The sequence below is a fragment of the Triturus cristatus genome, chromosome 9, assembly GCF_964204655.1.
Source record: "Triturus cristatus chromosome 9, aTriCri1.1, whole genome shotgun sequence".
Taxonomy (NCBI): Eukaryota; Metazoa; Chordata; class Amphibia; order Caudata; family Salamandridae; genus Triturus; species Triturus cristatus.
Genome location: NC_140592.1, coordinates 751,761,664 through 751,905,842, shown reverse-complemented (window position 1 = coordinate 751,905,842; position 144,179 = coordinate 751,761,664). Strand labels below are relative to the sequence as shown.

At 46.1% G+C, this 144,179-nt stretch overlaps 1 protein-coding gene across 1 annotated transcript; it reads left to right on the top strand.

Annotated features, from left to right (window-relative positions):
• Positions 1 to 25,657: 25,657 nt before the first annotated feature.
• On the top strand, positions 25,658 to 138,678 carry AHNAK (AHNAK nucleoprotein). Its single transcript, XM_085626051.1, has 5 exons — positions 25,658 to 25,851; positions 88,054 to 88,143; positions 107,284 to 107,440; positions 108,289 to 108,476; positions 112,484 to 138,678. Exons 3-5 carry the CDS (start codon positions 107,284 to 107,286, stop codon positions 137,747 to 137,749), a joined length of 25,611 nt encoding a protein of 8,536 aa, XP_085482177.1. The 5' UTR covers positions 25,658 to 25,851; positions 88,054 to 88,143; the 3' UTR covers positions 137,750 to 138,678.
• Positions 138,679 to 144,179: the final 5,501 nt, after the last annotated feature.

Here is a 144,179-nt window from a genome sequence, read left to right as displayed (position 1 = left end):
GTTCACATTCCTTCCATACCTTGTATGCATTTTAATATTACCAAGCTATTCATTGCTGAGCTTTATTAAGTGGTAGTGAGTGTCTCCTACGCCCTAGAGTCTATTTATCCCAAAAATATGTTGCACAAAAATAGGGGTGGGGGATGGGAGGGGTGCGGAAGCTCGTCCTTTTCTTTCCTGGCTGTTCAAGCAAGGAATCAGCTTCTATTCATTCTTTGAAACACCAGACAATTTTGTAAGCTATAAAAACCTAGCTTTTTATTTAAGAGTAAACGTTGTGGTCTACATATTCCATTACTCCTAGCTCCGGGTCACCCCCAAGAGTAGCTGTGTGCTTTATAAATAATATAAGTCATTCATTCACTGCATGACCACAAAAGGCCTTTTCTTGGGCTGTCAGTGGACACTGGGCAGTATGCTTTCTGGTTACTGTTGTTTACCTATGGTGTCCTAAGACCAAACGAATGGTGCACTTCAATTGGAAAACCAGGCTACAGACTTTAGGCCCTTGACTCTCACAAGTTAGGGAAATAACATAGTCAATGTGTACTCAAGGAGATGGAGAGAGTTTCAAAATTGGATTCAGTGTGACCCATTCAATGGAACTCAACATCAATGTGCAGTCAGTACATTACTTTGTGAAAAGAAAAGGAAGTTAATCAGCTGGTAAATAAACAGAGTAGTTAATAACTAATATAAAGAAGAAAACCAGAAGGTTACAGCATATATGCATATTCTAAGGATGAGATATGATGGCAAATATTTTTTCAAGACCCATGCACTAGGTACTAACTTTATTTAACCTAGGTTCTATGGCCAACGTTATCTTTTGGATCCACTCACAGAAATGTAGGCGTGTTAGGTCTCTTTTTTAATTTTTTTTAAATAGTGACAGGAGGTGATAAAGCTAAGGATATCTGATTCAAACGTTACTTTGATGAGGCAGCCCTTGTAGAAAAGTCTTGTAATAGAAGAAGAAAATAGTAAATGTCTGGTATAAGGTGATGCCCTATAAAAACAACTAATCCCAAAAACCTGAAACCCAAACAGCGATATCCCCACCCATAAAAGCTTTAGGTGCTCCTAAAGTGGTGATGTCCTTGTGTCCAATTAGGGACACAGTAGTAGCCCAGTAAAAACGAACTGTCCCAGTACCCTAAGTAAAAGTCTTGCACCCAATATCACTTGAAACATGTCTAATTATCCATCTGGGGTGTTCTCTTTACCTGTTGCCCTTGGAAGCTTGGATGCCCAGCAGGGGCAACGCCTACCTTGCATTCTTTTCTCCTTTAACTAGGACACAAATGGTAACTGTTACTTTACTCTTATAGAGATCTCTTGATTTCAGTTTTTTAGTTCGCTGTCTGGATGTCCTGCTGTAATCACTGTACGGAGTGTAACTCCACCTGCTGCTTGCCATTGGTTCATTCCTGCGTTGCTCTTTTGTCCTGGCTCCTTATTGGTTGGTGCTCCTGATACATCATTTCTGCTTTATGCTGAGGAGCACCAGTCAACTACAGTTTACTTATGCTGTAGGTGGTCATGTGTTCCTTAGGGACTACTTGTTTTATTTCCTGCTAGTCATTCTCAACAGCTCCCGCTTCACGGGCTGCCTACGCGTTCTTGTACACAGATGCCGCCTTTCATGTTATAGCACAGCGCCTGCTTTCATGTGACCCACCATGTGCATAACTTTTATATAGACGGGCGCCGCGCTTTATGTTTGCAACACGGACACCACGGTTTATGTTTACCATCCCAATAGCTTTAAGTCTTGCAAATGCAAGACCTATTGCCTTGGAAATGCTTTTTTTCTTTCTTTACATCCACTGCCCAATTTTAGACCCAGGGAAGTGTTCGCCAGTCCCCTACACAGTCTGTTCATCTTTTGTGAAAGTATGGTGAGCGGGATCTGACACCGGGAGAACCCAGCTCTTTCTGAAGAGGTAGTCTTTCCATGTCAATATCATTTATCCTACATGCTATGGGCTTGATTAGCATTGTAAGTGCACTGGATGTTCCTAATGATATCCGATCGCCAGGAGCTCCTCTATAACTGAAGACATGTGGTCTTCTCCGCTAAATCCCACTATAGAATCCATCTTCCTTTCTATGAGTCCAGAAAGGGAATTGCCACTATGACACGATGTGGACAAATCTTTCCTCAGCAGCAGTTTCCAACGGTGTAATAGGCTTTCACTTTATTTGACACCGTTTCTGGGGGTGCTCTGTCGGGTGGTGTATTTCTTTGGATGACATGTGGGGCTCGGCCGGGCAGTCTCTAGTTTACACTTTGGGACAGGGACTTGTGCCACGACAACGAGAGCCCTGGATTTTACAATCCCTGTGTAATCACACCTGTTTGCACAGAGATCGCAATTGCTAGTTGTGCATGGATTAGCACACCAGGTAATTACTGGGTGTGATAATTACTGGGCATGAATAGATTTTTTTTCGCAAAACTTGGAATAGGAGCTATGTATGAATACATTCTGAATCCAGCAGTGTTGGATTTCATCAGATGCACAAATACTGCATCCCACACAGAGGCACTTGTCATTGCAGTCTCCGGGTTGACAGTGCAGGCACCTTTACCCACTGTGCCGCTCATTTATAGCTTTGAGCTAAGTTGGGCAGTAACACTGCAGGATGATGTCTGATTGTGCCGAGCTTTACCACCCAATTCAGCATGTACCATTACTAATGGAGAATAACAAGCACACATTGTGTGCCATATTTGCAGCTGCGGGTCCTCCGCTATGGCGGAGGAGTGTCACCCCACCTCTAAACGTCTGGAAAGGAAAAATAAAACAGTAATAAACACGTTTTCTTTTTCCTTTCCGCTTTCTCTGCTGAGCCTTGGGGGCGGGGCCTGGGAGTGGTAGGTGCACTGCCTTCACTGCGCATGGCAGTTTGGCCGGCCGTCTCAGGCCAGCCAAAGCATCATGTGCAGTGTACCTCTCACCAACCACAGCTGTGTTGCTCGGTGGGAGAGGGCAGGCACAGGCTCCCAGTTTCCCCGGCAGCGCAAATTCAGAGTGCCCAAGCCAATCCTGAGGCCGCTCTTATGACGAGAGCAGTCTAAGTGGAGACTGGGAGCCTGTGCCTGCGAGGAGGGGCGGAGCAGAAGAGCACGGCGCAGCCGGCTGCAGGTAAGTTTTTAAATGTACTTTCTTTTTGTTTTGTCCCGTGAACCCCCCCCCCCCCCCCTCCTGCCCGCCCCCCGCCACTCCTCCACAACACTGGCCGCTACTGCATATATTTGGCTTTTTTTGCAATGCTTAATGTTTATATTTTACTCCCACTTTAAAGCTAGAGCACACTGCGAGGAAAACAAAAACGAGCAAATAAAATTGGTTCTCAGCTTGCAATAGTAGCAAACACAACATCTATTGTCAATGCCAATAGTTGTGGCCTTATAATGGAAACCTGTGCATAAACATGCTTGCACAACTGTGCACTTGTACATACTTGTGTCTGTCTTTGGGTATGCTAGCACTCAGGCAGCCTACTAGCATTGCCAATGCTTGTTTTACTCAATGCCTTGTTTTGGAAGAACTTGCAAGCTGAACTTCAAACTAAGATAAAAATACAACTGCCTTAAAACAAATCATGATTCTGAAAGCGGCATAGGCACAAAGAATACAAAAGGTTAAATGCATCATACTATAAACGAAAAATAAATAAAGGGACTACATTGCCCCTTTAGTGCTTCAAGCTCCAACTGCTGCAAAATATAACCATCCACGAGATGCCTTCTACCAGCCAAAAACTAAAAGACGAGTACCCTAAACCCCTTTCTGTACTCTGAGTTGTATTGTTCGTAGTATGTAGTGGTGATGTCAGAGTGTCGCCAGCCAGCCAAAGATTTCTGTAGCCAGTACCTTAAATACACAGGTGCGAAAATCATTTGCATTTTTTTTTACTTTGTACCACTATCTCAAATATGATATCAACAACTCTGGACTACTGGAAATAAATATAGTTCTTCCTCATGAGCGTCTTCCTCATATTAAGAACGGTTAGGATATTTCCATGGTTCAAGCGGGATCACTAAGCCTGGGCAGAGTTCGCGGAGTTACTAAGCGAAGTGACATAAAAACTCTGCCAAGCTACGCAGCGTTACGCGAGTGGCGAAGTGGGTTACCTCGCGCCATTTACACTGATTTTTAGGGCCGGGTGTTTGTCCAGCGTTGTAAAATCAGCACTAACGGCATCTCGCACAGTGCAAGAGGGTGCTGCTTCTTTCTGCCGCTCGAGTAGAAGTTCTACTCGAGCAGCAGCTTCCTCAAAGCGAACGGAATGTTTCTCAAAGCGAGCGGTAGCGACCATCCACGACCGCCCGAGTTGAGAAATCTCGTTGGGAAGAGGTCTCACGTTGGATTTTCCTTGTTTGTGCTTGCCGAGCGAGGAAAAAACACTTCAATTTTTCGGAACTGTTCACCGCCCAGGCTTACACTAAACACATTAAAATGATAAGAATTAAAAAGAAAATCAGGAAATTAGCAATTTTCTATAGTTAAATTATACAGGTTGCAAGGGGGAGTAGGACTCTGCTGCTTTAAAATTTCAAGCCAGCAAGCAGCCACGATGCCTTCAACAGGGCAGCCCAGAACCTCAGTCCTGCTTGAGGCTTTGTGAAACATACACGCCATTTTCCTAACTTCAGAGGAGATAAGGAGTTAGCAATATATTGGAGATTCCCAAGATGGAGAACTCATACACTTCGAATATTAACATTTTTCTCTTAGTCAATGTGCATTTCTCAGTATTTGTGAAAGTTATTATGGAACAGTGAACAGGGTCTCCAACTAACCATAAAGATGGCACTGGACAAAGCGTTACATAATTGCAGGTATTATGAACTGATTTCTATGTGGCAGTATACCATATTTCTGCACTTCCAAGCAAAACTGCAATCACAGCATTGTTTCTTTTTGCATAGCCCACCGGCTTACAAGGAAGAGGCTTATTTTAATTTGTATTAATAATCTTACAAATCCATCTAGCTATTGACTACTTAAACACAAGAGCCCACAGATATGTTACTGTACTTCAAACAACAAGCTGTGCGAAATAACTTATTTCTTCATATTTTTTCTCTTTGTTACCTTAAAGGTCCTTTGGCATCTAGTGTATAAAAGTATTGCTGGATTGGTTAAAACAAATTCTGGCAAATTAACTCTCTGGTTAACTTAAACATCAGGGTTATTTTTCAAATGAATTATGATAGGGATGAAAGGCTATATTATCTTCTTGGAAAATCATAGAAGTCTTCTCAATAAAGACAGATGAAATTTGACTAACCCTTCAGGTCAATACTACAGCTATAGTAAAGACCAATTTCCAATACATTAATTTCATCCTGTGCATGGGCTCAAATCAAAGACATCAATTTTATCAATACCGCTTAATGAGGCCTTTTGATTCCCATAAAACACATTACACGGATCTTGCAAAAAACCATTAACAAGTAACGCGATAAAAAATAAATTTGGAAGGTTTTTTCTGTAGGATGCGCCAGTAAGCACATGTACTGTCATGGGACAGCATTGAACACCTGATTCCAGCAGACAGAGAATATAAGGCAACCCTAATTCCAGGACAACTCAAGGGGGGTATAACATTTCTGAGTCCTACAGACAAAACGTTTCCCACTTTCAAAAAGAACATTGTTAGAAATTGGATTTTTGGTAGGCTAGGGCATGTGCCAAAGCCAGGCAGAAACCACCACTCTAGTCAGGATAAGGGAGTTACACTCCTAAAATAACCCCTGCTCACCCCCTTGGTAGCTTGGCAAAAGCAGTCAGGCTTATCTCAGAGGCAGTGTGTAAAGCATTTGCACATAACCAACAGTAATACAGTGTAAGCACTACTAAAGGACACCACACCAGTTTAGAAAAATATCCAATATTTTGATATACATAAGACAAGACCAAAAACGATAAAAATCCACAATACAGTACTTAGAAATCTTCAGTTATCAAAATAACCTTGAAAAACAGTTCCTTGAAGTCGATAGCTCTGACCGGGGCTATCACGGTGTTGTGAACAAACAAATCCAAACAGTTCTGGCTGACTGCGGCGTCGCGGGCCAGCTACGGTGTTGGGAAGACCCGCAAACCGTACCTTTTAGAAATGCAGGGTTTTGGCGACCTCCTGTTGAGCTTCCGAAAGCACGGCGTCCGCAGGCGTCGGTTCCGGAGGTCGGTGCAGGAGTCGTCGGGATCCTCTAAGTCACACGCATTGCAGATCGAACTCCTCTCTGTTGAAGTCAGGAGCGCTGGCGTTGGCAGGCGTCGGGTGCTGCCGGGCGAAGTGCAGCGGTGCGGCGTGCGGTGCCTGTGGCTCGGTGATGGCGTCAGATGGTGTCGTCGGGGAGACCAGGGTCGTAGTGCGAAGTGAATGCGGTTCTGGCAGGTCGCGGTGCAAGCAGCGACGTCGTCATTACTGGAGTGCTGTCGTCTGGAGTCGATGGTGCTTGCGTCGGTAGGCCAAGGCTGCAGTGCGGGATGAGGCCGGTGAATCATGTAACTTGACGAGCGGTGCCCTCGAACCACGGTGCAAGCAGCTGTGTCGATTTTGTCGTGGAACGTCATCGTCGGAGAGGCCAAGGCATCGTCGTGAAGCGAGGCGGTGCAGAGTGCGGTGCCCACATGTCACGGTGCGAGCAGTGGCTTGGTGGCGGCGTCAGCAGGTGTCGTCAGTGAGACCAGGGTCGCAGTGCGGCGTTGTGGCGGTGCCTTCAGGAAACGGAGTCGACAGCGTCGTCGTGTATGGCGTCGGGTTGCTTTTTTCTCTGTTGCATCACAAAACACACAGTCCCCAGTGCTGAGGGCAGAAGAGCTTGAAGTCTTTGCTGTTACTGAGACTTCTTGAACAGGGTGCAAGCTCTACCTCAAGCCCTTGGAGAAACTCACAAAAATAGATTGCAGAAAGTTCAGTCCAGTCCTTTCACTGCTCAAGACAGAAGCAGCCACTGCCAGGGCCAGACTGGGAACCAAAACCGGCCCTGGCAAAGTCCTAAGCCAGCCCCTCGGGGGGTTGGGGGTGCGGGTGAGCTCTTTGCCAGGGCTGGTTTTCGGTCGATTTTGTTGCAGGGCCGATTTTGCAGCTATGCTGCAAAAACGGCCCTGTGACATAAATGGCCCCCAGGGGCACAAAACCGGCCCCCACCCTTGCGGCCCACCGGGAGATTGCCAGATGCCCGCTACGGCCAGTCTGGCCCTGGCCACTGCAGGCCAACACAGCAAACCATCACGACAACCAACTGGACCCCAGCACCACATCCCTCCTGGACAACCTCCATAAAATTGGACTCCACCAGATCGTGACTGAACCCACGCACTCAGCAGGACACACCCTCTACCCCCTCTTCACAACAGGTAACTCCATCACCTTCAGCTACACCACCGAACTCCCATGGACTGACCATTGATGCGTCCACTTCACCTTCAGAACACCCACCATTCACAGACACCTGCACTTGCTCACACGAAGAAACTGGACCAGAATCACCGATGACCAGCTAAACTCATCACTCAGCAACTCCACGCCAACCATCGCGGAAAACGATGACCCCAACACCGCAGCCCGAACCTTGCACAGATGGATCTCCGTCAGCGCCAACACCATAGGCCCCCTCAAGAAAAAAAACAACACCCACGCCAAGAAAGCCAGATGGTTTACCACCGAACTTCGAGAGTCCAGACGCACTTGCCGCCTCCTCGAAAAGGCCTAGAGGAACACCAAATCCACAGAAGCCTACACCAACTTCAGAGCCGCCACCAACGCCCACTACCAACTCATCAGAAAAACGAGGAAAAAAGCAATTGAAGACAGAATCTCCACTCACGCACACAACAGCAAAGAACTCTTCAACATCATCAAGGAGTTCGCCCAACCCACCAGCGAGTTCACCGACATCCCTCCCTCACAAGACCTCTGCGACAAACACAGCACCTTTTTCCACCACAAAATCAAGAGCATCTACAACAACTTCGACGAAGACAACCAACACACTGAACCCTCACCAACCATCCCCGACACCCTGAAGCCAGCGATCAACAACTGGACAGCCCTCACCACCGAAGACACACTGAAGACGATGAAGTCAATCCACTCCGGGGCTCCCATGGACTCATGCCCCCACCACATTTTCAACAGAGCCGCCAACACCATAGCACCCATGCTCTGCCACACCATCAACCGCTCCCAGGCAACTGCCACGTTCCACAACGCCTGGAAACACGCCGAGGTCAACCCCCTCCTGAAGAAACCCTCGACGGACCCCACCGACCTCAGAAACTACAGACCAATCTCCCTGCTCCCGTTCCCAGCAAAAGTAATTGAGAAAGCCATCAACAGCCAACTCGCCACATTCATGGAAGAGCACAACATCCTCGACTCCTCCCAATACGGCTTCAGAAAAAACAACAGTACGGAAACAGTGCTGCAACAGACAACATCTGCACCCTACTGGACAAAGGAGAAACAGCAGCCCTCCTCCTCCTCGGCCTCTCAGCGGCGTTCGACACAGTCTCTCACCGGACCCTAATACGCAGACTCCACGACGCAGGGATCCAAGACAAGGCCCTCAACTGGATCTGCTCCTTCCTTTCTGGCAGAACTCAGCGGGTCAGACTCCCCCCTTTCCTCTCCGACCCTACACCTACCACCTGCGGAGTCCCCCAGGGGTCCTCCCTCAGCCCTACATTCTTCAATGTCTACATGGCTCTGCTCGCCCCCATCGTCAGAACCTATGGACTCAACATTGTGTCATACGCAGACGACACCCAACTCATCCTCTCCCTATCCAACGAACCCAATACCGCCAGACACAATTTTCGAGAAGGCATGGAAGCCGTCGCCAAATGAATGAAAAACAGCTGCCTACAACTAAATACCAACAAAACAGAAGTACTGATCATGGGCCCAAACCCCGATGCATGGAACGACACCTGGTGGTCTCCCGCCCTCGGAAGCCCGCCCACCCCCACGGACCACGCATGCAACCTGGTAATCATCCTGGACTCCGAGCTCAAAATGGACCGCCAGATCAACTCCGTCTCGTCCCCTGCTTCCACACCCTCCGCCTCCTACATAAGACCTTCAAGTGGATCCCCCTTGAACACAGAAAGACCGTCACTCACGCCCTGGTCACCAGCAGACTCGACTACGGCAACGCACTCTACGCCGGAATAAACAAAAACCTCACCGCAAGCTACAGAACATCCAGAACGCTGCCGCAAGACTGGTCCTCGACCTGCCAAGACACTGCCACATCTCCCAGCACCTGCTCACACTCCACTGGCTCCCCATCGAAGCTAGAGTCACCTTCAAGATGCTCACCCACACCCGCAAGGCCCTCCATGACACCGGACTAGCATACCTGAACAGCCGACTCAAATTCCACGCACTCCAGAGGACCCTACGATTTGCCCAGCTCTCCTACCCTGTGGTCACCCGCTCCTTCCTCGTAGCCTGAGCCTGGAATGCCCTGCCACTCCACCTCAGACAGACAACATCGCTCCCCATCTTTGCAAGAAACCTCAAAACCTGGCTCTTTGACATACCCCCCCCCCTTGATGGACTGGGGCCTGCTAACCCCACCCCATCCCTGCGCCTTGAGACCCTTACGGGTGAGTAGTCGCGCTTAACAAACACCTGATTGATTGATTGATTGATTGAGCAAAGTGGTAGTTCCTCCACACAGCTTCTCCAGCTCTTCTTCTTGGCAGTCGTCTTGATCCAAAAGAGTTCTAATGTTCAGGGGTCTGGGCCCCAATATTCATATCCCAAAAATCCTTTTATCTCTTAGGCAGAGAGTGTCTGTGCCCAGCCAGAACCAGTTCTGCCTTCTCTGGTGTGACTTCCTAGAAGGAGGTGGAGACGGCATGGTCAGAGGCAGACCAGGCCCTTTGAGGTGCAAAGAAATCTCCTCCCCCTTCCCCAATTGCAGCCCAGGCCTATTCAGACCTTTCCTGACCCACCTAGACTATGTGGAGCCACTCCTGCTCCCCAGCCTTCTGTCATTCAAAACCCAGACAGGCAATCCACATTCCAGCAGAGGCACATGGGATGACTGAGCAAGAAAATACCTACTTTCTAAAAGTGGTATTTTCAAACACAGAATGTAAAAATCACCTTCACTAAAAGATGCATCTTTATATTCTGAGTTCAGGCATACTAAACTTTATTTTCCTACCTAATTCCCCGGGCCAGTTATGTTTATAAGATTCTGTCCAATGGGGACTAGGTAGCCTTGCAATAGCGAAAAACTAAATTGGCTGTAATTCGCTATCAGGACATACCACACACACCAGGGCATGCACTACCTTTCACATACACTGCACCCAGCCCACAGGGGTACCTTGGGCCTACCTTAGGGGTGGCTGACATGTAAGAAAATGGAAGGTGAGGGACTGGCAAGTGTGTGCACTGGCCAAGTCGACATGGCAGTTACAAACTGCGTGCAGACTCTGCAATGGCGTGTCTGAGTTACCTTTTCAGGGCTACTCATGTGGGTGGCACAATCAGTGCTGCAGGCCTACTAGTAGCATTGATTCACAGGCCCTGGCACACTCAGTGCACTTTACTAGGGACTAACAAGTAAATCAAATATCCAATCATGGAAACACCAATCCATAACACAATTTACCACAGGAGCACTTGCACTTTACCACTGATAAGCATTGAGAAAAGTGTGCAGAAACACTATGCCAGCAAAAACAGAGTCAAAACTGGGAGGTCAGAACGCCAAAACTCAGGGAAAACATGCCAAAAGATGCCAAGTCTAACACATGTCCCCTCCACCTGAAAGTAGGGAGAAATACCCACTCTCCTGGGAGTTCTCTTCACTAAGGCGGAAGATCCTGGACAGACCATCTGCATTGGCATGTTCTGTGCCAGGACAGTGTTTCACCGTAAAGTCCATTCCCTGTAGGGAGATGGACCACCTCAGCAGTTTTGGATTCTCACCCCTCATTTGCATCAACCATCTGAGGGGCCTGTGGTCTGTCTGAACCCGGAAGTGAGTCCCAAACAGGAATGGTGTCAATCTTGGGTTGTAGGGGTGCCACCTTGCTGCTTCCTACCTGGTGTCCCAAGTACACCACCGAACCCTGCCTGATCTGGCACTTACTGGTCTTGATCGTGAGGCCTGCCCTCTGCAGCGCCTTCAACAATTCACCGAGGTGCTGCAAGTGTTCTTCCCAGCTGGAACTGAACACTGCGATGTCATCCAGGTAGGCGGCACTGAAATCCTCCAGCCCAGCCAACACCTGGTTGACCAACCTTTGTAAGGTGACAGGGGCATTCTTCAACCCAAAGGGCATCACCCGGAACAGGTAATGTCCTTCTGGGGTTGAAAATGCTGACCTCTCCTTGGCCCCATCGGTTAAGGCAACCTGCCAGTACCCAGACGTTAAATCAAACGTGCTGAGGAACTTGGCAGCTCCCAACCGATCAATGAGCTCATCAGCTCTGGAGATGGGGTGTGCGTTAGTCCTGGGGACGGCATTGAGCCCAAGGTAGTCCACACAAAACCTCAATTCTGGAGTGATACCGTGTGCAGCAGCCTTTGGGACCAAGACCACTGGGCTGGCCCAAGGACTGTTGGAAGGTTCGATCACCCCTAACGCCAACATCTTTGAGAGTTCCTCTTTAATGCTGGCCTTGACCCGGTCAGTCAACCTGTAAATCTTGTGCTTCACAGGAAGGCTGTCACCGGTGTCCACGTCATGGGTATACCAGTAGGTAACACCTGGGGTCAGGGAGAACAGTGGAGCAAACTGTTCCAACAACTGGTGACAGTCGCTCTGCTGCTCTGGAGTCAGTGTAGGGGCGAGGATCACACCTTCCACTGAATCATCGCGCTCCTTGGTAGACAGGAGGTCAGGGAGATGTTCACTCTCCTCTTCCACCCCATCATCTGTCACCAAGAGCATGTTCACTTCGGACCTCTCGAAGTGGGGCTTGAGGCGGTTCACGTAGAGGACCCTCAAAGGATTCCTTGGAGCCCGCAAATCCACCAGGTAGGTGACATAACTTTTGCGCTCCACCACCTCAAATGGCCCAGTCCACTTGTGCTGCAAGGCGCAAGTTTACACTGGGGCCATGACCCACACTTTTTGGCCAGGGTGAAATTTGACCAGAGTGGCATTCTGGTCATACCACTTCCTCATTTCTTCCTGGCTTGCTTCTAGGTTCACCTGAGCGAGTTTCCTGAAGCGGGCAGTTTGGTTTCTGAAGGCCAGCATGTAACTGAACACATTCTGGGGAGTTTTCGTGGGAGCTGCCTGCCTCCCAGCCTTCCTTCACCAAACTCAGAGGTCCTCTCACAGGGTGACCATACAAAAGCTCAAAGGGACTGAATTCAAGAGACTTCTGTGGTACCTCCCTGTATGCAAAGAGAAGGCACGGCAAGAGGACGTCCCATTTACACCTCTTGGGTTCTGTTAGACCCTTAATCATGCCCTTCAAGGTCTGGTAGAATCTCTCCACCAGACCGTTACCTTGTTGGTGGTAAGGGTGGTGAACTTGTATGTTACACCACACTCCTTCCACAGGGATGTCATATACCTGGATATGAAATTGGTCTCCCTGTCAGAAACCACCTCTCTTGGGAACCTCACTGGGGAAAAGATCCCCATTAACGCCTGGCCCACCACTGGCTCTGTCGTTGTCCTGAGAGGGATTGCCTCCGGGTACCGGGTGGCATGGTACTTGTTGCCCGTGGCTGTCTTGGGATCCAGTGGCCCCACAATGTCCATCCCTACCCTTTCAAAGGGTGTTCCAACCACTGGAAAAGGTTGGAGAGGAGCTTTGACCTTCCTCCCACTCTTACCACTTGCCTGGAAAGTTTGGCAAGACCTGCAATGCCCATCTGACTGCCTTCGCATTTGGGGCCAGAAGAAGTGGGTGACAAGCCTGTCAAAGATCTTGTCCTGCCACAAATGTCCTGCCAAAGGCACGTCATGAGCCAGACCCAGTAGGAAGGTACTGAAGCGCACCAGCACACGGGCTGACCCAGGCTCAGCGACATTAGGCTCACTGTACAGGAGATCATTCTCCCAGTAGATCCAGTGTGAGCCGGACTGATCACCAGCTGCCTGGTCTGCAGCCTGCCTCCGCAGACCCTCTAGAGAAGGGCACTCTTTCTGCTCCTTGCAGAATTCCTCCCTGGTGAGACCCCCTTCTTGCTGCCAATAGGTCAGCTCAGAGATGTCCCCCAGTTTGGCTACCTGTTCCCCTGTAGGCACTGGGGAGTCCCCCTCAAGGTCCGCCTCCTCCTGGTCCGTGGGAACGTCAGGAGCCGGTTTCCCGCGCCCCTTGACCTTTCTCTTGGCAGGGACTTGGGCCACTGTTTCAGGCTCCAAGTCCGCTCGATCACCCTTTCTGGCCGCCATTGACCAATGTCTGCATTGTCAGCATTCCATCCATCATTTGTTTGTTTTAACGCTTTTCGCCCTAAGTGGGATGGGTATTCCCAGACGTGGGACCCGTGCTCACTACGCCACTGGAGTCAAGCTATCCTGGCTGATGATGGCTGATAGCCAGAAACCGGTCCTAGGATGCTTGATTCCGGTCCAGGGAAGACATGGCTTGGCAGTTCGGGCTGGACTGTTCCCATGAGGCACAGGGTTAAGACTGATTTGCATATGGCCATGTCTAAACTGGGGTGGTGTAGTGGGCAAAAGAACGATGGATTTAACCCAGATGTCTTGACTGGGGGAGAATGTCTGCATTGTCAGCATTCCGTCCATCATTTGTTTGTTTTAATGCTTTTCGCCCTAAGTGGGATGGGTATTCCCAGACGTGGGACCCGTGCTCACTACGCCACTGGAGTCAAGCTATCCTGGCTGATGACGACTGATAGCCAGAAACCGGTCCTAGGATGCTTGATTCCGGTCCAGGGAAGACATGGCTTGACAGTTCGGGCTGGACTGTTCCCATGAGGCACAGGGTCAAGACTGATTTGCATATGGCCATGTCTAAACTGGGGTGGTGTAGTGGGCAAAAGAACGATGGATTTAACCCAGATCTCTTGACTGGGGGAGAATGTCTGCATTGTCAGCATTCCGTCCATCATTTGTTTGTTTTATCGTGTAACTATATGAGTGGTGCCCTCGAACCATGGTGCAAGCAGCGGCGTCGATTTTGGCATGGAGTGGCGTCGTCGGGGAGGCCAAGGTATCGTCGTGAAGCGAGGCGGTGTGGAGTGCGGTGCCCATAGGTCACTGTGCGAGCAGCGGCTTTGTGGTGGTGTCAGCAGGCGTCGTCAGTGAGACCAGGGTCGTGGTGCAGCGTTGCAGCGGGACCCTCTGTGGTGCCTTCAGGACACGGAGTTGGCAGCGGCGACGTAGACGGCGTCGGGTTGCTTTTTTAGGTCTCGCCTGAGACAGCGCTTTAGCGCTGCTCTCGCGAGAGGTTTTGTAAATGGGGGATCTGGAAGTGCAAACGAGTGCTTTCAGGCCTCCAAATACAGTGCATGTGCGCCGGCCGGGCGCGCGCACCATTTGGAGGCCTGAAAGCACTCGTTTGCTTTCACTTTTGCGGGCCGCATGGCAGTAAAGATCGGCAGTAAAGATTGCAATCTCTTTGTTCCCAGCATCAGTGAGATGCAAATGAACAAACAGCGTGAGGCCAAAGGTCTTATTTTTTTAAAAACAAACCAGGTCACTGCTACAGTGAAAGGAACAACAAGCATTTACAGTGCAATAGGTCTCGCATTTACGCGAGTTTGAGCTATTCACATTGCAAATAACAATGCCTTTTATTTGTGTTTTCGTTTTTCAAACATAAATAAAAGGCATCGTCATTTACAATGCCAATAGCTTAAACTTGCGTAAATGCGAGACCTATTGCATTGCAAATGCTTGTCCTCTGTTGCAGCACAAAACACACAGTCCCCATTGCTGAGGGCAGAAGAGCTTGAAGTATTTGTTGTTACTGAGACTTCTTGAACAGGGGGCAAGCTCTACCTCAAGCCCTTGGAGAAACTCACAAACGTAGATTGCAGAAAGTTCAGTCCAGTCCTTTCACTGCCCAAGACAGAAGCAGCCACTGCAGGCCAACACAGCAAAGCACACAGCCAAGTGGTAGTTCCTCCTCACGGTTTCTCCAGCTCTTCTTCTTGGCAGTCTTCTTGATCCAAAAGAGTTCTAAAGTTCAGGGGTGCAAAGATTTCTTTTTCAAGAGAAAGGAGTGGTCCATACAACAAACGTTCAGAAGAAAGCACTGTGATTTAAGCACACCCATACATCTTCCACTCCCCCCCCCCCCCCCCCAACACTGTGGCATGTAATCAAGCCTGACCGGCCTTCAGGAGTGAGTTAAGGGAACTTTACTTTATGTATTTAGTTAAGAGGTTTCTAAAGCGTGACACACATTCTCGAACTTGCTTCAGTGTGCGTATTACACCACCTGGGTGGAGTAAACTCCCTGGCTGTAGTTATCATTAATACCAGCGGTGCAGTGCCACGTGGGCTCACTGGTGCGAGGGGTACAGCGCATAACTATTATGACTGCATTTACCGACTGTTCCAAAGGCGTCCATTTTGCGTGCTTGCATTGAGATCCGTGGAATGCTTGGTATGCGGCTGGAAACAAGCAGCAGGGGGTCTCACCTTTTCACTCCTAGATCATTCGGAGTCTTAAAGAGCTTGGGGCAGGGTTCGTTTCCGAGTTTAGGCCAATTCCCTGTCCAGAACACGTTATTTAGTTTTGCAAAGCGCTTTATGCAGCTTTGTGGGTGTTTCAATGTGCTTTGGTGCAAAGAGAGGATAAAAGACATTAAGGACAGGTAGCCTGACAAATGACAATTTGACATTTCGCCACAATCTTCTAACTGTCCAATTTCTAGGCAATCCACGTGTCCTCATTACTTTAACACACTGGATTTCGTTTTGCAAAGCCTGGGTGAAGAAACAAACAAGCATTTGCAATGCAATAGGCCTCGCATTTACGCGAGTTTGAGCTATTGGCATTGTAAATGAAAATGCATTTTATTTATGTTTTGGTTTTTTAAACATAAATAAAATGCTTTGTCATTTATAATGTCAATAGCTTAAACTCGCGTAAATGCAAGACCTATTGCATTGCAAATGCTTGTTTTTATTGGCCTTAAGAGAAGATGCATTGATGCATGTCCTTCTTTTTATGTAAATATAGGTTATTAAATTTTCTCCCGTGCAGCATACCAAAACCATAGCACTTTGGTTTCAAGTTACAATCTGCCTGTACAAACTTTCTGATCAGGAAGGCATACAGTGGAACAGGACAAACGACATTAAAGTATTATAAAACATATATTATATTGTGGGGGAGGGGGACTAGTAACACCTCTGACTTATACGTCACATTGGGAGACTACATTTAACTACGCTTCGGTTGCTAACTATTTCTACTGCAGACTTACATTTACCCATTCAATCAAAAACAATATGCCATGCTACGATACTTAGTATTTGTATAACACGTGTGCCATTGGTAGGGCTTCATGGAGCTACGGCTTTCTGAAGGATACATGTTTGCTCAGAAGTAGTTTATTTTCTTCCTGCACGCTCTCCTTTGGTAGGATTGAATGGGTTACTTTGTGTTCCAGTGTCCACGTGTACTAATTTTTCCAACTTCTTCCGTGGGCCATTCGTGTCATCCTGTGTGTTTACAATTGACCAATTTAACAATACACACGAGCCTCTACTTCTTACTGTGGCACGCTCACCTGCAGGCCAATCTTACTCTTCTTAAAGGCATACAGCACCTATGGAGATTTGATGTGGCGTTTCCGCCAGAGCCCACTTTGGAAGTGGGGAACTAGGTTTGTGTCCCAGCGACGGCTTAACATCCTGTGATACTGGGCAAACCACTTAATGTCTCCGTGCCTAAGAATGACCGAGTGTAATGTAACTGATGCTCATGTAAAGCGCTTTGATGCCATTGGGCCGAGTTCGCACTATAAAAAACTGCAAAAAATAAAATAAATACACACAGAATTTTAATGTGATATCCTAAAGGCGTCATGTTGTGGAATGGGTGTCAATTAAAGTGGTGTTCCCTTAGTGACGTGACAAAAGCACCTGCAGCTCCACAGTGGGGGGCAGGGCTCCCTTCAGGGGCTCCCTCCATGTACTTTGTAGGGGGCGAGGGGGGCTCAAGTTTCGTTACCACTGTGCCCCCAATGTCCTGTTTAGCAAGGATTTACCTGAGTTTGCGTGGTCAGTGTAGGGGTGGAGGTCTATGTTCATACTGTTGTTATAGTAAGTTGTGGTTGGGTGTAAGTGGACTGTGAGGTGTTCTGCACATTTTAGAAATAGTGGTGATCCATGTGTGGGGTTAAGTTGTGGTGGCAGCGTTTGATATTGTCCTCGGGTGGTATGTGTGTGTGTGAATGTTTTGTGAGATAGGCATAGCGGAGTCTAGAGTATTGTGGCAGAATCCGTTTAGCGGGTGTGTTAGGGAATCATTTAAATTGGGGCGCATAGAGTCTGTGAGGATAAAGACTACGAGAGAAGGATGTGGTGTGTGGAGTGTGAGGTTGGTACTGATGGTCTGCGTAGTGCAGCTGTCAATTTCGGAGGATTTTTGTGTTGTTGTTGATGGTGTGAGATAGCTTCGTTCAATGGGTGCGGTGCGTTTTCTTGTTTCTATTTTTGATGTAGAAAGTTGTAGCAATATTGCAACAGATGTGTAGCTGAATGGGTGGCATTCTACATTATGGTGGAGTGTGAATGGTTGATAAGAGATATTGGCGATGTATGGTCGCGATTAGCATGGGGTGGTTTTGGTAGGTGATGCAGGACTTGAGGACTACAAACCATTAGTGGGTAGAATGACGTTTATGGGATGCCCAGTGGACCAGGTGGTGGTGACGTAGTTCAGAATTTCATGAACACTTGAATATATATGAATGGTTTAGGCCCGCAGTGGTTTTAGTATAGTTTTGAAAATCAATACAATCAGCAGTCTTGCAAGAGTGACAGATACATTGGACAAACTATATTTTAGCCGCTAGCTTTTAGGATCATTTGGGTCAATCACTTGGGTTGAAACAGCCTGAGGAAGGGACCAGCACTATTTGGCGGATATGGGGCCAGATTGGGTCCCATTGGAAGCAGATGTGGCCAGTGCGAATGAAAGGAGCAGTTTTACGGTGCCTCGAAGCGCCCTTGCTATCAGCAGGCTGCAATAGGAAATACCCGCAGACGAAAATGCATGTTTAATGAGACCTAAATTATTCTTCAGACCAATAAATGTTGGCAGCAGATGTTGGTTGCACCAATTTTTAATGGGCCTGTGTTATGCAAGGGTTATTGCAGGATCCGTAGTCTGACCATAAACAAGCTAATGCCATTAGGTTAAGGGAGAGGGCCCAAGAGGCTGGACGTGAAGCAATCTGCATCCCGACCTCCCCTGGGCCGTGGCAGACTCTGCGGAGCCAGCAATAATGGCATTTCCTAGTCCTGTGCATCGTGAAAGTGGTATCAGCCAATCAGAGACATTTTAACCAGCACTGAAGGCATTATGCAATCCTGTGCAGCGTGACAGTGGTATACCCCAATCAGAGATGTCTCATTCCACAAAATGAATTGTATATGCTCTCCTGGGTGTGCAATGGCAAAACAAACCGCGTAAACTATTAGAGCGCGACAACAAATGATTGAACTTGTCCCCGTAGAACACCCAGGGGAAATCGTTCAATTATAAACAATTTGCAAAGTTTGCGCTGTCTACTGAAATACTTTCATGCAAGGTCTCGGAGTTACTTTCTGATATGCATGCAGTGCACAGAGAATTACAAATAATATGCGGAAAGAAGCACGTCTTCAGTGCACAGGGAAATGGTCAAATTCAGGAGAAGAGATGTAACACGCACCGCTTTCGGAGATCCAGAGGCGTGCCTGAGACCTCGGGCACTGTTGGATCTGTGCCTTTGACGCACTTTGCCCGGCCGTTTCAAATTTCAGTTGCCCAGTTGCACATGGTTTCTGCTGGGCCCAGTTGTGTCATGGTGTTTTACAGATTGGACAACAAATGAGTATCAGTTACCCGGGCCAACTTGATGCAGGTGTCTTCGACAGGATTTGCTTCCTGCGTAATTAAGTAATAAATCACAAAAAAATGGGAAATCGGAAACCCACGCCTCCCGTTTCCAAAGCTCTATTTTGACCATTTCGGGGTCTTTAAATATGTACATCTTTTAGATTCCCAGATAGCAATAAGCCTACAACATCGGATTGTTTACAGTGTGGGAATCTGCAATCCCGGAGTTAGCTTATATTTTCAAAACCACATTCTGGAAATGCACATTTCTCTCACTTTTTCTTCACATACGTGGCAGTAGACAGAATCAGAAGATGTTGAGCTGAGACTCGAACCTCAGCCCCCAGTACCAAAATCGGCATCTCTGACCGTACGGTGAATTAAAAAAAAAAGTGCTCACAGACCTAATTGAAGGAGAACGTTTCACGCAGCCAGCACACGATCCAGTCCTGATGGGCTGGCCGAGAAGGAGACAGGGCATTCACCAAGAAGCCTTGTTTCCAATCGAAGGCCAGCATTTAACATAAATAATGACGCTGGCCAATGGGAAGGATGGGCGAAGGCTTCAAGTCCCCCTTCCGAAGTCTCCTCGACGACAATAGATCCTGCAGAGCGCGCAGCGCATGCGCTGCAATGCTAGGCAAGACCTAAAAAAGAGCTTGCCTGGTTAGTCTGCAGGTGGGAAGCTTTTCAGAGGTCTTTTGAGGGGAGCCGGTATGGGAAACTCATGAAACAGATTGGAGAGGTTAATAGCACAAAGGGGGCACAGAAGAGACAAGTATGGATCCTTCTGTGGAGACCTAGGACGTCTTCCTCAATTTCCAGCTGTTGACGGGCGGTATTCCAGAGGGTGAACCTTGGACATATAGTAACCTGTCTGCAAACTGTTGGTAACTAGTTGTACACATGGAAAAGAGGTTGAGTGGGCAGACTGTCAGGAACAAGCCAGTGGCCAAGAGGAAGATCTTGGAATTCGCCAGGAGGGGACTCACGGACTGTACAGAGGTTCTTAAACTGTGATCGTCAGCCAGTGATGGGCTTACGGAGGCAGCGCGTGAGTGGGCTCACAAAGGCTGGACCTCGGTCGAGCTGTCTGGCTTTGAACCCTCTGGAGTTTGTAGAATTTGTGGGGATCTGTGCAGAAGAAACAACAGTGATCAAGTCACGTCATCACCAGTCAAACAATTAATGTGATTTAGTGGTGACCAAATTTACCACAGATGGCCAATATAATAGATCAGTTTACCATTGGGTGTGTTCGGGGTCAGTGCCATCAATTTTTTGAAAACAAACTTTATTGGTTTTATTGATGTACAGTACTTCTTGTATCCTCTGTTGCTTAAGGCATACAGTTTAACCCCGTGGGGTACAACACATCTATGTTTCTCCGTGGATATTTTCACAAGAGGAGTAAAGTCCATGAGCAAATGTGTAATTGCAAAAACTAGTACATACTTAATGCAATATGACATATTCAAACATAACAGACCCCGCTAAACCAACCCTTCCCTCCCACCCTCCAGGCTCACCCCTATCTATGTCCATGCAGGTACAAGATCCCGCTCTATTGAGATGCTATATTCGACGGGGTCAGTCCCATCATGAGGCAGGATCCTGTTCTGCTAAACTATCATGCACGGGACTGTAAAATGACAACTGAGTTATTACTTTACTTATGAATCGATGTAAGAAATTGGATTATTTAGTGTTGGAGACTACCCACCTCAAGGAATAATCACAACCCATGTCAGGATGAACCCTTAAAGTCACTAAATTAAGTTGAGCTCAACCCCTGGTAGCTATGGCACAGAACAGACAGACTTAACTTAGGGAAATATGTAAAGTATTTATGCAGTAACAAAACAATAAAATCAAAATACAAAACAATAAAAATTCAAACAAGATTAGAAAATGGATTAAAGTTTAGTGAACAAAATGGAACCAAAAGGTAGGAATTTATCAAATGTTAAGTGACAAGAGCACCAAGAAGCACACAGTGCCAATGATACTCAATGGTCAAAATTTGAAGCTGACCACAATGGAGGGTGGGTCAGATACACCAACCAGGTTCACCCTGGTCAAAGATGTAACCTTCTAACTTCAGTCCTTTAAGTGCCAATCCACCTCAGGGGTGCACTTCTAAAGCCCCCTGGGACATCAGGGCAGGCCCTTAAAGACTCACAGGGTAGCAGGCAGAGACAAATAGGAGGGTCCAGTCCAGATCCAGTTACCGCTAATCATCTGGGCTGTTGCAGAAAATCCTCTTGAAGCTTGCTGTATCCCTGTAGCTTGAACAGGAGGTAAGCCTTTGGACCCTTGGAGTCCCATTTTTGTCCTGGATACAAGAGCGAGCAGGCCTAATCCTTCAGGGGTCCTCTCAGGTCACAGTCAGCAGGTCCAGTCCACTCCAGTTAATCCTCAGGTCCAGAAGTGTTCTGAAGTGGGTGCCCAGAGGCGCTATATTCATGCCTGGCACAAGCTTGTGGGTGGGAATTCCTCCCAGGCGCGCCCTAACAAGTAGAGTTAAAGTTCCTGGAGCCAAGCCTTCCCACTTTGGTCATTTTCAAGAAGGTAAAAAATCTTTGGTCACACTAAACTTGGGCGCCGAGGGTGCGTGGGGGAGTGTACTATGGTAATATTAGTGGCCTTCCACATATAACACTAAAATCCTGTTTGAGGTAGCCACGGTACTCACAATAAACCTAGAGAGAGAAGTATGGTAGAACAATAGTAGGGTTTCCAGCAACCTGACAGTGCGTACACCAGAATTGTTCTGCAATCCTGTTTCCCTTCCTAGTGCACCCCCTGTGTTATATGTGAAACCCAGAGACCGAAGTTTGGTATGGCAAAGCAGGGTTCACCAGCAATCAGACATTAAAATACACAAAAATTGTCTTGCCATCCAGTTCTCTGCCTTTTAAGTATACCCCAACGTTTTATATGTAAAGCAAGCAAACTAGTCAAGCAGGATGACACTCATGCAGGAATTGACACTAATGTAAAAAAGATGCTCACAGGCCCCATCCTGCATATTCAGTGAGGCTCGGAGAAGACCTATCTGTCCATCCAGGTCAGCCTATTTCTTGCTCCTAGGAAGTATTTCACACTTTCTTCTTGCCTAGTCAAATACTAATCCCTGGCTTGGAGAATTTTGAAAGCCAACGGAAACTGGCCTCCAGGAACTTCAGGCAGGGAAAATGCATTTTTTTTAAAGTTACTTTTCCTTAGTAGTTATTAAAAATCTGACCACCATTGAATTTGAATTTTTAATAATTATTCAAAATAGTTGCTTAATTATTTTTCTAGCTGGTCCTATTCCTGAGATACAGTATTGGGACTTTAATTTATTCTCTGGTTTCTACATAGGCTTGACAGTGAAAAATAGTTTTTGTGTGTTAATCTTGTAAGAACAAAGTAACATTAAATTTCTGCATGTTCTACTTTTAAATTCCATGCATCCTGTTTGTCAATTATAAGGCCTATATAGGGGTTACTTGTTAATATTTAAACTGGAGGTTTTGACCTCTCAAAGGAGTTTATTTTGACAGGTTGAATTGCAGTTTATTGCACTGCCAGTCAGGCTACAACGATCGGCCTAAATCCATGTTTTACACTGTCACTGTGGAGGATGGCACAATACTGCAGTCTACTAGTGACATTTAACTTACGAGCTCCGTGTACACTTTACATCATATACTAGAGACATATGCAAGTTAAATATGCCAATTAGAAGTATACCAATTTGACCATGTTGAAAAGAGGAGCAAGGGCACTTTACCTCTGGTTAGCAAGGGTAAAGTACAGAGTTCTATGTCCAACAAAAACAGTAAAGGCAAAATATGGTCGCTCCTACAGTGATTGTGAGCCATGTCTATTTCAATCAACTTGTCTTAGATCACCAAAATAAGACAATCTGAGGAAAGGCATTTCGAAGTGTGACTGAAGGTACGCCTTAAAGTTGAAGGGAAACTGGTAGAATGGCTAAATGCCGGTCATGGAGGATTCTGCAGGTTTTTGTGGTCTGAAGTTGGTATGTCTTACTTGAGAAAGGTAAGTGGAAAATCAAATTGTGCCTGGATAAGCCTTTGGGGTCAGCATGTGTTTTTTTTTTTCCCATATGATAATAACTGTGTGAGCCAGTGAGTCCAGGAGCGGACCTGCTCTGGGGAGGTGCTAAAGAGGCTGGGATTGGTATAAGTGCCTTGGTACCGCTGCCTGGAATTTCAGCAGATCATTGGATGATTGTACTTTTTGTGCTGCTTCCTCATCTTGGGCTCACTGTGTAACTGGATTCAAGCTAGCCTGACTGATGAGTGGTGATACCCTGAAACAGGTACCAGGATGCTTGTTTCCGGTCCAGGGAGGATCTGGCTTGGCAGTTCGGGCTGGACTGTTCCCATGAGGAACAGGGTCGAGACTGATTTGCATATGGCTGGGTCTAAACTGGGGTGGCATGGTGAGAAAAAGAAGGATGGATTAAACCCAGATCTCTTGACTGGGGGTGAATGTTTAATTTGCTCTGCATTCCATCCATCATTTGTGTGTCTTTTGCTCTCCCGCCCTAAGTGTGCCGGGTATGCCCAGACATGGGTCCCAGACTCACTGTGCCACTGGATTCAAGCTAGCGTGGCTGATGAGGGGTGATACCCTGAACTGGCCCCGGGATGCCTATTTCCGGTCCAGGGAGGACCTGGCTTGGCAGTTGGGGCTGGACTGTTCCCATGAGAAACAGGTGGTATGGTGAGCAAAATGACTATGGATTAAACCCAGATCTCTTGACTGGGGGTGAATGTTTAATTTGCTCTGCATTCCATCCATCATTTGTGTGTCTTTTGCTCTCCCGCCCTAAGTGTGCCGAGTATGCCCAGACATGGGTCCCAGACTCACTGTGCCACTAGACTGTTCCCATGAGAAACAGGAGGTATGGTGAGCAAAATGACTATGGATTTAACACAGATCTCTTGACTGGGGGGGTGAATGTTTGATTTGCTCTGCATTCTGTCCATCTTCTGGGTGCATTTTGCTTCATCTTGGGTCGCCTTCATCTACATAAAGCCTGCAAAATAATTTGAAGACTGCATGGAGAGTTCCAGCAGTGTAGCATGTATGCTTTGCAGATATTTTTTAATGTCAACAAGATGAAGGTACCAGAGACCAGAGCGTTGACCCAGTGACACTGACATGTTCTTTGCGTATCTGGAGATGCTCATCCTCTTCCTCAGAGATCTTGCACATTCTTTGAGTTTGCGGCCACCAAGATTCTCCAAGTACAATGTGTTGTTGTTATATTTTTGGCTAAATTGACCTCAGGGCTGTTTCATCCCACAGGGGCCTTGTAATAGATCATGTCCGATTTGAAATGGATTTGCGCCAGATTCCCTGCAGTGCCTGTCTCGCACTTTTCTTATTTATGAGAATTTACCTGGTGGAAGAAACTCCTGGACTGCCCCCACTGATGCATCCAGGGATTAAATTACGCATGTTTATTTAACTCTCACTTACCCAAACCGATTCAAAATAGAAGGACAGAACTAACAGGAACGAGAACTTTATCAGGGTCTCCAGAGTGCGCCCGTGTCGCACGTTCTCGCGTTACACTCGAACAATGGCGGATGTTGTTGGCCCTGGGAGCTGCTCCCTCACAACACATGACATCACCTTCTGGGAATCTTCAAGGTTCGCGGAGAGTCCCGAGCGGTGGGTGTGGCAGAGCTAGGAGCAGCCGCTGGAGTCCGGGGGGAGGGGGCGTTCAAGAAATGTCCGCTCCCTCCAGTGCTTCTTAAGCGTGGCAGGTGCCACTGCATTCCTCTCCGTGGCCAACGCTCGTGAACCTGTACTCAGGGCTAAGCTGTCAATAGTGCAGCAGAGGCAGTGGCACCGGGGCCCTGGAAGTCTGAGGGGCCCACTGCCCCCCCCCATCATTGCTGTTTTTTACTTCCAAAAAATGGGGGTGCCTTCAATTTTCCTTACATGCCTTCGGGCACGTCACCATGCGTGTACTGTGGCTCTTGTGAAGATATGGGTGGCATTTCCTAACGGAAGCAAAGGCCTCAGGCGTGCTTCAGCACCCTCGCTCTATCCACTCGAGTACTCAAGCGAACAGAGGTGTGCGCGTGTCCTCGCAGTACTCGTCGGTCATGTCACCTGAGGCGGACCCCCCCCCCCCCCCTTAGTAAAGATGCCATGGCCCCCAATGCAAGCACTGAAACGAGCCCATGGCGGGTACAAAAAATACTGGAATTGAGATCTATATGGCTTCTCGCTGACCATGCCCGGTGCCACTGCACCTGCTGCACCATTTATTGGGTACCTCCCTGCACCACGAGCGAGTCCCGTGCCCAGCAGTGAAACGAAAACCATGCTGTTCCTGTGTCCACGTGCGGGTTTAGTGCACTCACAGAGTGAGAGGGTCTTCGCAACTTTCCCCCACATCTGCAGTAAAAGAGAGTAGGACTGTTGTAGGGTTTTACGATGGGGCTAGTCGTTGGTGAGCAGTGGGCTGACTTCTTGATGGGAGCGCCGTCGTTGGTGAACAGAGAGAAAGGCAAGGCTGGGCTGGTGAGCAGTCAGAGTGCGGAGGGAGGGAGGGACGGTGTGTGCGCGAGGGGGAGGAGGGAGCTGGCAGCCGGGGCTGGAGCAGACACACCCAGGCGCTCCTGCCTGTTCCCAGCCCATGTTACAAGAGCCCAACCCCGGGAGTCGAGCTGGGCATTCAGCTTTCCGTCTGCAGAGACCGAGAGCCGGAGCGGACCGGACCAGGGAGCCCCCCGGGATGGCCGCCTAGAAGCCCGACCCCCAGAAGGACAGGTAAGGAGTTCACCTGCGCCGACTTGCTATGGACCCAACTGGACCTTTGCCCCGGAACCGAAGTTCGGAAACTTTTCCTGGGTTCGAAGCTTGGTCCGCGAGCCCTCCCGTGTTCGGATACTCCCCGGGCTCCAGAGTGTCCCTGGATTACAAAACTTTCCTGGGCTCGGACGATTTTCTTGCCCCGCACTCCTCAGTGTGGGGGCTCCGGACAGACTTCAAAACAGTTTTAGGGCAACTTTGAAGCGCTTCTGCATATTGATCGGTCCAAATTGCGGTGACTAGGAGGGGTGCGTGTTGGCTCTTTTGACGCAGATTTGCGTCTACCCCATAGAGGACCCCTGCTGGTGCCCTTCGCGCATAGCCACGCCTTGGTAATACACAGGAGTATGTGGAATGTAGCGCTGTGTAGGGCGGGCGCGTGAGAAGATTAATCTAGCGCCACAGCCTCATCGGTACACGGACTTTTACTGTGGCGTCGAAACCAGCCAGAAAGTTGGTAAAGCAAATGTTGGGTGTTCAGCGAGAACGACCGTGTGTACGCAGGAGCGCTACCCGCTCACTGCATGCAGCACAAGCCTCCCAGCAGCGACCACGCCCGCGAGGTGTGCTGCAGGAGTGGAGTGGCGCGAGTCGGTCCGCACTGAGGGGTCTGGACACATGCGCAGGGTCGAGGCTGTGGGTGTGCGTCTTGGAGGGCGTGGTTATTGCGCCGCGGGTTTTGGTGTTAGTGGCGTTTCTATAAGTGAATTTTAGGGAGTGCACATTGGGCTACAGAATAAACAGGTGGGGACCACCTACAAAGATGTATGCATATATGTGGTTTAATCTGTGTCCATGTATGTGTATATTTAGATATTGAGAATTACACTCTGACATACAAACTTATCTTTCAACACTTTAAACAAATAACACTACTTTGCAAGGTAGTTGGACAAATGAATGTGTGTGTGGTGATGTGCAGTGCTGTCTCTCAACTCCTGGTACATTCTGCAGCTGTGGTGGTGTGGCACAACTGGGGGTCCGGAGACTTGTAGCGCTGGTGCCCTGACTCCGTATGCACCCCGCCCCAGAGAAGACGCGTTCAGAGCTGCAATGTGATTTTTTTTTTTTCATATTTTGGGGCAGGTTTCTTCCTCTAGACATGCTATTGGGACAGGGGCAATTTAACTTTGTAGTTTTGTAGGGGATCCGCGCTGTGTGGTTTTTGGTGAGGGCTGTATTTTGAGAATGGGGCTTATGTGAGCGGGAGTGTTGTGGTGTGTGTTTTTTTTTTTTTATTGTCTGGACCTTTTAGTGATCTAGGGGGCATAATATCAGGTCAGGCGATAAAATTATCGCCGCTAAAACGGCGATAATGGGCTTGATAATATGCTCTATGGAATTCCAAATGAAGCCCATGTTAGATCTGAAGGACGGCTAACATGGGCTTCAATTGGAATTCCATAGAGCATATTATCAAGCCCATTATCGCCGTTTTAGCAGCAGTTGTCTGCCGCTAAAGCGGCGATAATTTTATCGCCTGGCTTGATAATATGCCCCTAAATTCTTAAGTATTAATAGCTTAAGGGAGGGCGAGTTCCGTGGGTGGAGATGCAAGGGCGCCGTGGAGGTGTCTTTTTGTGTAAGATCTCTTTCTGCACAGGTCACCCCTGGCTCTGTTTGGTGAGGGCTCGGTGGTATTTGTAGTCGGACACCCACCCCCTTCTCTTCCCTCCTCCTTCGTTCTTGAGCTTTGACGAGAACACTCTACTCTTTCACAACAAACTTCGGCTCTTGGCTGCAGGCTGAGCGCTGGTTCCCTCTCCGGGAGGGGCCTGGCCAGCATTCCTGGGGCGGGGGCGGGGGCGGGCGGGGCTGCAGTCCGGGTGCTGCTCCTGGCTTTCGATGGGGGCGCAGCGAGCCTGTGGAGATAGCTCGGCGGGTGAACGTGCTGGCAGTCGGGGATTTAGCCGCTCGTCCTCGCGAAACGAGGAATAATGTTGATTTGCACTCGCTGGAAAGAGTTGGGCGGAGAGGGTGCAAATTGAAAGACCTCTTTCTATTTTTGTGGATCTGCGTTTAGTTAAGTTTTCAGGTGGATTAGAAATTACTCCGGTACCGATCAGTTGTGCTTTTCGGAAGTCTGGTTCTTTTAAGCGTCCTATCTGTTTCCACTTGCAGTTTCCTTCTATTATTTTGCCGTTCTTCCCCGCCGACCTGGTTTTGAGGTGTGCGCCGCCTCTCCAAGGCTTTGTTTTGGGCGGGTGGTCGCTGCGCGCCCTGGCTCTGGTTTCAGGGTCTGTTCCGCGGCCGCTCCCTTCCTCTATCAGTTTAATATCTTGCAGATTTCGCTCGCTGGCTGGGTGGGGCCCCAACCTCCGCCCGGAGCCCTGAGGAATGCGCTGGTTGGAAACAGTGACTAATTGAAACCAGACTTTAGGCAAACTGCAGAAATTCTGCCGCGAGGGGCGGGGCTCGAAGTTTGGGAGAGAGCGACTGCAGGGAAGTCATGTGCAGGGAGGAGTGGGCGCAGGCCAGGGGTGTGGAGCTGAGGGAGGGGGGTGGCACAGGAAGAGGATTACAATCCCCCTAGATCTCCCGTAGGAGTGTCCCCTGCCCCAAGGGGCCCCTCAAAATGCGCGCCTGGTCATTTTGAGTTATATGTTTGACATTGTTGAGTGGAAATAAATGCATCAGTCGTGTATGCTCTTGTACAGTGTATGCAGACAGTGAAAAATGTACACATTTGTCCTGCACGTTGGGCAAGTCTGACCTGCTGCAAATCGTGGGCTGCAACATCTGTGTTTCTAACCAAATTGTAATCTTGTTAAGGGCAAAACTAATACCAACTCTCTCACGAGGGCCCAAGTGTGGAGCATTAATTAGGCCCCCAAAATGGCGCTGGGCGAATAGTGCTAGCACATGATCAATGCTATGACGGTAACAGTCTTTGCAGCTAGGGGCTGCTGCCTGGTTGCATTGCTGTGGCTGCACACACTTATCTGGAGGAAACTGCATCAGTAAATAAACAGGAGTTGGCACTAATTTGATTGAAACCCAGGACTTCGTTTCAGTTGTGAGGCACTCTGTATGAGGTTGAATGTTACCAGAACTACCCTTTCTTCTCGCCAAATAATGCATTCTGGGATTTGTAGGCTTGGTTGGCTTCCACTCGACAATAGAGACATGTAACGCAAAGGCATATGTCTGCAAACACGACTTCCTGACAACATAGAGCAAGGTGGCAACCCTAAATGGGCCAGGTGGCCTTGTGAGGATTGATGGTGCCCAGTAGTAAGCATGGTAACGACTGGTGCCACACGAGAAGAAACCACCAAACTGTATTTTTGTGCCAAGCTAGCATGTGATTTGCTCACCATGACCCGTGGCGTGCACCCTAGGCACCTTGGGGTGCCTAGGATGTGGTTTTCTTTTGCCATAGCTTATTCGTGTGGCAGGGTGCAGGCGTGCCCAGGGAGTGTTTGTTCCTCAAGTGTTAAGGTGTGTTCCTGATCCCAGGGTGTCTTCATTCCCCACGTGCTTTGGCACCCTTTTGTGTCTTTGGTGACTTCATGCTCTATGCCTTGCTGATGGCCAGAGTTTTTCTATTCATTTTCCTGGACCTGAGATGTATTTCTGAAGCTGGCTGGGTGCACTATCTCTTCCACAAGTGACTGCAACTGTGCGAGCCACATGTTTAATGGACGTTGCTGAATTTCAGTCTGTGCCCTCGATTCTGCTACTAAGTGCCAGCACAGTATCGCCCCGCTCAAATTAATTTCATATTTCCCTAGACTAATTCACCACTAATCCATTTGGTTCCGGAGTCACGTGCCACTGGTGCTAGCCAGCAGCGGCCCGGGCAGGTAAGAGTGGTAGGGCCAGGTTTGGGGGGGGGGGGGGGGATTTTGACAGACGACGGCGAGGGAAAATTAATTATTTAGTGGTCGTCTGCGAAATACCCCTCCCCCCCCCCCCCCCCCGCCCCCGCCCAACAACTCCACTGCAGCACTTACCTGCACAGGCCACTCCTGCGTGCTACACTCTGAAAAAGAGCTTCAACGCATCGTCAGGGGAAGTAAGCGCTATATAAATGCAGTTACAATACAGTGTGTCAGTGTGTGTCCATGGTCCCCTAATATGTTTATTCGCCATTGCCATGGACTGTTAAGTGGCGCGTTATGGTGAGGTGCACATAGAGTGTTTATTTGAGGTGTGCCTTTTACCAGTAATGGAAAAAGAACAATTAATGACACGGAATGCTGAACAAAGTGACCCCCCCCCCCCCCCTCCCCACAGAGATCTTGGACCATATGCATTGTTTTGTAGCTCGCCGCTCCACCCTAGTTTGGACCCAGCCATATGCAAATCAGTCTCGACCCTGCTCCTCATGGGAACAGGCCGGAATATGTTTATTCGCCAGTGTCACGGACTCTTACAAGCAGCATGTTATGGTGATGTGCAGAGGGTGCGTTTATTTGTTGTGTGCCTTTTGCCAGTGCTGGGGCATGTCCATAGGCCCAGGGCTCTGTTATCTGTCACGTGTCACGGCCTGTTCCTGTGCTGTGGCTGGTTTCTTCGTCATGTGCCATGGTGTGTTGACTCATATCTCTGAGAGGATGCCCGCACCGCAGCCCGCACGGGAGATTAGGAGCAGCTTGCTGTCTGTTTCCTTCTGGGGGTACAGAACATGTTCCCTCCCCATCCTACTGCAGGGGGGCTCTGCTCTTCCCGACTAATGTCCTCTTGAGGCCCGTTTCGGTGGCGGCACAGTGGCCTTCAGTGTGATCAGCGGTACTTCCATGCCTACTGCAGGGTGTTTCAGATCACCACAGCTGTCCCAGATTGGCACCTGCCAAATTTTGATGCATGATTCTGGTCTGATAGTGGCACCCCTACCATCATTACAGGCATATGGACCTGATCGGGAGATGTATAGAACTTTGCATGTGTTTCTAGCGCCTGTAAGAGACCTGGCACCTTTCTAGGAACTCTGTGACATGCACACGCCAGGAAGATGGATGCACGGATGTGCCTGCTGACGTCACACCTGAGTTGGACGCACCCGCTATCTTCGAAACGACATGCTGTACCCATGCCCTCACCAGGTGGATTGCTAATCGCCCTCAAGCCAACACCAATTTGTGTTTAAATGTTTTGGATGCGCGGATGGCATACAGCCCTGCATCGTAGAGGGCACACTAGCAGGAACCCTCCTGCCCGTAACCCTTGGAACCCCTGCTCTCCTTAGCAGAGGTATGTAGCGCTTCCCATCCCTCTCATTTACTATAGGTTTTTGAATGCCCGCAGGGATCACGTCACACCTTTGAGCATGCGCTGTTCAATAGTCGTTAGTTCACTCGTTTCATCCAGCCCACTCTTGCTGTCCAAGGTGGACATTCGCTAGGTACTCTACACAGCTACCTCCTCTCTTCTCCAAACACCACTAATAATATACATGATGCTATGATGGCCCACCGAGGTCATCTCTTTGTGTCTGTGCTCTCATGGGTAGGAAATTGTCAGGCGTGAGCAGGAATTAGCCAAAGGTCGCTAAAGAATTCATGGGTTACAGATGTGGCGGAGGATCAAACTCCAATGCTCCTATTCTCTGAAGGGGGCTGTAGGAGGTCTCTCCCGCCCATGGAATAGTTTACTGAATCCTCCGCATTTAAGGTTCGTGCAAAGGCCCAGACCCTGGGAAACGGAAGCTCCCTGAAAGGCCAGAGACTTGATCCGGCCCAGTGAGCACCAAAGGGAAGGCAAGATGGCGTTTGGCACCAATTGCCCCAACTAACACAGGACAGGAGTGGTGCGACAGGACCGTCTACTGATTGGCCGAGCCCCCGTTTCACACAACTTTCAAAGTGACCAGTAAAGACCATTAGGGGCCGCGATCAGGGCGCGGTGGAAGGGTCCCATAGGAAACTCAATATAACAGTGTCCAAGTTCTGCAAGAGCATGGGCTGGGTGTTTGCCAGGCATGGGTCGACCAACCTGTGGGTCCCCGGTTGCTACATTGCAATTGTATTGATATAGTGCTTACTATCCCTGACGAGGTGTCCAAGCGCTTCTCAGCAAATAGTATGCTACTCAGGAACCCAAAAGAATTAGTGGTAGATTAGTATTGGGAAATATGAGTTAATTTGAGCGGTGAACATGCAAGTGAGTTAGTTGGATTGAATATTATAAGGCAGAGAGAAAAAAGGGAAGAGTCTAGAAAGTGTTATTTGAGAGATCATAGTAGTAAGAGGAGGTTTGGGATGAGTAAAAGGAGATATGTAGGAGGGAAGACTCTCTAGAAAGGGATCAAGGGAGATCCTAGTAGTACAATGAGGTTTGGAATGAGTCAAGGAGAGATAAAGGAGGGGGAAGTCTAGAAAGGGTCATTTTGGCTGTCATACTAGTAGAATGGGGCTTGGGATGAGTCAGAGTGGAGGCAGAGAATATACTGAGAGAGGTATAGGGCGAGACAGAGTAGTGCATTGGAGAGGGAGTTTTTTTCTCTCCATTTCTTGTACAGTAGGAGTAAAGAAATAAATATACAGATACATTACTACAATGAAAGGGTATACATGTATAAGGATGATAATATCTTGAGATTAAGTTGTAATGTATAAGCTCAGGCTTTCAAGTGTTGCTATACTTGAAGCGGGTGTATTTTTGTGTAACTCCATCTTTTAATTTAATCTTTTCCTCTATTTTAATAGTGAAGCCCTTGCAGATAAAAGTTATGATAATATTTACATACTGTGATAAATAAAACCGAGTCCTATAAGCATCTAATCAATTCAATTATATTTAAACTTTGCAGTGACCTATAAGCATGTTAAGTGTGAGGATGGGGTCCATCCATCGGGTGATGGGCTGAACATGTACTTGTTGAACATGAGGGGTGCATTATAGCCGAAGGGATGTGTATAGGGTGGGCTATGAAGGGCACAAAAGGGGGCGCTGCCTGAGGGCGTTAACCCTCTACCGGTGTGGTGGGGTTGGAGTAACATCCACAGAGGAGACAAGGTACCCCTGACATGAGTTGGAAGGGGTACCTGCTGCCCCAGTGGGGCCTTGGAATGCCGAAGGTCAGGGCCCCCTGGCGAAGAAGTGGGGGGCAGGGACTTTGACACGTCACCTGCCGTCCAGCCGAGGACCTACATGGCTCGGAGGCGATAAATGGCAGGATTAGGCCTTGAACTCACAAGGAGGCCTCCCCACACTTTACAGTCTGATAATGCACATCACATGTACATCTGTTGGTTTATGGTGTTGATTGCTTATCAGATGAAGCAACCATGTGATTTTTAATAAAGGCCTGTGGCCTTTTCCACCAACACGACAACTGCGTGTTGATGGGGGTCGAAGGAGGGTCACAGGAGCCGTTGAGTGCAAAGGCCCAGTCCAAGCGAAGCAGAAGGATATTGATGGGCCGGAGCCTTAAGGATGCACGAGCACAAGGGATGTCAGAAGGAGGCCAAGTTAACGTTTGGCACCAATGCCCACAACCAACATGAAGGGGGGGGCGGCGGGACGGGAATGGTGTGAAAGGAATGGCTCCTGATTGGGAGACCGACTTTAAAAGTGACCAGTAAGGTCAGGGGGGTCGTGGCATAAAGGACACTAAGCGGCCCCAAACATGCAATCCATCACGTCAGCAGAATCGAGACCCACCCACCTGCACCGGAAGCAAGGACGGAGGAAGTCGCAGTTGCCCAGTAGGGTTGGAATAACCTCATGAACTACACGGTGATGGGTGAAATGCTTGAATTCATCTCCTCCACTGGCATTCGCTCGGGCCGCACCCCAATCCATCGCTTTTTGCTCATTGTGCCACCTCAGTTTGGACCCAGCCATATGCAAACCAGCATTGACGCTGCTCCTCGTGGGAACAGTCCAGCCTGAACTGCTAGGCCAGGTCATCCCTACGAGCAACCTAGGACCGGTTTGGGAAGGGCTCTTTAACTAGGGCAAAACCAGACCTGGGTGGTAAACTGAGGTGGCCTGGTGAGCAGAAGGACGATGGGTTGGGATGCTACCCTGAGCGACTGGCAGTGGTTAGACAAGCTGCAAGCATGCCTCCATCACCTTTTGTGTCTTTCATGTTGGAATAAACTCACCAGTAAGAACAAGGCACCCCAGAGAGGGGTAGAAAGGGGTGCCTGGTGACCCAGTGGGCGTACTGGGTCATGGGCACAGCACCTGCAGCCCAGCCGAGGGCCTATTCAGCCTGGGGCTGATGATTAGTGGCAGGAACCCACCAGGAGGCCACCCCACAAGTTACAGTCTGACCATGCATATCATGTGTCCATCTACTGATTTATGAGGCTGATTGCTTAATGGATGACGCAGCCATAAACGCGTGATGTTAAATATAGGACTGCGGCCTTTTCCCAACATAACAACGACAGCGTGTGGAAGGGACCAAGGGATGAATGAAGAAAAAAGCCCAGTTGCCGGATTATGGTTTTTGGCTCTTCTCACCGGGTGTGACAGTTGTCATTCTGTGACTGACGGCTCGGCTTGGCGTGCAGTGAGTGAGTGTTGAGGTCTTTGAAACACATCTCACTCTGTGCTGTCCCGATCCCGCCCACGCCTCGCTGAACTCCTCCTCGGTATAGCGCTGAGGGGGGTGTAGCGTTGAGCCGGGTGTAGCGCTGAGGGGGGTATAGCGCTGAGGGGGCCGCTGCTGGTGCCCTCGGTGGATGGCTTCAGGCAGGAAGCTGCTGCGTCGTGCTTCCCTCCGTGCCTTGCTGGCTGCTTTGGCTCGGCGTGTCTGGGCCTTGGCACCTCGGTTGGAAAGGGAGGGCCCTTCTGTCCGCGCCCATGTTAAGGTGTTCCCGTTCTCAGTCATGGTTCGTGGTTTTAGCTGAGCGCGGAGGCTGCCGGGCCGGTTTGCGGGCCCTGACACGCGGTCGGTCGCACTCGGCTGGCTGTGGAGGGTGCAGGCCCACGTGTTAGCAGACGTTCTCCGTCGAGGATGTAGGGTTGAGAGAGGGTACGTGGTGGGTTTAAAGCGTGGTCCTGCAGGCGGGAAAACTGACCACAGCACCAGGGGGGAAAGGCCAACCTATGAATGCCCCCCCCCCTTGCCGGACTGTCACTTTTAATCCCCCCCCCAAACAAAGTACCCAATCCCGGCGCATTCCGTCCCTGGAATGCACCAACTGTCCGAACCCCCTCCTCTCCTCCTGCCTCTCCCAGTATGAGAAAACAACCTGAATCTCCTTTCGATACCCGAGGAAATAAGGCTCAGCTGTGAGTGGCCTCGCCTCGTTAAGAGTTGTTACGGGGGTAGTTCCAGTTAACTAAAAATATGTTTTTGTAATGCGGAGAGATGGATAACTCTGTCGGATGGTTGGAGCAGGGAAATGCCTCTTTGCTGGTCGGTGGGGCCTCGAACCATTCCGTATTTGGAAGCCAGATAACTGACTTGGAATGTGTCCGGGGGAAGCTTGCCATTCTATGTTTACCTTGACCCGGTGATGGACTGGTTTGCAGGACAACCTGCCACGGGATCCAGCAGTCTGCCTGGGTCTACTTACTGTAACACTACACAGTACACACCATGCCTGGTTTCTAGGTCTGACCCACCAATTACCTTGGCTGACTCCCATACAGCATCACTACTTATACCGACACTGCAGTGCACAACCTGACTGGTCCCCTGCTTAACCCTTCTCTTGCTCATTTATTTACCTTAGCTTTTGAAGTTGTCCTGTTAGAGTTGGAAAAAACAACCAATGTTCCTTTGCCTTTAGCTTTCCGAATCCGGATTATGGATGGGTGGTAAAAAGGAAATAAAGGGAGGTATTTGACCAGTTGGCGTTCGTTCAGAAGAAGGAAGTTTGTATTACCTTGTGTGGCAAATAGCCAAATTGGAACAACCCCAATACCCGCTCTTGATATTTCTTGGAATGCCATCTCTCTTCAACTCATCCGTCTGGGAGTACCTCTGAAGGAAGCCTGTTCCATAACATTGTGTGTGGACTGCAGTCGATCATTCCCTCTAACGAGGTTTGAGTCTTCTTTCCAAATAGAATGTGTCTGTGGCTGGATTGGTTGTTTGCTTACTTGGGTTTGGCCTGTTAATACATAGGACGCTTGGATTCCGTTTTGGTGGCCTTCGCTAGAGTGCTGTGCAGAGTGCATTCACAAAAGCAACTCCAAATAGTTCAGTTTCCTCATGTCTCCAGTCGCCCGCCTTCTAACCGAGTGGCCTGGCAGGGTACCTTTACCAGCTCCTCAATATCATTTTTCATGTGTAGGACCCCGTACGCTGGTAAAATGACTTTGCTATGCCACATTTATTACAAGACCTAACACTCACTGTTTTATAACTGGAGCGATGCATTGTGCGTTCACCTTTAGCTCCTCCACGAACATGCCCTGGGCCTTTAATCAGCTGCTTTTTGCACGCATCAGTGCATGCTGGTGAGGCATGTTGAACATGGAGCATGATGGCTGAAGCATGTACATAAATGCAAACCTGTTTCCCTCTTCTATCCCTCCACTATCCTTCTCAATCCAAATAACTGACTAATATCCACCACTCAAATTACTTTCATATTTCACTATACTAATTAAACACTAATCCTTTATGGGTAATGGAGTAGCGTGCTACTCGCCGAAAAAGCGCTTCAATGCCTCGTCACGGGTAGTAAGCGCTATATAAATGCAATTACAATACAATACATGTAGATCAAGTAGTCCAGTGTGAAAGGAGCTGTGTATGCATTATACATGAATGGCTTGCATGAGAGCAGTTTCCGCAGGAAGGGGTGATGCCTGAAAGGCTAGTTTGGATAGGAAGCACCCCAAGAAGTGATCCCTGCCAGGCCTTCCTAGACAAGCACCCGTAAGCGGAGATGATGGATGGGATTCCTTCGGGTAGAGTCTTCTCCCCGGCAGGGGATGATACTGAAACGGCGGAGCTATATCTGCAGCGGGTGTTGATCCTGCAGAGGCTTCTCTGAGGGCCACCCGAGAGGAGGATATGGTACCTGAAAAACCTATCTGGCGAACCTCTGCCCTAAGGGCACGATGCAGCTATGGCTTCTCAGAAGAGAGATTTTTTTAAACTGCCCGAACAGACAGACTGCTCCCCAGAAGGGGCTGATACCTGAAAATCCCACCTGTGGTGCCACCTCCCCAGGAGATGATGAATCCTGAAAGGACTGGAGAGCGTGAGAGTAACTGGAGTGGAGGATAGCTGGAAAGCATGTCTAGAGAGGGATCCCCAGGTGGGGTGATGCAAGCAGTGCCTTCCTGGGTAGGCACTTCCCCAGGAGGGGAAGGTATCTTGAAGCCACGAAGAGAGTTAGGCTACGAAGAGTGAATAATGTAACACCTGCTAGCACTGAAGAGCTCGCCGCATAGAAAGGGATTACACCTTGAACGCCTGCCACGAGGCATCCCGAGGGGGCATGATGCTTGGTATCTTGCTCCTGAGGGTGGCACAGTTCTTGAAAGACTTACTAGAGCTCTGCATTCCCAAGGATGGGATGCCACGCCAACTGAACGGCGGTAGAGCAAGAATTGCTTGAGGCGACTGAATCTTACTTTCCTTGCAATATGTTCCTGCTGTCCTATAGAGGGTTCTGGAGGTTCTACTGTTTTCCAAGTAGTGTTTCCAGCATGCTCAGAAGGTGGTTGTACAGCCTTCATGTGCTTCCCTTGGTAACTTGCTTTGGTGCAATTGTCCACCGGGCTGGGGTTGGGGTATGAAGCTTAGCTTTGTGCGGTTCATAGGCAGGGTCACCTCTGTAATTCTGTATTGTTTTGTGAAGTGCGTGTATGCCACATGTGTAGGTACAGAATATCGGGAACAAAATATCGACAGGACCAAGTATAGGATTTCCATCCTTAACTTCACACATATGTATCTTGACCACATTTATACCTTCAAGGTATGTAAACGTGGAGTTAAGCATAGTAAATGTATACTTCCCTATATGCACTTATCTCCTCAATTTTCAGTATACGGTTATCCGGACCACAGTCTATGCCACATGTGGAGGTATAACTCATCCTAAGCAACTAGCTAATAAATCTGCATAGCGCTGACCACAGGGACTCTAATCGTTAGTGAATACTCAGTTAAATTTCTTTGACTCATTTACTAGGACGTGATTGATATACGTTCAGATGTTATTTTCTGACTCATCTTTTGGTTTGGAACATACAACTCTGTCTTACTCTGGGTCATTGGTTGTAACCATTCAAGCGAGCACTCCTGGCAGATGTTGATATACACAACTTTTTTTGGTTTAGGTTTATTTTCATGGCTCGATGGTTTCCTGTGTGTCACTGGTTGGAAAAGGTTTGGTGTACAAGACAGTGTTTGATTTTTTTGGTTTAGTGGCGGGGCTGTGGTTGGTATTACACATAGTTCTTGGGTTTCATGGTTCACTGGCTTGCAGTTAATGCTAGATTTTCAATTGTGTTAGTTCCCAGTAGGGTTTCAGCTTGCAGTTATTTGTGAACACAGCTCTCTTGCTTTCCTATAGGTTATGTAGGTGGGTCTGTGCTGTTCTGCATTGTGCTGTTGGGGTCAGCATTTAATTCGCTGGCAGTTCTTAGTGTACATATCAACGTTTTCCATTGGTGGGAAGGCTGCGCCTGGTATATACCAAGTACTATCTTTGGTGGTTCATTGATTAAGCAAAGGATGCGATGCACTGTGGTTGGTATGGAAATCGCTTGGTCTCTTTGGAGCATTAGCTGGCCGAGGTCTGTATGTGAAGCTCTGCTCGCTTTCCTTGGTCCGAGCTGGGAGTTTTGGTGCACGGCTGTGCAGATCTGTGGTTCAGTGGCTGGGCATGGGCTGCTATACAAAGCGTTGCTCGTTTCTGTAGTTCCTTGGATGACATTTGTTGGTATATACAGCTTCTGATTTTCTGTGGTTTGTTGACTGATATACACTATTGTGTTGGTTTTGCGTGTTTGGTTGGTCGAGGGCTAGTCTACATAGCAGATTATTTTCTTTTTTCATTTGCTACGAGGGGGAGCGGTAAGCTCACTTGTGTTTACTTTAATCAGACTTGACATGGTTTGCACAGGACTGAAGTGATTTTCTATGGTTCATTGACTGTGGCATGTATGGTTTACAAGATGTATGGGTCTATTGTGTTTTTATGGTTCCTTGCAAGAATTGGCATTAAAGGCTTTCAGGTTTGTGCGGTTAATGGGTTAAACCAGAGGTTGCTTTTACACTAGTGATTTCTGTAGCTCATTGAATGGTGACACATTGGTTTCCTCCGGAATTGGCACTCAAAGCTCTTCAGGTTTTCTGTGGTTCAAGAGCTGACCAGGGTTGATCTGCACACACTGTTGCTTTTCACTGGTTCACTGGGCCGTTGATTTACAAAATTCTGATGTAAGCAAAACCTCTGCTTGTGTTGAGCTTGAATTCATGCCGTCACCTTTCACTTATTTGCGTCTATTTGTATGATTAGAAATGTTGGGGTGGCCAGTGTAAGCTCAATTCTGTTGCGATCTGGAAACACTGGAAGATCCAAGAAGACCAGTGGGAACATGAGGAAATGGTGTCACCACCCCTCCTCAGCATATGTCATGAGTAAAAATATAGCACATCCTTGCCAATTACCTGGCCTATTCGTGCTTCTTGTTGCAGAAGTCGTGTCTGCAGTTATGTATATGGCCAACAACAGTCCTATGTAGGGGCATCTGACAACCAGCCGTGGCCCAAGTGAACAAGTCTGGTGTGACTTGGAGGCAAGTTGTTTCTAAATTTGCGATGGATGCTCTTGGAAACCTTCTGTCAAACCCACGAGGACATGATCTAAATTGTGGGTGTGTCTTTAGGGTGCATCACATTGGGGCTTTAGATGCTGTGGCCCTCCACTGTTTTAACCTGCCTGTGCTGTGGAGGCCGCCGTCGTTTTTGGGGTCTTAATGGGGTCTCCAATGAAGATTGTGATTATTGTTCTCAGTTAAGCTCCTAGTGGGTGTATGTTAGAGTAGACCTGATAGATTGTTTGTGAGTTGCTGTCATCAAGGGTGTTTTGTAGCTGACCTAGAGTTGGAAGGGCATAGGATCAAATTCTTACCAAGGTTGGAGAGTCAAAGGGTATAATAGAGGATCAAATCTCACCACGGTTGGAAAGTTGAAAGGGGATAAGATCAAACTTTTACCAAGGGTGGCAAGTCTGAATGGTATAGAGGATCAAACTCTTACCAAGGGTGGAGTGTCTGAAGGGTATAGAGGATCAAACTCTTACCAAGGGTAGAGAGTCTGAAGGGTATAGAGGATCAAACTCTTACCAAGGGTGGAGTGTCTGAAGGGTATAGAGGATCAAACTCTTACCAAGTGTGGAGAATCTTAAGGGTATAGAGGATCAAACTCTTACCAAGTGTGGGGAGTCTGAAGGGTATAGAGGGTCAATCTCTTACCAAGGTTGGAGAGTTTGAAGGGTATAGAGGGTCAAACTCTTGCCAAGGGTGGAGAGTCTGAAGGGTATAGAGGATCAAACTCTTACCAAGTGTGGAGAGTCTGAAGGGTATAGAGGATCAAACTCTTACCAAGGTTGGAGAGTCTGAAGGGTATAGAGGGTCGAACTCTTACCAAGTGTGGAGAGTCTGAAGGGTATAGAGGATCAAACTCTTACCAAGTGTGGAGAATCTTAAGGGTATAGAGGATCAAACTCTTACCAAGGGTGGAGAGTCTGAAGGGTATAGAGTATCAAACTCTTACCAAGGTTGGAGAGTCTGAAGGGTATAGAGGGTCAAACACTTGCCAAGGGTGGAGAGTCTGAAGGGTATAGAGGATCAATCTCTTACCAAGGTTGGAGAGTCTGAAGGGTATAGAGGAGCAAACTCTTACCAAGGTTGGAGAGTCTGAAGGGTATAGAGGGTCAAACTCTTGCCACGGGTGGAGAGTCTGAAGACCTTAACCTGCCGTCCCCGAGAACCGAAACTGCACAGCTTCATAGCAAACTACCGAAGATATCATCAGCAGCACATCTGCATGGAGGACCTTTCGAAGCCTCCTATTGTAGGTTTTACATAGCCTGGCCCTCACTATCACCCCTCAAAGAAAGGGCAGCAGAACGATAAAGTGATAGAACAGCCATTTCCCTTTCAAGCTATATCAACAATTTAGTATTGGGAACATGTACCCAACGAGCAGTCTGGAAATGGGCTCTTTTTCCAAAAGACTGATAAAGCACACTTGTGAAGGGGGTGCAGGGTGCAAGTTGCTTTCGTTCACCACCCGTTCTACATCCAAAGGAGAGTTTGCTATGAAGCAAAGAGTCATAATAGACAAGACAGTCGAGAGAGAGAAGGCATTTCCCATCCTTCCACAACGTTGGCTTCTACAGTCAGTTAGAAGGGCCTCCTTTGCGTGTCGTACTCACAGCACTTCCTGTGAGTGTTTGCAAATGGTTAATAATAAAGAAAAATTGTCCAGCAAATTGTCAGTGTTTTTTCATGTCCTTGTAATAAATGTAATAGCTAGGGCTTCGGGTGTGAATCCTCGTCTGTGCTTTAATCCCTGGCAGCCAATCACCAGTCACCTTCTCCTCCAGTCCTGAGTTTCTAAGTGTCACAATGCATGGGATTGGCTAGTTTTACCTCCATTTCCTTTTCGTCTCTCCTGCTGTTGTGTGCGGTGTCTAAACCAAGGGAGAACTTTGCAGCTGCCTCAAATTTAAGGGGCTTTTCTAGAGCCGACACCCAGGATGAGTCACTTTCTGAGACAGACCGAACTCAATCTGAAAGTCACAAAGGATTGGTGCGAAAAATTGTAGAGAATCCTTACACGAATGACACGAGAAAATAGCCAATCGGGTGTCCCTTTTTTCCTATGATTTATCTCTTCAAGAAGTGATCCAGTTCAAATCTATGGCTTATCTTTGTTTTCTGCGACTTTGCGGATTTCTCTCTGATTGCAGGGTTTCACAGTTCAGGCCAGAGGCTTCGTAGGGGCGCTAGAAATATCAAAACAAAGGGAGCTTCTAAACTCCTATCCCTTCAAGTGGGAGAAGGCCCTGTATTGCATGCACCTTGTTTGAGAACATTTTATCAGTTGGCTTTTCAACTCTGAAGCTCCTAAACACACCAAAGGCGGCTGGATAGGTGCATCTGCGAGGGATGGAAACTCTGGTATGAGTAAACAAGCGGGAGTGTTTGAAGAAATGTACACAAGAGGGCAGAGACCAGTGCTAACATCAGTCAAAAATGCTTAGAATTTGTGTGGGCTACTGAAATCCAGGTACCCGAGCAAGAGAGGCTGAAGAAAGGTAGAGGGTGAGTGTGTGTGGTGTTGAGTCCTTGTCCTCAGAATAGCCAAGTAACATTCAGCAGCATGGAACAACATAGGCAGCAGGTACAGTGGAAGAAATGTATATACGCTTTAAATGCTGTTTGCACATACCTTGGGCGTTTCTTTCCCAAAAATATATTTTTCTTTTACAGAAGCTCGACAAACCATTTTGTTTTTGGTGCAGATCTGGACGGGTTGTAATTGTTTGTGTGAGAGAGGGAGTGAAACAAAAGTGAATGAGAATATATCATGTTTATTGTTTAGGTCATTGGCTATTCGGCTTTTGCCAGTTGTGCTCATTAGTGTGTGTCCCTCACTTTTTAACAAACTTTGCACCTGAAGCAATTGACCATATCCCTGTATTGTTCTGTCTCTGAGAGTACTGAAAACTGTACAATCATTTCTTTTTAATTCTGCCTTTGCAAGCTTCTTTGAGATGAACTTTACTCGTGTATGAACAGAAATGATAGCCATTTCCGTCATTGACTGTGAAAGAAGGGGTAATTGGTTGTGTGTGCGCAGGATTTTTACAATACTAAGGGCCACATTGGTAGTCTGAGAATCCTCCAGTTTGTGGTGAGACATCTAAATGTGGAGTAGAAACTACCGCCTGGATTCCCTCCGATATGAGAATATTATTGTATTATTATTTAAATTCAGCAAGTAGATTTTTCTTTGTATTTACATTTCCTTCTAGTAATTGACGCATTTACAGGTCCCTCCAAATACTAAGTGAGGCCTTAAGTCTCGCCCACTTTGTCATGAGTTGGCGTTGGGCCTATCCTGTCTCGTGGCTCGGAGGAGAGAGTGGATGTCTGCTTTCTGCAGGGTTGCTGCTATGCCTTGTGATGTGTACCATGTCTGTTCAGTACTGAAATTTCACGATGAATCGTTCTGTTCAGTAGCTGCTGTATAGAAATGCTAGTTACGGGCGTTGTACTGAGCGGTGGATCTGTACGGTTTGTAGTAATGTCACTGCATTGTTTTACACTCGGTCTTTGTGTAAAAAAAAAAAAAAAAGAAGTGCCCACTGTGGTGACTGTTCACCAGGAGCAGCCGTGACAGGGGCGTCATGTGTTCTGTGCAGTGTCTAGAAATGTCACAGCTCTTGATTTTGTCTGTATAGTACCTATGTGTACACTTATTACACATGTCAAAGTAATAAACTGTCGTCTCCAGCGTTTGTATAGTGTGCTGAAAAGATATTCTTCGCTTCTTTATGTGAAGTATTAATGGTCTCATTATTTACGTATTTTACTTGTGATATGTGTTCTGTTTGTTGCATAGAGACATGCTTCTTCTATTGTAAGCTAGAGCAGTACCTGTGTATAGTGTAGAAATGTCTAGTTCTGGTGGTGTGTTCTGCACGTTGTCTGTGCATATTATGGAAATGTGACAGTTCGAGGGTTCTGCAGTGTATAGAACTCATGGAGAGGCTTGCTGACAAATGACACTCCGTTTTGTTCTTTGGTACAAATCAAATTGAATTTTGCAACAAGTCGCACCCATCTATTTGCAACATGGCTCCCATCAACTCACCTGACTAAAAGCGTAGCGCCATGAGACCATTTGTACAGCGACATCGTGGTTTAGAAAAAATGACTAGAGATCTGTCATATATTTGCTAACATTCTATGATCAAAAATAAAGGATTTTTCTGTTTTAAAAACCGCCAATCGGCATAAGGAAAGCCTCACAGGAAATCATTTCACAAGACGTTAGGCTTCTCACTGGAGCTTGCATCGCATGACATGAGACCCAGAGCAGGTGGAATGACAGGGTGTTTTGATACCCAGCTGACAACATGTGGCTTAAATGACGTCATACACGAGCGACTTTTGAGCACTTTGGTCGGCCTTCACCTCGCTAATACATGTCCTAACACGTAAATGTATCACTGGTGTGTAATGCGGTCAGTCATTAACGCCAGTAGCTAAAGTGAGGCATGCATTTCCAGCCACTATGGGGCTTTTAGAAAGTTGTTGTCATTTAACTTCAGAAGCTACTTTTCGTGTGTGAAACGGTTCAATCTACAGCTTCTACGAGAGGGGTAAAATGACTTCAAAAAATCTGAAATCAGGTAGCGTGCCGACTAAATCCGTTTGGTTGTCAAGTTTAACATCTGCTTCTTGCCAGTGGCAGGTGCTGTGTGCCACCTAGACAAAACAAAGACCCCCCCCCCACCTCCCCACAATGTTCTGTTACTGAAATGCAGCCATATCAGGAGTGCAGTGGGACCCAGAAGCCGAGTGCCACTGCACCTGCTGCTCTACTGATAGCTACGCCCCTGTTCCTTACTGAGTGTTGCGTGCGTCATCTCGAGTTAGATGCTTGGCTCTGCTCGAGGTTCCCTGGGCTTCTCGAGCCTAAAACGAGCAAACTTTTATCTGACTGTGCACACCACCCACCCTTTAACGTGAAGCACAAATAATTCAAAACAAAGCAGTAATCTTTAATGTAAAAAAAATAAATTAAAAAAGAGGGGGTTGAGAAAAAGAGATGCTTCTCTAGTGGCTGTATTGCGCAATGTGGAATCAGAACACCTTGGTTCAGCCCTAGCTGCACTGCTTGGCCAACTTGTGTGATCCTAGGCGAATATTTTATTTCGCCGAGCCTCCTTTTTCAGTCTCATGTAGGAGAGCACCGTCACATATGTGAATTCGGGATCTGACCTTTATAAACATTTCTTCGGTTCTATTTAAAACGATGTTGCTTCATGCATTACGAGTATCTAGACCACACAGGGTACACACAACTGACTTTCTTTTGGCTCCCTAGTGGTATTGTCACCATGGGGAGGGAGGGCATCAGTGTTGCCAAGTTCATGTTTAAACATTACCACGTTTAATAATTATACCTCTCAGTGCATTTATGCAGTCTGGGGTAGTAAAGTGAGAAGCTTCCACGTGTTAAACCAATACACTTTTTTTGTTGATATATATAATATATATATATATATATTTATTTTTAACATGGCTTTATCATATTTTCACATGATTTATTTACATGCCGAATTGTTTGAATGCTCGGCTGGTACACGGGCCAGATCCTTGCCCCGGCTCTTCCTGTTCTTTTGATGACTTTCTCACCTCTCTACGCGCGCGTGCCGGAACCTTGGACAGGTTTCCTGTCCTTCGCGCAAAGGCCTCTGGTTGCAGTGTGAGGTGGCAGTGCGCGCAGCCGGGCGTGGGCGTCGCCTCGCGCCGCTGCCTCTGCAATCCTCGGCACCGCTCCGATGACAGGGCTGGGAAGGAGGTCTGTGCAGGCCTGTCGACCTGCCTGTGCTCGCCTGCTTTGTGTACCGCCGGTGCCTCAGCAGCTATAACGCCACGGCTGGCTTTCTCCTCGCATCTGCTGAGCCCTGCAGCGCCCAGGGAGGCGTTTCAATGGAAAGTTAAAATATAAATAAATAATACCGTCTGGTCCAATCCGCGTGTACCCGATTTTGCTGAGAGACCTTTCAGCTGTGGAGTTGAGCTCCACCCAGACGTGTTGCAAGCCTGGCGCTAACATCTGTCTGAAAATGTTTTTTTTGACAATTTGTTGGCTGGGGCCATCGCTTTTTCCCGTTTTTGAGAGGGGGGGGGGGGGGGGTGGGCTTGCTGATGCTGAACCAACCCCGGTTAACTGATTTTAACTACCCCTCTCAATTTCTTGCTCAGTGTTATGAAGAGAGGTTGGTGAAGAGTGAAACTATGAAATGGTGCCAAGCTGTGCCACCTGGAGAGGGTGACCTGTTTTCCAAGCTATCATCAGGGACAAGTTCATTTATTTGACTCATAAAGCACAGCTCTTACCCAGGGAGTAGTAGGATTGCCTTCTGATCAGTATTTTACTGGACTGGTCGCTATTTTTGTACTAGAAAGGTATAAAAAAAAACCTTCAGAGAGTAAAAGTCTAGTATTTTTTCCTCTTTTTAAACCTACATTTGCATTAAAAAAATACCAGACGAAAACGAATCAAAACCTTTTTAATGTGTAGGCAATTCCTTAATGATTTTGTAAGCAACTAGTCGCAGAATTGATGTTAAAGAATACAGAGGATTTTAGCACAAACTATTAGTTCTGTACCGGCTCCTGGCTCAGAGCCCAAGACACGCACACAGTGCCAGTATTTTCTCGTGAAAGATGGCAGCACTAGGTAAAAGGTTCCCGCGCAGTCAGCAATGGGCACATACCAAAAGTAAAAATTCAAAGGCTGATCAGGCCCACGACATGAGAACAAAAAAGTTCTGAGGCCCACACATCCCGAAAATGGGCTTTCTCTACCTCTCGGAGCCATTGTAAGACTGTTCCAAGCCTGAGTCATTAGAAAGAAGAAGGCTGGACCACCACGGCGAGATTTCTGAAAACGAGGAATTGTGTGAAGGCCAGAAGATAGAAGATTCAAGACTGCATGGTGGAAGATGATTTCAAAAGATCCCACGTAGCGGGCAACCGAGGAGGTTTAGTTGCTGCTGGTGTGGCCAAGTTGTAGTGTCATAGGCTCAGTGCTGAGGCCCCTTCATTGGACCCTCACAGGGGTGTATTCCTCTCTGCATTGTATGCTCAGAAGGGTTTATTCCCACCTCTGGATAAAATATGAGGTGCACGCACAGAACGCTGACATGGGTTGAGGAGCTAAAAGACCGCTTTTAATAAAACCTTGGCAAACTGACAAGGTTACAGCATTCATGCCACCACGAATGCATGCCCAACCCTACCGTGCAGAAGAAAGGTTTTGTGTACGGTCTGCAGGCCTTGTAATTCGAGTTCAGGAACCTTTGTTCTCAGACTCCGCATAAGGTGAAATAGGTAGTCCGTGCGGCATGAATGATTCGCTGGAAGCGCAAACATCACATCACCTCAGAACATATACATAAGGCTAATGCTTGATGCGTATAGGTGCAGCGGCTAAATTCAGGAGTCTGGCGCTGGCAGTGCCGAATGCAGGGTCTACTGAACACCAAGGCTGTCTAGACTTGATTCCACCACCTCACAATTCCCTGTCTCTAGATCTCGCTTGCAGGTTCTTTTTGTTACCTACCTTCCTGTATGTCTCTTTCTCTAACTCTATGCAGCCTCCTGCACACGACCTACACCAAGTCTGATGATGGAGAAAAAAAGACCCCAACCGTAAAAATGAGTGCTAGTGCCCACCACCCACAAACACATGCGCCAATCAGGAGCTATATGTGTTCAGCAAAGTCCAGAGACGCACATGTGGATGGACGGAAAGATCAACAAAGTTCTCCTGAAATTCTTGCCAGATGTCCCAGGCACCTGGCTTGCTGTCCGCGTGAGCTGTATTTAAAAAGTTGCCTTTGCACCCCAATTCGCCTTAAGCAGAGTATCGCTCGCTATTGTTACATTTGAAGCTATCAGCTTTGAGAGGAAAACGCTCTGCAACAATGTACTTTTATATTTGAAGACTTAGTTATCTTGCAACAATGTACCCTCAACAGTTCAATTTTCTGTCCTTCGGTGAGAGTTTAGATTTATCATATGTTCATGCTGTGATATAGCTAGTACCCACTTTTGTGCCACTGGGCGGTGCTCTGACTTGAGGCCGAAAATTTTAACTAGGCATTAAGCGTGACGGCTTCTGGTGGAGTGGGCACCTTGGCGACGATGTGTATAGCGCCGAGAAGCCAGAGAACCCTTAAATTCGCACGTGGAACCAGGCACGGACGGGCCTGTAGAATGAAGCATAGGTCTTCACCGCCCAAAGGGTCGTGACCTTCGCGCGTTGGACCATGGGTAAGTTCTGTGTCACCGCATCCGTATTTGAAGGGGGTGTTGGAATGGCTACATGAGGGAGACATCTGTGCTCACCGCGTACTTGCCTTCGTCTCTGCCTCTTAAGATGGATGCGCTTGGCCTTGGCAGGCCGCCATTCTGCTCTCGGTGAAACCGGTTCGTCCACTAGCTCGCCCTCCTTTGTTTCTCCCCGGAGAGCCCAGGAGAGATGCAAGCGCTCGCCGGGAGATGCCCAGCCTTCGGGAAGGCTGTGTGTTAATCTTGGGCCCTCCCTTGTTTTCACAGCTCGCCCCGTGTGCTTTTTCTCAGGGAGCAGGTGTGGTTCAGGGTTGGGCTGGAAGCCTTCTACCCAAGCCCGGATAGGACCCAGCTCCGCGCCAGCCAGGTGCTTTTGCCAATTTTGTTTCTCTGGGCCTCTATCTAAACATGCCGGAGCCTTCACCTCGAGGGAGCGGCCTTCTGTGCCTGCTGCCGCTGTCCGTCACCGCAGACCCCGTGCTCGCCGGCCCTCTTTAGATGGAAGTAAACAAGCTCAAAAGGGATCTGTCCTGCTGCCTCTGCATTATTTACTAGTAGGCGGCTAGCCTGGTCTCCCGAGACGGCGAGAGTCGTCTCCCGGGCCGGGAAGAGTCTTGGGTCCCTGGACGGTATGAGCAAGGCTACTGGAATTATGCGGCAGGGCAGGGGGAGGTCAACATTATGCCGCAGGGTTGACTAAAGTATGCGTCAAGAAAATACAAATTATGCGGCCTAATACAGTCGGTTTTGTGATAGTATCACTTTGGTATTCTGCCATTTGTAATCGTGGGAACGCTGCCTGGGCACACATTCCGACCTGTTGCTACCAATTTAACACAAATGCAGCAATGAGCTATTTATGATGGATTATGTGGCAAATCTATAATTATGTGAAAAATGCCGCAAAATTGAATAATTCCAGTGGCCCTGGGTAGGAGTCTTGGCTCCCAGGACAGTATGAGACTTGACTCAAGGTTTTCTAAGTGCCCTGGCTCCAGAGCCAGCTAGTCCAAGCTCCAGGGTTAGTAAGTGTCTCACTTTGTGGTGACTGAAGGCTTTTTGGCCACAGGGCTCATGAGTCTCTGCCTCAGGGCTCATGAAAGTCTCTGCCTCAGGGCTCATGAGAGTCTCTGCCTCAGGGCTCCTGGGAGTCTCAGGCCCAGGAAAGGTCTGAGCCTTCAGTCTGGGCACCGCCTTCTACCAATGTGTCCACATTAAGTGCACACCGGGGAGTCCACTGCAGAGAGGACTTTGCTCTTACCGGCTGGCTCTGTGGTTGTGGAATGCATTCAATCACTCCTAGCAGAAACTGCGACAGAGGCCTTTCAAGACCCGTAGAGAGCTCATATCTACTGTACAGAGTTGTTTATAAAAGGTGTGGGTGCCGAAAAGCGATTACACACCTCTTAAATCATGCACCGGTGTGTGTAAAAGCTTACACCTCGCTGCTGATAGCTACGGTAAAGGTGTGGCTAGGAAGCATAACTTATCAATTCAGTAGTAGCGCAGAGGTGAGGTAGACATGCCTGTTTGAAGAGTTCGAACCTTACACACCACAGTGGGGAGTCAGTGCCTTTACTGCACACACTGAAGGATCCATGCATTACTGTCAGAGGTGCAGAGCTCTTGCTGCTACTGCCCATAGTGCGAACAAGTACGTGCCCTGCCCATAGTGCGGAACCAGTACGTCCCCTGCCCGTAGTGCAGAACCAGTACGTGTCCTGCCCATAGTGCGGAACCAGTACGTGTCCTGCCCATAGTGCAGAACCAGTACACTCACTGCCCATAGTGCGGAAGCAGTACTTGTCCTGCCCATAGTGCGGAACCAGTACGTGTCCTGCCCATAATGCAGAACCAGTACATTCACTGCCCATAGTGCGGAAGCAGTACGTGTCCCGCTCATAGTGCGGAACCAGTACACTCACTGCCCACAGTGCAGAACCAGTGATTTTACTGACGAGAGCGGAAGTCATGCCTACACTTGACTCTACGTGAAACTCCTAATGTACCGCCAGTACTGCAGAGTCCCAGGTGCTGGGCGGTGTATGATCGGCTGTTTCACACTACGCGGGAAGAAAACAGCAGTGAAAAGAGCACCTGGCAAGACCCCAGGTAACTCTAAAACTGTTATTGTGCTTGGTGACCCCAGCTCTTCTCGTACTTTGATTTGTACTAGATACCAACAGTAGAAAATGACTTCAAGGATCACCGTATGCCCATTTTCATGACGCCTGTAGACTTTTTTTTAATCTTTATTTTTTATACAGTGCTAATCCCAGTTTTTTTAAAGTTCTGATTTCACTCCTCCCAACTCCCACTACAAGGCAGCAACAGTTTACCACTTTGCTTCTGGCTCACATCTTTCTCATATCTCAGTGTTTCTGAGAGCATATTTTGGCCCTGGTTCTCATTTCACCAGAGACTGTCTCCTTCAGAGAACAAACGAAGAGTATCTTGGACAGGCCCTTGTGTGGGGTAGGACATTTAAACAATCCGGGAACTACTGAAGTTCACGTTCATCCGGTGGAGTGTTGAACTGGGAATGAGTGCTCACTGGGTCTAGTACGACCTCCGTGCAAAGCCAATTGTTTCTCGAAGTAAAAGCTCTTCCAGGAAGCTGGATCACGGTTTAGGGAGAACTGGCTCATCCTCCGCCCGTGCTGGTGATTGTGAGCAGCTTGGTTGGGCCAAGAAGGGAGAGGAACACAAGAAGTGTACAGTAAAAAGCTTGCCACTCGAATGCTGGGTTATAAATTGGTCCAGATCATAACCCCTAAACCAGAGCCTTTAAACCGAGGTTAAAAAAGATTTAGGGATCTGCACTCAAGACAAAAGTTTCCTTGAATTTGGAAATTGATGCTCCCCAACTGCCTAGCCCTCGGATCCTTCATTCGCCCACAAACCATGTTCTTTGCACCGATTTCCCAGTGGTGGGCAGAAGCGCTAGTGGAATTTGCAGGTCGGCTGTATATCTGCCGCACTCTCTGCAGGAGACGGGTATAAAGGAAGTTTCAGAAAGATAATTCCCTCAGCGAACAGAGAGGCTTGGCAACAGTTGCAGAAGCCCAGGAAAAATGTGGGGTGTTGTATCCCGAGGAGAGACTGGTGTTAATGAAGTCTACTTAACATTTAACAAAGTGCTATCATTCCTCCCGCGGCATGTCTTCTGTTAGCGTTCATGGGCGACCCTGTGGGCAAGTAAAGGGTAAACTGGAACAAAACTTCTTTCTTGCAGAAGTACGAGCGGGGGTTAGACATGCGCTCCTCGAGTTCTGCTTCCAGTGGTGGGCACCTCCTTCTGCTCGGGGTTGACACAGCATGTCTTGAGTTCGAATGGGAAGCATTTCACTCTTGTTCTGGTGGAATATGTTATGGGTACACAAAAGCAGTGGTTTGGAATATTCTCCGGTAACCAGCCTGGCATAAACCCTGTTTTGTATAGTTTCATATGATTGTTTTTAATTCCTTAGAGATTAGAATTAAGAAGCACATGGACTGTTTGTGCCATGTTTTGCCCCCCTTGACTTCTCGCCACAAAGAGACCAATCGTTGTCTCTGAGCTGGATCCAAACCTGCATGTTTGGCAAGGATGGAGATGGTCATCTGTGGGAAGTGCCTGCCCATCTGGAGTTTTGTTAAGAGGGAACTTCTGACCCTTCAATCCCTGCCACGTGGGGTCTGATTTAGCGGGGGACCTTCGAGGTTTCCAACACTATTAAGCCACGACAGTGTCCTCGTGGGTTTAATTTCGGAAGGAGAACCTTCAGTAGAAAAATAAGCTGCAAATAAACCCAGATCAGCTATAGCGCATCTGAAGATGTAGCATGGCCAGAATCCATTTTTTAAGGTTTTGTAAAGCACTCCGTATCACAGCATGGAAGCTTCAGCGCACTGATTACCTGTAGCAGCATTTGCACACCGATCCTTGAAAAAGTTATGGCTTAGGGCTGACGTGCTGCAGGAACTGGCCAGAGGTGACTCCATTGTTTTACTGTTAGGTCTCTGCAGGATTCAAAACTGTTGATCAAAGAATATTACTCAATTGGCTGAGTTGGGTAAGAGATGGTTTGAGTTTGATGCTAATTGTATAGGATAAGGTAGGAGATAGTGTTTTGCTAATGGCTTTTATCTAAAGCTATATTTCTTTCCTTTTGTTTTTTTTATTCATTGCATTTAGAAAGCATTGTGAGTTACCTTAGATTTTAGATACTGAGAGGTGATTTTTGATGTAGTAGGTCTTGTGGAGAAACTGGGAATTTGATGTGCTCAAGGTTGAGTGCAATAGTCCAAGCCAACAAAGTGGATGTGATGGGAAAGCCATCATTAGGGTGAAAATGGTCATGAACCAGTCAAGGCAGTGCTGGGTGGAGGAGCTGGCCTTATGTGTCACACCAGACTGCATACAGTGCATGGGATATTCAGAGTCTGAAGAGTCTAGGGCAAATGTATAATCTTAATGAAAGGTGAACAGAATAACCAGAAGTGGGCTATCCGCGCTCTTTCCTAAACTTCGGAAAGCCATTCTCAAAATGTTGAGAGGCAAAGTTTTCCATAGCGGAGATGCCTGTACCCCTGGCTCATGCATATCTGTAAGGCTGGGAGGCAAGAAGCCTGCAGGTTGGGACTACGCACATGCATGAACTATGATTTTTCTGTGAGGGGGGGGTGACAATGTGGTGTTTTGAGGGTGGAGGTGATATAATCTCCGTGCCTCAGGCCTACTATAAACCAGGCTGTCCAGTTTTGGGTCCTTTGTAGTTTGAAAGTATTCTCCTTTAATGATCCCTTTCTTGCTAGTGATGCGGCAGTCCAGCCTGGAAGTGACCTCCGCAGAAACAATGACCGTTTTGTAAGGAAGGTGCAGCAGAGGCAAGAATCCACTAAGTTGTCATGGGTGATGGAACACAATCTTGGTGACTGTTGACTTATGGGACTTACTGTGTAAAGAGAAGGTCAGCTTTGAGCAGCACTCCCAGGTTGAATATTTGTGGGATGTTGTCGCCTCCCCTCTGTAGAATGCTGGTGATGGGGGTGCACATTAAGTCTGGGCAAGTAAAAGGCAATAGCAAGGATAAACAGGCCATTGTAACATTAAGGCAAAGCCATTTAGCCTCCACGAGTTCCCGTAGTACAATAGGCAAAAGTTTTTAAAGCACAGGTTTTGGGCTAATCAAAATCTCTGAATCATCCAGTCATTTTACATTTTTCCAAAGTAACTTTTCGCGTTTTTTAACACCTGAACGCTCATCAGCCACATACCTTCCTGCAACTTGGTATTTTCTGAAACCTCAAGAGGAAAAGAGGCACATGAGAAATGTTACTTGTGCTGGCTGTGGACAGCATACTTGAAGTAGCAAGGGTGGGGGGTTCAATTGCTGGTTTCCTCCGAGAGATTACTCTGTCTTGGAAACATCTAACTCGTATTTCAACATGCTTTTTTTAATAAGTACTTTTTACTGAAGTTACTACAAAATTAGAACAGTACACAAGTTGGCCATATGTAATATCATACAATGGTGTGGACTTAGGCGGCTTAAGACCTGTAGTATCTCCTAAAGCAGGACAAGAACTTATCATGATGCCCGTCATCATGATCAGTACTTGTTTACAAAATAGCTAGGGATGTTGGGCAGGCCCTCGCCTGGCACATCACCCCACTACACGTGGAGGGGAACCCTGCTGTTACTTCATTGTCACACAATGTGTTTTTTTTAGGTCTCGCCTGCGAATGCAGCGCATGCGTTGCTTTGCCTCGGCGAGATCTATTGTTGTTGCTTCTGTGTCCGGGGCCTGTGGAAGCGGGGTTGGTGTCCGCCCTGTCGGCATTAGGCCCTGCCCACCCTGCCTGCATATCGGTTTTTGCTGCTGCACATGCTGGCGTTTCCCTCGCTTTCTCCACGAATGGCGCGCGACGTGCTTGTTCTTTCATCCCCACGAGTACATTGAGAAAGTATTGAGAAGAGGCTGTGGCCTGTGCAGGGTCATGTATTTCGCTTCAACACCGGTGGTTTACCGACAGAAAAAGAAAGTTTTACTATGTCTTGTTCTCCATATGTGGCGAGTGGAAGATTGAAAGACGTTTGTGACATCATCTTTATGCTGTGTACGTCACAGCGCGAGGGAGATCGTTGTCCACTAGCCAGCAGATGCTCGCGTGCGTTGTCGGGTGGAAACCATCGCCGGAAGGCACTGCAGCCTTCTTCCTCCTCTTTTTGTGAGGGGGGCACGCGAAGTGCGCCTCTTCTTTCAGGAGGACGTGGTCTTCATCTGGCGCCAAGGGTTGCAAGCGTTGATTCTTGGGATGGGAGTGAGGCCTTGTCAGTCGCTTCTCTCCACTGCCATTCATGTTGGGCAAAGGAAGGGGAGGAAGGCTGCAGCCTGGGCCCCCCCCCCTGCTCACAAATACACAGTTGTGCAAGAAAGAACCGCTATTCCCACTAAAAGCCACATGAATGACACTTGTCTAATCGTGGCATAGACGTTCAGTCAAATGCGCTCACTGGTCTCTTCTAAAGCTTTATACAGGGCTTTAAGTGGGATGAAAAAACTGGGGGAAGGGGTGTTTCCCAAAGGGGCGTGGCTCAAACGTAAGCTAAACAAGCGTTTGCAATGCAATAGGTCTTGCATTTGCGAGAGTTTAAGCTATTGGCATTGTTGCATTGTAAATGACAATGCCTTTTATTTATCTGTTTTCAAAACCAACACATAGATAAAAGGTTTGTCATTTACAATGCCAATAGCTCAAATATTTGCAAATGCGAGACCTATTGGATTGCAAATGCTTGTTTTGCCAGGAGGCATCCCAGACACAGGATGCGAGCGAGCTCTCAACGTGGTTCATAGACTTCAAAGTAGAGCTCTGGTGTTAGCTCTGAGTTTTCTATACCTTGATCACCTACAAACTAAGAATAGGCATCTACAAATGTCCTAGGATTTGCACATACCTGTTTTGTTTTGGTGTTTCCTTCAGTCTTCTTCTCCTTAGGTGTATCATGACAATCTCATCGGTCTGCAGTGAATAAACTGAGGAAAATAGTATAAAATCATTCGGTGCTTGCTACATGCACTATTCCATCCCAAAAAATGCAAATTTGTTATAACTTTAATTATGAATTCCTTACTTGCAGATATATGTAGCGATATTGTGTAATGTAATACATTTGCAATTTGTCTAAGACAATCCGTGAAGGAATACTCCTCACATTTCTGGCCTAATCCAGCCATTTTATCGGAAAGTTATCTTATTGGATGCACTTTAACAGAAATATAAATACAACCCATATAAATGTATAGCACATTGTAGGTTAATGATGTTTCTCAAATATCGATGTTTGTGTTGTTTCTGATCAGTCAGTATGTCATCGCATTGCCTGTTTTTCTCTGCAATACTGTTGGTGGTCTTACTGTGTGTTCTCGGCCCCACTTTGCTGTTAGTACCTTCTTTTCTTTATTTGGGGAGACCAGATCAAGTATGCCCGCGCATATTTTCTTGCTATCTATTGTAGTTTTTCGATTGTGATTCTCCTCAATCATATAACACATCTAAAATCAGTCCTTCATTTAAGCCTAAAGGAAACACTGTTTTAAGATTTTAAATCCAATAAAGGTCTTTTTGTAACAATAATTCTGCCCCTATATCCTACTCATTGCAATGGTTTTAGAATTTTGTAAAATCACAAAACGTGTCTGGTTAATGTTGCGATGGTTGGGAAAAATGTCTCGGATTAAATGATTTATGATTTTGTGTTGTCCGTTGTGATATTGCTATGTAGTTCATAACACCTTAATTTTGCCTCCTGTTGTGTTTTCCTGCATATGTTAACCTGCATGGGCACTTGATTTGATAAAGCCAATACCCCATATCACAGTTGGCATGTTATTTGGTCCCTGTACTCTGGGTGATGAGCTATTTCACCTTTTGCAATGTTGTAATTCGAACACAATAGACATAGAAATGACTGCTTTTGATTGTTGTTAAAAATCATTTGTTGTGTTTGTATAACTTTTATATTATTATTATTATTATTATTATTATTATTATTATTACAATCCACCATATCTTCGACCCATTGGTTTGTCTTACCATAAGGCATGCAAACCATCTTTCAACTAAAGGATTTCCAAATATTTTAAGATGGTTTGTTCAATTACTTTAATTAATTCAGAGCATTTTGTTATATAGGTTAACTCTACAGTTGTGCCTTTTATTTACTTTGTAAAAGATGCTTCCATTGAATCTCTGGGGCTATTTCAGTCACCGTTCTGGGAACGCCTTTCTTTCCAAATTTCGTCAGTTTTCGCTACTTTCTTTTCTTATTCGCAGACCTCTTACTTTGATTGTATTTTCTTAATTCTCAAAAGTTTAGAAAAGAGATTGTATTGTTTCAAAGAGGTGTTTTGTAAATATATCGGCCTGTTGTTTCCCAATTTGAGATATGTCACTTAAGCCAATTTAATACTTGTATGCTTATCGTTTGCGCCTTATTTTTGCTAGAAGAGACTATTCGATCTCTGCCCAAATTAAATATAACAAATCTGGCGATGAATATCCAAGAACATGCAAATGCTAGATCTTGTTTTCGTTGTGGGAGGTATGCTTTTCTTCAGTTATCAGGCACAAATTTTTGGAGAAAATTGCTCCTGATGGCCCAATGAGGTGCTGGAGTTTTGTAGGATATATATTCCTTGCCCACAAAAAAATCAATGTAAGATACGCTGAGGAGCAGCGGTTGTATCAATGTTGGCCCTGCATCATATAACACTTCAAGATTTTGAAAATTCTTACTACTTTTTGGTAATTTGAGATTTAAACTGTTTATTGGTGAGCACACTGTTGATTATGTGCAACAAATTCATATGGGTTTTTATGTTTCTGTAATAGTGCATTTGTGAAGATCATTGTACTGCAGTGAGTATTTATTCGCTGGTTTCCTTAAATACGTTTAAACAGGTTACAAAGTATTGCTACTAAAAGTTTAAATTAAAGAATTATTAATTTAAAATAAAAATAAAAATTGGTACATTTATTTGCATGAACGGGTGACTGCAGTGGACACAGGAATAGCCCTTACCAATCTATTCAGCAAGTCAAGATTGCCAGAAGACGGACCATGAAGCAGGGACTCTAAACCACTTTACTTGAATACTTAACGAGGGGCAGATACGCTGCTATATGAAGACGGAGATGTTGGCCCTCTATTCTTTAGGAGGTTCTAGAGACCCAGGGACAGTTGCACCAGACCAGAAATGTAACGACTTCCACAAGGTTATGCTTGGCTCTGAAGTGTTGAGAAAATAACCCCCTGTAATGGAATGCATAGCGATCGTTGAAGAGCGAGAAGTGTTTACCTCTGGAGCCCATGAGCACCAGAAAGTGTCCCTTTCGTGAACTTTGCGGCAAAGGCCTGCGTTCTTCATGCAGAGGGGGATAGATACGATTTCTAGTAATGATCTTTGGCCTGAAAATGGCAATGAAAAACAGCCAGCCGCAAGTGAGCCAATGGCAAACCGCGATCCTTAGTCTTTTCACTACCCAGATGACATCACCATCTTCTGCATGAGTGTATGCTGGCCTCATATCCAGGATGTCTAGTGACACCTCAAGTCTGTGCAAGCCAAGGCAATGGGGCTTCTGGAGTTGGCATTGCTTGACACTAAGCTGGGCATGGGGTACCTTTTTTAGCTCGTACCAAAGCATGCACTGAAGAAGCAACATAGTGGGTCCCAAGTTGGACTGCTAAAGAAGGAAAGCAATTGTTGATCCCTTTTCTAGCCTACAATAAAGGGATCAGCGCTGCTTGAGGTAGTTCAGACCTCTTTCTTCTGGGCCAAAAGAAAGCTCGCTCCCCTGTTGAGCCCAGCTGATGGTGAACCAGTATTTGTGAAGCGCACAGATGCTCCTAGGAATTTCCTGGTGCTACGGCTCCAACCATCTTAGAGTTGATCAGACTAATACAAACTGCTTCCAGCTCAACTTAGAGCTATCCAAATATTTTTCAGCATTTACGTAAAATAAAAATCTCGCCCCATGTGAAACCGAACCTTCCTTTCAGCCAACCTAAAGATGCCAAAATGTATTCCAAAACCCACTGCATGTTCTGTCTCATCTACATTAAATCCAGTCTGAGCAAATGGAAACCTTCTCATTCCTACAAGGCGAATTTGGAAACCCCTTCCCAGGTGCACAGAAGAAAGTTATAGGCTCATTTTAGTCTGGTGTATCCGCATAAAGCCCAATTTCCATCCCAGAACAACGCCACCTTGTGAAGTAAAAGCAGCCCCAGGGCACACTGTGAGCTTATGGCCCTTCCATAACAGGCTGAGGCACAAGGGCCACACTTTCACCTCACCATCTCCAAGGGTCCCAGCACGAGAGACTAGGGATTCCCCTCAGCCCTCGCTCTCCGCTAGAGTGAAGCTGGCTGAGCCATGGGAAGCAGCCGAGGAATGTCTGAACATGTTGAAAGAGGCATGTGGCTTATTCTAAAATAGCATCTAAACATTTCTGAGCCAGCGTGGCAGGAATTCTTCCCAGGCTGTGTCCAGTGGCCTCCTCTAAGTGCTGCAGGGGCCGGTCACGCTCCTCCCCCTGACCATGCTGAGTTGTTTTCGCATTTTTAGCATTTTCGTGCAGAGATGTTGTAAATGCATGGCTGCTACGTGTGCTGTGCCCTGTAATGGGGATGTGGTGGCACACCTACCCTTCTGTGCACCCTCTCTTAAACTCATTTTACTCATTGCCACCCTCTTCACTGGAACAAAATTGGAATTTCTTCCAGAATCCTCTGTAGAAATTTGATATTAAATGTGTATAAACTAAGAAACTCCCCACCCCCTTGCGCTTGGCGAGCTAACTGATGACCAGACGGCTCCATCCAGCACTTTTGACCCAACTCGACACCCTAACTTCCTTCTAGCTCCTAGAGGCAGTTCAGATCACAGTGCCTGCTATGAAACTACTCGGCCTGTGGCATGATTGAAGAACCGGACTTCTGAATTAGGACTTCCTCAGGCTTGAGGAATTGAGATAGCGCCTTTTGAGACAGTGTGGCTTTTCTCCAAACCCAGAGGACCCTTGCCTCAATCAAACCGCGTACCACCCGCACCGTGCTCCTCCAAACAGCCCTGCACCCGTTTACCACCTCCTCCAAGCTGGTGTATGTGGTTGTGGACTTCAGCTCGTTATTTCCCCTTGAAAGGGGAAACGTGTATATTTGTTCCCGGAATTCTCAGATCCGCAAGTTAGTCTCCATTCTGGGAAAAATAACAAGTAATAGAACTCTTAGGGCCTCGTTATGATGTCGGACGCTGTTGCGGTCTCTGGACCGACCGATCTACGGTTGGCAGGCCTGACACCGTTATTACAATGCATACACACATGGTGCAGTTGCATGCTCCCATAGAGAAATGGGAGTTTTTGTTAATCTCTGCACCGCATGGCAGGCACCACACGGTGCCTGCCATGTGGTGCAGTGATTGACCGGGGGCACCATATGTGGCTCCCAACAGGAGGCCGCTTTTGCTTTCCGACCAACCTCATAATCGGCCCCTTAATGTACTCTAGTTGTATAGAAGCAAACTGATACTTAAACTACTAGAAGTTATTAGTTGACAGGGGTGAGTCAGGCTGGTGGTTACTTTTATACTGAAAGCTATTTACGGTACCTGGTTACATATTTCGCTATATTTCACTTTGGTTGGTTCACAGATTTTTTTTCTTATCCCTAAGGCTAGGGACTCATTTCTGAATGTGATTTTCTATCCTAGTTAATTGTGATTTAAGGCAATTTACACATTTAGTGATCTCTTACAACAACCAGGTCACATAATTAGTGACACGTGACGAGGCCATGCCCACTTTCAGCAGGAATTTACGGTGGTGTACATTTGCTGATCTTTTATGGTACCCTCTCTCTTTCACAATCTTGTTTAATAATGCTGTACCACTCACGAACACTGTGAAATGTAATATTCAGATGGTTTGTTTTGTAGGACACAAGAATAAGTAGTGTTCCGTGTCAGAGCATGTACTCCAAGAACCATAGTATGTCATATTCCATTGTAGGACCAGTATAGCACTTTATACCCCTGGCAGTGCCTCGAAGCACTCTAATTTGTATTGCGTTCTCGAGACCCCTTTTGGAGTTCATGGTTCATTTGGCCTGATGTAGTTTGACGTATAGGGGAGACGTTGAGTGAGGTCTGCAAAGTTCAAAAGTGTGCTTCAAACATGGTGCTAGAAAGGCTGCTGCCAGAAAACAAAGTGTTTCAGATAAACTGAGGATAAATGTCCTACCCCAGAAGTCTGCTTTTAAGTGATTGTTTCCTCTGCTGAACATGCAGCCGCAGTCAGCTTGGGACTATGGGTGGGCGGTATACTACACTCCTCCGACAGAGTTCGCTGAGTATTGCAACAAGGAGTTTGGCGAAAACGCCGTTAGCCACCTTGTGGCAGAATTTTTCCTGCATGTAGCCCACGAACGTTAAGTTGGCGCGTGAGAGCAAGGAAAACAAGCATTAGCATAGCCAATAGGTCTCGCCTTTGGGACCTTATAAGTGTTTAGCCATGCAACAGTTGCATAACTAAATACTTATAAGGTCCCGAAAGCGAGACCTATTGGCTATGCAAAGCGGCTGTGTGGCCCCGAAAGTGAAAGTAATCGGGGTAAAGCGCGGTGCGTGTGCCCGCGCACATGCACTGTAGCTCTAGGCTGGCCTGGTAGCACTTTTTGGAGCCCTCTCAATAAGTCTCGCCAGACCAGCGCATAGTGCGCTAGACCGCCTCCAGCTGAGATTTCTCAACGCGGTCATCGCGGCAGGTCGCTACCTCTCATGTTGAAAAAGTTGACGCTCGCGTTGCGAGACCTACTGCTTGGGTAGAAAATCTTTTTGAGCGGCTGAAAGAAGCAGTGCCCTCTGGTACGCCACGTGGTGCCGTTCATGCTGATTTTACAGTGCGGGACAAGCTCCCATTGCTAAAAATCAGTGTGACAAACAGGAATTCTGCTGCTCGCAGAATTCCACAGAATCTCGCTGCATTTTTAGGTAACAACGCAGAATTCCACCCGCCCCTACTTGGAACTTGCTGTCCCTGCTCCAGAGGAGACATTACTCTTCCCTTATACGGAGTCCAAATCCGGGAAATAAAAAATGAATTTATATATAATACTCGCTATCTTTCAGTTTTGTCGTGCTGTAGGTATGTGCATCACTGCCACGTTTGTCTTTAGACCAGGTTGAAATTGGCTTCATTTCCATAGTGGAAAATATGGAAATTGTCCCCCAAAATAAATTAAATTACGATCTGGCATTTTGCCAGGACACATTTCTCTCTAACAAAAAGAACCCAGTTGTTAACGTTCTGGTTGCTCCACGGCTCCCGTGATGGAATTTTTACACCAACTGGTTTACATACGCAACCTGGAATAATCTCAGATATTTCGCATAGCTCAAAATACAGGAAACCCAAAATGTTGGAAGGTATGCGATTAAATAGCGTAAACGAAATTTCGCCTGGACCTATCTTCAATCTACGAGTGGTTTTTAAATACCATAAAGATTTCGAAACTTTAGCCCGCAGTCCACCTCTGGTCTCCACAGCAGCCTTTAGACTCCTTTACCGGAAGTCGCGGTTGGCTGTTCCAATGGAGAGGAATTCTGGGATGCATGGAGTGTGTGAATAAGTAGTGCGCAATCGCCCACAGGGCCGCGGGGACTGTATGCAGGTAACAAGCCCCCCTTCAGCCCTTGGTAGTGATGCAATGTGCTGCCGTCGGTAAGCTGAGCTCGGGTTCAGGAGGACGCCCGTCCCTGACCTCGGCAGTCAGCTGCTCTGGAAACCTGAGCGCCGCAGGCTGCTGTTGCTGGACCCTGGCACGATGGTGCCCAGTGCCAGGGCGGCTGCTCTGTCTGGCCCACTGAGACGATGGTGGATTTCACTGCAACCCTGGGCAGCGGCGAGGGTATCCTAAGTGTGTATTTTTAAGTTAGCAAAGCTTCTCATGTATAAAAAGCTTAAGCAACGCCAACATGTCTGGCTTGCACTTTGAATCCAGACTGGAATATTATTGTTTTAAATGCCTGGTGCACAGAATAAATAAAACAAAAACAAATATTTTTTTTAAAAAAAACACATCTGTGAGATAAAGAATTTGCTGCGTGATGATCCTGTGTACTTTTGAGCGGTGATTGAAAATAGAAATATATATGCGGTGCTATTCCATATCCAAGAGATATGATTACTGTTTAGTGCTGGCAAAGTAAACAAACGCAGTTACTCGGTATCGGTCAGTTTAAAGCACTGCTTGTCAGATGTAAAGTATTCCATCTTGCATCGCAATACAGGTACACTATAGGAGGTGGGATGATACACTAGGAGCGGCTGCTGCTAAAAAAAGTGGTGAGGCAGCGCAGGGCAAATAATAAAAAAAATCTCGCACTGCAGCTCCCGCTGCCTTGGTGTGGAAGTATAAGGAAGTCCATGGGCCACTCCCATCCAATCCAGATGCTGCTCCCTGCTTGAGAGCAGCGCCAAGATTGGTCCAAGCGGCCTGGTTAGGCACTCAGTAAGTGATTGGTGGCCTTTGTCAATTCTCCTCCTGACTGTACAATACAGCTGGGTTGGAGAAATCAAAGTGCGCATGACTGTTTGACCGGCCTAAGACGGCAGGCCAAACCATCATGCGCACTTCCAGTGCCCAACAACTCCTACTCTGCCTGCTGGCTGTCACTCAGGATGCCCGGCCCTCCCCTCACTTGACTCCGCAGCACTGGCTGTCAAAGAAAAAAATAAAACGATAATAACATTATTTTATTACTGTTTTATTTTTCTTATGCAGTGAGTGTGGTGACAACCTCCCGCCATTGCGGAGGAGCCGCCACTGTGATATACCCAACATCCAATAGAATTGGTGAGAGGGAAAGTTCTGTGTCCAGAGGCCAAGGGCCTACTTCACATATTTTTTATGTAACAATAAGCAGGTGCGCTGGAATTATGCGATTGTGCGCCCGCAGCGATTTCCGCATAATAGTAGATCTGCCGTATTTCTCACATCCATCATCTGCCGCATAATCTGCAGATTTTAACAAAAAAATTGTTTCTAGCTCAAATGGTTCAAATGTCAGTAAAAACGCAGCGACGCGTGTTGCAGCGACGCGTGTTGCAGCGCAGCGGAAGGTCCTTTGCAAAGTTTGACTGGTCGCCATTTTGTTGCTTATTGTTATATTTGGGTGTTATACTGAGGTGCAACCTGTACCCAGACAGTGTTAACAATTTTAAAAACGACAAAATAAGGAAGTAGTACTATCACAAAATGTGCTGCATAATTATACATAATGTGACTTTTCTTGCTGCATAATTTACTCAACCTGCTGCATAATGTGACTCTCCCCGCCGCATAATTCCAGTGGCCCTGACAATTGGTTAGTCAGACAGCTGCACTATCAAGCCAGACTTGAAGTGCATCCTGCCAAAGGAGCAGCTGAGCACCTGCAGCAGTGAGAAGGACATTTCGAAGCAGGCGGACTGGAAGGATGAGACCCTGCAGCAGCCCCGCTGTAGGAGAGCAGGACTCCTGCAGGAGTGAGATCCATTCCAGCAGGCCAGCTTCTTGATCGAGACTGATGTTGAGGCCTCTTTGACTTGCGAGTGGTGGTAGATCTGCTACTTGCTAAATATACTGCCCGCCTCCACATTTTTTTGACAGGCAGAGGGGGACTGTGCAACGAGTTCCTTCGCAATTTGCAATGGTAACATTTTTGGGGCGGCTTACATTCACAGGTTTGTTTCCCCCCCCCCCACTCTAAGAAACTTTAATATTCATACTCCATGTGGTCCCCATCTCGAGGCCTCCGTCCCAGCAGTGAGAGCAGGAGGTCGTAGGCCTCGGATGAAGTTACGGGATTCTCAGCCCCTGGCGTGGGTTACTTTTATGGGAATAGCCCCATTTTCATCCCACCCTTGTCCGATATTGTGCATTTGACCCTATATGTATTTTTATTCATGGATGTCTGGTATTTGTTCTGTTTCTGCCACTCCCAATCGACATGGGACTGGTATTTGATAGCTCAGTCGCGAGAATGTACAAGTCCAGTACATCAGTGTAGGACAGGCACCCTGAACACTAAGGGAAAAAGTCCTATGTTTGAAGACTGCCTTAAGAAAATCTACAACATCTGTTATTCCTCCCTGTCCGTATACTTGACGTCTGATTACAGAGGCATTCCTTTAAGCTCTGGTTAGTTTTTATCGGTCTCTAATGATATACATTAAAGTGGCGGATTTAAAAAATGGTTTCACTTGTGTATGGTGTCAATAATTTTCCACAATTGACGGAAGTCGCGCCACACCCACAAATTATGCATTTTAGCCAAAGGGCGGCCTAGAACATTAGTTTCTTAGTTTGTTTTTTCTTCTTGAACAGTTAATTAATCTCTAAGCCTGACAGTACCTCAGAATAAGGAAAACCTGGAAAGCTCAGGTGAATCCAGCCCTGGGATCCGCATTCTTCCCATAAAAGTAAACATAACCTGACATTCCATGGCAATCACTGCCCCATTGTTAGCGCAGCATTCCATAGAGCAGCTGCCAAACCCCTCACTTGTACGCATGCGCGTCTTCCGCCACAAATGGCTTATCTAGCAAAAGGACAGCTGAGTAACATACATCAACGTTTTTCTCTTTTTACTACATACCTTTGAGACTTGGAACTTTAACCTACTCTTGTCAATAAAGATTTTACAGTTTGGGGTGAAAAGTATCTGTGTCAAGCAAAGAGGACCAAAATAAACCTGTTATATAAAAAATACACAGCAGACCATAAATATATTATGGACCATCAACCCATCTAGCAGTTTTTAAGACCTGTACAAACCATATGGTGTTTATTTGTTAGCCTATAGTTTATTACCTCATCTGAGAAGGGTAGGGTTAGACTCCAGTGTTCACCTATGGCACCGAGTACAGACCAAGTTTGGGTTTGTTGTGCCTTCCACAGGAAGAATGTGTGATAATTAAGCGGCAATGTCTTTTGAGTAACCGGTGGGGGACCCCCTCCAGCCTTGGGGGCGAAGAAGGCCCATGAGTAGCTATATTTGCCATCTTCACACTGTAACCAACCACCATATTTACAATAGCCAGAGGCTGGGTGTTGCGTTAGAGAATAAAGAGTCTGCCGCTGTAATTATTTACACCATTAAATTCAATGGGGTTTCCCTGTGTTCCGCAGAACCTGGGTGTACAGTTATAATCTACAGAGTTCTGTCGGTGGCACAATTCTTGACCAATAATTTTTTCCATGCATATGTTTGTGTGATTCATTGTATGTATTCGTTGTGTTCTGGGCAGCTGATCATTTATGAAAATCAAAAATGTTGGATATACGACAGTGAATACATTGAATTAGAAAAGTGGGTTTTTTGTGCCGTGTTTGCGGTTTTACTCTGTTTTGAATATTTATCTCTCAAAAAGAAGTCCATGCTTTTTCTGGAGGGGATCATTTCTGGACCCTTTCTGTCAATGTTGAATGGTCAACATTTTTCACAATTCTTGGTCAAGAATTGTGCCACCGGACAGAACTCTTTGTAGTTTATAACTGTATTTATTTGCACATCATAAAACAGAAGTGGATAAACATTTCTTATTATTTACATAACCTAGATATTAAGTCACCCAGCAAAGTCCTTTGAGTTATGGGTGATCACCCCGCTGGCCTTACAGCGCCAGTTAATTGACTTGGGGCACCCCATATGATCTCTCACAAGGGAAACTCCGCTTATGATGGCGTCAAAATAAACAGCTGACTTTTAAACTGTGGGGGCTTTTGGAAAATGTTGTGGACTTTCTATATCACCGTACACCTGTCTCTGCTTTCCAGGGTGCATAAGTATATCTTCACAAGTCACCTCCATTTTCACTGACAGAATTTACCTCAAGTGATGCCTGGACTACATCAAAAAACATCTGCAAGGGCCTCTTATGGTGGCCTCAGAACCTATGGCGACCTTGCTGCCACCTAGCACTGAAGAGGCGTGCATTTTGAAGGAGAAATGTTTGAGGTTGTGATCGTAGCTGGACGATTTAAGATTATTTTTTTTTTAATATATATTTTTGGGCCTAACAACAGTTTTCCTTATTTATTTTTAGGCCTACCAACCGCCTTCCCTAATGCGAGTTTGTTTCGGTTCATTTCAGGGAGGTAATATCTAGTAACTATTTCTTGCTGCCGGACTCCACTTTCTCTGAGCCGTTAATAACGTATAATTTGCCTTAAGCGAGATAAGCTGGGTTTACAAACAGCTTGGCGAGTCTCTGTCGCGCCGAGAAGCCCAGCCTGAACCATAAACCTCTGTGACAGGGGCAACGCCGCGCACAGGGTAGTGGCCAGTGGTAGAGCCCCGGAGGGGTCTAGGCTGTGTGGAGGGGTGCATTCAAAGCCTCAGACGGTCTTTGCATATACACCCTGTCCGCGGCCGGGGAGTAGGAAGCCCCCCTGTGAGGAGTGGACGCCCTCCGCCTTGTACAGCAGCATGTTTAGTTGTCGCCAGGAGGGCTTGTGTGTATGTGTTGCTAAGAGTGGGAAAGGCGCCTTGTCAATATTGTCTCTGGGCCACAGATCTGCTGTGGCTTTGTTCTCGTCTAGCCCCACGGAAGCTCCCTTCCTGCCTGGCTTTGTGAGTAAACACGCAGACCTGCCCGAGGCTGTGCCCAGCCCAGCCTCTCTGCGGATGGGGGATTTTTTATCTCTTGTGGAAGCAGCCACACCCACACCTGCTGGGCGGAGGAGGACGGGAACCAACCGAATCGAGAGTGGCGCCGACCACAAGAGGGCATTGTGCCAGCCTGTGATAGATCTGTGTTGTATGTTGTTTAGGTAGGCATCAGGACACGTCTTCAAGTTACAAGCTAGATTTATTAAGATAGCACAGCAGAGATATAAGCACATATATACAACAATCTGCTCAGCTATAGCGCTGTGGGGCCCGGTGCGACAGTGTTGGCGCCCCCCACCCATGGTGGGGGTGGCGATCACCTCCACCAGGGCTTCCCTCACCATCACCTTTTAACAGGGCTCCTCGGGTCTCCAAAACTACTCTCTCTCTGATGCATTTAATTAGTTATATAGCGTCACTCGTACCAGTGTAGGGTGTCGGAGCACTTTGTATCACAAACACATTAAACAGAGACAATGAATCATGTGCGTAAATCAGCGTATAGGAAATGTTACATATGACAGAGGACTACAAGGTCTAAAATTCGCATCATGCATACTGGCAGGCAGGATAGTTAAAAAGAGTGTTTGGTCTGGAGAAGCACAAACTCCGAATTGAAAAATGAACACCATGGTTGGGGGTTTTTGTTTAATATTAACAATCGATTTTTATCCAAATAAACCCTTTTTGCAATATTAATCTATGCTCTAGTCTATACTTTGCAGTGTGCATTCAGTTCTTTGATAACAGTTAATAATTCACCGTTCTATATTTGGATTATAATTTATAAACTGTCGGTAACAAAAGGATGTCTCTTAGGAAAGCAGTAAAGCACTGACCTAGTTATCTTATACGCACTTTGTGATTTGCATGGTACACGTTCATTACAGCAGGCACATTAGCCCTCTGTGCTATTTTATCATCAGTCCAAGCCTCAACTAGACAAACTCAATCTCTCTCCAGGAAGAACATTAATCACTGATGTTATCTTGACATTTTTATTGTTGCCTGGAAATTGGCAGCAGGTGCTTTTCATACTAAAATAAACTTGCAAACTCGGCGCCCACTGAACTCTGCACCCGGTGTGAGGGTGCGAGGGCACTGGTCGCACTGCCCAAGACCCGGTCCTGAGTCTGCTGTACAAAGTCGGTGGGAACTGGTGGCTGTGTCTGGGGCCCGAAGCTAGTGCAACTTGAGGGATGGCGCTGCTGTCCAAGGCTGTTGTAAGTAGAGACTGGAAGCTGGCCGCTATCCCTCATTCCAAAGCCTAAGTGGGTGTGAGGCCTGCTTTCCAGTTGGAAGCCAGAGCGTAGCCAGGACCACCCTGCTATCTCCGGTCGGATTGGTAAGGCGTACAATGGGCTGGTGTCTGAGTTGCAGCTGTGGGCTGCTTTTTTGAGCTGCCTGGTGGCCGCTTTGGGCTGTGTCTGTGCATTCAAATGCCATCAGCGGCCCAGAGGGGACTTGTGCAACCTCTCTGGAGGCAGTTCGGCCTCTATTACCTCTCCCTTTTACCAGCGGGCGGAGGCGTCATTCCCAGTCTCTCCTGGGTCGGCCCTTTAATGTATGCAAATTGAGCAGGGGAAGGGGGCCTGAGCGGAAGTGACCTCACTTCTATTCAGGTGCAGTTCACCATTGTAAACTAATCCGTGCACAAGGAATCCTGGCGGCATTTGCATGTTTTTAGTCAGTGAAGTTAGGAAAACATGCCTCTTTTGGGGAACCCCCATCCTTTATTTTTATTTTTTTTATATATACTACTTAGAACATAGAAGCAGTGTTTTGCGAAAAGGCACAATCCACAAATGTGGGCCACTTTTTAGGTCTCGCCTGGCGTAGACTGCGCAGACATGCGCAATCTCGCTGGCGAGATTTAATGAGTTAGGGTAGATTTCTGTAGTGGGCTTTAAGCCCCACCCCTCTTTTCCATTGGCTGGCGTCACCGTTTATGCTAAACCGTGGCCAGCCATTGGAAAAGAGCGTCTAGTGACATACACTTTTCTCTTTTAGAGCCATCCCAGTTGGACTGGCTCGGTTGCTTTATGTCTGTGGTAAAAGCTTTTCTTATCTTTATGGGGCCATGTGTTTCAAACATATGGCCTCATAAAGACAAGAAAGCTTTGCGAAGGAGAACGTGCCTTAGCAGCTCAGCCAGGCATGGCGAGACTCCACCCCCTCTGCCATGCCATTCCCGCACACGCGTTCGCGGCTCCTGACGTGCTCTCCGAGGGAGCCTTGGTGTGCTGCACGTTTGTGAGTTTTGTGCTGTTTCGCTGTACACTTGTTGTTAGTATTTTTCGGATTGTTATTCGCTGACTAGTTGCCCGTCCTCGGTGTCGGTGTTACAGCTAGTCCGTCAGTTTAAAGCAGGGGGTTGCACTGGTCGGAAAACTCGACCTTGAAAACTTGTAGAATGTGAGCACGCCATTTCACACCGCCGCGCGTGCCCCCGGGGTTCTTTTCAGAGAAATAAGCCGCATTCAGCGAAACAACCTTTCATTTCTTAACTTTTCTGTGGGCGGTAAATATAACATAGAATTTCCAGCCAATAGAGTTGCAGTGTGTCGTGCTTCTGTTGCGATGATGCCAGAAGGACGGGCAACTGGTCTGAATTATTTTCCTTTGCCCAATAGAGTGCCTCCTTGGTAGTTTAATGCTACCATTTTTTCAATAGAGTACCATTATATTGTCTTTTACTAACATCTTTCGTTTACAGTGCTTGGAAACGGCAAGAGTGCAGAATATTACGCGCTTAATACGAAAAAAGATGTTTACAGAAAGTTTGCAAATCTGGCTAATAATAAAATTAAGAAGAGTAAAATCTATTGCACTATGTTCTTTCTGTAATCGGAAATAGGGCAAATGCTATTTGCACTTCGTCAAAATATGGAGCCAAGTACATATCGTACGATTTTACAGTTTTCTTTAAATACGGTAAAATATGGAGAGAGTGCATTTCCCTGGTTTTGTAATGCGAAAGAAGCTCGAGAGAAATCAGCTGGGTTCATCCCACACGAGGAGCAAATGTAGAGTAAGATAAGTGTGTTTATTTTAATAAAAAATTGTTGGTAGACTAGTAATTCTTTCTTGAAACCTCCATGACCTGCGTGCAATAATTTATATGAAAAAGCATGTTTGCTCCATGTTCGCCGTGGTACACAAATAGCCACCATGGAAAGGGGCAAAACGTATTTGCGCTCTTCCGTGGCATAAAAGCGGCAAAGTGCTGCAAACTGACTTTCCTTTTCTCTTACTAGTGATTGTTTATTTTCTGTGGCTCAAGGTGTATTCGCTGAATGCCGCGTTGACAGTTGTTTTTGCTTTGTCAGTCTCTGCAGTGCCCTTTCATTATTATTTTTTTTTTCGACATTCTATATAACGGACATGATCCGGAGACATCGTAGTGTTTTTCAAAATTACAGTTAACAAACAAACACTATTGTTCTAGATATGTTGTTTAATAAAATGGCCGAATAAAAGTTCAAGGAGGCTGTTACTTCCTGGTAGGTCACAGTATGTGACGTACTATCGGCAGAGTCAACGCTTTGGAAATTACGTGGCTCATCTGCCCCCCCCCCCTTTTTTTTACTTTATACTCTACTTCTTAGTGTCTCCATCTACAACGGGCGGTGACGGGGTTAGACTCAAGATGTACAGAAAAAAACTTAAGGCAGAGAAAGCGACTTGGAAAGCCAACTAAAAGGAGCCACCTTAAGTTTGCAGCTGACCCATGCATCTGAAAATAAGACTTAAGATGTTTCGAGCACCTGTAGGCCTCGCGAGACACTCACATGTCCGCACGCAGCAGATCTCTGCTCAGCACCTGCACGTGCCCCCAATCTTTTTCATCCCAACAACCCTTTTCTAACCCCCCCCCCACCATACACACAGGAGGCTCGGCTGCGTGCATCTACAGCTTGCTTTGTGTGCTTTTTTCAATATTTCTGTCTCCAAGACCCTCCTTATAAGGTACCTTGGTTTTAAATTTTACCTCTCCCCTTTACCTAATATCTCCATTTTATAATACCATCAGTAAAAGCACAATATATTGACTTTATTAAGAAACAACTCCTAACACTTTAATGGAGTTTCGGTAACTTAGGTTGTGCAGCCGCTCACAAAACTACAAATTACAACAATTGTTTTATTGATAATCACATGTGCGAAACCTAAGGCATTTACCAATACTTGTTATTCAACACTGCTCTTACTTTCCCCAAGTACTGAAATCCATTATGATCTTCCGATCCTTAATCTCCTAATTTTCCCCAGTTTTGCTGTTCTTCAGAAAAAAAGACACCTTTCAGAAGCATTTCCTGATCATGTTTACTTCTTTTTAATTGGCACCATTCATGGTTGTATTTGCCTGAATTTGTTGTATGTCGTATAAAATTTTGGAATAGCGCACTTTAGCCCTGATTTTTTTCTGCTCCCCAGGGAAAGTAATCACCAGTGCTGTGCTGAATAATCAACCTTGTGCCGCTGAGTGATGTAGAGCTAATGTGACATTTTTAAACAAGCATTGGCATAGCCAATACGTCGTGCCTTTGGGACCTTTTAAGTGTTCAGCCATGCAACGGTTGATGTCGCTGCACCAAGGATATTGTGCTGCATAACTAAATACTTATAAGGTCCCAAAAGCGAGACCTATTGGCTATGCCTATGCTTGTTCTTTAGGGTGCCCAGGCCTATTTCTGATCCCAATCCAACCCTGTCCTTGCAATCCTCACTGCCCGATCATAACTAGCTGCTGTGTAGTGGGAACACCAAGCCGTTGCCAGACCATGATGTAACCCATGAATGATTTTCAGTGGATACCTGGTCACTGATTGGGCCATACAGGGGCAGGACTGGCCTATATGGCAATCAATATAAAAAAACAGTGATGGATGGAACGCTTGGATTAGTCTCAGCCACTGGTAATCACTTGGGCCGCATCTCAATCCAGTCTTATTTTGCCTACCACACCGCCCCAGCTATATGCACATCAGCCTTGACCCTGCTGCAGTGGGAATGGTCCAGCCCAAACTACCAGGACCCGTTTCGCCCTAGTTGAGGGCTCATCAGCTGGCGAGCTCGATGGGCTGGCCGGAAAGATCAGTATGTGGGACAGTTTTATTTAGCAGTTTTGGGACAGCTTTATGGCCAGTTGGGATGTTTTTTATCCAATCGTCCTGATGGTGCCATTTTTTTTTTTAACTATATGCTTCAATAACGTGGGCCACTTTTATTTTGATGCTCAGTCCTATTTTTGTCCCAGTCCGACTTTGGAGCCACGTGCTGGTGCCACATGGAGAACTCCTTGTCTCTCTCAGGGAGTTACTGTTGGTTATAGGTGCCCTCAGAATTATTACTAAGGTAGCTCCTCTCCGTCCCTCAAAGCTCCCTGTATCATCCCTCCTTTCCTTATCTGCCTGTGTGTGCGTGCACGGCTGTTTCTTGGGGGGGCCTAGACTGGTGTGGCCCCGGCCCCCGAAAGGAGCCCCTCCCTTCCTCTCCCAATCCTGGGCCTGCCCCCTTTGCTGTGTAGCGCATCCCTCATACTCCCCGAGCAGACAGTTCTTCCCACCCATGCGCCCTCTCTGCCACCATGGCCCTTTGACCCTATTCCATTCACCACCACAACCTGTGCCCCTTCTGCAGTCACCACGCCCCGCGCGCCCTTCAATCACCAGCCACGCCCTGCGCACCCCTCAAAGTATCCGGCGAAGCCCCACGCGCCAACAACACGTGTGCCCGAAGGAGAAGTGTGTTTGCTCTGCCACAGGAGGGCGCTCCCCTGAAGAAGTAATGCCCAGGCCTCCTGCGTGTTCCAAGGGCGGCCTTGGGCTTGCTCAACTTTACAGACCCCGATGCTCGGCGAGTCACTGCCAATTTATCGTTTTTTTTTTGTTGCTGTTCCTTTCACATCTTGTGTTTTTTTTTCATTTCCCAGCCTCAGCAGGACAAATGATGTGTTTGTTTTTCCCTAATAAGACGCTCTGGTGTTTCGGGAGCGCATTTTTCACATTTCAGGGTGTGGCCCAGGGAAGGGAAACATTCTTGTGAACGCTGTGCTGTGTGTTTTCTGCTTGGTGCGGGGTCGAACAGCCCAAGCTTCTGTCCAGCTTTTAGGAGAGGGCGCCATCAGGTCAAGGAACTCACTTGCTTCTGCGGAACCCGATGTCCACTCCTGGCAGGCATGTGATGTGACTGGTGCGAACCTGTGCGCCACATTTTGGGAATCCACACCCCTGTAGGTGCTCACGAGGCAGGCACAGTCCCTTCCGATCGCGCAGTGTGCCAGAGGGCGCCTGTGTGTGCCGCGCACCCCATTGCACTTTGGCATTACACACCTGGGTGGATATGATTCGTGGTATTGCGGCAACAAATGATGGACGGAATGCAGAATGAATCAACCCCCTCCTCCCCCCCCCCCCCCCCACAGGTCTGGTTTAAATCCATCGTTCTTTTGCTCACTTCGCCACCCCAGTTTGGACCCCCAGCCATATGCAAATCAGTCTCGACCCTGTTCGTTAGGGGAACAGTCCAGCCCGAACTGCCAAGTCCGTCCTCCCTGGCCCGTAAACATGCATCCTGGGACCGGTTTCAGGGTAACAAAGTATGGGGTCCCAGGATACTTGTTTCCTGTCCAGGGAGGACCTGGCCTGGCAGATGGGTCTGGACTGTTCCCACTGGGAGCAGGGTCAAGACTGGTTTCCATATGGCTGGGTTTAAAAAAGAATGGCATGGGAAGCAAAAAAAAAAATGGATGGATTTAGGCCCAGATCTCTGTACTGGGATGATTGTTACACATTCTATCCATCAATTGTTTATATATATATATATCTATATATATATATATATATATATATATATATATATAATATATATATTTTTCGTGGTATTTCAGCACCCTTTGTGTGAGTTTGCGCACAGGCCTGGCCCCGTGCACATGAACTGGTTTTGCACGAGCACCTGTGCTACACTACAGACCGGCAAATGGCCAAAAAGTACTTGACAGATGTGTTCGCTGTGTGCCTCCGAGGGAGGGGGCGGGGCTGGCACGCATTACACCAGGCCATAGGCCCCTTTGGCAGGCAGGACAGAGGGTCAAAGTCTGAAATCCTCCGTAGTTTTGCCGTCGACGTGTAACGGCAGCCGGTGAGGGCTTTGCAGAAACAAGGACTCTGACGCACACTGTATCACCACTGCGTGTACTCCCTGCAAACTGTCCGCGAGGGGTTCACCGAAGCCCCCCTCTGAGGGTAGGTCCCGCGTTCGACAGCACCCTCCTTACTCGCAGCCGGCAGGGTCCACTTGAAATGTCAGAGGGGGAATTGTCAAACGCACAGCTTCAGGGGAGCTCCACGCGGTGCTTCATTTGTAATAAATACCAACTGGGACTCGAAGGGCTTCTTAAGGGAATGTCGACTGCTGCCAAATACCGAGGCTCCCAAGCGCGAGCGCATCGCGGGCCTCTATTTCCAACCACCTCACACTTCTTATTGCTTTCTCTGGCTCTTGCATAATCCTTGAGTTCTCCCTTTTTGTATTTTCGTTGTATTTTTTTTGTTCCATGCTCTTTCTCCTGTTTTTGTCTTTCTCTTGCTCTGGGTCAGTATGATGATCTAAATAAAAAAAACGGGTCTTTTTTTAAAGTAACATTTTTTTTGTTTGTTAAGTCTGGCTTGACAGCTGAGCTGTTTACGTAGTGTTACTACTTCTTGAAAATATACAGAGCTCTATTGTTACTACTACTTTAAAATATACAGAGCCCTATTGTTACTACTTCTTTAAAATATACAGAGCCCTATTGTTACTACTACTTTAAAATATACAGAGCCCTATTGTTACTACTACTTTAAAATATACAGAACCCTATTGTTACTACTTCTTTAAAATATACTTCGAGGGGGCCCTGGCCCCACCCATTGGACAGTTTTTTTTCTCATTTCAAGATACTGATTGTTTGGTGTATCATTCCGCCTCCTATATGGCGGACTATTTTACATCTCAAAAGTGCACTGAATCATCCTATATTACAATCGTTGTTTCATAGCTGCACTGTATATAGTAAGCAATAGTTGTTTGTTTTGCATTTCACAGCAGCATGGTTTAAAAAAAAAGTCTACTCAATATGCAAGCAAAAGCCTATAGGCTTTGCCAATGATTGTCTTAAAATGGAGAACAGGTCCACGCCTTGGGCACGGCCCCTTATGGCCATACTCTCCGTTTACAGAAGTAAATGTGCATTCTGCAGCCATTGCCCCAGGTATGCACAGTTGTGTGTTGGCCACAGATAGTTCTTGGAGACATGGGTCACTTAACACTTCTTTTTTCTTGTGCAAGTGCCCACACTGGTCTAGAAACCTTACACAGCCTTGTGAGGGCCTCCAGGGGGCCTAGTGTCAGCACAGATCCTGACAGCAGTGGCGGCCAGAATGACTCACAGGTGGGGGGCTGTGTGTGTGTGAGGGCAGGCAAGAGGTTGAACAATGTAAAACAAATTAAAAAAAATATTACACACTTACCATGGCACTGGGTCCCACATGTCTGTTCCTTGCTCCTGCTCTCCTGGTGGGACAGGAAGCCAGGAAGAACAGCCAGGCTCCCCTGATTAATCACAACGCTGCTTTACAGCGTTGTGATTGGTTTTGAGCATCCTGGTTCGACGCTCAACCGGGGAATGGGGGCCTGGGCTCGTTCTCCATGCAGGCTGTAATGCAGCCTGCATGGAGAATGGGAAAAGTGCGCATGACTGGTTTGGGCGGCCCAAGAGGGCTGACCAAACAATCATTGCGCACTTAGGCGTGGGCAAACCACTCCTCCCATGCCCTGATCCGTGAGCAGAGCAGCCCCGCCCGCGCACAAAGGAAACATAAAATGATAATAACTCAGTTATCATTTTATATTTCCTTTCCTTTGCACTGCTCAAAATTAGTGGGGCGACGTTCCTTCGCCATAGCGGAAGAGCCGCCACTGCCTGCCAGCACATCTTAGTCGCCCAACTGTTTTTGTTTAGGACCAGGTCCAAAGCACATCACCCACATTAGAAGTGCCTCGTGACTCTAAAGATTCTCTTGAAGATTTCTTGGGTCTCATGAAGTTAAGCCAGTAACGATTAAATGTGACTGTAAGGCGCACATACAAACTTTAAAGGAGACTCTTTTGCTCACAGAAAGCCAGTGCGACAGGCGCAGCGAACGGAAAAAGAAAAATATTTTTTCAAATAAGTCTTTTTGGGCGACTCGAGCTGCACTGTAGGTGTCTCTTGAAGCTGCAGGGAAGGCTGTCTGCCAGGGAAGGCACTCTGATCGCACATGCCTTTACAAAAAAGGTTTTTGGCAAGTTATGTGACACCGTGCATGAACCACGCAGCTACAAAAGCTAAAAAAAGGCCATGTGATGGATAGCAATGTGACTGCAGCATACAACTACAAAGAAAGCTCTTTGGCCACTTATGGCATTCTGGCTGTACCATGCACGGTGCGGATGGCACTGGAGCAGGCAGCTACAAAGGAGGTTCTTCAGTGAGTGGGGGCACAGCAGCTGAACCACACATCTGGAGAGAAGGTTCGTTAGCGAGTGGCGGTCCTGGAGCTGCACCATGCATCTGAAGAGAAGGTTCTTTAGCGAGTGGCGGACCTGCAGCTGCATCACGCATCTAGAGAAAAGGTTTGTTAGTGATTTGCGGCACTGCAGCTGCACCACGTATCTTGAGAGAAGGTTAGTTAGCGAGCGGTGGCACGGCAGCTCCGCCATGCATCTAAAGAGAAGGTTCTTTAGCGAGTGGCAGTCCTGCAGCTGCACAATGCATCTCTAGAGAGAAGGTTCTTCAGCGAGTGGTGGCACTGCAGCTGCACCACACATCTGGAGAGAAGGTTCTTCAGCGAGCGGTGGCACGGCAGCTGAGCCATGCATCTATAGAGAAGGTTCTTTAGCAAGTGGCGGTTCTGTAGCTGCACTATGCATCTAGAGAACATTTTCTTTAGCGAGTGGTGGCACTGCAGCTGCACCATGCATCCGGAGAGAAGGTTTGTTAGCGAGTGGTGGCACTGCAACTGCACCATGCATCTATAAAGAAGGTTCTTTAGCGAGTGGAGGCACTGCAGGTGCACCATGCATCTATAGAGAAGGTTCTTTAGCGAGCGGTGGTACTGCAGCTGCACCTCGCATCTAGAGAGAAGGTTCTTTAACAAGTGGCGACCCTGCAGCTGCACAATGCATCTAGAGAGAAGGTTTGTTAACGAGTAGCGGTCCTGCAGCTGCACCATGCATCTAGAGAAGGTTCTTTAGTGAGTGGTGCACTGCAGCTGCACCACGCATCTAGAGAGAAGTTTCTTTAGCGAGCGGTGGCACTGCAGCTGCACCACGCATCTAGAGAGAAGGTTCTTTAGCGAGTGGCGGCACTGTAGCTGCACTGTCCATCTAGAGAGAAGGTGCTACAGTGAGAGGTGGCACTGCAGATGCACCACGCATCTAGAGAGAAGGTTCTTTAGCGAGCGATGGCACTGCAGCTGCATCACGCATCTAGAGAGAAGGTTCTTCAGTAAGTGGTGCACCGCAGCTGCACCACGCATCTGGGGAGAGAAGGTTTTTTTAGCGAGTGGAGGCACTGCAGCTGCACCACTCATCTAGAGAGAAGTTTCATTAGCGAGTAGTGACCCTGCAGCTGCACCACGCATCTAGAGAGAAGGTTCTTCAGTAAGTGGTGCACTGCAGCTGCACCACACATCCAGAGAGAAGGTTCTTTAGTGAGAGGAGGCATGGCAGCTCCACTGTGCATCTAGAGAGAAGGTTCTATAGTGAGAGGTGGCACTGCAGGTGCACCACGCATCTAGAGAGAAGGTTCTTCAGTAAGTGGTGCACTGCAGCTGCACCACACATCCAGAGAGAAGGTTCTTTAGTGAGTAGCGGCCCTGCAGCTGCACCACGCATCTAGGGAGAAGGTTTTATAGAGAGAGGTGGCACTGCAGCTGCACCTCGCATCTAGAGAGAAGGTTCTTCAGTAACTTGTGCACTGCAGCTGCACCACGCATCTAGAGAGAAGGTTCTATGGTGAGAGGTGGCACTGCAGCTGCACCTCGCATCTAGAGAGAAGGTTCTTTAGCGAGTGGCGGCACTGCAGCTGCACCACGCATCTAGAGAGAAGGTTCTTCAGTAAGTGGTGCACTGCAGCTGCACCACACATCTAGAGAGAAGGTTCTTCAGTAAGTGGTGCACTGCAGCTGCACCACGCATCTAGGGAGAAGGTTCTATAGAGAGAGAGGTGGCACTGCAGCTGCACCTCGCATCTAGGGAGAAGGTTCTATAGAGAGAGGTGGCACTGCAGCTGCACCTCGCATCTAGGGAGAAGGTTCTATAGAGAGAGGTGGCACTGCAGCTGCACCTCGCATCTAGGGAGAAGGTTCTATAGAGAGAGGTGGCACTGCAGCTGCACCTCACATCTAGGGAGAAGGTTCTATAGAGAGTGGTGGCACTGCAGCTGCACCACACATCTAGGGAGAAGGTTCTATAGAGAGAGGTGGCACTGCAGCTGCCCCTCGCATCTAGGGAGAAGGTTCTATAGAGAGAGGTGGCACTGCAGCTGCACCTCGCATCTAGGGAAAGGGTTCTATAGAAAGAGGTGGTACTGCAGCTGCACCACGCATCTAGGGAGAAGGTTCTATAGAGAGAGGTGGCACTGCAGCTGCACCTCGCATCTAGGGAGAAGGTCCTATAGAGAGAGGTGGCACTGCAGCTGCACTTCGCATCTAGGGAGAAGGTTCTATAGAGAGAGGTGGCACTGCAGCTGCACCTCGCATCTAGGGAGAAGGTTCTATAGAGAGAGGTGGCACTGCAGCGGCACCAAGCATCTAGAGAGAAGGTTCTATAGAGAGAGGTGGCACTGAAGCTGCACCTCGCATCTAGGGAGAAGGTTCTATAGAGAGAGGTGGCACTGCAGCTTCACCTCGCATCTAGGGAGAAGGTTCTATAGAGAGAGGTGGCACTGCAGCTGCACCTCGCATCTAGGAAGAAGGTTCTATAGCGAGAGGTGGCACTGCAGGTGCACCATGCATCTTCAGAGAAGGTTTTTTAGCGAGGGGCGGTCCTGCAGCTGCACTATGCATCTAGAGAGAAGGTTCTTCAGTAAGTGGTGCACTGCAGCTGCACCACACATCTATAGAGAAGGTTTTTTAGCGAGTGGAGGCACTGCAGCTGCACTATGTATCTTGAGAGAAGGTTCGGTAGCAAGTGGTGGCACTGCAGCTGCACCACGCATCTAGAGAGAAGGTGCTTTAGAGAGCAGTGGCACTGCAGCTGCACCACGCATCTAGAGAGAAGGTGCTTTAGAGAGCAGTGGCACTGCAGCTGCACCACACATCCAGAGAGAAGGTTCTTCAGTAAGTGGTGCACTGCAGCTGCACCACACATCCAGAGAGAAGGTTCTTTAGCGAGCGGTGGCATGGCAGCTGCACTGTGAATCTAGAGATACGGTTCTATAGCGAGAGGTGGTACTGCAGGTGCACCACGCATCTAGAGAAAAGGTTCTTTAGCGAGTTGTGGCACTGCAGCTGCACCACGCTTCTAGAAAAGGTTCTATAGAGAGAGGTGGCACTGCAGCTGCACCTCGCATCTAGGAAGAAGGTTCTATAGAGAGAGGTGGCACTGCAGCTGCACCACACATCCAGAGAGAAGGTTCTTTAGTGAGAGGAGGCATGGCAGCTGCACTGTGCATCTAGAGAGAAGGTTCTATAGCGAGAGGTGGCACTGCAGGTGCACCATGCATCTTCAGAGAAGGTTTTTGAGCGAGGGGCGGTCCTGCAGCTGCACTATGCATCTAGAGAGAAGGTTCTTCCATAAGTGGTGCACTGCAGCTGCACCACACATCTATAGAGAAGGTTCTTTAGCGAGTGGAGGCACGGAAGCTGCACTATTTATCTTGAGAGAAGGTTCGGTAGCAAGTGGTGGCACTGCAGCTGCACCACGCATCTAGAGAGAAGGTGCTTTAGAGAGCAGTGGCACTGCAGCTGCACCACACATCCAGAGAGAAGGTTCTTCAGTAAGTGGTGGCACTGCAGCTGCACCACACATCCAGAGAGAAGGTTCTTTAGCGAGCGGTGGCATGGCAGCTGCACTGTGAATCTAGAGATACGGTTCTATAGCGAGAGGTGGTACTGCAGGTGCACCATGCATCTAGAGAGAAGGTTCTTTAGCAAGGGGCGGCTCTGCAGCTGCACCACACATCCAGAGAGAAGGTTCTTTAGTGAGTTGTGGCACTGCAGCTGCACCACACATCCAGAGAGAGGGTTCTTTAGTGAGCGGTGGCATGGCAGCTGCACGGTGCATCTAGAGAGAAGGTTCTTCAGTAAGTGGTGCACTGCAGCTGCACCACGCATCTAGAGAGTAGGTTCTTTAGCGAGCGGTGGCATGGCAGCTGCACTGTGAATCTAGAGATACGGTTCTATAGCGAGAGGTGGTACTGCAGGTGCACCACGCATCTAGAGAAAAGGTTCTTTAGCGAGTTGTGGCACTGCAGCTGCACCACGCTTCTAGAGAAGGTTCTATAGAGAGAGGTGGCACTGCAGCTGCACCTCGCATCTAGGAAGAAGGTTCTATAGAGAGAGGTGGCACTGCAGCTGCACCACACATCCAGAGAGAAGGTTCTTTAGTGAGTTGTGGCACTGCAGCTGCACCACACATCCAGAGAGAGGGTTCTTTAGTGAGCGGTGGCATGGCAGCTGCACGGTGCATCTAGAGAGAAGGTTCTTCAGTAAGTGGTGCACTGCAGCTGCACCACGCATCTAGAGAGTAGGTTCTTTAGCGAGCGGTGGCATGGCAGCTGCACTGTGGATCTAGAGAGACGGTTCTATAGCGAGAGGTGGTACTGCAGGTGCACCACGCATCTAGAGAGAAGGTTCTATAGCGAGAGGTGGCACTGCAGCTGCACCATGCAGCTACAAAGAAGGGCACCCATGCGCAGGGGGTGGCAGAGCAGCAAGCGGCTACAAAGAAGGTTCTTTAGCAAGTGGTGGCAGTACTGCTGCACCTTACAGCTACAAAGAAGGCTGTGTGTCACAGGCATTGCATTGTGGAGGTACTCTACAGGTATGAAGGCCCCTGCACTGCAGGAGATGGCCCAGCGGATGTACCAGGCAGCTATGAATAAAGGTTGGAGGAGGATGTTGTGGTGACACTGTGTGGTTCTGTCGAAGGTTCTTGGCACAAGGGATGATACTGGTGCTATGAACGTGCAATCCAGCCCCCTTAAAGCAGGCACGGTGCCAACAACCAGTATGTGCTGTGCATACGCTGCCATGTGCAGTATATACGTGCCACATTTTGGAGAGGTGATGGTCTACTTGCGATCTCTTTCGTCCCTACTTATGTCATTGTGCCTGCAACTGTGGAGATGAATCGAAGGGCCCAGAGGGGACATGCGCGGACTGGGTGCATTTTCAATAGCAGGTCAGGCAGATGGGGGTCTCTTCTCACCCTAACCAATGTCCTGCATCACACCCATCTGCACAGACTGCTAGAGGTAGAGTGACTCGATTCTAAAAATCAAAAACCTGGCCATTTAACAAAAATACAAGTAATTTCACACTGACTGAGGGGCACACAATGAATTAAAAGACCGCTCTCCTAAATATAGAAAACACACACACCGAAGCACTAAGGCCAATAAATTAAATACAACTTTTACATGGAGCATCTTAACAGTTAATTAAATTGATTTCTGAAAAGACAGGCAGCTAATCTATCACTTGAACTCATAACAACTTGCCTCCCTAAGTGTTCAGTCAACCCTCTTTAAGGTGCTGGGACAGGGGCCTAATTTTGTGAATTCTGCCAGAACAGATGATAAACAACACCAGGGCTGTCCCAGCACATCCGGGTCTCCTGGTCACCCTAGGTATAGCCGGAATGCCCCTATGGTACAGCCGCTTTTATAGTCGTAGTAGCAGAGATACCCGGGCCTGGCTGTGAAGGTCATTATGCTAAGTTAGCCTGCCAATACTATCCAAGGATATAAGCCCTGTGCCCAAGCAGGCAGACCGAGGAATCAGCCATGGTACCCAAGGGCTGAGATAATCAGCCAAAGTGGCAAAGCCCAATGCCCTGTACATCTACACACTAGCAGGCGTAGAGCCCCACTTATTCCAGGAACCTGGCCCAATCTGTAGCGTAGAGTGCCCTAGGCACCTAGGCTGGCGTAAGTGTCTGGCCCCAGCCCTTTGATGTCTTGTGCATCCAGGCTGGCAGAAGAACTAATGCCCCTGTTTACTTATTGCCAGACAGATGAGTCGACTCTAAACAAAGAGCCCTTTGTGCATCTGCCACTGGTTCTGATGACCTCATATAAAAGGGTCTGGGGGTGATGGAGATCCCTGTCGACCTTGTGTCCTCGAGGCAGGAAGGCGACCAGAGACAACAGCAGCTCCCTAGACCCAGGGACCAGCAGAGCTGGCAGGACCAGCGGGTGGCAGCTCTTTGGCGCCCATGGAGCCCGTCGCATACTGCGCATAAAGGCCCAGAATTGCTTGGAGGCTCAACCAGGGGCTGCTTGAGTAAGTGCCACAGAAAGAAAGACACAATAGTGAGATGTGCAGATGCCTGAATGGGTACAGGCACCCTGTGCCTTATGCATGAAAGATGCTGCAAGGTGTATGGTGAAATTCAAGTATTAAAGTTAATTGCGCTAGCTAAAATCACATATCCAGCAAATCTCTTTAAATAATTGATAAAAAAACTTGAATCAGACTAATACCATAGCATTCGGAAAAGAACCCTCAAAACTGACCTGCTCCTCTTCACCCATAACACCGATAGGTGGTCCTGCTCCTTCCAAAACAGCTTGCACTTTCCTCACTGACCAGCATGAAGCATCCTCTTCTGTCGCAAACTTTAATGTGTATCTCCTCTTGGCCTATCAGTATACCTTTCAAACCTCATTTTTAATAATGAGGAAACCATGTTCCAAGCTAACGTCAGGATCTTGGCCATGGTCAACAGTGTCTCTCCTATTCTTGGACCCTTATCCCCTGGCTCCCATCCAACCCCATTTGACATGTTCACCTACTCTGCTCACACATCTTCCATCGCCTTCTCCAGGCAATCCACCGACCAAATATTCCCACACCACACTCCTTGTCCACCTAGCCCTCCTACCACCACCCCCCAGTCCCTCCGGAGCCCACCAACCCCCTCACCAGCATGCCCTTATCCATCTTCTCCTTTCTCCTAATCACACATACAAAGCTATATCCCTCACATGCCGGGCCTCTTCTCTCCAATTGTCTACAAATACCCCCATCTCCCAGTCCTAGCCTCCTTGCCTGTCTCCCATCCCTCACTCCACCATTTCTCCCTCATCGACCCAGAATTATCCAACCCTCACCTTCCTTGCGAATACCCCAACACCTCTCCCTCAGCTACCTGGTACTTAATAACCGGCCTCCCTTCCCAAAACTCGCTTTCCACTTTACCCACCCTCCACTTTTCGGCATCCACCATTCCCATCAAATGTCCACTTCCCCGGCTTCCGCTACCATTCTGGGCCCTGCTCGTCTTCCCCCAACAGTTCCCCTTCAACTGGCACATCTGAACCACAATCCTCACTTGAGATCTGTTTCGGAAGCACAGCACAAGCCTCCTACCCTGTCCTGAGCCTCAATGACCCCCCCCTTCTATTGCACTCCTGTCTTCTTCATCACATCTCACCAAGAAAATCTTCTTTCTTACACAAGCATTCTATATTTAGCCACTTGCTTACAATTTATAATTGTTGTCTAGAACATCCTTCTCAGAATAATAACACACAGCCAATCGGTATCCCCAGGGATAACCACTCCCCTAGATCGAAACAGACATTCTCCCCTCCATGAGAAAAGATCTACAGAATCCTGCGTAGAGCTATGAAAACATCAACCCCCCTGGCAATCAGCCACCCAACCAAACACAAGACGACCTACCCATTAGTACCATCATCACGAATTGCTGTTGCTCTGACCTACGTCATACAACCACCCAAAATCACACAATTGATCCACTCAAAATCAGTCGAACCTTATCCAAGTCCCCAAAGCACCCAGGGACGGCTCCTCCGTTATGGCGGAGGAGCATCGCCCCACTGTTGAGTGGCAGCAGATTCAAACAAATGAAAAATAAAATGATAATAAAACAGTTTTATTATTTTCTCTTTCATCTGACCTGTAGGTTGCCAGCGAGCAGAGTCATAGGGCGGGGTAATGCAATCTGATGACGACAGTAGGGAGGAGAGATGGGTACTGCTAAGTGCGCATGTTGGTTTGGTTCATTGTCTAAGGGCAGCCAAACCGACAAGCGCACTTAGCATTTCTCCAACTCAATCTAGGTTGCACAGTCTGATGGAGAAAAGGCACAGGCTCCCGGGCCCTGTCTGAGTGCCAAGCCTGGCCACTCAGACCAATCCCAGCGTGTCTCTCATGCTGGGTAATGGTATTCCCAGCATGGCAACAGCCTCTAGATTGGCATTTTGGAGTGTGCACCAGCCGGAGTCTAGGATAGGAAGAGAAGCAAGGCGGGGGGCCTCAGCGAAGTAATGTTTTATGCTTCTTATTTATTTTTTTGTGTTTTTTTCTTTTTGTATGCCCGCATCACCACTTCGAATTCCGAGCAGCCGCCACTGACTGCACCCGCCCTGAACACCCTCAGCAGACCATCCCTCCATTCTGTGCTCCATAACTGCAGCTCAGCACTACCACCTCCACTGTACTCCATTCTACGCTGCGACCAAGACGTCCGACAAGGTGGGGTCTAGCTGTGATTCCCCGAAACTCGCGAAGCTGCAGGATCCTTTCCCTAGACTGCTTTCAATCCTTCAGGTGCATTTCTCTGGAAATCTTGTGCACTGCTCCCAATGTCGGAGTGAATGTATTTATTACTCCCTCTGTCCCCCACACCACCCCAGAAAGGCGAAAGTGACACTACTTTTGTGGGAAGACTGCATGGAGTTCTTAATATCTCACTTATTATCTAGGACAACGTCATCTTCCTTAGTGACTTCAATCTTTACTGGGGAACCGAGGGCAACTAACAAATGAACACTTTTGACTCCTTTCCCAGCACAGTGACACCCGACAATACTGCCAGAAACCCATACATTGCAAGGTCTCCTCTCTGGATCTGATCATATCCATGGCGCCCCCGCCTAACAACCATTGATCGCATTCCGGTAGACTGGTCTTACCCCCTTCTAATCCCTAGCATATTGTCCTTTACCTACAATAGAAACCTCCAGTCAACCAAAGGAGAAAATCTGGTTTAAGGACACAAAAAGCATTGACATCAAAGCCATTGCTAGCATGGCTCCCCCAAATATAGTCTTGTAGTTCCCCAACTTGACATCAACAAGACCACAGAAAATGTTAACTGCTGCATGGAATCCTTGATAGAAGAATTCACACCCTCCAAAAAGAAACTATACAGACCACATCTTTAGAGCCCAGTCATCACATATCTGACTCTTCCTTGACACTGTGAACAGACCTAAACTCCAGTTAGAAGTAATCAAACAGACCAACAATCCTTTTTCCAGTCCTCTGAGGCCTTCCGCAATGTCTTTGTGGAGCTTTTCAACAAAAAAGTCAGACGCCTCCCTGCTCGGCCACCTTTCACAACAAAGCAAAGGAGATCTAACTTGCAGAGCAAAGTGGCTCTTGTCCTCTTCCTCCGCAGTTTCACGGACAGAACTACTGGTAACCATATTGAAGGCAAAACCCTCAAACCATCTTTGTGATACCATCCCTGACCCCATCGTTGAAGACCTTGCAAAACAGCTACCACGCCCCCTTTTTGGATCACCCAAGTCAACTCCTCCCTCAAACAGCCTCGTTTTCACATTGTCTATAAGTTGAGCAAATCTCTACTCTTCCAAAAACAATCATTGGACTCCAGTGACTCAAAGACCCCTGTCCAGTCTCCGTCCTTCGGCTCTTGCGTGCAGTGGTTGAAAACTGCGTAGCCTCCCAACAGTCGTCTGACATCCACACAAACAATCTCCTTGACCAGTCTCTGATCTGGCTTCAGACAGGGCTACAGCACAGAGACTGCAAACCTCGGACGTTCTTGCCGACTGCTCAGAGGTTTCGCTCCTCATTCCTGGTTTGATTCACCCTCCATGGAGCATTCACCTTGGGATTTTACAATCTAATTTTGCCCTCGTGCTCAATACTGAGTCCTCCCCAACCCCCCCCCCCCCCCCCATATTATTCAACTGGGACCATTAAAAATAAACACTGCCTTTGCGCCTCATTGGTCCCTTCTCACACTCTGGTCGGCTGACCAGTGTGCGTCCCTCTTTCCTTGGACCCCGAATCCTTGAATTATACAGCGTCCACTCAGTGATTCAATTATTTATCTCTATCACAAGCATTACCCCTTTACCTATGACCTCTGTCCTGATGATGACCTGAAATCATCCAGGTTGAAACGCCGTCGACTACACAGCCTAGAACTCAGGCCCTCCTGTGGTCAACTAAAACCATCTAAATAATTTTCTGTACCTAATTGTATATAATTACGTTGTTTGTTGACCTGTGTATTTCTATTCTATTTGCGCCGTTCATGCTGTTTCCCACACTACTGTGTCACTGCGTCGTTCACTATTCACCAGCACGTTCAGTTTGCACTTTGTGTGTTATGGTCATTGTACAAGTAGATGTACTGTAGTGCTTCTTAACTACTTACAGAATTGTATATAAACCTTTTTTCTACCTCTTTGCTTACGCTGTGGTCTTCCTCCCTGCCCCCCGCTCCTTTGTGATTTACCTCACTTTGCTGAATTGTTTCCTTTTAAAATACCCTCCAGTTGAGACATTGTTTTTTGTTGCATATGACGCCCGGTCTCTTCTGGGTTAAAGGGCTATACTCCTGTGTATTGTTACGGCACACTATGCCAAACACAGATTTTTTAGTTTGTGTTTTAAGCCACGCCCTTAATTGCATTGGCCACGCCCCTTCGAGAGACACTCCAGTTTTTTCTTCCCACTTGAAGTCCTGCTCCAGAGTCATATACCAGCAATAATTTAGAGTGTCTGCTTCCAACTAAAGCTGCCTTGGGGGTTCAGGAAGCTCACCCTAGAACAGAACCTAAAATCATTTGTGCAGGTGATGGTACTTCCCAAACTTGACTACAGCATATCACTCCTTTCAGGCATCCTCAGAGTTCACCAAGATCTGCGCAGAGCAGTTCTACGTGCCGGGGCCTGCTTTGTCTCTGATCACAAGATACTTTACCCTGCTATCCCTTCAATGGCTGCCTGTAGAGGCGAGAGACCAATTTAAAACTGCCTGCACCACGCACAGGACACTGCACTCCTCTTCGTCTGCATACCGAACTGAAAAATTGAAAATTCAGGTGCAAAACTGGGTTCAAGAAGCGCTCAATTCCTTTTCTTGCAGCCCCACCTCCCCCTTCGCCTGAGCGCGATTAATGAATCAGTCTCTTTGAAAATGCACAAGAAATTTGGACCTCCAACTCTCCATGTGACCACATGCCATGATACCTTGCAAAGAGATCTCAAAGCCCTTCTCCTTGAACGTCACGTGGGGTCAATTCCTTTCCCCCATTCACCCTCGAATGTCTGTTTTTAGGTCTCGCCTGACCCAGCGCATGCGCTGGTCTGGCGAGACATTTTGTGAGGGCTCCAAAAAGTGCTACCAGGCCAGCCTAGAGCCACAGTGCATGTGCGCGGGCGAGCGCGTCGCGCTTTACGGCGATTACTTTCACTTTCGCGGCCGCTTTGATGTTTGATCATGATGGCGATCACTTTTCCGGCCTCACGGCTGCTTTGATGTTCTCCGTGAGGCTTCAATAGATTGCAGCAGTTAAAACAAGCATTGGCATAGCCAATAGGTCTCGCTTTTGGGACCTTATAAGTGTTTAGTTATGCAACTGTTGCATGGTTAAACACTTATAAGGTCCCAAAGGCGAGACCTATTGGCTATGCCAATGCTTGTTTATATTTTTGATTTGTACCTCAAATACATTCCTACGTGGATTGTTTAGGAGTTCTGCTAGTAGCTCTGGCTTGTCTGCTTCTAGCTCTTCCTGGGTTGTTACTCTACTGTACTCCTACTGCGATTGTTGGATCACTTCCCTTGTAAAGCGCTCTGATGCCTCCGGGCCATGTTTGCACCATATAAAATTACAAAAATAAACTTCAGAGTTGTCTGTGTGCATGAAACTGGCATGCATGGCAGTCAACAGTGAATAAGTAAGTTGTTTCTTCTCGTCAGGGGTTCTTCTTCTTATTATTTTCGTGTGTGTCTGTGTCGGTCTGTAGGGACTGTGTTCTGGGTGGGTCTAACCTGACCTGTGTGCAATATAGGGAGCGTGGTCTGCACATTTCAAACTAAAGTGCTCATTGTTGGATAGAAATAAGTAGCCTTGTAGCGTTCACGATATATTTCGCTTTGCAGCAATCTTGAATACATTAATAACCTTACGTTGTTTCCTTTATTCTCCAGCCTGGAAGCCTGATGCAAGCATTACTTGAAAGGAGCGAGTGAAAAGAAAGCCTTCTGGAAGGGACTCGGTCCAGAACCAGCCTCCTCACGGTGAGTGTTTCACAACGCCCCCTCCATCACGGAGCCCCTTTCATCCCTGGCTCAAGGGAGTGGCCTGGAATCTGGCACAAAAGAAGGGATGGGCCCGTTCACTGCTAGACGAAAAACAAGTGTGAGAATGAGAAGCGCGTGCTGTGGGACGACAGCTCCATCTGTCGGCCGCGCCGTCTCACTGCCTGTACATCTATTCAAAATGGGAATTTATACAAAAATATGCGACAGTTCACAAGCCAGTCACGTTCAGTGCAGGGTTGGATTGGAATGCAAAACGGGCCCGAGCACAGAGGCACAACTAGAGCCACATTTCAGGGTGGGGCTACTAAAAATTAGGGGGTGGGGGGTTAACTTTTCCAGTGATAGTCAGAGTGGAGATGCAGGGGCTCTAAGAAGGGGTGAAAAAACATCAGTGCCTCGTTAGCAAGCCAATGGTATTTTGAAGACCTGTGAAGTACTCGGGTACGGCTGTGTGTGTGCCCGGGAAGCCATATCAGCCCGGGCTGACCCACACGACAGGAGGTTGTGGGGGGGGGGGGGGGGGCTGAAGCCCGTTCAGCCCAATGGGCGTTGCACGCCTGCCCGGGTACCCTAAAAAAAAGTGGTCCACATTTGCGGATTATGCCTTTTTCGTATTATGAAAAAGGAGGGAGAGGGTTGTCTAAAAAAGGCATGTTTCCTAACTTCACTGAGATGGAAAATAAATGCAAATACCGCCAGGACTCTTTGTGCACGGATTAGTTCACACTGGTGAACCACACCTGAATATCAGTGAGGGCACTCAGGCCCCCTTCCCTGCTCAATCTGCATACATTAACGGTCCAGCCTCAGAGAGACTGAGAATGACTCCTCCGCCCGCTGGTAAAAGGGAGGCAATGAAGACCTATCTGTTTCCAGTAAGGCCACTCAGGCCCCCACTAAGCTGCTGGAGGAATCTGATCAGCACAGAAACAGACCAAATTGTCCTCCACGCTGCCCAGAAAAGTGGCCCACAGCTGTAACTCAGACACCATCCCATTGCCCGGGTGCCCTACTTACCAGTCCAACCCTGGTCCAGTATAGATGACGTATAAGGATTACTATCAGACTAGTTTGAGCAAACATCAGCTGTTACTTTGCAGTCATGTACATGTGAAGTAATTATTCTGCGTTTTTTACATCTGGAGTGCATTTACGTCACATGTCATTACATCAGGAGTACCATTACAGCTGCAGTTCTTTCCTTTGCATGTAAGCATTACTTCTAACCCGTTTTATATAGTTTATACATATTATTTATTGTGTGTGTGTGTGTGTGTGTGTGTGTGTATAACCATTGCACACATGTACTTAGATATCTATATCGATATAATCATTTAGGCTACATTTATTAGATTTAATTTTTAAAATTAAAGTTAAATTATGAATATTTTTAATAATGAAATGTTCCTCATTCATTTATATTCATTTTAAAATACCAATACATTCTAGTTTCCTTACTAACCATATTCACTACCCACCCCTTAAGTCTAAAACCCCCTTATTAGCCCAAGATACCACCCCATTTCTGAACCCTAAAAACTCCTCACCCCTGGACGCTACCCATCCCAGAACCCTAAAAAAAAACCTCTGTACCCCAATATACTACCCATATCTGAACCCTAAAAATCCTTACTACCCATATTCACCACCTATCTCTAAGGACGTAACTACCCAGCCTGAACCCTAAAACTCCTCATTGCCCATGTACACTACCCATTCCTGAACCCTAAAAACCCCTTGCTACTTCTATACACTAACCTTCCATGAACACTGAAAACTCCAAACATTTTCTGTGTCTGACAATCAAACATTGACCGACACCAATGTGTAGTTATAGTTAGGTCAGAGATTCTGTAAAAAAGGAGTTTTTTAAATAACTGTGATGCCCTTTGACAAATCTGCACAAAATGAAAAAAAATAATCCATATTGGACCCTCCATGTAAAGGTTTTTTGCGATCCGTCAAGCAGGGCCAGGAAAAAGGGGGTCCAAAAGTGTACTTTCCGTTGTTAATTCTCATTGGACAGTTTCCTCTGCGATAAAGAAAAAATGTCTGAATGGAATTACTCCAAATTTGGCAAAAAACGTAAGAACTTTACTCCGAAAGCGTGCATTTTGTTATTTGGTGTAAAAATGTTCAGCCGTTTTTGAGAAATTAGCATTTAAAAATGTGCTCAGTGTGGGCATGAAGGGGTTAACAGTGGTTATCGGTTAGAGATATCTGAACCGTTGATGTCCAGATATAATTTTTATCAGCCCATTCAAAGTGTTAAGGCGGATCATGATTGGCTGGCAAGAACATGGATAATATGTTGTGGCGGCCATCCTAGGACTCGTGGACTCAGGGACACTGTCCTTGGATACAAGGAATAAAAAAAAGTCATGTCCAAACCACTGCTCCACTACAGAATATTATGGCTCACGGTGTCCAGCCCTTGTTGTGCTACAGGAACATGGCTCATTGTGTCTAATTTTCATATAGAACACAAGACCCTACGAATCATCCTGTCAAGCTCACCGCCCTTCCATAGATCGGCGTACCCAGCTCCCTGCTTTTGTAGTTTCCGAATTATCTTGATTTATCTCTGCTCTTAGTGAAGACCTTACAAATCAGCAAGTCCAGCCCACTGCTGCATCACAAAGTGGCATGGATTACGAGGCCCAAACTGTTGGAGTGTCCTATGATCCATTGTTTTGACGTGTCAGTCTATATGGATGTACATGCTGTACATTATTCTGCGATCTAATGGTTGGGCTCTGAATTATTTCTGTTTTCTAGTCCTTTGTTTATTCCGTAAATGGCGTTATTGTGGCTATTTATGCTATGGCTACTGAAGGATCACTAGATGGAGGCTGCAATGTCTGAGCAGAATTCCAGCCAAAAACACTCAATTTTAGAGAAACATTAAGGTGGGCACTATGCCATGGACCAGGTGCAGAAACACCCCAAGGAAGGAGATGGAGACACACAGTGATGATGAGTCAAGAGAGGGTATCAAAATCGTGCAGAGGCAAGATTATGGTGGAGGGGTCATCAAAAAATCAATGTTGAGAGATGCTGAAGGCTGCAAACGTAACGTCAGATCCCAGAGGCAACCAGGGGAGAATCGGAGAGCCTTGGAATCCAAGCACCACAAAACCACACTAACTGTAAAACCCAAGGTGGTGGAGAATGAGCACCAGGCCAGAGACACCCAAGATCCAAACCCAGGGATACTACAGGCGGAAACCTTCTGAACCAGCCCAACCCTAATGGGTGATCTGAGCATAAGTGGGAGAAGGAATACCATGTAGCCTTCAGCACCGAAATGAAAAACTTTGACAGTCGATGTCGAACAGAAGGCGCTCAATGTCAAAAACAAGACCAGCATTGGCAAAAGCCAATAGGTCTCGCTTTTGGGACCTTATAAGTATTTAGTTATGCAGCACAATATCCTTGGTGCAACAACATCAACTGTTGCATGGCTAAACACTTATAAGGTCCCAAAGGCAAGACCTATTGGCTATGTCAATGCTTGTTTTGTTATGGCAGGGGGCATCATAGATAGCAGAAGGAGGGAGGGCTAGTGTGAGTAATCCAATATGGACTACAGGAGGCAGGGTGGGAGCAAGACAACACAGACAACAGGTGGGAGCAAGACAACACGGACGGAGGGAGGGAATGAACTAGCAAGTCAACAAGGACAACAAGAGGGAGGGTGGGGGCAAGGCACCTCGAACAACGGAAGGAGGGAGGATGGCAGGAAGGCAACATGCACAAATGGAAGGAGGGTAGGGGAAAGGCAACATGGACAACTGGAAAGGGGGAGAGGGCAAGGCAATTTGGATAAGTGTAGAGGAGGTGGGCAAGACAAAATGGACTGCAGGAGGGAGGGTGGGGAAACACACTGTGGAGAGAGGGCAGACGGGTGAGGGGGCAACATAGAAAGCAGAAGGAGGGAGGGCTTTTGGGAGCAAGTCAATACAGACAACAGAAGGAGGGTGGGAGCAAGACAACTCGGACGGAGGGAGGGAGGAAACTAGCAAGATAACCTGGTCAACAAGAAGAAGGGTGGGGGCAAGGCACCACCAACAACAGAAGGAGGGAGGGTGGGGGCCAGGCAACATGCACAAGTGGAAAGAGGGTGGAAGCAAGGCAACACAGACATCTGGCAGAAGGTTTGGGTCAAGACAACACAGAAAACTGTAGGGGGGGTGGGGTGGAAGGCAACAAGGAGAGGAGGAGGGAGGGGAAATGCAACACGGAGAGCAGGAGGGAGGGTGGAGGAAAAACAACAGGGAGAGTGGGAGAGAGGGTGGATGGTGGGAGAAAGGCAACACAGAGGGTGGGAAGGAGGGGGAAGGGAACATGGAGAGAGGGTGGAGGAAAGGCAACGCGGAGAGAGGTAGCGAGGTAGGGCAATGCAACATGGACAATGGAGAGATGAGTGGGGGATGGGGGTGGAGGGCTAGCTGAAACGTCTTGAAACGTCCATAAGCATGCGCACAGGTCTCAGATATCACATGAGGTAGGAGCGGCTTGTCCACTCCTCGCAGGTCCCGCCTTCACCCCGCACCTGGTCGAGGGGGTCAGGTCGGATACTTGCTGGTCACTTTGCTGCCAGCAATCCGGGGGGGGGAGGTGAGGTGGGGGGACATGAGGAATGACATCAAAGTGTTTCCAGCGCACAGATTCAATCACGGTGGGGCCCTGCCCCCTCCCTGGCCCTCCAGTGCAGGCCCCTCACTGTATGTCCCGCTGGCACGGCCTGGGTGTCCGTCTCAGCCTCTCTCGTTTGTGGCAGTGCCGAGGGTCTTGTTAGGGCTGTGCAGACAGCTCTGTGCCTGCAGCACATGAGCAGACATCAGTTATTCAATATTGCACTCACATTAGGTGGGAAATGCGCACTTCTCTTACACTGCGCTGTTCAGGGAGCCCCCCCCCCCCCGCTTCAAGGCACTGGAAGAAGCTGCTAGATCCCAGTTGCACATGGTCTGCTCTTCAGAAGGCTAAGCACAATGATGCCTTTTAAAGGGCTGTCCAATCCAAACGTGGTATTCGGTATAGACAAAAAAGTGTGAAAGATGTTTACCACACACGGACATTGTGTGCGGTGTCTAGAACTGGTCAGTGTGGCTTACAGAAATGTATGTGGAGTACTATCTAATACTACACAACCAGCATGATCTAATACTTGAGCAGGGGAGGGGGGGAGTGGGCAACTTAAGAGACAGTCGAGCGAAAAGAAAGAACGATCGAAAGATGGACAGAGAGGAGTGAAGGGAAGTAGTACCCAAGAAAGGGAAGAGAAGGAAGAACATGAAACGAAGCACTGCCGGAGAGAGAGAAGAGGAGTGGAGGGAGAAACTAGGAGACAGGCAAGAAAGTGAAAGCGACCGCGAGACAGGCAAATGTAAATTAGCGCGTGCGGCCAAGCTAATTAGAAACAGATGGCCCCTGCGCGCCGCTGCTTGCTCCCGCAAGGTGGATGCCGCCACACGCACAAGTGTTTGAAAAGTGCAGACCGATTCCAAAAGGTCATCTATTAGCGCAGCGCATGCACGCTGTGATAGGCTCAACCTAAAAAGAACTCTCGAGGAAGAGATGGTGGGTTTCATCACAAGGGAGAAAAAATATTTTGACGACTCCATGAAAGGATACAGGATTCGGTCCAAACGTTGAAGGAAACACCAGCAGAGCTCAAGATCGAAGAACTGGAAGTGCCAACAATGCCAAAACCAACAGAAGTACATGAAGAGGAGTTCTTTTGAGCATGAGGAATTTTCGAAGCAGGACCCTATTAACATGGAATTTCCAAAGGTTAGCACCACTTTTATGCCGATTTACCAGAGGAGGGAGCTGACACATACCCCTCGAGACCCTCACTGCCACACGACATAGCTGTTTACCATGCAGTTGTAGAAACCTGCAGAAACCAATGACATCATATTCAAAAGAGGAGCATACCGAATCCTGCTTCCTTCTGGAAACACTTCTGCCCTCTCAGAGAAGAAACCAATATCTGCCCATGCGCCCAAGTTTGTTGGACCAAGGTAGCTAAGCATTCAGAAATCCTGGCAAGACAATTACCAAGAGTAGAAAAAAAGTTCAGACATTCTAATTAAGACCCAGCTTACATCAGGGGCTGTGGTGGTGCCAACTCAATGATGGTCTCCGTGGCACGAAAAATGGCTAACATCACTGCAGCAGTGGAACCAACATCCAACAAGGAAAGCAAGAGGGTGGAAATGGCCAGAGGAAAAATTGAGTTTTCTGCAGCAGTCATATGGAGGATTGTCAACTCATGTGCCTCCTAAACTGGCATGGGCACCAGCAGAGGAAGAAAAAGTCGAGCCTCCTACAGCACCTCCCTGAGCAGTATCAGAAAAAGGCAAAAAATATTATTCACAAATGGAAGGCAATAAGCAACATCTCTCTCATGTCAGCCCTCACTGCAACAGACAGTAGGTAGTTCTGCACCGGAACCATACTCCGGAGACATGTGATGCTACATGTGTCAGAAGTACAAGCAGCGGTGGTAAATATGCTGTTCACCAGAGAAAGCCTTTTTGGAGCAGCGGTCAACCACCCCCTAGAGCATGAAGAAGGATAATGACACTGCCAGGTCCATGGCGGCCCTTCAATTTAGAGGGCAATTCATAGGTGGTTCTACTCCAAGATAGAGAGCACCCACAACAGGAGGTTCACAGCCAATAACACTTAAGACATTTCAAGCCACCACTTTCAAGCCAGGGAGCCCAATACAATGGCAGTACTCAAACATGCCAAGACAGCCCTTACGAGGGAGGGCTCAGGGAGGGGCAGCAGCACCAAAGGGTATGAGGCACAGCAGCAAGTGGCTTCAATCCAGTGGTCTCCGTACTCACAATTGCGGTGGGGGTAGAATCTAAGGATCACGCAAGAAACGGAACCACATCCCCTCCCACAAATGAATACTTAACATTGTTAAGCACGGATCCTTCATGGAACTATTGAAACCACTGCCAAACATCAGGCCAAAGCCACGAGCTCACAGCAAAGCAGATCAAATACATCTCAGACAGTAAGAGGGAGACCTGAGGCAGGAAAAAAGCAATAGAAATAGTCCCTGAAAGAGAGAAAGGACAATAAGTCTACTCACTCAGCTTCCTGGTCCCAAAGCTGGACACATTTCATGGACACATTTTGGACATCAACGCCCTCAACCAGTTCATCAAAACACAAAAGTTTCAAATGACAATGCTGCAGGAGGTCATCCCACCTCTACAAGAAAGGGATTATATGGCTACAATAGATGTCAAGGACACATACCTCCACATACCAATGAACGACAGACTCAAAAGATGTCCGAGATTCTTCCTGGACAAGGTATATTACCAGTGTGGGATAAAATCAGCCCTAAGGGTGTTCACAAAATGCCTAGCTGCAGTAGTAGGGCATCTGAGGAGGAAAGGTACTTCTGTTTTATCCCCAGAAGGTTGGCTGGTAAAGGAAAAGCCACTCAAGCAATGCCAGGACAGTATAGAGATATTCATGACAACTGTAAACAACCTGGGGCTCTGCGTCAACAGGGAGAAATCATGCCCTTAATTGGAAAGGGAGAAGTCATTCCTCCGGGTAAGGCTAAATTCCAAGGAAGATGAAGCTTTCCTTGTCGAGAGGAAAATCAGGTCATTGACAGAGCAAGTTTGCCTTTCCCAGAAAGGTACATCTGACAGGGAGTACTGTGATGAAGCTGATGTGGATGATATCATGCATACCTCTCATATCACATTCCAGGCTCCACATGAAACCACTACAGAAGTGGTTACAGAGACATTGGACCAAGCGAGGCAGAGTTGGGAGGATCTAGTAGTGGTTGTCACACAAGGAGATGCAATCGTAGAACTCAAGGAACAGGTCTGTAGACAGGCCTTTCAAATAACCACCTCCCTCAGTCCCCATAACAACAGAAGCTTCCAACACTGGGTGGGGAGCGCACATGGGGATCTTGAATGTCAGGGGCCTTTGGAGCCCACATAAGGCCATGACACACACAAACGTGCTGGAACTCAAGAAGGTTTCCTAGCCTTTAGGTCTTTCAGTCGCAGAGGAAGGGTAAGGTAGTGCTGATTCAGATGGACAACACTACCACCATGTTCACACAAAAACCAAACCCAGTGGTGACAAGCTCTCACGTGCTAACCAAACTAGCACAGGACATGGGCATGGGCCATACAGAGATGCATAACTATAGTAGCAGCCCACCTACCAGCGATACATAACACAGAGACAGGCAGAAGAACACACCACATGACGGGAGCTGAATCAGAAAGTGGTAGATGGGATCTTACAAAGGTGGGGGACTCCACATCTAGACCTGTTCACAGCCCAGGAAAATTGAAATTGCTAAAGCCTTGCATTCAGACACCCAAACCACCAGTCACTGGTAAATGCCATATCGATAGAATAATCAGTTTCTCTGTTTCCCTAATGATGGAGAAATACAAACAAACAACCATGAAGATTATCCTCCATGCACCCCAGTGGGTCAGACAGACCTGGTTAACTGACCTAGTGAGGCTAGTGTAGGGCAATGTCCTCCCACCACAACCAGACATATATACCAGCCAGAAGGGTCAGATGTTTCACCAAGAACCAAAAACATTCAGTTTAGCAGCATGGCTCCTGAAGACCTAGAGTTGATATTTCCATTATTCTTTCCGGAAGTTGTAAGTCTTAAAAGAAGTGAGGAGACAAACATTGAGGGAATACTATTTCGCAAAGAGGAATAGATTCAGATGGTGGTGCTCCAAAGAAATAACTCCCAGGACCTAGATGGAGGATGTCATGGTTCTAACATATTTCACATGTCTACTGGATATGGGGCTTGCCTACACCGCACTAAAGGTACACCTGGCAGCCTTTGTAGCGTACACAAGAGGGGTAAGAAGAAGAAGTTTTATTAAAAAAAACAAGACGTTGAAAGGTTCCTAAAAGGAACAAAAAGACTGGCACTACTCAGAGCCGCTGCCACACCTATGTGGAATTTAAGCCTGGTATTAACACAAGCCATTAAACCACCATTTGAACCCATGCACACTGCAGGGCTGCAATTCCACATTTTGCAGATGGCCTTTGGAGTACCCTTCACGTTCATATATATGGTGAACGAATTCCAAGCACTCACAGTCCAGGAGCCATACGTTCAAATTCATAATAGGCAGGGTAAAAATCAGAACTAGCCCTAATTTCCTACCCAAATAGCCTCTTGCTTCACATCAAACTATTCAACTGCCAGTTTCTTTCCAGCAACTAATGCCACAGACCTAACAAGTCCTGAAAAGACTAGACATAATATGGGCAGGGATGCACTACATTCCAAACCAAATATTAAGACTAATCAGTTCTTTGTCTCCTTTGCCCCAGCAACCAGGGGGCACCTGTTTCAAAAGGAATTATCGCAATATGAACAGTCCAAATGATACAGAGATGTCACACAACAGCAGGAGTGACACTAGAGGAGAGACCAGGAGATCACTTCACAAGAAAGAAAGCAACACTTGCCTTCATAGCATTTGCCTCGATCCATGACATCTGCAGCGCAACATCATGGTCCTCTGTACTTAGCTTCACCAAACACTACTGTGTGGACATTTCAAGCTCACAAAGAAGCTCAGGTGGGGCAGGAAGTACTTAAACACCTGTAACCAAATAAAAATAATTTTCCCACACAACATCCCACAGGAAACAAAATTACTGCTATACAATCTATGCACAGCATGTGAATCCAGAAAGATTAACGCTGCAAAACGAAATGGTTACTTAACTTTATGAGTAGTTTTTCAGCTTCAATGCGTTTTGGATACACATGCGACCCTTCCACCTCTACCAGAAAATAAGTGCAAGATTTGCAATAGGAGAGAGAGGAAAACTTATCATGAAGGAAGCCATGAATGCTGTATGAAAGAATCTGAGGATGCCAAGATGTGGGGCTTCTGGGGTGTATGTCTGACGTCATTAAAGGAGTGACATAATGACAAGACATTGCACTTCAAAAGTGCCTACCCTTGTGGCCTTAGAGAATATGTATTTGTAGGTCAATTCTTCCGAATTAGACCCACCTGTTTCCACCTTACAGATTGTAGAACCAAAGTCAAGCTGTTAAGCAATTAGTTGACAGACAGACAGGTTACCCAAATCCCATAATAGAAAAAGCAGAAAAGAAAGCTTGATTCAGCCATAGAGAAAAGCTCTAAGCATGTAATAAGAAAAGCGAACCACAACCGCTTATCTGTGTTACTACATACGCCGGCATGTCCAATGAGGTCAAGAAAATAATAACTAGGAATTGGTGCATACTGAATAGTTACTTCCTCAGTTTTGAAAAAAGCACTGTTCTCGTTCAAGAGAAACACCAGCATTTGGTACAGACTAATCCACACAAGACCCGTTAAAAAAAATAGAATCAGAACACACAGTGGCGACTACCACAAGTGAGGGTACATTTTCCATGTCGCTAATGCTCAGTTGACTCTCTTGCATCACACACAAAAACTATTGACTTAGGACTGAGATATCCTTGAGAACAGGGGAGCCACACTAATTGCAACTCTACAAACATGATTTATCTGATAACGTCCATATAAAAAACATATGTGGGAATGACAACCAGGAAAGCAAGACTAACAATTACTGAGCATCGAAGCGCCATTAGATGCAAACGGGTGACAACAAAAGTGACATTACATCTAGGTGGCCATACTGAAAATGACTTCAAAAGTACAGTAGAGAAACTCAATAATAGTAACAATATCATCACAAATCGACACGAACGAGAGCAGAGATGGATCTATAAATTAAAATCTGATAAAATTGGCCTAAAGGACGAAATCCCGTGGATCCGTGGTCATGCTGAATTCAGGAAGATGATGCCACTCCACTAACCTGTCATAGATGCGCAATTAACCCTGGGCATAGTACTACGCTTCGCTCACGTATGGCGTACCAGCAGTACCCACAAATGCTTTGATAAAGCAATCTTACATGCTAAATGCATATAACCAATTCACCAATGTGAACTGAGAATGAAAATGTTAGGCAATGAGAGAGGTGATGATTTTGGGGTCCCCCTAACCTAGGGGGAGGACCAAGGAGATGCCTTGAACACAAAGAGCATATCATGCTGGTGAACGATTCAGTGGTGGTCCCTTCCTCCTAGGACCACCCCAAGCACAGTTATGGGCAAAAATACAATCCCAACCAAAGGCCCTGCAAAGCATTATGGGACGAGATTAGCAGTGGGCAGTGAATATTATAGTGTCCAATATCAAAATAATTCTACAAAGAGCTGCAGTTCAACTAGTCGTTACTAGATGTCCCTCACGAGTCAAATGCAAAAGCATTGAAATTATTACATCAAGCTGCAGTTCCACTAGTAGTTGCTAGATGTTCGCAAAAACCAAAGGAAATGATGGACGCAGTGTTGAAGATTGCAAGCACTCACCCCCAGTCAACTGATCTGGGTTTAATCCATCACCGTTCTTTAGCCCACTCTGCCACCCCAGTTCAGACATGGCCATATGCAAATGAGTCTGACCCTGTGCCTCATGGGAACAGTCCAGCCCGAACTGCCAAGCCATGTCTTCCCTGGACCGGAAACAAGCTTCCTAGGACCGGGTTCTGGCATTTCAGCCGTTTTCAGCCAGGCTTGCTTGAATCCAGTGGCAAAGTGCGCAAGGGACTCACGTCTGAGCATACCCTGCCAACTTATGGCGAACAAAGCAAACAACAAAGGAAATGATGGACGGAGTGTTGAACATTGCAAGCACTCACCCCCAGTCAACTGATCTGGGTTTAATCCATCACCGTCCATCATTTCCTTTGTTTTTTGCTTTGTTCGCCATAAGTTGGCAGGGTATGCTCAGACGTGAGTCCCTTGCTCACTTTGCCACTGGATTCAAGCAAGCCTGGCTGAAGACGGCTGAAATGCCAGAAACCGGTCCTAGGAAGCTTGTTTCCGATCCAGGGAAGACATGGCTTGGCAGTTCGGGCTGGACTGTTCCCATGAGGCACAGGGTCAGACTGATTTGCATATGGCCATGTCTGAACTGGGGTGGCAGAGTGGGCTAAAGAATGGTGATGGATTAAACCCAGATCAGTTGACTGGGGGTGAGTGCTTGCAATGTTCAACACTCCGTCCATCATTTCCTTTGTTTTTTGCTTTGTTCGCCATAAGTTGGCAGGGTATGCTCAGACGTGAGTCCCTTGCTCACTTTGCCACTGGATTCAAGCAAGCCTGGCTGAAGACGGCTGAAATGCCAGAATCCGGTCCTAGGAAGCTTGTTTCCGGTCCAGGGAAGACATGGCTTGGCAGTTCGGGCTGGACTGTTCCCATGAGGCATAGGGTCAGACTGATTTGCATATGGCCATGTCTGAACTGGGGTGGCAGAGTGGGCTAAAGAACGGTGATGGATTAAACCCAGATCAGTTGACTGGGGTTGAGTGCTTGCAATGTTCAACACTCCGGCCATCATTTCCTTTGTTTTTTGTTAGTAGATGTTCCTCACGAGTCAAATGCAAAAGCATTGAAACCCTTTCATGAAGCTTTTGCATTTGACTCGTGAGGGACATCTAGCAACGACGAGTGGAACTGCAGCTTGAAGTCATAATAATTTCAATGCTTTTGCACAGTTGGGACAGCCACCGCATATTTGAATGAGGATACCACAAACCTATCACACTCAGAGCTTTTGTGTCCAGGAATGCAGGAACATAGTCACTTACTCACAGTACCCCACGGCCCACAACCTGGCCTCACACAAGACAGTCTCAAGGGACATAGAGAGATTTCAAGGTAATCTCTTGGAATATAGCTGGCTTATCTACTAAATTTAAAAATGATGACTGGCTAGTCTATATTAAGAAATTTCAAGTCATCTGTCTACAGGAAACGTGGGAGGTGGAAAGTTGCACACTTCATCTGGAAGGCTACAAAACGTATTTTGTGCCTGCACGTAAGGCTGCATCGGGGAGAGCAAAGGGAGGCCTGATCATATATGTTGACCTTAACTTACAGGGCAGATGGACTGATCTGGGCTGGAACTCCGATTTTATGCAGGGGATTAGATCTTATATCAAGGGTCACAAGCTAAATTTTATTAATTTTTATAATGCAATCCTACCGGGTCACAGTACTATAAAAGTGGATGAGCTTGAGAGCAGTCTGGTGTGTATTCAGGAGCCAGGGGCGCTGATCCCCCATCTGGTTTTAACTGGCGATTTTAATTGTCACCTGTGTCCAGACCTGAAAGTTAATGGGGGGGATTGGTCATCGTGCACCATGGAAGAGGGCCCGCATATGGAGCACACCAAGGAGGGGAGGGTAATAGGCAAGCTATTAAATAGACACGCCCTCACACACACTATGGATTTGGCTGAAGTTGGGAAGGATAAATTGGTACATCCCACATTCAAAGGTAGAGGAAGCGATACTTTTATCGACTTTATCTTTGTCTCCAATATACTTAAAAAATGGATCACAGGTTTTAAAATATGCCTAAGCATTTTTAGTGACCATAATCCTCTAGTCATGTCCCTTGTGGAGCTAAATCTCTGCAAGAGCTCTCCTAGACTGGGTGCAGGTGGTGTGGTATGTGCTACGGATCAAGGGAGGAGGCTTAGATGGTCACAGATTGATGGTAAAGCCTTCTATATAGCACTAATGAAAGATGGAGAACAGCTTATTGCGGACTGCCTAAATTTAAATGTGGAGGGGGCCGAATTGGTCACAGCTTTTGAGGGTGTGGCTCATCAGATTGATGGTCTGCTCAGGACCAAAATTCATAAAGCAAGTACGAATGACCCAAGGTGGTTTGATCAACAGTGCTCCCATGCCCTGAGAGAGATGAAATTAGCTTTAAAATCCTCCCCAAGAGACAAGAGCAGGGTGACCTCATGCAGGGCAAACTATAAATCGGCAGTAAAACGACGTAAAAATAGTTTGCAATGGCAGGCGTGGGAGGACCTAAGGGAAGCAATTGAGCTAAAGAATACCACTGCCTTTTGGAATGTTATAAATGACCCTTGTTTCCAAGAGCCAAACAAACCAAGGGTAGGCAACCATATTCTGCCGGAATCATGGTATGAGCATTTCCATGGTCTTTATAATTATTGCCCGACTGATGATCAGCCGGAAGCGGTGGGGGTGGGGGGGTGCCCTGCAACCAGACAATATTTACCTTGGGCGAGAATAAGGCAGGAATTGAGGGCCTGACTCGTAACAAGGCCCCAGGTCCTGATGGGATCCCACCCGACCTTCTCTTGAGCCACGTAGATCTTTGGGCTCCAATCCTGACTAGAGTCATCAACGCAGCAGTAGATACAGGTATGCCACCATCGTGGTCTACAGCCATAATCGTTCCCATATTTAAAAAGGGTAATAAGGATAGCCCACTTTGTTATCGGCCTATTTCCTTCCTTAATCGATGTGTCAGCGAAGGTGTTGGGAAGGGCTATCCTCAGCCAGTTAATGGACTGGGCTCAGGATCAACACATTATCACTGACACTCAATACGCATTTAGGCCAGGAAAGTCAACAACCGATCAATGTGTTAATCTATACTTATTGGTAGCCAAGTACACTATTGCCAGCCACGAAATTGTGTACTTGGCATTCATGGACTTGATGGCAGCTTTCGATCGAGTTAATCGTAGGAAACTATGGGCGATCATGGGCGGACTTGGCGTGGACCCTGGACTCATTAATATTCTAAGAGTCCTGCATCAGAATACTACTGCCTCAGTTAGATATAATCTGGAGGGAAGCACTACTGACTCGTTCCCTTGTCTAAGTGGGGTGAGACAGGGCTGTATCCTGGCCCCATTTTTATTTACTCTTTATATAAATAGTCTGGACCGGGCACTTGTTGCCCTGAAGTTTGACACACCGCGGATTGGCCCAAGAGGGATCCCTGTCCTGCTCTACGCGGACGACGCGGCTCTTCTCACACACACACCCAAAGTGCTACAGGATTTGATAGACGGCTTTGTCTCCTTTATGGAGAATTTAGATCTGTCCCCCAATTTATCAAAATCGTATATCATGGAAGTGGGGAAAAAAACTTAAAAAAAATACGACTATTTGATTGGTTCTCATCGTTTGGAAAAGGTGCACTCATTCTCATATTTGGGGATTTTATTTGACACACGCCTCAAGTTTAAAGCTCTATTAGAACAGAAATGTCGCACACTAGTGAGTTGCTCCGGGTCAATTATGAATTTTGCACAAAGGCTGAGGCGTTGGTCCCCGGAGCACATTTTGAGATTATACAGTTCTATGTGTTGTGCCAAAATTCTCTATGGAAGTGAGGTATGGGGTTTCATTGACACGCAGCACCTACAAACCGAAGAAGACCAGTATCTTCAGCGTCTACTCAAAGTGCCCCAGAGTACACCGTCACATCTCATTCATGAAGAATTGGGTGTTAGTTATCTAGGAGACAGGTTGGAAGTCAAACCCCTAACCTGTTGGGTCAAAATTTGGACAAACCCAGAGGCCTCATTTAGCAAGCAGATCATAATAGACTGCCTTGCTTGTGACCGGGGACTGCACATGCCTTGGCTTAAGTACGTAAAATAATCTCTAGTGGGCATAGGATGGGTAGACCTTTTTAATAAACCCACAAAAATGCTAGTCCAGGATAAGGCCTTGGTGAAAGATCGGTACCAGAAATATGTTACATCACTTAGGGAAGATAGGGAGCTGGTCAAGCCATCAGCCAGAGCACATCTCCTGACTAAATCATGTCTGGGTATTGAACCTTATCTATCTCATTTTTATAATGCCCATGACAGATTTTTAATGACACGCTTCAGGTTTAATCTTCTACACCACTTATTAGCTGACCCGGCAGGATATACCTTATCTATAGAGTTGAAGGGTCCGTGCGGCTGCGACCACCGGTCTCCGCAGGATACCCTTCGCTTTGTTTTATTATGTCCTTTTTATTCATTTCCTAGGAGCTTGTTTTTAAAAAGTATTTTAAAAAATGCTAGATTTAAACACACTAAGGTGGCCTTGTTGTTTTTAAAAGTGTCCTCAGATGCATTAACTCTGTTCTGCACTGTAAACGTTTTAAGGGCAGCTGTCAGACTCAGAAATACAAGAGGTACTAGGTGAACAAACGTGGCATCTAGCGCGACCCTGTTAAAGGACTTAAAATGAATTTGACTAGGGGAATGGTTCGCTTAATCCAGGAAGGATTAAATATGCACTTATTTTAGGCTGTTGAATTGTTATGCATTTCTCCCATTACATGATGTACCCCTTCTGAATTTTCGTGATTGGTGAGGCTAGTTCCGTTTTGGCCCTAAATATGAATTTTATATGTTAAGGGGTTTTTATTTATGGATGGACTGAGCATGCATCATTCTCACTTGTTATGTGGCCTGTTTTTATTATGATCTATTTCATATGCACTTTTATGGTATTTTTTTTATACCGAATACAGTATTTTATCTATCGATCTATCACTGCCCACTGCCAATCTTGTCCCATAATGCTTTTCAGGGCCTTTGGTTGGGATTGTATTTTCGCCAATAACTGTGCTTGGGGTAGTCCTCAGAGGATGGGACCACCACCGAATCGTTCAAGAAGATGTGCTTTTTGTTTTCAAGGCATCTGCTTGGTTCTCTCCCTAGGTCAGGGAGGATCCCAAAATCATCACCTCTCTCACTGCTTGCTAATTTATCATTTTCACTCTTGTGAATTGACTATATGCATTTTAGCTTATAAAGACAGAAATTCTTATTTTATCATAACTGTGCAAGATGCTGTTTGCAATTATTGCTCTGAGCAGACAAGCACACAGTGCTATCAGCTACCCACTATGCAGTTTGAGGAGTAGCTGAACGTAGTTCAAAGTATACTTCGCATAGTTACGTGTAGTGCTAATACGCAAACTATGCCCAGGGTTATGCGCAATGCAACACTATATCCAGTGAGTAGTGAGATCTAGGATGATTATTAGACCTACAAATCAACTAATAGAAATACTAACATATGGGGTACCTGTATTGAGGGGTTTGCTATAAACAGCAAGTAGTGTGCAGCGCATAGGAACCCCTGTATTTACGTTACCTCCCTGATACTTCTACCAATGACATAATACTAATTGTGTGATGCTTCCACTGTTGACAGGATGCCAACAATATACGTTGGCAAAGAGAATAAATGATAACTGGTGTGATATCCCCCCCCCCCCCATATCAATGCAACGATCTCTAGAGGGACAGCCTCCACATATGTTCAAATCTGCCCGGAAGGCTGAAAAAGTAATTACTTGAAAAGCTAAACAATATTAACAGTACACATCCCTGCGCTATAATGCACAAGGTAACACTACCGTACCAATGGTTTTGGGTGTCAAAGCATGGGTGATGACGCACATGGAAGGAAGAGCTCTAAACGGCAGTCCCAACTGTAAACAGGTGGGCATGCATGCCATGTCACAAAAGGGGGGATTGAGTGGAACTCAAATAGGCGGAATAGCAGCACCTGTACCATGGAGTGCTAAGAGGGGAGCAGAACGATTTTCAGTGGGAATATTACAATTTTGACTGATCTTTACCACAGAATGTGACTATATGGATGTGCCCTCTAGCATGTCCTTGTGAAAGGGGTAACCCTGAATACTCCCTGAAGTATGTACACATATGTGGTTTGGCATGAGTATGTGGTTACAGTTGACAATATTTCACAATGGCCTTGATTTGGTAAAACGAGGTTTCCCTAGCAGCGATGCTTGCCACCACATGTGCATCTGTGTACATGGCCGTGCACATTATGTTGTTTTGTTAGTCCTTTTTGTGTTACAAAAATATCAGAAGCTTGTGTTTTATGCTCCCCGTTGAATGTCCTACCCTTACATCATTATTTTGTGTATGTTCTCATTTCTTTCTGCATGGCAGGCATTAATATATGCTCCAGTGACGGGCAAGTGTGCCTGCAGTTTTACTGTTTATGTATGACACGTTTAGTCGTGCTATTAAAAAAAAAACGGAATTGCAGGACGTAGGGAACTAGACACAGACAAGTATGGACTAAGGAGTACTAACAATTAAGTCCTGACAAAAGTCCCGGAGCCCTAGTGACCATTAAAACTGGGCTGAAACATGTTGATGCAAATCCAGGTGTGAGGACATTATATCCTCTATAGACACCCATATCACCTAGTTTTTAACCATACCAGAGGGACCCAACATTAAAGGGAAACTGAGGTACCCTCTAGGTATTTTTATCTCACTACAATTATACCTGTCAATGAAAATGTCATAAGTGCTACCTGTAAAATGGTCGAGCCCATCCTGGTTTATCGGGACCTGGATGAGACCCAATGATGAAGCATGACACCAATAAGGTGTGTGAGGGGCACCCCTTGGGGGTGACATGTGAGGGACTCCTGAACGAGGCTGGACACTCAATACTCTTGTATGGGCAAAGGGGTACAGGATGCGTTTTTGTGAGAGTACATATTGACAACACCCACTTACAACAAAAAAAGGGTAAAGGACTAACAAACGAAGACAATTCTGGTCCCATGTAACGAATGGCAGAATAATGCACATCCTTTGAATCCAGAAAGTGTTCAAGCTGCAAAACATCTCCTACGCGTAAGTAACCATTTCATTGCAGTTGTTCTTCCAGCACAGAAACCAAGACCCTTGACTAGTTTTCTGCACTTTTCCGCTGTGGTACAGGAAACCTTGGACTGTGTTTAGCCCTCAGCTAAGGTGCAAGTCTGTTTGCTGTCGTATGGCAGTAAGAATTAATATCACCATTTGCTAATTTTTCCTGCATCAGGAAATCACCAAATATATTTAAAATGATCTGTCACCTGCGTTTCCCCGAGTTGGTCGGTGTTCTTGATTTCAAATTGCCGTATTCCGAATTAAACATAGCATTGTGAATTTTTGCAAATATGTGACTTTTGTATGATACGAACCTAGCCACAAGGCAGCGGAGAGAGTTCTGCAGCGTCCAATCAAAATGTTCTCCCCCAGAGCACTCTGCAGTTGTGTTTTTGTAATTGTCTGTATTCACATTACTGCTTTTAATATAGTAGTTCTCCCATGTTGACTGACTTTGTCGATCTTTAGATGGAGAAAGACGAAGAAGAGACGCGGGAGATCTTGCTGCCCAACTGGCAGGGCAGCGGCTCCATGGGCATCACCCTAGAAGAGAATGAAGAAGGTGTCTTTGTCAAGCAGCTGGTAGAGGACTCTCCTGTAGGTCAAACCGGGGTGGTCAAAGAAGGTGAGTAGCGTGTGTGTGTGTGTATATTTATGATATGATCTCTTATGTATATTGTCTACATTTTATGCCATACAAATGTCTCCCCCTTTGTGCCTCTGTGCACATCTATAATATGGTCGAGCCAATTCTGGTTTATTGGGACCAGGATGAAACCCGATGATGAAGCATGAAACCAATAAGGTCTGCCCGGAGCTACTGCCCATAGAAGCTCTCACAAGTACACGTGGGATACATAGCTACAATGAGGAGGATTCAAAATGTACAGAGCTATCAAATGTTTCATAGAGGGGTGCCCCAGGACTATTCTTGTGCCCGTTGCCCATGGCTGGACATCGTGCCAAATTGGCACACCACTCCTGCAACCTGTCACACAGTTGCATCACTCCTGCAACCTAGCATCAGTTTTTGACATCACTTTAGGATTCTGATCTCAGACTGCAACGTCACTCCAGGAAACTGATCCCACACTTTAACAATATCATACTGTAACTTCACTCGGGGGACTTGATCCAAGACACTATTAATGCACTCAGTCCCGGGCTGCGAGAGCAGGCCGCGAGAGCAGGCCGGGAGCCTAATATCAGACCATGACTTAACTCTAGACCCTCATGGTGACAGAAAGCAGGGCCGCTAGTGTTTATTGGGACATTGTTGTTATCCCCCAGTGCATGCTTGGATTTGTCATCTTTCCATGTCCTCCCATGATTCTGAGTATGTTCTGCTCCTCCCCGTAATGTGCTTGGAAGTGATGCCCTAGTTACCTTGCATGTGTGCTAGGCCAGAGCTACTGTTTGTCTCTTCTTTTGTCCTTCCTCTGCACTCGGCTCATGAACCTCTCTTTTTTCCAGGTGATCAGATTGTGGGTGCCACTGTTTACTTTGATCAGATGTCATCGGATGAGGTTAAGCATCTGCTAGCGAGTATGGGTCACCACACTGTGGGCCTGAAACTACAGCGAAAGGGGGACCGATCCCCCCTCCCTGGAATGACTTGGTCTCAAGAGGCGTTCAACCTGAAGAGCCCTGACGTTGTGCTGGTGAGTCGCACACCTAAGAGCCTGGATCCATGCATTTTCAGTGGCATAACACTAGGCCCTGCAGTGGGGAGGGGGGGATCTCCGAGCTGCAGGGGTCCCTCTCCAGAATTGTGGGGGGATGGCGGGCCCATGACATGAGAGCTCATGGATGCGTCTGGAGCATTGGGTGGGGGCATGTACTTTGCAGGGAGGCCCCCTCAAGTTTCGTTATGCCACTGTGCCTTTTTGTTTTCAAGAAAACACAGGGCTTACCCCGAGACAGCCGCCCTCACTTTTAATTTATGGTAAAAAGTTTTAATACTGTGAGCATTGTGCCTCTTACCAAGAACACCATAAGAAGTGGCTTAGCAAGAATGTCAGGGGCCTTAATTCAGTCAATAACCCCCACCGCCCCAATTACCTCCGGCCTTTCCCAGGTGTTAGTTGGTGGCATACTTTCATAATTGAGGAGCAGAGAGCCCAGAAGACTCAGCACCCCTGTGTAGGGTTGCCACCTTTCCAAGAGAAGAATCCAGTCCATTTATTGTTGTTTTAAGAGTCTGCAAAGGCCTGGACGTGATACTAAAGTGGGGTGAAAACGAAACCGTATGTATTCATTTTTAACATGACTTTTCTGTCTTTGTTTTAACATGACTTTTCTGTCTTTGTTTACTTTGGTTATTAGTCATGGCTCATAAACCCAGCCCTAGAAACACGTTTAAAAGTGCTTACTATGTATATTTGCTGAATCAGGGGCGTAACACAGGCCCCCTCAGCCCCTGCGGCGGGGGGGCCCCAAGCTCCAGGGGGCCCCCTCATCACAGCACTCTGGCGGCAGAGCTCCTGATTGAGTCCGCAAGGGCCCCCCACATGCCTTGCAGGGAGGCCCCCTTAAGTTTCATTACGCCAGTGGGCTGAATGTACAGATAAAGGCTAAAAATACCGGCTTTAGATGATTTTGCTTATTTTTGTACCGGCTGGGACACCAAAATGGTGGTAGTGCTGGTGGAAATCCGGTCAGGTGGCAAACCTCCCCCTGTGTCACTGCACCTGCTGCACTATTCATACCTACGCCCCTGGCGACGAGCTTTAAATCAGTTCGAAGATGCCTTCGGGTTTCCTGCCATCTACGTGTGTCATGCAGTCGGACTTTAAAATGCCCCGTAATAGGGTGCTACTTTTTTCAAGGCCTCTGTCGCCCATTTAGACAAATGAAAACCGTCGCAGAGGGAGGAGGGATGGCAATGTTCACAAGATATTTATTCACATTGGTCGTTAATCCCAGGTTCATGCTGTGCTATGCAGTACGTGTGTTTGAAACGTGCCTCATAGTTGTAATGTCCTAGCAAATTATTCCTGTCTGTACGTTGGCTCCCACCCCATGAGGATTGTTAAGCCAACTCTGTTCTGTGTGAGTGGTGGTGTTTGAATTCTAGGTAGCTTTTCAAATTTGAATGTGTATGAATTCTATGGATGTGACTATCATGAACAGTCATATTCCAGCTAATGTACTCAATTTTTATGCCATTAATAATTAATAGTATTAATCACTATTTGCATAATAAAACAATTGACAGAAGACCAGGCAAGTGGATCTCCAACCAGCGTTTATTAGGAAAAGAGACCCCTGTGTACCAGGCACTGATATTGCCACTTCTGAGGCCATGGGTCGCAAAAGCAGTGCCTGGAGTAGCAAGGGTTAAGCCAGGGGTCGCAGCTGCGACCCCCTAAATGACCTCCATTGTTACTGCTTGCAGGCCTTCATGTGGGGTGCAAAAAGTTTGGGGTGTCTCTAAAGGGCTGTGGCCTGCATAGTTAAGGGAGTGGCATACCCACAAACTGAATTTCTGTGATCCTTTGGCCCGATAGGTGCCCTTTTCAATGTCCATTTTTAATTACTAACCAGTCTGAGACCCGGAGGGCCCCGGGTCATTTAAAATCCTGACTGTCCGGAAGAATGATTGAGTAGCTCTGCCAAGCATTTATTGTTTAGTGGTAAGGTGAAGGCTAATGGTATGGTCTACGCAGTGCTTAATCTTTTACAAATTAAGTGCCTGGGCCCTTCTCGGAAGGCCACAGCAGCCTGCACCACCCATGCCCTGCTAGCTTTGCCAATGGCAGTACTAACATAACACCTAACCATCGCACTCCTAAAAGTGTGACAATTCAGCCTATTGCCAGCCAAACAAAGCTATAATAATGGCATGAGATGATGGTATTATTCATTTTCATTGTATATTGACTTAATAAACACGGTTGTAGTGCTCATCTCAAAATTTAAAAGGCAGCGCCACCATGTGGTGGACTGTCACTAGAGCCGGTGCTGACTATTAAGTGCTGGTGCTGAGTACTGGAAAATACAGGCACAAATTAAGTGCTGGGTCTTCAGCTCTCTGTGCCAAGAAGTAGAATTTAATGTATGGCATGTTATCGAGTTCTCTCGGCTGCCACCACTGCTTTAAATGGAATTGCCCTAGTTGCTTTATAACGTCTTGAGGGCAGCGCCTTTAATGCAGAGCGGTACATGCTCTTTCTGTAGCAGTCCTGCTTTACATGCTGTAAGGCTACTTCATTTCTTATTTTTGTGCTTTAGTGTTTACATTCACTTTTCAGTAGTTTCAGGGCACTTTAGGGCTTGTGTCATTTAACGCGAAATGAGCAAAGCTATAAAAAACAGGAACATTCTTGTCCTTTCTAAAATCCCTGTCCTTTTCCAGCACAGCAACATGGATGTGTACAAATATTCTTTTTTATTTTGACTTCTTTATTACCGACAAAACATTTTCTGTTATCATTTCTGGTATCTTTTCATTTTTGTTTTATTTTAATTGCTGTACAATTTGCTGTAAGTGAGAAGCAAACTGCATTAATGTTCAAGTTGTATTTTTATTCAAAGTAAAACACAGAGATCCTCAAGAGAAAACATTGCAATTCTTCAAGAGCAGCCTCTCTTACAACATTTAGGACAGTGTACCAGGCAACACCGCTTAAAAGTTCTGACAAGTTGCAGATGGTCGCTGAGATCCATGCTGGGTTAACATTGGCCATGCACCAAACACTGATTACAAGTGATGAAAAGATCAGAGAACTCAAGGAGGGAAAATAGAGAGAACGGAACCAGAAGTTAGAGACTGGGAATAGGAGCTTAGGTGACAAGTGTCAAAAGACAAATGATGGACAGAAAGCAAAACAAATCAAACATTCACCCCAAGTAAAGAGATCTGGGTTAAATCCATTGTTCTTTTGCTCACCAGTCACCCCAGTTTAGACCCCGCCATATGTAAATCAGTCTTGACCCTGCTCCCTATGGGAACAGTCCAACCCGAACTGCCAAGCCAGGTCCTCCCTGGACTAAAAACAAGCATCCTGGGACCAGTTTCTGGGTAATGCCACTCATCAGCCAGATGGATTTAACCCAGGTCTGTGACTGGGAGTGAATGTTTGATTTGTTCAGCATTCCGTCCATCATCTTTTCATTTTGCATAGGTGACAAGAGGGACACAAGAGCAACCTACTAAGTGAGCCTGATAACCGTCTTGTGGCAGGTTGAGTAGTAAAGGGAACGTTCTAACCATACCCTGTGGCTGATGTGGAAGGTCTCGAGTAGAATGTGGAAGCGGTGTGGCACAGTGGCCAGGGTGCCTGACTACGGGGTTCACGGTTCAATCCCCGGTGCTGGCGGCAGGTTAGCCCAGCACCATGTGACTCTGGGCAATAGCTTGCTTAACCTTCCCGACGGCCCCCAGCGCTGGGACACCACTTCGGAGGTAGCTGTGCGCTTTACAAATACTGGTATTTCCTTTTATTTCATTTCAATGTGCAGGACTGTAAGGCAGCCGAGCACCAACATTAATAAAAGGTTAAGCGCTCAGACTGTGGCACTGCTGGCTGCCACATGCTGATCAGTGTCAATCTATCAATTTGTGTGAGTAAATACTGAAAATACACCTGTGATCCTACCACATTGGGTGGCAGAAGCGATGGTTCTAATTTATTTTTTCCTAAAATGTATCCCTTCTCGTTTTTAGAGTGGCGATGATGAAGACTACAAAAGAATTTACACAAAGAAAATTAAGCCGCGACTCAAATCTGAAGATTTAGCAGAAATGGAACATACAGAGACAGAAAATCAAAGTCGCACCATAACTGTCACAAGGAAAGTCACTGCGTATACTGTGGATGTTATGGGGTCAGAAGGAGCTAGCAACATCGACAGCGACAGTCCTGAGTTCAAGATAAAGATTCCGAGGCAAGAATTTACAGAACGGTCCAGAATGGAATTTGAGACACCTACAGGGAAAACTGTGATCCGAACAGCTAACATGTCTGGGAAAAGCTTGCAGATCAAAGACGGCAGCGCAGGCATGCAAACTGCACATGGTGGCATCATTGTCTCTGGTCCGACAGAGTTCACTCATAGGATTGTTGATTCTGGCACGACAGAAAAAGACTGGAAAGCGGGAAAGCCAGCTGTGACAGTTTCAGGGTTCCACAGCCACATGACCACATCTTCCAGAGTTGTGAGAGACGGTAAAAACATACAGATGGATATCTCGTCCCCAGGGGTGAGGACAACGGAAATCCAATTACCAAGTATTGATGTTAGCCAAGAAAATGCCAAGTCTGTCCAAATCGAGGTACCTGGAATGAATATTCCTGGGTCAAAATTCCAAAGCTCAACTGTTGCTGGGGGCACAGGAGCCCAAATTGGCACAGGAAATTTCAATGTTGTTGGTATAAGCAAGTTTTCAAAGTTTGGTACTTCTGATACACAGATACAAGGCCCTGGGGTTCCAATGACTCAAAAGGTTGGCATGCAGACTCCCCCTGTCAGCATTTCAAGGCCTCCCCTCGAGGGTGCTGGACCTGGCTCAGGGGTTGCCATTTCAGCCTCACAAGTTGATGTCAAGGTTCCGACAGTTGCAACTCCTACAATTGAAAGACATGGACCTAAGACTCCAGGGGCTACTGTTGATCTTGGACTCCCTGTTGCCGAACTCTCAATGGCACAAGGAAACTCTGGCATTGAGACTTCTACAATGGATTTACAAGGTCCTAGAATGGGTGGTGACAAAATTGCTCCAGGACTGAATGTAGACATGAGAGGAGAGGAAAGAACAATCAAAGTGCCCACATTAAAGGTGCCAAAATTTGGCTTCTCTGAACCTAAAGTGGAAGATCCAGTTGTTAAACTGCCACAAAAAGAGACTGTTTCTTCACCAAATGTACAGGTGAATATCAAGCCCCCCACAGTTGACAGTTCTGGAATACAATTAGCTGGCGTTAGCACAAATCAGATAGATATTCAGGTTCCTGGTGTTGACGTCAGTGGTCCAAATGTTAATAATGACCCTTCCAAAGGAACAATAACTATGCCCAAATTTAAGATGCCAAAATTTGGTTTCTCAAGTTTGCAAGGTGAAGGGCACAATTTACAAGCAGACCTTTCTGTTCCCAAGATAGGGATCGAGGCACCAGACATTTGCACTAAAGGTAAAGTAAAACAAGCAGTGATCTCAGTAAATGTGCCCAGTGTGTCAATGCCAGACACCGATATGAATGTGAAAGGCTCAGTACTAAAGGGAGGAGTGGGTTTAATTGGCAGTAAACCAGAAGGTGATTTCAAGGGTCCGAAAGTGGATATGAATCCCCCTGAGATTGATATTCAGACTCCCAGTCTTGATGTCCAGGGTCCTAAAATAAACATAAAAGAGCCCAAATTCAAGGCGCCATCTATGAACCTTTCCAAGGTGTCTCCTCCTGATGTTGACTTACAGGTGAAAAGTGCTGAATGGAAGGGTGCTGCAGATATATCTGGTTCAAAATTTGAAGGTAATTTGAAGGGTCAAAAAGTTGGCCTTAAAGGCCCAGAAATAAATCTTGAAGCCCCAGAAGTAAACATAGAGCTTCCCAAAGGAAAAGGAAAATTCACAACAGAAATTTCTGGCTCGAAATTAAAAGGCAACCTGAAAGGTCCTAAGACAGATGTTGAGGCTCCTGAGCTTGACCTTCAAGCTCCCAGGCTTGCTATCCATGGACCTGAAGTAAACCTGAAAGATCCCAAATTTAATGTCACTTCAGTGAATGTTGATTTGCCTAAAATCTCTATGCCTGATGTAGATCTTAATCTTAAAGGTCCCACGTTGAAGGGCGATGCAGATCTTTCAGGTACTACAGTCGATGGTGATCTTAAAGGCCCCAAAGTTAATATTAAAGGGCCGGCAATTGAAGTTTGTGCACCCAATATACATACAGAGGTGCAAGAGGAAAAAGCAAAATTCAAAATTCCCAAACTTGGCATTCCCAAATTTGGTGTGTCTAGCCAAAAGATAGGGGCACCAGAAATTGATGTGACCATCTCCAAAACTGACATTAAAGTTTCTGGTCCAAACCTAGAAACTGATTCACCAAAAATAGATAATGAAGGCCCAGAAGGAAAAATGAAAGGAGCCAAGTTTATCATGCCATCAATGTATTTGCCAAAATCTTCCATCCCAGACATAGACTTACAAATGAAAGGGCCCAAATGGAAGGGAGGTGTTGAGGTATCTGGGCCTAATCTTGAGGGTGACTTAAAATGTCCTAACATTGATATCAAGGCTCCTGATCTTTCTCTGAAAGCTCCAGATTTAGACATTGAGGCTCCTGACATGAAGGTGAAAGATCCCGACTTTGAAATGCCTTCCATCCATCTACCTAAAGTGTCTATGCCTGACTTGGACTTAAACATGAAAGACCCCAACTGGAAAGGTGGTGCTAATCTGTCAGGCACTTCAATTGAAGGGGATCTGAGAGGTCCTAAAGTTGACATCAAGCCTAAAATGTCAATGCCTAATGTTGATTTTAACATTAAAGGTCCAAAATTTACAGGAACTGCTGATGCCTCTAGTCCAAAGTTAAAAGGTGATGTAGACATTCCTACAGTCGATATCAAAGGTGCTGGAATTGATGTTGGTTCACCTCACATAGACATAGAGGATCCAGAGGCAAAAGGAAAATTCAAAATTCCTAAATTTGGCTATCCCAAATTTGGCATCTCCAGTCCAAAGGTGGATGGAGTTGACATCGATGTTAACCTACCAAAAAGTGATATTGACATTTCTTGTCCAAAGATGGACATTGACACTCCAGAACTAGACATTGAAGGCCCAGAAGGAAAAGTAAAAGGTGGCCAGTTTCAAATGCCCTCCATGCATATGCCCAAAGTCAACATGCCTGACATGGACTTTCATATGAAAGGCCCCAAGTGGAAGGGAGGTGCTGATATTTCTGGGCCTAAAATTAAAGGTGATCTAAAAGGTCCTAACATTGAAATTGAGGCTCCTGATCTTTCTCTCAAAGCCCCTGATTTAGACATTGAAGGGCCTGATATAAAGGTGAAAGATCCCAAGTTCAAGATGCCTTCCATGCATCCACCTAAAGTGTCTATGTCCGATTTTGACTTAAATATAAAAGGTCCCAACTGGAAAGGAGGCGCAGATCTCTCAGGCCCTTCAATTGAAGGGGATCTGAAAGGTCCTCAAGTTGACATCAAAGGTCCAAAAATTGATGTTGAAGCTCCGGATGTAGATATTGAAGGTCCTGAAGGGAAATTGAAAGGTTCCAAATTTAAGATGCCTTCCATGAATTTTCAAAAGCCCAAAATATCAATGCCTGATGTTGATTTTAACATTAAAGGCCCTAAATGGAAAGGCAGTGCTGATGCCTCCGGTCCAAAGCTAGAAGGTGATGTAGACCTCCATACTGTCGACATCAAAGGGCCTGAAATTGAGGTTGGTCCCCCAAATATAGATATAGAGGTTCCAGAGGCGAAGGGAAAATTCAAAATGCCTAAATTTGGCCTTCCCAAATTTGGCATGTCCGGTCCAAAAGGGGATGGAGTTGATATCGATGTTAACCTACCAAAAAGTGATATTGACGTTTCTTGTCCAAAGATGGACATTGACACACCAGAAATAGACATTGAAGGCCCAGAAGGAAAAGTAAAAGGTGGCAAGTTTCAAATGCCCTCCATGCATATGCCCAAAGTCCACATGCCTGACATGGACTTTCATATGAAAGGCCCCAAGTGGAAGGGAGGTGCTGATATTTCTGTCCCTAAAATTAAAGGTGATATAAAAGGTCCTAACATTGAAATTGAGGCTCCTGATCTTTCTCTCAAATCCCCTGATTTAGACATTGAAGGGCCTGATATAAAGGTGAAAGATCCCAAGTTCAAGATGCCTTCCATGCATCCACCTAAAGTGTCTATGCCCGATTTTGACTTAAATATAAAAGGTCCCAACTGGAAAGGAGGCGCAGATCTCTCGGGCCCTTCAATTGAAGGGGATCTGAAAGATCCTCAAGTTGACATCAAAGGGCCAAAAATTGATGTTGAAGCTCCGGATTTAGATATTGAAGGTCCTGAAGGGAAATTGAAAGGTTCCAAATTTAAGATGCCTTCCATGAACTTTCAAAAGCCCAAAATCTCAATGCCTGATGTTGATTTTAACATTAAAGGCCCTAAATGGAAAGGCAGTGCTGATGCCTCCGGTCCAAAGCTAGAAGGTGATGTAGACCTCCCTACTGTCGACATCAAAGGGCCTGAAATTGAGGTTGGTCCCCCAAATATAGATATAGAGGTTCCAGAGGCGAAGGGAAAATTCAAAATGCCTAAATTTGGCCTTCCCAAATTTGGCATGTCCGGTCCAAAAGGGGATGGAGTTGACATCGATGTTAACCTACCAAAAAGTGATATTGACATTTCTTGTCCAAAGATGGACATTGACACACCAGAAATAGACATTGAAGGCCCAGAAGGAAAAGTAAAAGGTGGCAAGTTTCAAATGCCCTCCATGCATATGCCCAAAGTCCACATGCCTGACATGGACTTTCATATGAAAGGCCCCAAGTGGAAGGGAGGTGCTGATATTTCTGTCCCTAAAATTAAAGGTGATCTAAAAGGTCCTAACATTGAAATTGAGGCTCCTGATCTTTCTCTCAAAGCCCCTGATTTAGACATTGAAGGGCCTGATATAAAGGTGAAAGATCCCAAGTTCAAGATGCCTTCCATGCATCCACCTAAAGTGTCTATGCCCGATTTTGACTTAAATATGAAAGGTCCCAACTGGAAAGGAGGCGCAGATCTCTCGGGCCCTTCAATTGAAGGGGATCTGAAAGATCCTCAAGTTGACATCAAAGGGCCAAAAATTGATGTTGAAGCTCCGGATTTAGATATTGAAGGTCCTGAAGGGAAATTGAAAGGTTCCAAATTTAAGATGCCTTCCATGAATTTTCAAAAGCCCAAAATGTCAATGCCTGATGTTGATTTTAACATTAAAGGCCCTAAATGGAAAGGCAGTGCTGATGCCTCTGTTCCAAAGCTAGAAGGTGATGTAGACCTCCCTACAGTCGACATCAAAGGGCCTGAAATTGAGGTTGGTCCCCCAAATATAGATATAGAGGTTCCAGAGGCGAAGGGAAAATTCAAAATGCCTAAATTTGGCCTTCCCAAATTTGGCATGTCCGGTCCAAAAGCTGATGGAGTTGACATCGATGTTAACCTACCAAAAAGTGACATTGACATTTCTTGTCCAAAGATGGACATTGACACACCAGAAATAGACATTGAAGGCCCAGAAGGAAAAGTAAAAGGTGGCAAGTTTCAAATGCCCTCCATGCATATGCCCAAAGTCCACATGCCTGACATGGACTTTCATATGAAAGGCCCCAAGTGGAAGGGAGGTGCTGATATGTCTGGGCCTAAAATTGAAGGTGATCTAAAAGGTCCTAACATTGATATTGAGGCTCCAGATTTAGACATTGAAGGGCCTGATATAAAGGTGAAAGATCCCAAATTTAAGATGCCTTCTATGCGTGTACCTAAAGTGTCTATGCCCGATTTTGACTTAAATATAAAAGGTCCCAACTGGAAAGGAGGCGCAGATCTCTCAGGCCCTTCAATTGAAGGGGATCTCAAAGGTCCTCAAGTTGACATCAAAGGTCCAAAAATTGATGTTGAAGCTCCGGATTTAGATATTGAAGGTCCTGAAGGGAAATTGAAAGGTTCCAAATTTAAGATGCCTTCCATGAATTTTCAAAAGCCCAAAATGTCAATGCCTGATGTTGATTTTAACATTAAAGGCCCTAAATGGAAAGGCAGTGCTGATGCCTCTGTTCCAAAGCTAGAAGGTGATGTAGACCTCCCTACAGTCGACATCAAAGGGCCTGAAATTGAGGTTGGTCCCCCAAATATAGATATAGAGGTTCCAGAGGCGAAGGGAAAATTCAAAATGCCTAAATTTGGCCTTCCCAAATTTGGCATGTCCGGTCCAAAAGCTGATGGAGTTGACATCGATGTTAACCTACCAAAAAGTGACATTGACATTTCTTGTCCAAAGATGGACATTGACACACCAGAAATAGACATTGAAGGCCCAGAAGGAAAAGTAAAAGGTGGCAAGTTTCAAATGCCCTCCATGCATATGCCCAAAGTCCACATGCCTGACATGGACTTTCATATGAAAGGCCCCAAGTGGAAGGGAGGTGCTGATATGTCTGGGCCTAAAATTGAAGGTGATCTAAAAGGTCCTAACATTGATATTGAGGCTCCAGATTTAGACATTGAAGGGCCTGATATAAAGGTGAAAGATCCCAAATTTAAGATGCCTTCTATGCGTGTACCTAAAGTGTCTATGCCCGATTTTGACTTAAATATAAAAGGTCCCAACTGGAAAGGAGGCGCAGATCTCTCAGGCCCTTCAATTGAAGGGGATCTCAAAGGTCCTCAAGTTGACATCAAAGGTCCAAAAATTGATGTTGAAGCTCCGGATTTAGATATTGAAGGTCCTGAAGGGAAATTGAAAGGTTCCAAATTTAAGATGCCTTCCATGAATTTTCAAAAGCCCAAAATGTCAATGCCTGATGTTGATTTTAACATTAAAGGCCCTAAATGGAAAGGCAGTGCTGAAGCCTCCGGGCCCAAGCTAGAAGGTGATGTAGACCTCCCAACAGTCGACATCAAAGGGCCTGAAATTGAGGTTGGTCCCCCAAATATAGATATAGAGGTTCCAGAGGCGAAGGGAAAATTCAAAATGCCTAAATTTGGCCTTCCCAAATTTGGCATGTCCGGTCCAAAAGGGGATGGAGTTGACATCGATGTTAACCTACCAAAAAGTGATATTGACATTTCTTGTCCAAAGATGGACATTGACACACCAGAAATAGACATTGAAGGCCCAGAAGGAAAAGTAAAAGGTGGCAAGTTTCAAATGCCCTCAATGCATATGCCCAAAGTCCACATGCCTGACATGGACTTTCATATGAAAGGCCCCAAGTGGAAGGGAGGTGCTGATATTTCTGGGCCTAAAATTAAAGGTGATCTAAAAGGTCCTAACATTGAAATTGAGGCTCCTGATCTTTCTCTCAAAGCCCCTGATTTAGACATTGAAGGGCCTGATATAAAGGTGAAAGATCCCAAGTTCAAGATGCCGTCCATGCATCCACCTAAAGTGTCTATGCCCGATTTTGACTTAAATATAAAAGGTCCCAACTGGAAAGGAGGCGCAGATCTCTCAGGCCCTTCAATTGAAGGGGATCTGAAAGGTCCTCAAGTTGACATCAAAGGTCCAAAAATTGATGTTGAAGCTCCGGATGTAGATATTGAAGGTCCTGAAGGGAAATTGAAAGGTTCCAAATTTAAGATGCCTTCCATGAATTTTCAAAAGCCCAAAATATCAATGCCTGATGTTGATTTTAACATTAAAGGCCCTAAATGGAAAGGCAGTGCTGATGCCTCCGGTCCAAAGCTAGAAGGTGATGTAGACCTCCCTACAGTCGACATCAAAGGGCCTGAAATTGAGGTTGGTCCCCCAAATATAGATATAGAGGTTCCAGAGGCGAAGGGAAAATTCAAAATGCCTAAATTTGGCCTTCCCAAATTTGGCATGTCCGGTCCAAAAGGGGATGGAGTTGACATCGATGTTAACCTACCAAAAAGTGATATTGACATTTCTTGTCGAAAGATGGACATTGACACACCAGAAATAGACATTGAAGGCCCAGAAGGAAAAGTAAAAGGTGGCAAGTTTCAAATGCCCTCCATGCATATGCCCAAAGTCCACATGCCTGACATGGACTTTCATATGAAAGGCCCCAAGTGGAAGGGAGGTGCTGATATTTCTGTCCCTAAAATTAAAGGTGATCTAAAAGGTCCTAACATTGAAATTGAGGCTCCTGATCTTTCTCTCAAAGCCCCTGATTTAGACATTGAAGGGCCTGATATAAAGGTGAAAGATCCCAAGTTCAAGATGCCTTCCATGCATCCACCTAAAGTGTCTATGCCCGATTTTGACTTAAATATAAAAGGTCCCAACTGGAAAGGAGGCGCAGATCTCTCGGGCCCTTCAATTGAAGGGGATCTGAAAGATCCTCAAGTTGACATCAAAGGGCCAAAAATTGATGTTGAAGCTCCGGATTTAGATATTGAAGGTCCTGAAGGGAAATTGAAAGGTTCCAAATTTAAGATGCCTTCCATGAATTTTCAAAAGCCCAAAATGTCAATGCCTGATGTTGATTTTAACATTAAAGGCCCTAAATGGAAAGGCAGTGCTGATGCCTCTGTTCCAAAGCTAGAAGGTGATGTAGACCTCCCTACAGTCGACATCAAAGGGCCTGAAATTGAGGTTGGTCCCCCAAATATAGATATAGAGGTTCCAGAGGCGAAGGGAAAATTCAAAATGCCTAAATTTGGCCTTCCCAAATTTGGCATGTCCGGTCCAAAAGCTGATGGAGTTGACATCGATGTTAACCTACCAAAAAGTGACATTGACATTTCTTGTCCAAAGATGGACATTGACACACCAGAAATAAACATTGAAGGCCCAGAAGGAAAAGTAAAAGGTGGCAAGTTTCAAATGCCCTCCATGCATGTGCCCAAAGTCCACATGCCTGACATGGACTTTCATATGAAAGGCCCCAAGTGGAAGGGAGGTGCTGATATGTCTGGGCCTAAAATTGAAGGTGATCTAAAAGGTCCTAACATTGATATTGAGGCTCCAGATTTAGACATTGAAGGGCCTGATATAAAGGTGAAAGATCCCAAATTTAAGATGCCTTCTATGCGTGTACCTAAAGTGTCTATGCCCGATTTTGACTTAAATATAAAAGGTCCCAACTGGAAAGGAGGCGCAGATCTCTCAGGCCCTTCAATTGAAGGGGATCTCAAAGGTCCTCAAGTTGACATCAAAGGTCCAAAAATTGATGTTGAAGCTCCGGATTTAGATATTGAAGGTCCTGAAGGGAAATTGAAAGGTTCCAAATTTAAGATGCCTTCCATGAATTTTCAAAAGCCCAAAATGTCAATGCCTGATGTTGATTTTAACATTAAAGGCCCTAAATGGAAAGGCAGTGCTGAAGCCTCCGGGCCCAAGCTAGAAGGTGATGTAGACCTCCCTACAGTCGACATCAAAGGGCCTGAAATTGAGGTTGGTCCCCCAAATATAGATATAGAGGTTCCAGAGGCGAAGGGAAAATTCAAAATGCCTAAATTTGGCCTTCCCAAATTTGGCATGTCCGGTCCAAAAGCTGATGGAGTTGACATCGATGTTAACCTACCAAAAAGTGACATTGACATTTCTTGTCCAAAGATGGACATTGACACACCAGAAATAGACATTGAAGGCCCAGAAGGAAAAGTAAAAGGTGGCAAGTTTCAAATGCCCTCCATGCATATGCCCAAAGTCCACATGCCTGACATGGACTTTCATATGAAAGGCCCCAAGTGGAAGGGAGGTGCTGATATGTCTGGGCCTAAAATTGAAGGTGATCTAAAAGGTCCTAACATTGATATTGAGGCTCCAGATTTAGACATTGAAGGGCCTGATATAAAGGTGAAAGATCCCAAATTTAAGATGCCTTCTATGCGTGTACCTAAAGTGTCTATGCCCGATTTTGACTTAAATATAAAAGGTCCCAACTGGAAAGGAGGCGCAGATCTCTCAGGCCCTTCAATTGAAGGGGATCTCAAAGGTCCTCAAGTTGACATCAAAGGTCCAAAAATTGATGTTGAAGCTCCGGATTTAGATATTGAAGGTCCTGAAGGGAAATTGAAAGGTTCCAAATTTAAGATGCCTTCCATGAATTTTCAAAAGCCCAAAATGTCAATGCCTGATGTTGATTTTAACATTAAAGGCCCTAAATGGAAAGGCAGTGCTGAAGCCTCCGGGCCCAAGCTAGAAGGTGATGTAGACCTCCCTACAGTCGACATCAAAGGGCCTGAAATTGAGGTTGGTCCCCCAAATATAGATATAGAGGTTCCAGAGGCGAAGGGAAAATTCAAAATGCCTAAATTTGGCCTTCCCAAATTTGGCATGTCCGGTCCAAAAGGAGATGGAGTTGACATCGATGTTAACCTACCAAAATGTGATATTGACATTTCTCGTCCAAAGATGGACATTGACACACCAGAAATAGACATTGAAGGCCCAGAAGGAAAAGTAAAAGGTGGCAAGTTTCAAATGCCCTCCATGCATATGCCCAAAGTCCACATGCCTGACATGGACTTTCATATGAAAGGCCCCAAGTGGAAGGGAGGTGCTGATATTTCTGGCCCTAAAATTAAAGGTGATCTAAAAGGTCCTAACATTGAAATTGAGGCTCCTGATCTTTCTCTCAAAGCCCCTGATTTAGACATTGAAGGGCCTGATATAAAGGTGAAAGATCCCAAGTTCAAGATGCCTTCCATGCATCCACCTAAAGTGTCTATGCCCGATTTTGACTTAAATATAAAAGGTCCCAACTGGAAAGGAGGCGCAGATCTCTCAGGCCCTTCAATTGAAGGGGATCTGAAAGGTCCTCAAGTTGACATCAAAGGTCCAAAAATTGATGTTGAAGCTCCGGATGTAGATATTGAAGGTCCTGAAGGGAAATTGAAAGGTTCCAAATTTAAGATGCCTTCCATGAATTTTCAAAAGCCCAAAATATCAATGCCTGATGTTGATTTTAACATTAAAGGCCCTAAATGGAAAGGCAGTGCTGATGCCTCCGGTCCAAAGCTAGAAGGTGATGTAGACCTCCCTACAGTCGACATCAAAGGGCCTGAAATTGAGGTTGGTCCCCCAAATATAGATATAGAGGTTCCAGAGGCGAAGGGGAAATTCAAAATGCCTAAATTTGGCCTTCCCAAATTTGGCATGTCCGGTCCAAAAGGGGATGGAGTTGACATCGATGTTAACCTACCAAAAAGTGATATTGACATTTCTTGTCCAAAGATGGACATTGACACACCAGAAATAGACATTGAAGGCCCAGAAGGAAAAGTAAAAGGTGGCAAGTTTCAAATGCCCTCCATGCATATGCCCAAAGTCCACATGCCTGACATGGACTTTCATATGAAAGGCCCCAAGTGGAAGGGAGGTGCTGATATTTCTGTCCCTAAAATTAAAAGTGATCTAAAAGGTCCTAACATTGAAATTGAGGCTCCTGATCTTTCTCTCAAAGCCCCTGATTTAGACATTGAAGGGCCTGATATAAAGGTGAAAGATCCCAAGTTCAAGATGCCTTCCATGCATCCACCTAAAGTGTCTATGCCCGATTTTGACTTAAATATAAAAGGTCCCAACTGGAAAGGAGGCGCAGATCTCTCGGGCCCTTCAATTGAAGGGGATCTGAAAGATCCTCAAGTTGACATCAAAGGGCCAAAAATTGATGTTGAAGCTCCGGATTTAGATATTGAAGGTCCTGAAGGGAAATTGAAAGGTTCCAAATTTAAGATGCCTTCCATGAATTTTCAAAAGCCCAAAATGTCAATGCCTGATGTTGATTTTAACATTAAAGGCCCTAAATGGAAAGGCAGTGCTGATGCCTCTGTTCCAAAGCTAGAAGGTGATGTAGACCTCCCTACAGTCGACATCAAAGGGCCTGAAATTGAGGTTGGTCCCCCAAATATAGATATAGAGGTTCCAGAGGCGAAGGGAAAATTCAAAATGCCTAAATTTGGCCTTCCCAAATTTGGCATGTCCGGTCCAAAAGCTGATGGAGTTGACATCGATGTTAACCTACCAAAAAGTGACATTGACATTTCTTGTCCAAAGATGGACATTGACACACCAGAAATAGACATTGAAGGCCCAGAAGGAAAAGTAAAAGGTGGCAAGTTTCAAATGCCCTCCATGCATATGCCCAAAGTCCACATGCCTGACATGGACTTTCATATGAAAGGCCCCAAGTGGAAGGGAGGTGCTGATATGTCTGGGCCTAAAATTGAAGGTGATCTAAAAGGTCCTAACATTGATATTGAGGCTCCAGATTTAGACATTGAAGGGCCTGATATAAAGGTGAAAGATCCCAAATTTAAGATGCCTTCTATGCGTGTACCTAAAGTGTCTATGCCCGATTTTGACTTAAATATAAAAGGTCCTAACTGGAAAGGAGGCGCAGATCTCTCAGGCCCTTCAATTGAAGGGGATCTCAAAGGTCCTCAAGTTGACATCAAAGGTCCAAAAATTGATGTTGAAGCTCCGGATTTAGATATTGAAGGTCCTGAAGGGAAATTGAAAGGTTCCAAATTTAAGATGCCTTCCATGAATTTTCAAAAGCCCAAAATGTCAATGCCTGATGTTGATTTTAACATTAAAGGCCCTAAATGGAAAGGCAGTGCTGATGCCTCAGTTCCAAAGCTAGAAGGTGATGTAGACCTCCCTACAGTCGACATCAAAGGGCCTGAAATTGAGGTTGGTCCCCCAAATATAGATATAGAGGTTCCAGAGGCGAAGGGAAAATTCAAAATGCCTAAATTTGGCCTTCCCAAATTTGGCATGTCCGGTCCCAAAGCTGATGGAGTTGACATCGATGTTAACCTACCAAAAAGTGACATTGACATTTCTTGTCCAAAGATGGACATTGACACACCAGAAATAGACATTGAAGGCCCAGAAGGAAAAGTAAAAGGTGGCAAGTTTCAAATGCCCTCCATGCATATGCCCAAAGTCCACATGCCTGACATGGACTTTCATATGAAAGGCCCCAAGTGGAAGGGAGGTGCTGATATGTCTGGGCCTAAAATTGAAGGTGATCTAAAAGGTCCTAACATTGATATTGAGGCTCCAGATTTAGACATTGAAGGGCCTGATATAAAGGTGAAAGATCCCAAATTTAAGATGCCTTCTATGCGTGTACCTAAAGTGTCTATGCCCGATTTTGATTTAAATATAAAAGGTCCCAACTGGAAAGGAGGCGCAGATCTCTCAGGCCCTTCAATTGAAGGGGATCTCAAAGGTCCTCAAGTTGACATCAAAGGTCCAAAAATTGATGTTGAAGCTCCGGATTTAGATATTGAAGGTCCTGAAGGGAAATTGAAAGGTTCCAAATTTAAGATGCCTTCCATGAATTTTCAAAAGCCCAAAATGTCAATGCCTGATGTTGATTTTAACATTAAGGGCCCTAAATGGAAAGGCAGTGCTGAAGCCTCCGGGCCCAAGCTAGAAGGTGATGTAGACCTCCCTACAGTCGACATCAAAGGGCCTGAAATTGAGGTTGGTCCCCCAAATATAGATATAGAGGTTCCAGAGGCGAAGGGAAAATTCAAAATGCCTAAATTTGGCCTTCCCAAATTTGGCATGTCCGGTCCAAAAGGAGATGGAGTTGACATCGATGTTAACCTACCAAAATGTGATATTGACATTTCTCGTCCAAAGATGGACATTGACACACCAGAAATAGACATTGAAGGCCCAGAAGGAAAAGTAAAAGGTGGCAAGTTTCAAATGCCCTCCATGCATATGCCCAAAGTCCACATGCCTGACATGGACTTTCATATGAAAGGCCCCAAGTGGAAGGGAGGTGCTGATATTTCTGGCCCTAAAATTAAAGGTGATCTAAAAGGTCCTAACATTGAAATTGAGGCTCCTGATCTTTCTCTCAAAGCCCCTGATTTAGACATTGAAGGGCCTGATATAAAGGTGAAAGATCCCAAGTTCAAGATGCCTTCCATGCATCCACCTAAAGTGTCTATGCCCGATTTTCACTTAAATATAAAAGGTCCCAACTGGAAAGGAGGCGCAGATCTCTCGGGCCCTTCAATTGAAGGGGATCTGAAAGATCCTCAAGTTGACATCAAAGGGCCAAAAATTGATGTTGAAGCTCCGGATTTAGATATTGAAGGTCCTGAAGGGAAATTGAAAGGTTCCAAATTTAAGATGCCTTCCATGAATTTTCAAAAGCCCAAAATGTCAATGCCTGATGTTGATTTTAACATTAAAGGCCCTAAATGGAAAGGCAGTGCTGATGCCTCTGTTCCAAAGCTAGAAGGTGATGTAGACCTCCCTACAGTCGACATCAAAGGGCCTGAAATTGAGGTTGGTCCCCCAAATATAGATATAGAGGTTCCAGAGGCGAAGGGAAAATTCAAAATGCCTAAATTTGGCCTTCCCAAATTTGGCATGTCCGGTCCAAAAGCTGATGGAGTTGACATCGATGTTAACCTACCAAAAAGTGACATTGATATTTCTTGTCCAAAGATGGACATTGACACACCAGAAATAGACATTGAAGGCCCAGAAGGAAAAGTAAAAGGTGGCAAGTTTCAAATGCCCTCCATGCATATGCCCAAAGTCCACATGCCTGACATGGACTTTCATATGAAAGGCCCCAAGTGGAAGGGAGGTGCTGATATGTCTGGGCCTAAAATTGAAGGTGATCTAAAAGGTCCTAACATTGATATTGAGGCTCCAGATTTAGACATTGAAGGGCCTGATATAAAGGTGAAAGATCCCAAATTTAAGATGCCTTCTATGCGTGTACCTAAAGTGTCTATGCCCGATTTTGATTTAAATATAAAAGGTCCCAACTGGAAAGGAGGCGCAGATCTCTCAGGCCCTTCAATTGAAGGGGATCTCAAAGGTCCTCAAGTTGACATCAAAGGTCCAAAAATTGATGTTGAAGCTCCGGATTTAGATATTGAAGGTCCTGAAGGGAAATTGAAAGGTTCCAAATTTAAGATGCCTTCCATGAATTTTCAAAAGCCCAAAATGTCAATGCCTGATGTTGATTTTAACATTAAAGGCCCTAAATGGAAAGGCAGTGCTGAAGCCTCCGGGCCCAAGCTAGAAGGTGATGTAGACCTCCCTACAGTCGACATCAAAGGGCCTGAAATTGAGGTTGGTCCCCCAAATATAGATATAGAGGTTCCAGAGGCGAAGGGAAAATTCAAAATGCCTAAATTTGGCCTTCCCAAATTTGGCATGTCCGGTCCAAAAGGGGATGGAGTTGACATCGATGTTAACCTACCAAAAAGTGACATTGATATTTCTTGTCCAAAGATGGACATTGACACACCAGAAATAGACATTGAAGGCCCAGAAGGAAAAGTAAAAGGTGGCAAGTTTCAAATGCCCTCCATGCATATGCCCAAAGTCCACATGCCTGACATGGACTTTCATATGAAAGGCCCCAAGTGGAAGGGAGGTGCTGATATGTCTGGGCCTAAAATTGAAGGTGATCTAAAAGGTCCTAACATTGATATTGAGGCTCCAGATTTAGACATTGAAGGGCCTGATATAAAGGTGAAAGATCCCAAATTTAAGATGCCTTCTATGCGTGTACCTAAAGTGTCTATGCCCGATTTTGACTTAAATATAAAAGGTCCCAACTGGAAAGGAGGCGCAGATCTCTCAGGCCCTTCAATTGAAGGGGATCTCAAAGGTCCTCAAGTTGACATCAAAGGTCCAAAAATTGATGTTGAAGCTCCGGATTTAGATATTGAAGGTCCTGAAGGGAAATTGAAAGGTTCCAAATTTAAGATGCCTTCCATGAATTTTCAAAAGCCCAAAATGTCAATGCCTGATGTTGATTTTAACATTAAAGGCCCTAAATGGAAAGGCAGTGCTGAAGCCTCCGGGCCCAAGCTAGAAGGTGATGTAGACCTCCCTACAGTCGACATCAAAGGGCCTGAAATTGAGGTTGGTCCCCCAAATATAGATATAGAGGTTCCAGAGGCGAAGGGAAAATTCAAAATGCCTAAATTTGGCCTTCCCAAATTTGGCATGTCGGGTCCAAAAGGGGATGGAGTTGACATCGATGTTAACCTACCAAAAAGTGATATTGACATTTCTTGTCCAAAGATGGACATTGACACACCAGAACTAGACATTGAAGGCCCAGAAGGAAAAGTAAAAGGTGGCAAGTTTCAAATGCCCTCCATGCATATGCCCAAAGTCCACATGCCTGACATGGACTTTCATATGAAAGGCCCCAAGTGGAAGGGAGGTGCTGATATGTCTGGGCCTAAAATTGAAGGTGATCTAAAAGGTCCTAACATTGATATTGAGGCTCCAGATTTAGACATTGAAGGGCCTGATATAAAGGTGAAAGATCCCAAATTTAAGATGCCTTCTATGGATGTACCTAAAGTGTCTATGCCTGATTTTGACTTAAATATAAAAGGTCCCAACTGGAAAGGAGGCGCAGATCTCTCAGGCCCTTCAATTGAAGGGGATCTCAAAGGTCCTCAAGTTGACATCAAAGGTCCAAAAATTGATGTTGAAGCTCCGGATTTAGATATTGAAGGTCCTGAAGGGAAATTGAAAGGTTCCAAATTTAAGATGCCTTCCATGAATTTTCAAAAGCCCAAAATGTCAATGCCTGATGTTGATTTCAACATTAAAGGCCCTAAATGGAAAGGCAGTGCTGAAGCCTCCGGGCCCAAGCTAGAAGGTGATGTAAAAGTGCCTACAATAGATATTAAAAGTCCTGAAATTGAGGTTGGTTCCCCAAATATAGATCTAGAGGTTCCAGAGGTGAAGGGAAAATTCAAAATGCCTAAATTTGGCTTTCCCAAATTTGGCATGTCCGGTCCAAAGGTGGGTGGACTTGAAATAGATGCTAACCTCCCCAAAAGTGATATAGACATTTCTGGTCCAAAGATTGACATTGACACACCACAAATAGATATCAAAGGCGCAGAAGGAAAAGTGAAAGGCAGTAAGTTTAAGATGCCCAACTTGCATTTGCCTAAAGTCCACATGCCTGACATGGACTTTCATATGAAAAGCCCCAAGTGGAAGGGAGGTGCTGATATTTCTGGGCCTAAAATTGAAGGTGAGCTTAAAGGTCCTAGCATTGATATTGATGCTCCTGATCTTTCTCTCACAGCTCCAGATGTAGACATTGAAGGGCCTGATATAAAGGTGAAAGATCCCAAGTTCAAGATGCCTTCCATGCATCCACCTAAAGTGTCTATGCCCGATTTTGACTTAAATATAAAAGGTCCCAACTGGAAAGGAGGCGCAGATCTCTCAGGCCCTTCAGTTGAAGGGGACCTGAAAGGTCCTAAAGTTGACATCAAAGGTCCAAAAATTGATGTTGAAGCTCCGGATGTAGATATTGAAGGACCTGAAGGAAAATTGAAAGGTTCCAAATTTAGGATACCACCCATGAATGTTCACATGCCCAAAATGTCAATGCCTGATTTTGATGTTAACATGAAAGGCCCAAAATGGAAAGGAAGTGCTGATGCCTCTGGTCCAAAGCTAGAAGGTGATGTAGACCTCCCTACAGTCGACATCAAAGGGCCTGAAATGGAGGTTGATCTCCCAAATATAGATATGGAGGTTCCAGAGGCGAAGGGAAAATTCAAAATGCCTAAATTTGGCCTTCCCAAATTTGGCATTTCTGGTCCAAAGGTGGATGGACTTGACATTGATGCTAACCTCCCCAAAAGTGACATTTCCGGACCAAAGATTGACATTGATACACCAGAAATAGACATTGAAGGCCCAGAAGGAAAAGTAAAAGGTGGCAAGTTTAAAATGCCCTCCATGCATATGTCCAAAGTCCACATGCCTGACATGGACTTTCATATGAAAGGCCCCAAGTGGAAGGGAGGAGCTGATCTTTCTGGGCCTAAAATTGAAGGTGATCTAAAAGGTCCTAACTTTGATATTGAGGCGCCTGATCTTTCTCTCAAAGCTCCAGATTTAAACATTGAAGGGCCTGATATAAAGGTGAAAGATCCCAACTTTAAGATGCCTTCCATGCATCCACCTAAAGTGTCTATGCCCGATTTGGACTTGAATATAAAAGGTCCTAACTGGAAAGGTGGTGCAGATCTCTCAGGCCCGTCAATCGAAGGGAATCTGAAAGGTCCTTACGTTGACATCAAAGGTCCAGAAATTGACGTTGACGCACCAGATGTAGATATTGGAGGCCCTGAAGGAAAATTGAAAGGTTCCAAATTTCATATGCCTTCCATGAATTTTAACATGCCCAAAATGTCAATGCCTAATGTTGATTTTAACATTAAAGGCCCTAAATTGAAAGGAAGTGCTGATGCCTCTAGTCCGAAGATAGAAGGCGATGTAGACGTTCCCTCAGTCGATATCAAAGGTCCTGAAATAGAGGTTGGCACTCCAAATGTAGACATGGAGGTTCCAGATGCGAAGGGAAAATTCAAAATGCCTAAATTTGGCCTTCCCACATTTGGCATGTCTGGTCCGAAAGGGGATGGATGTGAAATTGATGTTAACCTCCCCAAAAGTGATTTTGACATTTCCGGTCCAAAGATTGACATTGATGCACCAGAAATAGACATTGAAGGCCCAGAAGGGAAAGTAAAAGGTGGCAAGTTCAAAATGCCCTTCATGCATATGCCCAAAGTCAACATGCCTGACATGGACTTTCATATGAAAGGCCCCAAGTGGAAGGGAGGTGCTGATATTTCTGGGCCTAAAATTGAAGGTGATCTAAAAGGTCCAAACATTGATATTGAGGCTCCAGATTTAGACATTGAAGGGCCTAATATAAAGGTGAAAGATCCCAAGTTTAAGATGCCTTCCATGCATCCACCTAAAGTGTCTATGCCCGATTTGGACTTGAATATAAAAGGTCCCAACTGGAAAGGAGGTGCAGATATCTCAGGCCCTTCAATTGAAGGGGATCTGAAAGGTCCTCAAGTTGACATCAAAGGTCCAAAAATTGATGTTGAAGCTCCAGATCTAGATATTGGAGGTCCTGAAGGAAAATTGAAAGGTTCCAAATTTCAGATGCCTTCCATGAATTTTAACATGCCCAAAATGTCAATGCCTGATTTTGATGTTAACATTAAAGGCCCTAAATGGAAAGGCAGTGCTGATGCTTCTGGTCCAAAGTTAGAAGGGGACCTAGACCTTCCAACAGTTGATATCAAAAGTCCTGAAATTGAGGTCGGCTCACCAAATATAGACATGGAGATTTCAGATGCAAAGGGAAAATTCAAAATGCCTAAATTTGGCTTTCCCAAATTTGGCATCTCTGGTCCAAAGGTAGATGGAGGTGAAATTGATGTTAACCTCCCCAAAAGTGATATTGGCATTTGTGGTCCAAAGGTAGACATTGACACACCAGAAATAGACATTGAAGGCCCAGAAGGAAAAGTAAAAGGTAGCAAGTTCAATATGCCCTCCATGCACATGCCCAAAGTCAACATGCCTGACCTGGACTTTCATATGAAAGGCCCCAAGTGGAAGGGAGGTGCTGATATTTCTGGGCCTAAAATTGAAGGTGATCTAAAAGGTCCTAACATTGAGGCTCCTGATCTTTCTCTCAAAGCTCCAGATTTAGACATTGAAGGGCCTGATATAAAGGTGAAAGATCCAAAGTTTAAGATGCCTTCCATGCATCTATCTAAAGTGTCTGTGCCCGATTTTGACTTAAATATAAAAGGCCCCAACAGGAAAGGTGGTGCAGATCTGCCAGACCCTTCCATCGGCGTAGATGTTTCTGGTGCTAAAATAGAAGGAGGTGTGAGGGTACCTGAATTGGACATTGGTGTTCCAAAGTTAGATCTAGAAGTACCGGAAGTGAAGACTAAAAAACATAAATTTAGATTTCCGAAGTTCAATTTTTCAGGTTCGAAGGCCCAGGCACCAAGCATCGATGTCAAGTCTCCCAATATGGATATGGATGTTTCGGGCCCCAAAATCAATCTCAGTGCACCAGATGTGGGCATTGAGGTACCAGAAGGGAAAATAAAAAGCCCTAAATTCAAGATGCCTTCTTTAAACATTTCATCACCTAAAGTTTCTATGCCAGATGTGGAACTAAATCTGAAGGGGCAAAAGCTAAAGGGGGGTGCTGATTTATCCGGTCCAACATTAGAAGGGGACCTTAAAGGTCCAAAAGTTCATATCAAAAGTCCAGAATTAGAGGTCGGTACACCAGATCTAGATGTGGATAGTACAGGAGCCAAAGGAAAAGTAAAAATGCCCAAGTTCAACCTTCCTAAATTTAAATTTTCTGGTCTTAAGTCAGAAGAATCAGAGCTTGGGGTAAAGTTGCCTAAAGGTGATATTGATCTAGTTAGTCCTAAGGTAGACATTAAAGCTCCAGAAATTGATGTTGAAGGCCTTGATGGAAACTTGAAGGGTGGCAAATTCACACTGCCTTCAATGACTGTTAATTTACCGAAGGTATCGCTGCCAGATACTGACTTAAATATTAAGGGTTCAAAATGGAAGGGTGATGCAGATATTTCTGTGCCAAAGCTTGAAGGTGATTTGAAAGGCCCAAAAGTTGATATCAAGTGTCCTGAAATTGATGTCACTGCTCCCGATATAAACATAGAAGGCCCAGAAGGAAAGTTAAAAGGTCCCAAGTTTACCTTATCATCAATGCATGTGCCTAAAGTCACTGTTCCTGATTTTGATCTCAACTTGAAAGGCCCTAATTGGAAAGGAGGGGATGTAGAGATATCTGGTCCCAAACTGGAAGGTGAGTTGAAGGGACCAAATGTTGACCTCAGGGGCCCAGATGTTGACATCAGTGCCCCTGATATAGATGGACTAGATGGTAAAGTGAAAGGTCCAAAGTTAAAGATGCCATCAATTCATGTGCCTCAAATCTCTGCGCCACACTTTGACATAAACCTGAAAGGCTCTAAATATAAAGGGGATGTAGATGTTTCTGGGCCAAAGCTTGAAGGAGACTTGAAAGGGAGAAAGGTTGAAATGAAGGGCCCTGAATTTGAGGTCCATGCCCCTGATATAGAAGGTCCAGATGGAAAAGTGAAAGGTCCTAAGTTTAAACTGCCTTCAATACCAGTGCCAGATGTTGACCTCAACTTGAAAGGCCCTAATTGGAATGGAGGAGATGTAGACATATCTGGTCCTAAATTGGAAGGTGAATTGAAGGGACCAAATGTTGTCTTTCAGGGCCCAGACATTGACTTCAATGCACCTGATATAGACATAGAAGGACTAGGTGGTAAAGTGAGAGGTCCAAAGTTAAAAATGCCATCAATTCAAATGCCTAAAGTTTCTGTGCCTGACTTTGACCTGAAGCTGAAAGGTCCACATTGGAAAGGAGGAGATGTAGACATTTCTGGTCCCAAATTGGAAGGGAATTTAAAGGGACCTGAACTTGATATAAAGAGCCCAGAAGTTGACCTAGAACATCCAGACATTGACATTGAAGGTCCGGAAGCAAAGGCTAAATTCAAAATTCCCAAATTTAAGATTCCTAAATTTGATATATCTCATTCTAAACTGGATGGTTCTGACATTGATGTACAACTTCCTAAAGGGGATCTTGACATTTCCGGTACAAAGGTGGATATGAACGTCCCAGATGTAGATCTTGAATGCCCTGAAGGAAAGATGAAAGGTCTCAATTTTAATATGCCCTCGATGAATATGCCTGGCATTGACATAAACCTGAAAAGCCCTAAATGGAAAGGGGATGTAGATATTTCTGGGCCAAAGCTTAAAGGTGATATGACAGGGCCAAAGGTTGATATCAAAGGCCCCAAGATTGATGTCTGTACCCCAGATATGGACATCGAAGGTCCAGATGGTAAGGTGAAAGGTCCTAAGTTTAAAATGCCATCATTGCATACTCCTAAAGTCTCCATGCCAGATTTTGACCTGAACTTGAAAGGACCTAATTGGAAAGGAGGAGATGTTGACATTTCTGGACCCAAATTAGAAGGTGATTTCAAAGGTCCAGCTGTTGATGCAAAATTACCAAAAGGTGAACTTAACATTACTGGTCCGAAATTGGATGTTGATGCTTCAGGCATAGAACTAGAAGGTCCGGAAGGTAACGTGAAACTTCCCAAGTTTAAGATGCCTTCGATGGATGTGAAGCTCCCTACAGTTTCCATGCCAGACATTGACATGAAAGGTCCCTCTTGGAAGGGTGGCATGGATATTTCAGGCCCAAACATTGAGGGTCCCAGTGTTAAATTCCCAGATGTTAATGTTGAAACACCAGATATAGACATTAAAGGCCCTGAAGGACAAATAATAATGCCAAAATTTAAGTTACCAAAATTTAAAAGCCCTGAAATGGACATAAGTGCAGGCATTCCACATGGTGACGTTGACCTATCTGGCAAAATAGGTGGAGATTTTAAAGGACCCAAATTAGATATGGACATTCACATACCTGATGCAAAACTCAAAGGTGGGAAATTAGACACAACAGGCCTTGATGTAGAACTTAAGAAACCAAACATTGATTTTTCTGGCCCTAAAATAACCACTCCCAAAGTGGACTTGAATGCTCCCAGTCTTAAGATAGATGTGGATACTCCAGATATAGGCCTTGAAGGTCTGGAAGGAAATGTTAAAATTCCCAAAGTGAAGAAAGGAATGTTTGGGTTTGGAGTGAAAGCTCCCAAACCGGATGTAGTTTCTCCTTCGTTTGAAGTGAGTGCCCTAGAAGGAGAAGTGAATGTTGGGAGTCCAGATGTAAACATAGGAGGAAAAGCGAAGAAAGGAAAATTTAAGATGCCCAAATTTCATATGAGTGGCCCCAAAATAAAGGGCAAGAAAGGTGGCTTTGATGTTAGTGTCCCTGATACTGATGCTGATGTACACCTAAAGTCCCCCGATTTAGATGTAGACATTAGTGGACCTGAAGCCACACTTAAAGGCGATCTTAACGTCAAAGCTCCAAAAACAAAGAAAGCTTTGTTTGGGAAGATGCATTTTCCAGATGTTGAGTTTGATATAAAGTCTTCTAAATTTAAATCAGAAGGTTCCCTATCAAGTCCTAAGATTGAGGGAGAAATAACCTCCCCTGATTTTGATATTTCTTCACAAAATAAGAAAGCTGAAATCAAGTCTCCAGGAATTGATTTGTCTGCTAGTGGCAGTGGGAGTCTGCCTGATGTAAGTATGGAAGGTCCGGACATAAAACTGAAAAAGTCTAAGTTCAAACTGCCCACTTTTAGCATGTCTGGTCCCAAAGGCAGTATGGATGTGCCTGGTTCCAAAATGGAAGCTGATTTAAAAGCACCCAGTGTTAATGTGAACCTGGATGCACCAGACATCAAAGGACCTAATCTAAAGCTTTCTGGACCTAAGATTGAGATGCCATCTGTTAATGTGTCTGATCCAAAAATCTCAGTGCCGGAGTCTGAATTAAATCTTAAAGGACTAACTGTCGAAGGTGATCTTGATTTGTCTAAAGATTTAAAAGATCCACATGTGGTCCTTGATGCCCCTACAGTGTCTGTCAAAGGATTTGGAGGGAAGTTTCAGATTCCCAAACATGGCATTAAGGGACCTGGCTTGCAGGAAGTAAATGGCAGTGTTGAAGTGAAACTTCCCAAGGGTGATATTGATTTGTCTGGTACAAAGATTAGAGGTGGGACAGGAGTTCCTAGTCTAGATGTAAATGTTGAAGCCTCCGATTTGAACATTAAAGGACCTACATTACATGCACCAACTCTGGCAGTCTCAGGGCAACAGTTATCTGCCTCTGACCTCAACCTGAAAGGACCCAAAATCAAGGGAGACCTTAATATGTCTGGTATTATTCAGAGACCAACTTTAGCTGTAGATGCTTCTGATGATGCTACTTTGAAAGGTTTTGAAGGAAACCTTAAAATGCCCAAAATTGGTTTGTCCGGTCCAGAGGTGCAGGGAACAGATGCGGACCTCCATGTGGTGTTACCAAAGGGCGATATTGACATCTCTGGGCCCAAGATTCAAGGTAGCATAGGTGTGCCTGATATCAAGTCAAATGTTGAGGCACCAGACATAAATCTGAGCGGTCCGAAATTAAAAGGTGATTTCAGTGTTGACAGTGGCCATGAAGTGTCAAAGGTTGAAGTGGGTCTTCCAAGTCTGAGGATGAGCAATGATAAAGGAAAGCTCAAAATGCCAGAAGGGGAATTACCAAGATTTGGCCTGCCTGGGACAAAAATTGAGGGACTTGATAACACCCAGGGCCTTCAAAATGAGATGTCATCTATTGGCATATCCACCAAAGGGCATGCTTTGAAAGAGCCAACACTCAAAGGAGATTTGTCTGGCAGGGTTAAAGTTCCTGTGCTTGACATTGCAGGTCCAGGTATAAATATTAGTGGTGGTTCACAAATGAACATTAAAGGTCCTATTGTGGATTATCAGGCCTCACAGGTTCCACAGTCGTCAGATGTTAATGTTAAACTACCAAAGGTTACAGGGGGCTTCCAGATATTTGGACCAAAGGTTACAAGTGAGTTAAAAAGCCTGAATGCCGGAGCCCGGGGTCATGTGTCTGTGCCACAAGGAAAATTAGAAAGTCCATCAGGCACTGTGACATTTCCCAAGTTAAAAATGCCCAAGTTCACATCTGCCGGGCCTGAATTAAGTGGGAGAGAGGTTGGCGTTGATGTTAATTTCCCCAAACCAGACATTAGCATACAAGCTGGTAAGGTAGAAGGTGACTTTGAAGAGCAGGACATTAAATTGAAAAAGTCAAAAATGAAAATGCCCAAGTTTAATTTTTCCAGGCAGAAGGGGAAAGGAGACATTAGTGTGGAGCCTCCAGAGGCCTCTATAACTTTATCTGGCTTAAAGGGTGAATTAGAAAGTTCCAAAGCAAGTCTAGGTTCCACAGAGGGTGGTCTTGAAGAAACCAACATATCTGCAGACTTACAAGGCACTGCGTTATCCCCGAAAGCCAAGTCTTCAACATTTGATTTTTCGCTGTTCCGCAGTAAGAAGCCTCGGCACAGATCGTCTTCGCTGAGTGATGATCGAGATCTGTCCCCGCCGACTACACCAAGTGGAATGCTTGAAGCCAAGGGCGGCACAGCCTCCATTGAAAGGGAGAAGGGTAAAGGCAAGCACTCAAAGCTAAAGTTTGGCACTTTCGGTGGCTTGGGATCTAAAACGAAGGGTTCCTATGAAGTGACATTTAGTGATGAGGACATGGGGAACACTGAGAGCAGTGGTGTGTTGCTGGCATCCAAGAAGTCTCGAATTTCTTCATCTTCCAGTAATGACAGTGGCACAAAGGGTGGCGTCCAGCTTCCAAATGTAGAGCTGACAGTAGCAAAAAAGAAAGAGTAAAATTCTAGTGCGTGTACATAAGTATATAAATATATATATAAATACATATATATCATTTGTGCGTTTTGTATATAAACAACATAAGTGTCCTTCCAAAGCTTGGCAATAAAACAGTGGCTGTACTGAAAGTGGTCCACGGTCACAGACATGAAAAGGGTTCCTTTGTGCACAAGATGCTTGGTTCAAACACTGAAAAGAGCCAACATTTATTGAAGATAACTGTAAGCCTTGCACAAAATGTTCCTGGTATCACTCAGAGTATAATATGCAAAGTCGCCGTCCACACACCGGCTTGATATATATATATTTTTTATTAATAATTTGTCATTTCACTGAGCTTTGTATGTCAGTGCCTATTTCTGAAAATAATATTTTCACCTTTAGTCAGGGCTTACTGTGCGCTTGGAGAAATGATTTATTAAAAACACTGTAAAATTTATGGATCATGTGGAGACAGTGCCGTGCCTCCTTCAGATTTTTGCATATTTTCATGCAAACAGAAGTTTGGTCTGGTTTTTGGTGCGCGCCAGAACTCCCTATAGAATCCCCTATATTTTTGTAATTTTATTTTTGTCCGCAAGAACCTAGCCCCATCTTTTTCTTATACATGGGAAGGTGGAATTAGCTGGCACTTCCAAACCAGGAAAAAAATTACCAACAGGATTTTGGAATTTGTAGAATAATCGTTCATCTGCGGTGTCTCAACAGATCCATACTTTGCCTCTTTTCATCATACTTGTAATATAAAAAGACTATCCCTTTCTGGACTGCAGTAGGTGGATTTGCAGCTGCCATTCTTCTGATACTCATCTTAGATTCTGTTAATAAATTTGTCTTGATTTCGAAACCTATCAGCACTTTACTGGCAAATGGATAAGGAATGTAAGATTGATCTTGTAAAATGCAAATAAACTGTTTTATTAACCTAAGAGTTTAGGCTCTGTCTCACTTATGTTTCTCACAATAATGTAAAATGGTTTTATTCCTCTACACAATTTTCATCCAAAAATGTTCTTAAGGAGCTTATGTTATTGTGGTTGCATGCCTTTCTGGTTTGCTGCTTTAGTTGGACAAATACACATTTTTCGTCTATCAGGTATATGTATATGTACAAAGTTACTACAGAAAAAGAAACCAGCATTACCTCTGCACATTTTCAATCTACTGTTGCATCCCTATTTTATTGTTCTGTGCTTCACCATTAGTTTACCATTATGAAGGCAGTTTGTGAGGCCTATGCTTTAGAAATGTTAGTTTTGATGTCTTACACTCACACAGACGCCATAATTTGCAGCATGTGCTACTGTAGTGTACTTTACGTGCTGTGCACACTGCTTACATCTAGTGTTGGGCTTGGAAGTTTACAAACTGTTTATCTTCAAATGAATTTTGGTTTCGCAGTAACTCGTGATGCCACTCTACACAGGAATCGCCACACATCTCCTACAGAGACTTCAGACCATACACAACGCTGCAGCCAGACTCCTTTTCTGCCTTCTCCAATGAATCCACATCACACCCCACATTAGGCAACTCCACTGGCTCCCTATACAGAAGAGATGCCATTTTAGGCTGCTGACCTATGCACATAAGACTCTACACAACCAAGGACCCACCTACATTAAGAACCGACTTAACTTCCACCAACCATCGATAATAATACTATGCTCTGCCTCCCTTTCACTTGCCCATACTCCCCGCATCTACTGAAGCAGAAGTGGAGGACACTACTTCTGCCACATCGCAACAAAGACCTGAAACAGCCCCCCATGCAACTCCGAACCATCACCTCACTTCCACAACTTTGAATGGCCCTCACGACCTGGCTGTTCGAATAAGCCTCTGGAACCTGCAGGCACATGGATACCCTATTGGGTGATTAGCCGTGTTTTATAAATCCTGATAGATTGATGATCCGGACACAGTCACCACCCTTGATTGGTTTGTGCCACTGTCAGCAGAAGATGTGCTTCAATGGCTTCCCACTTCAGACTGAAGGCAAGATTTTGGCAGCGGAGGACTGGGGCACCGATAATCAAGACACCAGGTACATCTTGCAACAACTTCAGAACTGAATAGTTATTGAACTATGAAAGCTTCATTCGATCATTAAAAAACAATCATAAAAACACACAATAAATATATGTATACATTGCAACACAGAGCTGTCTAACTGTACAAGCTATTCTGATATTTAATGAATTGATAAATAAAACTCATGATTACAGCGAAAGAGCTAAAACGTAAGCTTTTTCCTGTGACACAAAGCAGATTTAAAAATATGCAGACGCTCAAACATACTAAAGCAGAGCTAAAATGCTGAAGGAAAAAGTAAGGCAGGCTTACATTTTACCAAACCAATCCCCCTCAATACCAGAATTAAAAATATTTTAGTTTATACACGGTAAAACTTGCAGAAAAAGTAGAGCAATACATTTTACACAGAGTGTTCATTGCATGGACAATCTTAATGGTTGACCGATCAAACTGACTCAAGGGGAAGAATTAATGATAACAGTCCCAAACCTGAATCTGGTCTGTAAGATCCGATCCCATGTATGACCACCATGCTCACATATTGCTCCACACCTATAGTTGTGCTTTCCCTAAGATGTATGACATTTATCTTCTCTTTCCTTCCTCTTCAGGGCTGTAAAATCTATTTTCAACCCCACTTTCTCTTTAGCATTTAATGCCTTGGGATTGGAGAAGATTGAAGACCTACCCAGCATATTATTGGTTTGTTTGATGTAAGGAAGCCATGGAATCCGACCCCCCCTCCCTCCAGTCACAGTATAAGCTGTCATAAGAGACCTTCTTATTAAAAGTGGCCTGCGGGTTGCAGCAAATTGAACACCACAACAAAGGAGCTAGATTGATGTAGTCTTCATTGTAGGTGAGCCCATTCTCCTCATGAATTGCACAAGCCAAACAGCTACCTGGGAGTCCAAGAATGCATCTGCAAACGCTATTCTCCTCTGCCTGCAGAACCTTCACATTCTTGTATCCCCAAACACCTGAGCCATAGGTTAAGACTTGTGGGCACTAGTGTGCTTGATTTCACAAGAACCTGACAGCATTTGAAAACCTCTACATCCTCTTTGTCAAACACAGAGCTCAGCAAGCCTGAGAGTCAAATGTTACAACCAAATGGGGAAACTCATGGGTTCTGGCAATGGGCTTACCCTGTATGGCCAGACAGCAAGACTTAAGATTCCTAGGCCTGCATGGCTTAACATAGGTCCTGGTCAAATTAGTTTCAAAATTATAATCGACAAAGGCATTCAACAAAAGTTTAAGCCAATTTAAGGTTTTCCTCAGCAAAATGGCATTGTCCACACATAATGCAGGCACAGCCTTGTTCTTAACCATAGGCATTTTCCTTTCCTGCTTGATCAATACTGCTTCATGCCTGTTAATATACAGTAGAAACAGCACAGGGGTGAGCAGACAACCCTGCCAAATCCTCAGAGATAGCTTTAATGATTCTGCACATTCACCATTCGGGCCATACCTGACTGAGGCTTCGAGATCGTAATGACGTGCACGTAAAAATTTTAACAATGCTCTTATTAACCCCCAGCGATTCTAAAATTTCCCACAACTTTGATCTCGCAACACTGCCAAAGGCACAGGAGAGATCCAAGAAGACCAGGTAGATTAAACTATGCTTAGCAATAGTATACTTACTGATCAAAAGTTGCAAATTAAAACCATTGTTCTATCGTACCTAGGCCAACACAGAACCTATAATGCATCCATGATAAAACATGATTCGTATCCATCCAGGTTGTTATTCAATTAAGCATCATCCTGCTCATGATCTTCACAGCAGAATCGAAGATGGAAACCGCATGACAGCAACTGAGGTTTGCAAGGTATTGTTTTTTAAAATATGGGTAAAAATAATCGCGGCGTGCAAAGAGTGAGCAAAATCAGACTCACAAGCAGCCTTTATATAGATAACAAGTAACGGTGCCCAGAATTCTAGACTGACCATGTAGAGATCCATAGGGATTCTAACCGCCACAACAGTTTTATTGGCAGGACTATTGGTGATAGCCCAATGACCTCATCTATGGTGAAAACAATATCAATAAGGACATAAGAGAAAGGGTCAGTGATCAGTCACACAGTTCGTCGGACAACTCTGAGAAGTCAAATGGTACACTGGCAATGGCTTAACCTTGTATGGCCAGACAGCGAGACTTAAGATTTCTAGGCCCGCACACTATAGCAAAGATTTCGGTCTAAAATTGGCAAAGGCATTCAACAAAAGTTTAAGCCCATTTGAGGGCCTCACCAGCAAAATGGCGTCATCCACATATAATGTGACAGGCATGGACATGCCCCTTTCCTACTTGATTATTGCTGCTTCAACCCCCTAAATTTACAGTACAAACCACACTGGAGCTCACATAAAAAGCTTGAATTAGTCAACTATTGTGGGGGATAGGAGATATGGTGCGATCCAGACTGTTCCTGGACCAAGCACTAAGGCCTGCCCTGGATCTACTGGCATTGGCAGGAGTTGGGGGGACAGAGTGGAAAATAATACCCTCACAAAAAACATCAGAAGTTGCCCAGATGTCCTGCCTTAGGATAATGTCCTAGCACTTTAAAATTCGATCCAATTAATTGTCCAGCCCCATTGTAGCATGGATGCCAGCAATATTCCAGCTCAATGGTTAGATTACATGAGAAGGCGGCCATCGCCAAGCTAGAACCACCAAAAGCTGAAAGGGAAACCTGCAGCACAGAGGCCTCATCACTAGCAACCGCCCTAGTTCCCTCACTAGCATTTACCACACTGACCGTAGGGGAAATCGAATAATGGGGCTGAGCCAACATACAAGACTTATTTTGCATCCGAAACCCCCTACCATTGATAGTTATCTGGCAGATTTAACAGCGCAGAATAACGATTGTAAACTGGTAAAGAGCTACGTGTAAGGGGGAGGCACAGTGGCTAGGGGACAAGGTGACTCTGAGAGCTTCTGCCTGCCACCCTCCCCTCTACCCAGAATGTGGCCTTACTGTCAGAGCTGCTGACTCTGTAACTGGGGAACCAGATTTGACTCTTGGCGTTGGCTCGACATTCTGTGCCAATCACTCAATCTCCTCATGCCAGTAAACAATGCACACAATCTTGTAAATGTAACTGGTGTGCATTGAATGTGCTCCAAAACCTTTGGGTCAAGTTTGCTGTAGGTAAATGCACTAAGAGGTAAAAAATAGTCTTAAGAAAAGACAAATTGATACCCATTTTTTGGCTGATTTGTACAAAGTGAAACCAGAAAACCTGAATAAATTGCAGTTTCCCCGCTTAAATTTTGTGATATTCGGCAAATATTATTTCATCATCATCATTAAAGTAGTTCATTTTGGATATAGAGAATCCATAAAACACAATATATAATAAATGCAAAGTTTGAGGATAAAATATTAGTAAGGTTAAAATCAGTAAATGGCAGCCAGTGCATACTAAGTGTCAATGCCACAAGAGTACATTAGCATATAAAAAGTAGAATACAAGCATCATGGCATTCATGTTAAATATGAGTAAAACAAATAAGAACTTGGATCCGAAGAACAATTAAAAATGCACCGATAATAGACACACAAGAATCAATACTTTATTACTGAGCACCGCGAATATTGGAAAGCCAGGCAGCATGCAGAAACGTAGTCATTGCAACTACAGTCAACTCACTGGAATCAGAATGCAGGATGTGAAGTACAGGTGCATATAGCCGGAAGCCCAAAAGTTTTCACAAAGGTTTTAGCCATTGCTTGCATGGTTTGGCATAAGCAGGGCAATAAAAAGCAAAGGGATGGAGGGGTTCTTCCGCTAAGTTACAGGAGGGGCACTTAGAGCTACAATACTTCTTGCCCCTGTTCACCCGGAGAATCCGGTTCCTCCTTTTTGAAAAGAGTTGGAACGGCGTAAAGCCAGGGAGAATGTCGAAAAATAATTCATAAGCAGGTTTAATCTTTATATCCAATAACGAATCAGTCGTACTCTCTGCTATGACACTTTTCATTTCCCTCAGCCACAAATGCTCCTTTAAACGATTTTTAATCAGGTCACGGAAAACGGACTTAGCTGTGCCCAGTGACTCCCAAAGAGAGGGTATACCTATTTTGAAAAGTATAGACTTAATATAAACAAGCCTGGTGATTTTCTCATACCCCGGGAAATTTAAAAGTGCCTTGATCAAAGCTCTTTGGCATTCCAGTTCTTCTGTAGACTAAAGTCTAAGCCAATACATGATGGTTCTAGCTATAATAGCGTGATTAATAGGGTAAAAACCAATGTCTAGGAGCTGGGGAAGACGAGGGGCACTCTGCGGAAGGTTAAGGACACTCCTCACAAACCTGTTTTCTTTTTTACAGAGTTTATCAGACCTTGCATGTCCCCAAAGTTCTG

What these genes read in the sequence shown, in the direction of transcription:
- AHNAK (XM_085626051.1), top strand. Translation starts at nt 107,284, where the DNA reads ATGGAGAAAGACGAAGAAGAGACGCGGGAGATCTTGCTGCCCAACTGG. An exon ending in AACCGGGGTGGTCAAAGAAG is followed by an intron (nt 107,441 to 108,288) that starts GTGAGTAGCGTG and finishes TCTTTTTTCCAG; the next exon opens with GTGATCAGATTGTGGGTGCC. An exon ending in AGAGCCCTGACGTTGTGCTG is followed by an intron (nt 108,477 to 112,483) that starts GTGAGTCGCACA and finishes TCTCGTTTTTAG; the next exon opens with AGTGGCGATGATGAAGACTA.